General features: G+C 41.1%; 5 protein-coding genes and 1 long non-coding RNA gene across 8 annotated transcripts in view; 2 read left to right on the top strand and 4 right to left on the bottom strand.

Annotated features, from left to right (window-relative positions):
- The window catches only part of LOC119486214 (sodium- and chloride-dependent GABA transporter 2-like), an 18,322-nt gene extending 86 nt beyond the window's left edge, over positions 1-18,236 (bottom strand). Inside the window, exons 1-15 of the mRNA XM_037766137.1 lie at positions 17,991-18,236; positions 13,097-13,297; positions 11,806-11,940; positions 9,863-10,003; positions 8,456-8,537; positions 6,238-6,370; positions 5,673-5,807; positions 4,555-4,658; positions 4,321-4,445; positions 3,918-4,030; positions 3,565-3,702; positions 3,236-3,338; positions 2,762-2,862; positions 2,301-2,471; positions 1-1,078 (exon numbers count right to left, since the gene is read on the bottom strand). The exon at positions 1-1,078 is cut by the window's left edge and continues 86 nt beyond it. Coding sequence (XP_037622065.1) covers positions 914-1,078; positions 2,301-2,471; positions 2,762-2,862; positions 3,236-3,338; positions 3,565-3,702; positions 3,918-4,030; positions 4,321-4,445; positions 4,555-4,658; positions 5,673-5,807; positions 6,238-6,370; positions 8,456-8,537; positions 9,863-10,003; positions 11,806-11,940; positions 13,097-13,297; positions 17,991-17,997 — 1,854 coding nt within the window. The 5' untranslated portion in view covers positions 17,998-18,236 and the 3' untranslated portion in view covers positions 1-913. The remainder of the gene's footprint in view (positions 1,079-2,300; positions 2,472-2,761; positions 2,863-3,235; positions 3,339-3,564; positions 3,703-3,917; positions 4,031-4,320; positions 4,446-4,554; positions 4,659-5,672; positions 5,808-6,237; positions 6,371-8,455; positions 8,538-9,862; positions 10,004-11,805; positions 11,941-13,096; positions 13,298-17,990) is intronic.
- A 4,209-nt stretch (positions 18,237-22,445) lies between these two features.
- LOC119486215 lies at positions 22,446-23,271 on the bottom strand. The gene is made up of 3 exons (XR_005206486.1): positions 23,144-23,271; positions 22,844-22,927; positions 22,446-22,561 (listed from the first exon to the last, which is right to left on the bottom strand). It is a non-coding gene; the product is annotated as an uncharacterized LOC119486215 (long non-coding RNA).
- Positions 23,272-25,608: 2,337 nt separating this feature from the next.
- Positions 25,609-26,972, bottom strand: LOC119486625 (sodium- and chloride-dependent GABA transporter 2-like). Its single transcript, XM_037766868.1, has 3 exons — positions 26,861-26,972; positions 26,434-26,546; positions 25,609-25,809 (listed from the first exon to the last, which is right to left on the bottom strand). Exons 1-3 carry the CDS (start codon positions 26,904-26,906, stop codon positions 25,609-25,611), a joined length of 360 nt encoding a protein of 119 aa, XP_037622796.1. The 5' UTR covers positions 26,907-26,972.
- A 1,774-nt stretch (positions 26,973-28,746) lies between these two features.
- Positions 28,747-34,404, bottom strand: LOC119486159 (aldo-keto reductase family 1 member D1-like). Its single transcript, XM_037766048.1, has 9 exons — positions 34,268-34,404; positions 33,861-34,028; positions 33,658-33,774; positions 33,133-33,210; positions 31,275-31,397; positions 30,769-30,878; positions 29,500-29,665; positions 29,261-29,343; positions 28,747-29,082 (listed from the first exon to the last, which is right to left on the bottom strand). Exons 1-9 carry the CDS (start codon positions 34,358-34,360, stop codon positions 29,040-29,042), a joined length of 981 nt encoding a protein of 326 aa, XP_037621976.1. The 5' UTR covers positions 34,361-34,404; the 3' UTR covers positions 28,747-29,039.
- Positions 34,405-39,394: 4,990 nt separating this feature from the next.
- LOC119486130 (transcription intermediary factor 1-alpha-like) lies at positions 39,395-55,951 on the top strand. The gene is made up of 18 exons (XM_037766013.1): positions 39,395-40,048; positions 41,593-41,711; positions 42,589-42,736; positions 43,625-43,757; positions 44,425-44,541; positions 44,712-44,826; positions 45,034-45,180; positions 45,342-45,456; positions 47,220-47,599; positions 50,193-50,324; positions 50,410-50,515; positions 50,603-50,660; positions 50,747-50,879; positions 51,997-52,316; positions 52,571-52,706; positions 54,031-54,105; positions 54,567-54,722; positions 54,820-55,951. Exons 1-18 carry the CDS (start codon positions 39,766-39,768, stop codon positions 55,057-55,059), a joined length of 2,913 nt encoding a protein of 970 aa, XP_037621941.1. The 5' UTR covers positions 39,395-39,765; the 3' UTR covers positions 55,060-55,951.
- A 3,179-nt stretch (positions 55,952-59,130) lies between these two features.
- On the top strand, positions 59,131-93,778 carry fbln1 (fibulin 1). 3 transcript variants are annotated; one of them, XM_037767966.1, is made up of 18 exons: positions 59,135-59,261; positions 59,303-59,445; positions 63,634-63,742; positions 65,983-66,112; positions 68,069-68,228; positions 69,286-69,351; positions 69,463-69,549; positions 69,702-69,839; positions 69,935-70,072; positions 71,666-71,809; positions 71,916-72,041; positions 72,193-72,318; positions 73,113-73,232; positions 73,378-73,509; positions 73,620-73,743; positions 79,764-79,909; positions 81,542-81,682; positions 93,183-93,778. In XM_037767966.1, exons 2-18 carry the CDS (start codon positions 59,391-59,393, stop codon positions 93,320-93,322), a joined length of 2,082 nt encoding a protein of 693 aa, XP_037623894.1. In that variant the 5' UTR covers positions 59,135-59,261; positions 59,303-59,390; the 3' UTR covers positions 93,323-93,778. The 3 variants fall into 3 exon arrangements, with proteins under 3 accessions (XP_037623895.1, XP_037623894.1, XP_037623893.1); XM_037767965.1 differs by having other exon boundaries at positions 59,142-59,445; XM_037767967.1 differs by lacking the exons at positions 79,764-79,909; positions 81,542-81,682; positions 93,183-93,778 and adding an exon at positions 74,877-75,916 and having other exon boundaries at positions 59,131-59,445.
- The last annotated feature ends 21,583 nt before the right edge of the window (positions 93,779-115,361 follow it).

Genomic DNA, 115,361 nt, shown 5'->3' with positions numbered 1-115,361 from the left:
AGAGATGACAATAGAGATTCCTTCAACCAGCCTGCCCTCTTCATATTATTATCTAAATGGCACAATAGGCACTTTACATTTTAATTCCATACAATTCAGTGCATTAGAGATAAGACAAAACACACTAAATTAAAAATGATGTCAATAATCAGAAGATTGAAAAAAACAAATCACGTCACATAAAGTATTCATGTAACTCTGCAATGTTCAGCAAAAGAAATAAAAACATATTACATAAATGAAGATTATAAAATTAATCTGAAACAACAACAACAACAGCAAAGCTTAAATTAGTTGAGTTCTGGTCAGTTCAGCTAAAATATACATTTAAAATCCAATTCTTGCATCCTCATGCATTGGTTATTAGACAATTTTACATCCTGAGATCATAACTCTCTACTATAGAGTAAAAACAGAGCTGTCAGCGTCGTTGGATCGAAGAACAGAAGTGCATTTAAACACACTTTTATTCATGTGACACCTCTTGTGCTCCGTCTGCAGCAGATAGCTGGTAGAATCAATAAAGTAACTGGAAAGTCATGTCAAACTAACTGAACATTAGAGATGTCCATAACAGAAAAAAAAATGCTTCCTCAGAAAGCAGACACGATCAAATGTAAATTCTTAGCCACTGTGTTACAACAACAATGGACACATTTTCAAGTGTATACATGTGACTCTGCCACTGGCAAATGAGATGGTAACCAACTGTAACTCTTTCAGTAGGAATGCTGATGCTGAAGGCAGTGTACAAAAGGGAAAGCAGCAGACCAGCAGTTACAGGTCAGGTGACTCTTAAAGTCTGCGCTGGTGAGGTATTGCGGTAGAGAGTTGGAATAGACCAGACAGAAGTGTCAAAGCTGAGGAGTGACCTTTTGACCCCGACAAGCCTCTGATTCCAACCGTCAAGTCTCTAGCAATGCGACTCCTTTTCATCGACGGGGAAGTAGCCGTCCTTAGTGGGAGGTGATTTTTGATGGACGCTGTCTCCGTCTGCTGCGAAGATGGCCATCAGCCTCTCCTGTTCCTGCTTTGTCTTCGGTAACTCAGTGGAAGGAGTGGTCAAGAGAACCAGGCGCTGGGAACGAAAAAAGTATAAAATGGTGGAAAATTTGATACATGTTTGTACAGTAGTGTTTGAGAAAATTACTATTCATCTTCAAACCAAATATTTAATATATAGGAACTGACATCAATCATCTAATCAAGACTGTAATCACTAACATTATCTGAGAGATTATTCAAGATCAGTAATGCAATACATGGCAGCAGAAAAAGAGAAAAAAAACTTTGATTTTTTAAAATAATTTAACATAACTGCCACATTTTTAAAAATATATATAAAAAACAATATATAACTGTAACAATTTGTAAGTTCATACTTAATTGATTGATGGAATTTTTTAAACCTTTGGTGCAGTGCAACTTGCTCTAAAGACATATGCATAATCATGTGATCCATTGCTAATGCAAAAATATTGATGAGAGCAGCTTTAAAGGGACTGTTTGTAACTTTTTAAACATATAAATGCACCGAGTCGGGACACATGCGCGCTCGCATGTGGCTGAAGTCACTGTTCCTCTGCCTACTTGCCTTCACTACACAATGCACGCGTTCTCGCAGTCTCGCTCCACCTCTAGACGTGAACGCGCGCCTACTCCACACTGCAGAAGAGTTAGTTTAGCTCTGAGAATATCTAGTGAATGTACAGTGGATGTTTGTGCAGAAATAAATGCTGCAGCTCCTCCAGACCAACAGAGGTTTCCCGTGTCTTGTGAAGTGACGGGGCTCCGCAGCGAGAAACGATATCACCGGCACCCGGTCGGAGATGGTAACGTTTCTCTTCCTGCAGCTGGGCTGAAGCAGGAAGAGAAACGTTACCGTCTCCGACCGGGTGTCGGTGTCTCTCTCCGGCCGCAGTCGGGAGGCATAGGCAGGGAAACCCAACACTAGGATCAGCATTGATTCATGGAGAGACCTTCATCTGGTCAGCTAACATTACTGCCAAGCAGCTGAAATATAGAGTGATATTGTGGTTTTAGCTGACGTGTGTCGCCTCACTGGGTTGAGCGATGCTCGTTCATGTCTATGTAGAGCGAGCAAGCGCGAGCTCGACGCTGACTTTCGTGGACTTAACGGCCACATGTGTCGCTGTTAACAAGCATTTCTGAAAGTTACAAATAGTCCCTTTAACATAATTTATTTATTTTAAGTATCTGTAACTCCTCTGAAGTGACAAGGGAAGAGCCAGTTATTCATTTGCACCTAAAAAGGAGAGTTTTTTTTAGGTGAAACGTACCTCTCTCAGCGTTCCAGGGGTGTTGTACAGTTTCACCGCTACCCAGACAGGGATGCACAGCATGGAAGACAGGGCCAGGATCCAGCCTATCCCATCACCCCACCATGGGTATACGTATTCATTGTTGTACTTCAGAGGTGAGTACTTGATCAAGGCGAAAGCAAAGGTTCCCTGTGGAGAGATATACAGTATGTCATGGTTCTGTATGGATGCTTGTTGACTATGTAACAAACCTGATACTGAAATACTAGTAAATACTTTAAGTAAATAGCTGATAATAATCCTTAACCTTAACTTCAATCCCAGTCTTATTTTTTAAGATATATATAAAAGGCTTTCTTTGACAATTCTTGATAGTTTGCAAATTGAAATAGTATTTTCACTGTTGGCCAGCAGAGGCTGCTCTTGATTCAGGAGAGTAGTGTGACAGCATGCATATTGAAAATGAATGTGAGACCCACAAGGCACGTTGCAGGGGTGAAGTAAAGCCAGCAGTATTTCATAACAGAGCTGGGGCGATAGCCAATCATGTCCTCTATGTTGTCATAGAAACGATCGGCACCTGCAATCACGGAGAGATGAGGGAAACGCAGAGGAGACTGACATCAATATCAAACAATCATCTCTGTTTGAACAGCAGAAATGTAAAAAGAAACACATTAATAATATTCATGATTGACAGAAAGGACTGCTTAGCAACCATAAGATCTGCTTTAATACAGAAGGCTTCTTTATTGTGATATTATTGAATGATCTTATTATTGACTTTATTCACTCAATAAACCAAATGACTGAAATAAAACACTCTTTTTTTGGCTCGAATGTGTTAATTCTTAGTGAATGGCTGAATGTAGAAGGTGGACTGGGATGAATAGTGTGAATAAAGCCTTTGTCTTTTAAATACTTATTATTATGCATTCCCAAAACACACTCACCATAAATCCAAGCAATGCAAACTGTTTCAAAAACAGCCACGAAGAGCAGGCACATCCCACTGGCTGCGTAGTAGTCAAAGAGCTGGAAGACATACATGCCGCCCTGTGGAGAAAGACATGAGTTTACTAGTAAAAGAGAACCTAAAACCGAAAACATAGTCATTGATTTTATATTCCATTTCTGATAATAGATCCCCCGAAATGCCACACCTTAAATTCCTAAAAGTTTTCTGAACGGCAATTCTGAAATCTTTTTGCCCTCCTTTTGACAAGATTACTCTGTACTCTATTCTGTAAAAACATAATGAAGTCAGGTCACTGAGACCAACCTCTGTCAGCATGATGAGCCCCAGGAGGAAGGACACCACAGCCACACCCAGGATGAAGAGCTCCCTGCGGTTTTTACGCCTGAAGGTGGAGGGATACATGTCCACCATGGCTGTCACCAGGCTCTCCACACACACAAACTGATCAAGAAAGAAACAAGAAGTATGAGATATTTGTATACATGAGTGTATGTATGTTTGTGCATGTGAGTGCAGGTATGCTGCTGATGTATACAAAGCAACCAAAAATTAAGCCGATCTGTGCACATTCGCTTGAAACTGAAATTTCTCTTTCTCTGTTATCTCTGCTGTGTGCGTGTGTGTTTGTGTGTGTGTGGTGCATATGTTGGTCTCACTTGACTGTCCAGTCCCAGAAAGGCAATCATTATGAAGAAGCAGCAGGCCCACAGAGGGGAGAAAGGCATCATGGACACGGCACGAGGATAGGCAATGAAGGCCAAACCTGGACCTGAGTTAGACAGAATTTAAGTGTCATTTTCTCATTAAAATTATCATTATTGGTCATTCTCGCTCAAATGAATTCTATGAAAGTATATCATCAATATCATTAAAACCACAGAGGCCATTAAAGGCTGAAGGAAATCCATCAATTACAGTGGGAGCTTTGCATACAGCTTTTCTGACTCATATAGTTTAAGTAAATCGGTAGAAATAGGAGAACATTTCTCGAGTAGTCCCCCTCAGGATAATATACCGGTACCTAACAATGTTTTTATAAACAGTAAAAGAAAAACCAACCAGATTCAGCCACTTCTGAGATGGGCACATTCTGCTCGTAGGACATAAAGCCCAGGATGGAGAAGATGGCAAAACCTGCAATAAAACTGGTACCACTGTTCAGGAAGCAGAGGGACAGGCAATCCCTGGAAACAACACAGAGAGGGACATATAACGATTAGGACCTGTTTCAATAGGATGAGAAGGTACCCAACATTGTCTGGACTAGTAGTGCATCATCATGTCAGTCCTTACCTGTAGCAGTTGTTGTTGTATTTGTTGTAGCTTCCCAGGGCAGTAAGGCAACCCAGGCAGATGGCATAGGAGAAGAAGATTTGAGTTCCAGCATCCATCCATACCTGGAGGACAGAATAGGAACAAGATAATAAAACAGAGAAAATACATTTAAAATAATAATTCGAACACAGGAATAAACAAAAATTTTATTTTAGTTTTTTGTTAGTCAACTTTCCCTCCAATGAATCCCCATCTTAGCGTGGTGGAGGGGTTTGTGTGGGTTGTCGGGGCCATAGCTCCTGGTAGGAGAAGTGGCCAAGACCAAGAGTGATCCACAGACCCTATATGAATCGGCTAGAAAGATGTAGTTGCACCTTGCTCAGAAAAGGGGAACCGGGGCCCCCTTCTGGAGCCTGACCTGGGAGGGGAGCTCACTGGTGAGCGTCTGGTGGCTAGGCCCTGGCACATTGGGCCAAAAAATCTACATGGGAGCCACGGCCCTATGGACTCGGAGTAGAGCCTGTGTCGAAAGGGGCCAGCTGAGGTGGTTCGGGCATCTGATCAGGAGGCCTCCTGGACGCCTCGCTTTTCCGGATACATCCAACTAGTAAGAGACCCCGGGATCGACCCAGAACATGCCGTAGAGGTTATATATCTCTCCTGGCCTGGGAACTCGTCGTAGTGCACCAGGAAGAGCTGGAAAATGCTGATGGGGAGAGGGACGTCTAAAATACTCTGGATAAGCTGAATAAAATGGATGGATGGATGGATGGATGGAACTTGTCACCGCATGGAAGCACAGCAATGTACTGCTGTACACAATATAGCGTCCACTTGATTTTTCTTTTAGGTGGCCAAAATACGTTTTGCTGCCGGCCCCATCCAAAGCAGTACATTGCTTTGCTCTCGTGTCAGAACTCCTGTCCATTTCTCCAAACTGGGGGCGTGCCGACGACCATCTACGCTAGGTAATACACTGACTATGGATAAGAACCTTACAACACTACTTCAAAACACCCAAACTATCCTTTTGAAACGCTGCTAGACATGAGAGATTTATCTGCATGTGTACAATTTTGTGTTTCTGTGAATGTTCAACATAAATGTATGTCCTGAAAACAAGTGCATTTGTATACCTGTGGGTCAGAGAGCCGTCCCAGGTCGGGGTAGAGGTAGAAGTGGATTCCTATGGAGGCTCCTGGCAAGGTGACCCCTCTGATCAGCAGGACCACCAGCATTAGATAAGGGAAGGTGGCTGTGAAGTAAACCACCTGCAGGGGAAATAGCAGCACTCGTTAATCAGTCATGTTTGTCTACAAGACTTATAACAATGAGAAATCCTTCCTTCTCTAATAGTGTGTTTAGGCGAAGATGTGAAATACTGTAATGTGTTAAATCGGTGACAAAGTTTTAAAAGGTTCTGCACACATATTTGTGTTTGCTGTTCTAGATTTTCACTGATTGCGCTAGCTGCCCAATGTGTGCAATGTGTATTCCTCCTGCTACTGTAAACAATGCAACACTTCCTGCATGTTTGAGGAAAGACCAAACCACACAGCACACGTATATCAATGAAAATTACAGCAAAAAAAAAGTGTAAAAAGCAGTTTCAAATAAGGAATGCTGCAGAATAACCTACTATTTACTAATACTCTCTTATTAGGGAATCATTGTCTGTCATGAATGGAGGAGAGGTTTCACCTTGCCAGTAGACTTGACTCCCTTCCAGATGCAGAAGTAGCAGACGACCCACGCAACGGCCAGACAGATAACAAGGTCCCCATTCAGAGAGCCAATGTGATCAATACCTGAGGAAATTCTCAGCACTCTTCGCCTGAGGACACACGCACACACACACACACACAAATAAAACAAACATTAGAAATAATCTTATCTAGTCTTAAAATTAAATCATATCAGTGTATTTATATTCACAACTGTTCTGGTATAGCAAAAAAGTAAAGGGTCTAGAAGCAATTCAAAAGGCCTTGTATAGCAAAACTACAAAACTTTCGGAACCATGTAGTAAAAGTTGTATCTAGTCAAACAGTCATAAACAATCACACATTTTTAGGCAAGAGGGAAGACCCCCAAAAGTGCTTTAGTTTGAGAAACCCATATCGGAGGTAGAACAAAGCACAACAATGTTTTTCATCTTCTCTTTGGTCTTGTATAAAAAATATTTTGCTGACAGATATTGTGACACACCCCATAAATAAAAGAAGTGCAAAATAAAGCCAGTTTGTGTGAAATAGTACAGAATGGGTCAAATATTTCCCTTGAGCCATGTCCCTTGAGTGCATGTAGACAGTAGATAGATGGATAATTTATTATCTTCCTTTCGAGGGAATGTGTTTCCACACATAAGAACAATTAAAGAACATTAATCACGAAAGAGAGCCACAAAGAACACAATAAAGTCACAAGAACATTGAGTCCATTGAGTGTTATTGCTGCAGTTTGTTGAGAGCAGTGATGGCAGCTTTTTTACAGATCAGAGAACAGAGATACTGTACATTGATTTCATCGCACTTGATGATAAGACGGAAATGTGACTGTGCAAGGTGTATGGTACAGCTGCATAGTGCAGCTGTACCATACACCTTGCACAGTCACATTCTCGTCTTATCGAGTACGATGAAATCAGTGTACTTGTTTTGCTTGCATACTATGCAAGCATAGTTGCATCATCTACTCCAAATTCCAAGCCCTCATTAACACTGTCATCGCACACAAAGCACACGACCCCAGCCACCCTCTGAACCCACCCCTCCTCACTCTACTCCCATCCGGCCGCAGACACAGATCTCTGATCTGACAAAAGAGAACGGGAGTCCGTGCAGCAGCCTTGATGAGCTGATGAGGCAGTTTGGCATCCACAACCGATGCATCATCGGCTCAACTCCCCCTAATTGAAGATGCTTTCAAGCAACATGGTCTGAGAGCACTGTATCAACTCAATTCAATGTATTTATACTGCGTCAAATCATAACAGAAGTTATCTCGAGACACTTTTCATACAGAGCAGGTCTACACCGTACTCTATCAGACAGCAATGTGGCGTCACAGCCGTCTTCCAAAGGCACTTGTTATATATTCATACTTAAGAGTTTAAGTGCAAATTATTACTTTAGTATCAACAACATTTATTTACTCCTTAAATTAAAATTGATACAAAACTTTCAATAAGTGGTGTGTTAATAATTTCTCCCTGATTGAAGTGTATTTTTAAGTCTCTCGATGGACTGCAGACATGCCATTTACACCCATTTCATGCTTGGAACAAGTCGTACATTTCTTAATGTAGACCACTGACCATACCTGCGACAGTTACACATCATATATTGCTGGATTCAGCACAGCCATAGCATCCAAGCAAACCCTGATTGGTGATACTGAGACAATCCCAGCCAAAGCTGCCTAAAAGTAAATGAATGCATTCATCATAGAACTTCATTTTTTATATTTCCGCTGATTTTACTCATGTGTTTGGAGTGCTGCATTTCCTCAATGCATCAATATATTCACATCATCTTCCTCACACATGTAGATGAACCCCCTGTCCTCTATCACACCAAATCAAGGATCAATCAGAGCTGAAATTATGAAATTACATGAGTTTAGGTGTACAATCTCCCATTTGGCTTGGCTTTATTTTGCACTTCTTTTATTTAAGGGATGTGTCACAATATCTGTCAATTTAACCACTTTTGCTGTAAATATTTCATAATAGGAGACCTAAGATAATATGATAATATATCCCTCTAGCCTATTTTAGAAAAGGATGGAATGTGAAAAAATCCAAATTTTCTCTTTTTTTTTTTTTTTTTAACAGGATGGAATAGAAGATGAATATTTGGTGAACTTGTTGGCACCAATGAGGCCATTTGAGGACACGGCCAAACAAAAAGGCACTTACTCCCAGAACTCAATGACAGGAGAGGTTGTGTTCTCATGGTGATTGATGGAGCTATTCCCCCTCTGAAATGCCATACAGGAATCTTGAATGAAAGAAAGGACAGAAAGACATTCAATCCTGTGAAGAAATCCAAGCTTTCTCTGAGGTTTCCAAGTAACACACAGGCAAGTGAAACAATGCCACCACTGAGGCGGAGGAGTGAAACGGTGCACCCCCTTAAGATAAAATTAAACTATACATTGAAGAGGAAAACACCAGAAAAATATATATTTTTAATTGTTTTAAAATAAACAACACTAAAAGTCCATAGCCATGCTAGCGGTTCAATGCTAACATGCTGATGTTTAGCACGTATAATGTTTACCATCTTAGTTTGGGTTGTTAACATGCCGACATATGCTAATTAGCATTACACAAATTACAGCTGAAGTTGATGGGAATGTCGTTTTTTAAGGTATTTGGTCATAAATCAAAGTATTGGACAAATTTAAATATGATCGCAATATAGAGGAAAAGTCTGGCAATCACCAAAGTTATTGCAATTCATCCTGAGGGGGAAATAAATGTCACAGCAATTCATCCAATAGTTGTTGAGATATTTCACTAAGAATCCATAACGTCAACTTCACGAACGCGCAAAAGGAAAAGACAATAATGACCAAAGTCAACAGGATTCATCCTCTGTGGACTGTGAATGTCTGTTTAAAACCTCATGGCAATATCTAACCAACTATTCCATCAAATAGTTGTTGAGATATTTTAGTCTGGCCCAATGTGTTGGACCGACAGACCGCCATTGCCATCCATGTGTGACTAAAAATGTTTATTCAGACATAAGCATGCCAAGACAGCCCGGTCGCACGAAAAGGTGTATGGATGTCACACCAAAAGTGTGCGCTGTAGTCTGTACTGACTGCATTGTAAATGCATCTGTGTAAATATGCTACACTCAGAGCTAATGACAGAGAATAAAAAGTGAGAAAGACTGCTTATGGCGGGTGAGAGGAGAGGATTCAACCAAGAGACCGATGTTCGAGACCTGTGTTTTGTTTTGTAAGTTACATTTGTGACGTGTTTTTTAGTGCCGTTCGTGAAGTGTTTTCCGTACTTGTGCTTAGATTACGTACTTATTTTAAGGGCAACCATGATGTTTTTCCTAAACCTAGCCAAGTGGTTTTGTTGCCCAAACCTAAGCGAGTACCGCACCTTCATACAATATTCACACCTCGGCGAGGCAAAACGTGACACTGACACACTATCCTCTGGTGGACAGGCGAGTCTATTACACGCTTTGGCGTTGTATTGGGTTAGCCAACATGAAGACCTGGCCCCACCTGATTAATGATTACACACATGTCTAACAGAAGCACATCTTTTGCTTTTGGCTTATAGGGTCCTGTGGCTCACCTGTGTTCCAGGTGTTGTTGCAGGAGGCCCAGGGCAGATCCCAGGTGAAGGAGTTGGACAGATAGAAGAGGGCCCAGGCCAACACGACGATGTAGTAGATGTTAAGCAGAGCAGCAATCACCTGGGTGGCATAACCCACTCCTGGAACAGAAAAACATGACTGAACAGTAAAATGCTGCCATTATTCAAACTTTTTTTTGGGGGGAAAAAAGGGGAAAGGGGTGAGTTGTGACCAAAGACATACTCTGCATGATGGCTTTGGCAAAGCCATGATAATAAGTATATGTATATCTATGATGTGTAAATGTGACATGAGGCTATATTTTTGCGGCCCATTTGCCAGGAAAAAATGTTGGCATTGTACGTTTCTGCAAACCAGGGATACGATGAACGTGGACGTTTTTGCATTTGGTCAGAGCAAGTGACGTAGTATAGTTATTGAAAATTACATGGTATGAAAGTTACGTGGTATAAATATGGCATGACAAGCGGGAAAGTGCACAAAGCGTGGTTGAGAGGGGTGGTGAATGGGTCTAACAAACACAGGACTTCAACCCAGGAGACCGCTGTTAGTGTCTCATGTGAAACCAAAAATAAAAGGTTGACTTTGCGCTTATGTAACGATGTTACCATTGTTACGTAATATTACATAAGAAAGTCTGCTAAGGCAGTTGTTGTTTATTTATGGTAGTTCCATTGTTATGTTATGTTGGTATGTTATTATTTTAACATAAACCATGATGTTTTTTCTTACCTTAACCAAATAGTTTTGTTGCCTAAACCTAACCAATCGTTTCAACTTCATATTGTGCGTGTCTCTGAAAGCGTGATACGAGGCTGATATGAAACGTATTTATGAAACATATTTTTTGGCTCCGAAACGTCAACATTAAACGTACCCTGTGGTTAGCAGAAACGTACAATGACAAAAAATTTTCTGGCAACTGGATTGATTTGTGATTTCCACAGAGGTACATTTTACTTCACTGTACTTCACATAGCTATACATCTTGTATTGAGGAAACCTCGTAAGCAGCTTGGACGCCATTAAACAGACACACCTGGACTCGCTGTAAGCACAGAATTACTTTGAATCAGTGACAAGAGCTCCCTGACGGTTTCATACACTATAGACAGAGGCATAATTTAGCCTTGGGAAAGAAAAGCACATATTTGCAGCTTGATTAAACCCATCCTGAGCTCACCGCTGCTGCCTTTTCAAATGAACGGCATCAGAGTAGGCTATAGTAAATTCGATGCAGGGTAAATTGCGACAGGCACAATTTTTTGGTTAAACTCTTGTTCCAACACATGATTGCATGCCTGACTCGACTCTCCGCCAGCTGTCATCCTGTGTGGGTTGTGATTACGGCTGATGAGGGACTTATTTGAAGGCAGAAAAATGGAACATTAGCGAGTGTTGGTTGCTTGCCAGCCATTAAAACTACATTCATCACCATCTCACATCTGTATGGCGTTCATACTGGTTGTTTGACACACGTAGATGCACACAGACACACACCAAGTCACACATATACCGTACAAATGCATGCAATGGACAGTGAAAATGATACAGGCACTGTGTACACACGTCTGAAATTCCTCTTTCATCCGACAGTATTTAGATGTTGTCACTGGTTCGTCTTCATAAATCTTTGTATGCATCCCATGTGGTGAACAAACAACTCATGCATACTGTGATCATTACATCATTACATATTTACATTCAAAATACCAAGAAGATGGATGGTTCCCAAACATATTGTTTTTTATAAAGCACAGGAATTATGTCATAAAAGTGTAAAAATAAACAGATATTGGGAGTGCATGGCACTAGAACTAAACTAAGCTGAAGTGTTTGATCCACTCTTGGTGCTGTAAAGTGTTTTTAACACCATTAAACATCCATTACATTATATTTCTTAAGATAATAGGTAGATTACCTTCAAACAACGGGCAGATTTTCCTCCAGCAGGTGATGCCTCCCTCACTGGTGAATTGACCCAGAGACGTCTCCAGGAAGAAGACGGGGATCCCACAAGCAAACAGGAAGATGAGATATGGGATGAAGAAGGCCCCTGTAAAAGCACACAGATTAAAGGAACAGTTCACACATCAATATGCTCCCAAGTAATGTAGAGTAGTAGAGGCTGGTGCAACTGTTTGAATTTAAAGCATTCTAGTGGTATAATCAAAGGTCAAGATACAAAGTTATGCAAATATTATGTTGGTAGAATAAAGGCTGTTTCTCACAAGTGCAATACAAAAAACATCAGCCCACTGCTCCTAAAAATGCTTAGGATGGGTTAAATGCAGGGGTCAAATATCATACAGTGTACCTGTATGTATATGGAGAATCTAATAAAGTTTAAGTTTTAAGTTGAGAAGGGGACGGCCATTGTTATTCTGAAACTCCAATAGTCCGAAAAATGTCCCATTGGATTGAAAAAAGCACAGTTCCCGCAGTCCTTTACCCCGAAAACAAACAACCATTGTTCCAACAATACACACTCTCCGTGCAACAAACAGAAGCACACAGCTTAATATTATGCAGAATGACAGTGATATTTTTTATGACATCAGTTGGAAGCAACTACGTCATTGGTCAAACATATATTTGGTGGTGTCAAGAAGGTAACCTGCAAATTGAGAAAACTTGCAAAAAGTTCTTGCGAGACTTGCTGCCCGACGACCTATCCTAACCTTAAACATTCGAGGTCAATGCCTATAACCTCAACCATCTCGCGAGACCCATAGTCTATACATTTATACATTTCCGTGCAAATTTTTTGGACGAAAATCCGTGCTTAGTGTGAAACAGATTTTAATCCTAAATCATCCGTCTAGTAGCCAAAAGAATAAAATGAGTTTACTTCCAGTGGGACATTAAAGATCCAAGATTTTATTGATGTCAGTTTTATTCTTTGATGAGCTTTCCAACTGATAAGCAGAATGTGTTTGTCTCTTTTCCTATTTTCAGTGAACCATGACCCTCATTGATCCACGGATCTCCTCGGAATAGATTACATATTAACCCGTGTATTATCTCCTCCTAAACTAATTCAGAATCATGTCCTCTCAGAAGCTTCATTTTGCTGCCACGCAATTGCAAATACATGTAAATGCAAAGATAGAATTTCTAGAAGCCTTGTGTTTCTGTGGTGGAATAATTTAAGAATAAATGCAAAAGCTTTTGTGTTGAACAGAGCAAAGATAAGTAATTCCAGCACTCACCTCCTCCATTCTTATAGCAAAGGTAGGGGAAACGCCAGACATTCCCCAGGCCAATGATTTCTCCGGCCACTGACAGAACAAACTCGATCTTGTTGCCCCACTGACCCCTTTCTGTCATCTTCTCCTCTGTACTGGGCACAATGTCCAGGGGCCTGCTGTGCCCGTTGGAGGGCTCCACTTTGGTCGAGCTCTCCATCTCCCCTGAGCGACCAAAGGGGTAAGAGTAGAAGAGAAAAAAAACACAAATTACAAAGAAGAAACAGGGTAAAAGACAATATTTCATATATCCTGAGAGGCATGTCTGATTGCTTTGTTTTCCAATGGTAATTCCTTCGACCAAGATTTAAAGAGACAATACCATGATACATGCTCTACAGCTCAGTTTTAAAATAGTACATTTTGAAAAGTCTCTTTTTTTTTTATCAGAATAGCAAAGAAACACATGACATCACTGGTGATCATGTCATCGGGAGAGCTATATCGCAAAATGACACCAACAAGAAGATGCAGTTTATGATACGACTCTCAGAACCGAACATATTCCTCCAGTACTTAAAGGTGCATATAAGTGTGTAGGATTTGGTGGCATCTAGCAGTGAGGTAACAGATTGCAACCGACTGAAACTTCTCCTGTGTGCCGAGCGCGTTGGAGAGCTACAGTGGCCGACGCGAAAAGTTGAAAACATGAATGGCTTTTGGTTTGTCCGCTCTGGGCTACTATAGAAAAATGGCGGCTGGCTCCGTGAAGAGGACCTGCTCCGTACATAGATATAAACGGCTCATTAACATCTCGTATTTTCAGGAGATTATACACTAAAGAAAACATACTTATTAATATTATATTCCACTTCTGCCAATAGGTTCCCCTAAATGTTACACACTGTTCCTTTAAATCTCCTTATTGGCTCCCAGTGCAAAACAGAACCAACTTCAAATTTCAGTCCTTAAAGCTTCAGTAGGCAGTATATATATTTGGCATCATTAGGCAAAAACTCCATAATAGCCTTTCAGCATATTGTAATTCAAGTGTTCTGAGAGAAAACTAGACTTCTGCTCCTCCTCATGGCTCTGTTTTCAGGATTTAGAAAATCTAGCCCGTGACGGGAGACTTTGACCAATCACAGGTCATTTCATTTAGAGAGAGCGTTCCTATTGGCTGTGCTCCGGTCATGTGACCGGAACTTGGCGTTCCTTCACCAGATTTCACAATGGCAGCGGCGTCACAAACTTTCTCATTTTTCAGCTAAACCGTGCACTACAAGATGATTCTGACAACATCCGAGGAGAGAAATAGGCATTAACGTAACAGAATATTGATTCATATTTGATCAGTGCTGTCTAGTTTGACCGTTTGGTCGGAGTTCGCGAGTGATTTACAGCCGGCTCTCATAGACGGCAGATGGACAGCAGACCTCAGATCAGCTCTTACTGCTTGTTTTCCTCCGGTCTGTGAAATCTTGCAGATGCCGTAAGGAGCACCTGAGGTAACCGGAGGACACCGGAGGACACCGGAGGACACAGAGGAACATGATTTATTTCAGGTCACCTGTTTCATGTACTACTGTCACGATATAGTGACGTTTTAAAAACATAACTTTTTTAATCATATTTGCTCCAATCTGCCTACTTCAGCTTTAAGGGACTTTACAGTTTGCTTTAATTGGACTTATTGTAATGGAGAGATATTTGAAGATTGAGTGTACTTAAGGAAGAAGGAAGAAGAAGAAGAAGGAGATTCAGGACCTTGGCTAGTTCCCAAGGAGAATTCCCATAGTGTATGCAATGTGCATGTGTTTACATGAGCTATAATGTATGTCACTACTCTTCCTGTGTTGGATGAGGTCAGTAATTGCTTGATGTTGCGTGACCACGTCAGCCAAGTTAGTCAGGCTCTCGGCCAGGGACTGTTTAGAGGCCGGTGCTGCTGAAAGAGTTCCTCTCTGTGGAGGAAACAGACAACTCACTGACTGTGTTCACTCCTGTCAGGCTGCATTATCAACAGGCCTCTCACCAATCCTTCTGTTACCCTTTTCCCTCTCTGTCAAGCACATACACCAAACCTGCTTCCCTTCCTTTACCTTTCAACACCTTACTTGTTGTGTGACCTGGTCTCACTGAGTTCTGAAAACAACACAGTGGATGGACATCACATTTAGCCAGAAGCTTTGTGTGGAGCCTCCTTTAGGAATGTGCTCTTACTGGCAAAGGGCAGAGGTGGAGCACAACTGTGACTCTGTGTGTGCTGCAGTGTGCATGGGGTTGGAGGTTGGACCCCTGTTTTATGAGCCAAAATCTCCAACCCCAGTGCCAAATTGTGGCCTGAGGTAAAAATAGAGCCCCTTGTTTTCAGAAGGTACTTGGTGGGAATGAAGGCTCGGTGCAACAAAAGCCAAAGGAGCCCCACCGCTCCGTGCTGGCAAATGAGAATCCCGACTGGCCTCGCAGCCAGATCACAGTTTACCTCACTTTTTCACAGTTTCTTTGTGGACGCTGGGAAACTCAACACACGAGCCAAATACCTCACTTTGAACACAGTCCTTTTTAATAGGTGAGATTAAACATTAGCATTATTTATAGCAGCATAGTCTGACTGAAATAGATTTCATACATACATGCTTACAGAACGTCAAAGAGGCACACTGTGAGAAAATACATGCCAAGATTGAGAATGACCTCATCGAGGCACAGTGGAGCTTTATCCCAGGAAACAGCGCCAACTTCACCCCTCTCTGAAAAGCTGACTGACTTAGCGAGTGACTGACAGACTGACCTATTGAATGATTGAAAGAATGTGTGGCTTACTTACGGGCCATTGTGTGCTCTGTTTTGTCCTTAAAACAGTACTCTACCGATTTAGCATCAAACCTCTATAACATCGCTGGACGCACAGTTTTAAGAAAGTAAATCTTGGCAAGGAAAAACTGGCATGACCATTTTCGAAGGGGTCCCTTGACCTCTGACCTCCAGATATGTGAATGAAAATGGGTTCTATGGGTACCCAAGAGTCTCCCCTTTACAGACATGCCAACTTTATGATAATCACATGCAGTTTCTTGAATGTAGTATAAGTGTTATTTTCTCCTATTCTAAAATGGTGTATTTGAATATTTCTGCATACTGGGGTCCCTAAACAGTCTTGGAATGACATAAATTGGGTCTCACTGTAAAGCTGGGACTCTTGTGGATCCAGTGAGTCCAACTGTATTCATGTGTGATGATGTTAGTCCCCATAGTAGCCATTTCATATGTAGTAAGACCGTTTTTTAAAACTTGCCCTCACTGTATAAAATGACCTGTGGTGACCTCTAGGATAATCACAGCCTTAGGAAACTTTACAGCCACAAACTGGAGACCTAGAGCATTCAGAGGATGGATGGCTTTCCTAGCTAGATTGACAATAAGTGGGTTTCTGAGCAGTTTCCAGAACAGAAGTGCCCGCCATCCAATTGCCGAAAAATGCGATTCTTGCAGAAATCTCCAAAAGTCAAACGTTTTTGATACCTAGTTTTTTTCTATGGTGTTCCTCAAGGTCTTGGTGTCTTAATGTGGTATTTTGGAGGGATTATTAATTATTTTTAACAATTCTCGAGTGGTAAAAAATGGTTCAATTTAGCACCAAATCAGTGTAACAAATTATATCAATGCAAAAATTGCTGCAACAACTTATGAGACATAATAGAGCATGAGGATGGACATCATATACTTCTATCATAATGTTCTTAGTGCTGAGCTGCATCTGAAATTAATCTTCAGGTTCCCAGCTTTCAGATAATGTACACCACTTCTATGTGACATCTACTGTTGACCTGCTATCTTCACCCAAAGACCCCCTGTACCCCCCTAAAAAAGACAAAAACGTGTCTATTGTGGGTCTCAGAGGGTTAAACTCTAATGTAAATACGGGACATTTGGGACATTGTTATAGAGTCTAAATTAAAGAGATACTACAGGTAAGAATGGTCAAGATCAAAGCAGCAGAGATATCCTGATTTCTAGTTTGGGTCAAGCTCCAAAAACACTGGATCCTACATTTCCCATAATGCAACTCAATAACATAGACCCTCTACCTGACGCTCCTACAGTTGAATAACTGACGACTAATGCATAACTGGATTAGTTACATAAGGTAGGTAGAGTTCAATGCTCTCACATGTCTACCTGTACACCATAAAGATTTAAAGTTGCAGAATGTGATGTTGAATACTAATCAGTTAATTCATAATAATAATACGTCTACATGGAAGTTAGAAATGATAAATGTGGATGGTGCAAAACAAACAAAAAAATTATGACTTATTAGTTTGATTTATGTACCTTTGTTCAATAATCTGCTTTAATTTCCTATCAATAATGTTGTGAAGTGTCACATGTCTCAAATGGTGACGTATAAACAGATCTTTTGCAAAACAATATCCACGTTTCACATGACAAAGCTCAACAGAAGCCATTTTCCCTCATAGATAATTTATCTCTGAGATAAAAACAATGCAAAATGAGGTTGCTCATGAAGTTATTTATGACTGATGATGAATTACATTCCATACAAGCAACTCTCGACTTAAATCAACAGCACATTTAGTCCCATTATTTTGATCTCCTTTCTGATTATGCAGCATGATCTCAGCGTGGAATGAACTGTGCTGCATGAAAATGTTGCCCAACTAAAACTAACAACTTAAAAGATGTAAAAGCCAGAATGGTTTTAATACTGTAGGGCTTTCATTAGCTAGTCAACAACAGCCTTCACTGAGCTTTACAGACAATAAATAATGAAATAGAAATGTAAGATGTCTCAGAATATTTCCATTAAATTTCACAAATTGCAATAATTTCACTTATTATCCATCTCTGACTGGGAAAAAAAAAAACACGATCAACAATCAAAGGCACTCACCTTTCATAATGATGCACTATGACAGCCTCAAGAAGAAAGTGGGCCACCAAATAGGGGCCTGCTGGCGTTTTAGGTTTCACTATATAACATTCATGGAGGGGCGGAGATCTGAGAAACTGAAAACTTAAATGAAGCCCGCAGCGAGATTTTCCCTCTGAGTTGCCCCACTCTGAAGACCACCCCCCCCTCCTTTATCCAAATCCATTCAGACACCCCACACACAAACACACACACACACACTCACTCCCCACAGCACACTAGAGGTCTGTGCTGTCTCAGTGTGGTGGGCTGATTGCGTAACCTTTTGACACACACATTCTCCCATGGCCTTTCTGTCCAGAGAGCAACCAGGGAGTGTTGGGGGGGGAGAGGCTGGTCACACTTGTATTTACTTGCGGCCCTTCGGATTACACATCAAACTAGCACGCACGCATGCATGTGCAACAATCTCGTATTTCTGAGGTTGGTTTTGAAAAAAAGATTTAAAGATACAGATCATCCACAAATCCTGTGAATTTAAAATAATTTGTGCACAAGAGCCTCCCAATATTTCAGTGGTTCTTTTTCTGACTGAGTGTAATTAAAACATCACTCTTGCTCCGGCTCCAAACACATCCTTAATTCAGCCCCCCGGAAAAGAGTCTTTATTCCCCCCACGGACCTCGTTGCCCATTCAGAACATTTTCCCACCGCAGGGGTCCAGAGTGGCCCGGTTCAAGGCATTTGTTAGAAGGTCACAATCCAGAGGGTCTTTATGGAGGTGGGGACGGACGGGCGGGGGGGAGTAATGTGCTTCTTCTTTTCCTTTTCCTGTCTCAAATCTTTCTGGGTGAGGTCTTTTTTTGTAAACCCCCCACCGCAAGTCAAATTATAATTCAAGACACAGACGCATTAGCTTTCTATAAAAATGAAACCGTATGCCTGACTTTAGTTTAGAAGTTTAATATATGAACAACCAATCTGTTTAATCAGTTCAAAAATAACTATAAAACATAAGTCAGCAAAGTCTTCAAACCTTTCACTTGAGCCCCATGTTCTCATGGTTTGCTACATATGTTATATGATGTTACATACATGATGTTGCAGCCCAGTCGCACAGCAGTTTGTGAAATAGTCACAGAATTGTGATGTATTGATTCGTGTACATGAATTTAATTTTTTTTTTTCGTGATGGTCAGCACAAAATCATTTCATATGTAATCCATGTAATTATGAACCGGGAAGTATCAAGTCACAAAAAAAAAAAAAGAGACTTTTGCACAGGAGACCGGTGTTCGTGTCCCGTGTGAAACAATAAGTCAAAGTTGATTTATTTGGCACTTAACTTCCGTACTTAAGTTACTGCACATCCAGAGTTATTTTAACCCAAACCATGATCTTTTTGTAAAGCTAACTAAGTAGTTTTTGTCACGTAACTTCTGTACTTAAAGATAGGGTCGACGATGTTGGAAAGCTAGCAGAATTTGAAAATAGCATCGCCTCAGGAGATCCGTCTAAACCCACCCTCTCCCCTCGGGGCTCCTTCCGAGGCTGGTGCACGCCAAGGGTAGAGTACGAGCAGGGAGGCAGGGAGGCATCTGATTGGTTGTTTCCAAGCGTGCCGCGACGGTGATTGGTAGACGTTTTTACAGGATTACAGCAGCTACAGATGACGACTTTTTTCCGGTCCTTTTTCAGAGCTCATCAGTAATGGATCGCTGTCGGGGTGTAAAGACCATTTCAACCAATATAACGAATAGTGAATACTGAATAACATCGTCAACCCTGCCTTTAAGTTACACCACTTCTGGTGTTATTTTAACCCAAACCACGATCTTTTCCTTAACCTAACTAAATAGTTTGTTGCCTAAGTCTAAACAAGTAAATCTATTCCTCAACCTAACAAAGTAGTTTTATTTTGAAAAGACTGGAATGGAAATTCACTCATGTGTCACGTGTTGTTGAAAGTTGAGCTGAGCGTCATGAAAAAAAAAAGGGGAATTTGTGTAGACGAATCAAATAGATTAAATTTCGTAACTATTTCACAAACTGCCTTGAGATTGTGTTGGATGTTGCAACACATCAACTACCAATAAGTCTAAGTCCATTTGATGACATGACCTCATGGTTGCTTATCAAAAAGAATCATATTACAAAGTGATGGTGACATCCTCGTCCCGAACAATCAAATGTTCAGCTTGGTGGATACATTCGTAACCTCACAAGTGCTACAGCTTCATTTATCACATTTATGAAATCATTTTTCACTTCAAATTTACGTATGTTGTCTTTATCTTAAAGACTCATTCAGTTTCAGCTATTGTTATTCAGTGGTCCTGGCAGTTACAACAAATCTTCTGCAACAATTCCTTTCTTCATCCAGAACAATTATCATGGTTGCAAATGTCCATGGGGCACAAGACAAAGACAAAACAACAGAAGGGGGCTCATTAATGAACTGTATTTCTTCATTCTGTCTGCAGCTTCCTGCTGTTCTCTGACTGCGTGGCCACAGGTCACTGCTCTCTGAAGGGTCTGTCCTGTCCCTTCAAATCAAACTCAAATGTGCTGGTTAATTAAATGTGTGAAACCATTTGCTTTAAGGTCTACTAGCATGAGAAGTTACACATTTTGTCATCAGCAGTGCACACATTGCTCACAGGGCTTGTTAATGATTAATATTAGATCAGATTGCATAAATTAAATTGGCTTACTTGAGGTCAGTAGTAGAAAACTGTATCAGATACTTTAATTGGACTGCGACTCTGCTCTTTCCTCCACTTTTAGATTTCTGTGAAATCAAATGAGCGACTCTGCACATACAAATATTTACTCAAACCTTTTTCAAGAGGGGGATTTGTCAAGTAAGTTTCTTACATCACTGCTCATCAGAGACATAGAAGGTGGATGCTTTAAACAGATCTTTACAGACAATTAAGCCACTAATAACAAAATACCAACATTTGTAAAAGGCTGCTGATTGCTTTCATTTTGTAGTGGAAAACTTTTGTCTTTGACAGACAGCCAAGGTGAAAACTGGTCATGACGGATAAAGTAGGTAAGAGGTGTGTACACAACGATTACACAGTGTGGTCAAACTCCTGTACCCTCTCTGACCAAACAAGGCTGAGAGAGCACAGAGTTAACTAAGGTCTGACGGGCAGTTTTCGTCTGTTCTGTCTCCTCCATGTTGTGTTTTTAAAGGTGAATACGATGAGAGATTTCACGTTACGGTTTTCATTATGCACAAGAATAACCAAATGGAAGGTTCAGCTGAAATTGCTTTACTTTTTTCAATGAAATTATATTCTGACATGTGTAATCATCCAAAAATGTTACTGACGGACTATTACAAGGCTGACAAACACTTCAAACGATTGAAATCAATATCCAGTGTTGGCATGTGTGAAATGAAGACATGAAAATGGTGAATAATTATTTCAAACAACCAAATTGATATATTTATTTTGATTTTTTTCTCATACCTCTTTCCATACATAAGTATCATATACTTTATGCCATCTTTTACGGCAGTTTGTCCAAGAAAACCCAACATGTCAGTGAGAGAATTTCTTTTTGTCATTGTCAGATTCCTAATTCTTTAGGATCATCTTAATTGTCAAACCTACAGTAGATCAGTCTGATGTTATAAAGTGTTATACTGTAGATTTTTAATAGAATAAATAGAACCCACCCCCCTGGTATGAAGGGGGTTAGACCCCGAAGTCAGGGACCGGCCCAGGCTCACTTAAGGTGGGTTGACCTTTAAGGTGGACCAGATATTCTCAGTTTAGTGACATGCAGCTCCTCTGAGTTTTGGTGGAGCGGCTGCTGAGTCAAGCGTGACACCTAGTGGTGAAATTCAGTATACCAGTCCAGTCTGGTCTGGTGTTTGGCTTAACATCAATCACCCAACCCTAGTGCCACAATGCAAATATTTACTCATTGCATGGAATTATTCAGAAACTGCAGCAAGGAAATTAAAATATTATGCCCAACAGTCAGCCCAGTACATTTCTTCTCTCGGGGGCAGTATATATTTTTCATGCATTCATACATATTATATTTGGCTTGGTCCTTGCATTTAATTGACTGTCTTATTATTGGACTGTGTGCTGAATCCATCCACCATTGGCATCCGGCATAAACCACAATATTCATAGCTTTTCTCATATACTTATCACAATCACAATCACAGCTTAAAAAAATCTTCCATTTCAATAAAAAACAGCCCAAATCATAACCTTGAGCCAGAAACTCATGTAAAACTGTAAAACCATTAACTTAAAAAGTAGCTTTACAGCAGCCCACTGCTACTAAGGATGGGTTAAATGCAGAAGTCATATTTCATGTATGTACCTGTATGTATATGACAAAGCTAATAAAGGTTAGGTTTAAAACTATTACATGCACAATAGAAAACACATCATAAGCATACAAAGCTTCATATCTGCATCAAATCACCAAAGATAAAATGTTACATAAATAGGCTATCACAACCCACAAAGAGTGCAGTTAGACAACCAAATACACAAATTCCCATGTCAATGTCAATGATGATGTCATCAATGTCAGTAGGTCCTCCGTCATCCCTAACAATCAAATCAAATATTTTTCAAATTAAATGAGTCAACATTATGAGTGAGTGGACACAACAGAGTTTAGTGAATTTTGTATCTGTGTTTTTTGACTACAAAGTGACAGTGATGAGTATTTGGTTATATTGTTTTCACAATATTTTCAAGCCCAACGCTATTTGTCCCAGCTTGACTTAATCAAAAGTGGCCCAACTGGGCGGAAACCAGCCCAATCTGGCAACACTGATAGCAGCAGGTGGTGTTAAAAGATTTAATGATAAAAAAAAATAAACTTACGGGGTGCAGTCCAATACCAGGAACAATAAAATGCTGGGAAACAGGCAGGACGTCTTCACACAAGGAGAGACAACGAACCGACAACTGAAACGGGGAAAAGAACAAACAGACTTAATCAGCATATTGTTACGCCCCGACCTAGGGCAGTGTGGGGGCAATACAAAGACAATGATTGCCAAACCTCAGATCCAGGAGGATCAATGTGGATTCTGTCCTGGTTGTGAAACAGTGGAGCAGCACTTTAACCTTGTGGGGCTGTTGGAGTGGTCATGGGAGTTTGTGGATTTGGAGAAGACTTACGACCGTGTCCCCCGGGGAGTCCTGTGGGGGTTACTGCGGGAATATGGAGTACTAGGGTCGTTGCTTCGGGCCAATCCGGTCCTTGTATAACCAAAGTGAGAGCTGTGTCATACTCGGCACAAAGTCAAACACGTTTCCAGTGGGCGTTGGCCTCCGCCAGGACTTTCCCTTGTCAGCGTTTCGTTTGTGATCTTTATGGACAGGATCTAAAGGCAAAGCCGGGGGGAGGAGAGTGTTAAGTTTGGGGACCTCAGAATGTGTCTCTGCTCTTTGCAGATGATGTGGTTCTGTTGGCTGCATCAGACTGTGATCTTCAGCACGCACTGGGGTGGTTTGCAGCAAAGTGTGAAGTGGTTGGGATGAGAGTCAGCACGTCTTAGTCCGAGGCCATGGTTCTGTGCTGGAAAATGGTGGATTGCACCCTGCGGATTGTCAGTCACTGCCCCAAACGAGGGAGTTCAAGTATCTTGTTCATGAGTGAGGGTTAAATGGAGTAACAAACACGAGGCTTTCATCCAGTAGACCGCCGTTCGTGTCCTGTGCGATAACTTTCACTTTCACGTTACAATCAGTTGTTCGTTTGTGTCCCATATTCACAACGGTCGGCTGCATTTTCACTTTACAAACCTCGTAGTTTTAAGCCCAACCAAGTCATTTTTTCCCCTTAACCTAACTAAGTGATTTTGTCGTCTAAACCGAGTATGGTGACACGTTGGGATGAGAGCGTGTTGTATATTCAGCATGTAAACATGTTCTAGTAGAAGCCCAAAATACAAGTATGAACCTGAAAATGAGCATGACCATGTCCGACAACTGAAACAGGGAGAACCAACAGGCTAAATGCACAAGGAAATAATTAACTAATGAAACACAGGTGTGGTTAAAAAAAAAAAAAAAAAAGGCGGGAAAAAGACAAAGACAGGAAGTAAAATAAAACATGACGCATGAGGAGTGAACCTACAAAATAAAACAGGACACAGACTAAACATAAATGAGAGGGAAAACACAGGAAACAAAACCTTTAGATAAAAGATCAAATGAAAACAAAGACAGATAAACTAATAAAGGCCACTAAAAATGATGATGCCAGACAGTTTTACAAAAAAGTATGACTTGTTATGACTGTTACAATACTCCTTTAGCGTTCACTGTGAAAATGGACCAGTGTAACGTTTATTGATGAAATAAAGACGCTGAAAAAAGTAAATCGAAACATTAGTATTCGTTATGAAATGGGTAATCTGGATGATCACTCCAGATCTGATCACACAGATTTGTCATACATGTTGCAACTTAGTAATGTGTTGCTTTAAATGCAAAATTACACATTTTTTAAGACCATTAAAACTGACACATAAATTAATTAATTGTTATTCACGTATTGAATGATTAACTGTTTAATATTTCACAAATCATGCACACAGAAAGGTATGTTTCAAATTAAAGTATTTTTTTATTCAGCCATAAAAAAAAATATTTTAGCATATAAAAGTTATACAGTATATGTAAAATGATTCCCTATCAATGACCGTCCTCAGTGGGAGGTGATTTCTGAAGGAGGCTGTCTCTGTCTGCTGCCAAGATGGCCAGCAGCTTCTCCTGTTCCTTCTTTGTCTTCGGTAACTCAGAGGAAGGAGTAGTCAAAAGAACCAGGCGCTGTGAATGAAAAATGTATACAAATGGAAGAAAATGTGTGATAGATTATATACATAGGTCGAAACATCAATAGAGCGACGCCTGCGAGCTAGTTCAGGCAGTCAACTCGAGCTGCACTGCTACACACACGTGACATGCCTCACTCTCAATACCATAAACCAAACGCACCATCCCAATTGGGCGGTCTATTTAAGCTGCTGCAAAATTCCCTGTCTGTCCCTCTGCCTCTTCAATGCTGCTGCTGCCCTGCACGACTACTGCCGCTGCCTGCTCTTTCAGTCCCACCACCACCCCAGCATCCACCTGCAGGCTCCGACGGGGGAAAAAATGACGTACATGCCGCCCTGTGGAGACAGAAATGAGTTTACTAGCAAAAGAGAACATCCAAACTGTCAAATAATGAGAAAAACTGAGACTCTGCATGTTATGAAAGCCACTCTTTGAAGACAATTCGGCAAAGTGTAACACAGCAATTATTTTGTTAAGAGGAGGACCATGTTCAAACAGCACGAAACAATTGGCTGGACAGAAAGGGAGGATCTGCTGTTTACGTGGACTGAAGGCTGTTAACAAAACGCTGTAGTAGAAGTAAGCAGTTTCACTGGTCTTCACTTAGCGTGAAAAACAAAAGGCCTTCAACAAGTGACCAGTGCAAGCCACCCTATAAACCTCTTCATAGCTGCTTATTATAATGTTTGGTATCGTTACAATGATTGTCGAATATTATGTTGAAAAATGAATTTCTGAATGGTAATACTGAAATCTGGTTTGAAATCAAGTGGTTTTGCATGTAAGCTAGGAGTGTAAAGTTATCTTCCTTTGGGAAGGCTTATTCTGTAAAAACATAATGAAGTGAGGTCTCTGAGACCAACCTCTGTCAGCATGATGAGCCCCAGGAGTAAGGACACCACAGCCACTGCCAGGAGGAGGAGCTCTCTGCGGTTTTTACGCCGGAAGGTGGAGGGATACATGTCCACCACGGCTGTCACCAGGCTCTCCACACACACAAACTGATCAAGAAAGAAACAAGATGTATGAGATACTTGTACACTATATATTTATATACACGGGGAATGTGGTGTGCAGGGTGTCTACTGTTTGTCTTTTGACCCCTGCAGGGTTAGGCCATGGTTTTATCCAGATCAGTTGTATACTATCTGGGTTGGCTAGGGCCCCTTACTTCTCCGCTGTGGTGGCCTAGGCTATAGGTGTCTAATCCTTAGCCAGTCTGGATCAGTGTTGTTAGGTCGATGTGGTGTCGCAGCGGGCTCCACCCACTGTACCCACAGAGTCCAGTAGAGGGCTTACGATATTGTAACCCATAGTTGTATAAGCACAGGCCTCTACCGAGGGGCCCTGTCGCTCCTGTGCCTCTCGCTGAAGAGAGTGTGGGATGTCTGATAGCAAGGCTAGGGACGCTGCCTCACATACTGTGGGGTCCGCACGTATTCGGGTAGGCACATCCTGATTGGCCGGCCATGCTTATGCAAAATTCAGTGGGCGAATTCGTGCTTGTGATTGGAGGAGAGCATTAGAGTCCAGTAGATTGCTCTGCCTGTGCTTATAGAACTAGGGTTACAATATTGTAACCTTAGTTATCTCTGTTGTGTGTGTGGTGCATATGTTGGTCTCACTTCAGTGTCCAGTCCGAGGAAGAGAATCATAAAGAAGAAGCAGCAGGCCCACAGAGGGGAGAAAGGCATCATGGACACGGCACGAGGATAGGCTATAAAGGCCAAACCTGGACCTGAGTTGGACAGAAATTAAATGTCATTTTCTCTTTTAAAATTATCATTATTGGTCATTTTTGCTCAAGTGAATGCTATGAAAGTATATAATCAACATCATTCAAACCATAGAGGCCATAAAGAGGCTGAAGGAGATCCATCAATTCAAGTGGGAGCTTTGCTTACATCTGTTCTGACTCATATCCTAAGTCTTCAAAGTTCAACCAAAGTAAATCAGTAGAAACAGATGAACATTTTTTGGGTAGTCTCCTTGAGGATAATATACCTAACAGTACCTAACACTGTTTTTATAAACAGTAAAAGAAAAACCCACCAGATTGAGCCACTTCTGAGATGGGCACATTTTGCTCGTAGGACATAAAGCCCAGGATGGAGAAGATGGCAAAACCTGCAATAAAACTGGTACCACTGTTCAGGAAAGAGAGGACCAGTGTTGGATTTATTATGTACAAAAGTGCTTACAATAACCTGACTGTTGGATTTGTTATGATTAGAGTGATTGTGAGGAAAGGGAGGAGGCAGGTGGTGTTCTTCTTTTGCAAGGTCAAAGAGAGGAAGGAGCCAGAAGGAGATAACAAAGAAGACATGCAGCAGAAACATCACGTGCCATAAGCTCATGAATATTAATATTGTGTAAACCATGAATAAGCTGGATCAGGGATAGCTCGGGGTTCAGACTTCGCGAACTGACCCATGCACTGTATGTTGTCAGGGACACGTAGGTTGGATCCAGATATCTGTAAACTCTTTTATTTTTACTTATGCAACATTGATTGTTCGGAATAAATTGAATCATTATGCTTTAACTCATCTGTTTGGAAATTCTCTTTGTCACACAAGATTAACCAACACGTAACTGGGCCTTGACCTCTTGGAGGTAGAAGGCCAGTTCCTTCAGGACGTGTGTCCGGCACCGGGCTTTCAAGGACAGGCTCACCCCAGGGTTGTGTCCTGTCAGCTTTACTCTTTATAATGGACACAGACGGCTGCAGAACGTCACAGGAGGGCAGTTATATCGTAAGGACTTGGGCACAATTTGGGAGAAACAGGTAGCTGAGAAAGCAAAAAAAATCATCAGCCAACCAGATCACATTCTTTCGGCTGAATTCTCTCTGACGCCTTCAGGCCGACGTTATAATGTGCCCTTAAGGAGAACAAATCGTTACTCCAAGTCCTTTATCCCTTTTGCTATTAAGCTGCTGAATACAGACCATACCCATTTTAAATGAATTCATTTTAAAGATATGTTTATTTTTATACTTATTTATTGTTTTTATTTTTTAGCTTTTATTGTTATACTCCTATGTATTTATATAGTTCTTATTGTAACTTGTCCCTCCAACTGCCCCGTGCCTTTAATATGTTTCCTTTGACGTAACTATTGGTTGTCTATTGTATGTATGGATGTATGGACTGGGATCGCTACAAATGACCCTTGGGGGTAAATAAAGTTGTCCCCATCTGAATCTGAATGATTGTTGCCTCCTTTACTGGAGGTGGTGCGTGGTGGTATGTGTTAAGTGCATTAACACTAGGCAACTATTAAGCGTCATACTGGGTTCTGGCCGAGTATGACAACATCATTAGCATGAGCTTTATTAACAGCATCAACAGGAATTGGGGTGGACAGAAAACCTTGCCATTGCGTCGTGATTGGGCCCAGGAAATTGGAAATGGATGGATATTTCAGCAAACCAGCAACTATACAACCACCAGTATTTCTCTACATGATGCATTTTGCCAGTGGTGGAACATAACTTAGTACATTTACTCAAGAACTGTACTTAAGTACAATTATTAGGTACTTGTACTTGAGTATTTACATTTTATATTTACATTTAATACTGTACTTTTTTACTCCACTACATTCATTTGACAGCTTTAGTTACTTTGCATATTCAGATTATTAATAGAAAATTAAACATTATGATGTATTAATTTACCCAACAGTATATAAAGTACTTAAACTTAGCTCCATCTTTACCAGCTGCAACATTAAAGTGATGAACAAATGCATCATTAATTGTAATTCAATAATATATTATATATATTATGCCAAAATGGGCCATTCTGCATAATGATTTTTTTAAATTTTGATATTTTAAGTATATTTTCATGCTCATACTTTTGTACTTTTACTTAAGTAAGGCTTTGAATGCGGGACTTTTATCTGTAACAAAGTATTTTTACACTGTAGTATTGCTACTTTTACTTAAGTTTATTTCATTCAAAGGGTCGTATTTTCAAAACAAACTTTATTTGTAGCAGCAGTTGCATCAATTCATTTCAAATCAGTTGTAATGAAACATGAACTCTCTTTAAATAAGACCTTCATCAGCCTTATGTGAGTCTCACATGACTCTCATGCAACTTTGTCATTCATAAAATCATTCATGTATTTGTAATTTTCATTTACTGTGAGCTAGAGCCCTCTAGTGTTCACTGTGAACATGTACCAGTGTACACTTTACTTTTAAAAGTCAGTCAAAGCATCAATATTCATCATGAAATGGGTACTCTGGATGGTCACTCCACCTGTGTTGAAACAACAAAAAAGGTGTTATCATGGTGAACATGGTGATGATGACTTATTTGTGTTTGCATTATGCATTATAATGCAAACTACCACCTACCAATGTGCATAGATATTAAGTGCAGTATTAGGTTCAACTCACTTTGGATTAACTATTTTCCTATCAAAGCTTATACTCACATCAGCAGCTCCACAAAGCGGATGTTTTTGTTCAGGGCCTCAATGGCTTTCATTTCTTCCTCAGTGAGTGAAAAATCAAATATCTGGAACAATATATGATTTGTTTTTATTGAAATGATTGAATCAATACTGCATAAAATAGGAATTTTGGCACCATAACTTATTCTTATTGACAAAAGCCATGTACAGTATATTGTATACATGCCATAATATGATAAAAAGCATTTAGGTAACCCCACCTGGAAGTTGTGTTTGATCCTCTCGGGGTTGAAGCTCTTGGGGATCACGACGACTCCTCTCTGGACATTGAAGCGCAGAGCCACCTGGGCAGTACTCTTGTTGTACTTTTGCCCGATGGATACAAGCAGCTCGTCCTCTAGCAGGGGAGGACATTTCACATTCACCCTAAAAAACAGAAGACACAGAGACAGAAGAAAATACAAATGATGCCTGAATATAGACTTTTTAGTGAGTCTTTTTTAAAATGTAATATCCCTAAGTGTTGACGGTTTGATAACAATAATAATGTTGCAATGTCACATACAAGGCTGACATGTTGCACAGATCATTTTTAGGGCTGTCAATCGATTAAAATATTTAATCGCGATTAATCGCAAATTAATCCCACATTTTTTTATCTGTTCAAAATATACCTTAGAGGGACATTATTTAATAGTCCTATCAACATGGGAGTGGACAAATATGTATAACACAAAACAATGACAGATATTGTCCAGAAACCCTCACAGGTACTGCATTTAGCATAACAAATATGCTGAAATCATAACATGGCGAAATGCAGCCCAACAGGCAACAACAGCTGTCAGTGTGTCAGTGTGCTGACTTGACTATGACTTACCCCAAAACTGCATGTGATTATCATAAAGTGGGCATGTCTGTAAAGGGGAGACTCGTGGGTACCCATAGAACCCATTTACATTCACATATCTGGAGGTCAGAGGTCAAGGGACCCCTTTGAAAATGGCCATGACAGTTTTTCCTCCCCAAAATGTAGCACAAGTTTGGAGCATTATTTAACCTCCTTCACGACAAGCTAGTATGACATGGTTGGTACCGATGGATTCATCAGGTTTTCTAGTTTTATATGATGTCAGTATCTTCACTCTGAGCCCGCTACAACCTAAAAATCACAAGTAGTGTTAATGCATTAAAGAAATTAGTGGCGTTAAAATGAATTTGCCTTAACGCATTATTATCGCGTTAACTTTGACCGCCCTTATATATTTTTTTATTTAATTTTGGACATATTCACTGCGCTGTTCAGTTTTGTTACCGAACATTAATTCCTCATCTTAAAACCTTATGAATCACCAGTGTTTCTCCTGCTTGTGTGTCACAGAGATTTTAGATTTTAGTGTCATGTGACATCTAAAAATGCTCTTTTTTTCCCCCAAGTTTTTTCAACCCTCCATAAATACAATTCCAAGGGGGAACAATACATGTGCCAGCTGTCAGTGAAAAGTGCATATCTCTTAAAATCTACATACCAGGATGCATCTCTGGAGGAGCCAATCGGGCAGTAGCCAACAATCACAATGTCATTCTGACGACAGTACTCCAGAAGCTTGGGTTGGGTGAAATACGGATGGCATTCAACCTACAGGTACGTAAGAAGAAAATAAATAATTGAAAAGAAAACTGACCCAAAGTGGTCTGCCATTACATTAGCGTCCTGCTCTTACCAGCCTGAATCAAATTGGATGGGAATGGAGAGGAAAGATCCACTCCTTTTAATACCATTAAAGTTAAAGAAAGATGTCTTTTGAGATAGTCTTTGACTATTTTGTGACAAGGAGTTTCATCTAAGTCTTGTGTTTTGAGTATGAAGGATACTAAATTTATATAAGCAACCAAAAGAATACATAACTATCCTGCATTCCTAAAGTATGAAAACTGCCTTCTTGGTAATATCGTATAATAATACTGCTGTATAATATACCGCTGTACTTCTACGCTATCTCTGATGTCAGCGGGGACCTAAAGAAGCAATCACCTGGTTGGACACAGGTTTGTGTTTGAGGCCGGGCTTGTTCAGCAGCAGCTCCAGCTGTCTGCGATTGAAGTTGGAGACTCCCAGAGATTTAACCAATCCTGCGTCTTTGCAAGCCTCTAAAGCCTGTTGAGAAAAAAACAAGATTTACATCCCCTTTAAAGACTGATAGTGATTATCTTTACAGACTTACTGAGACAGTGGAGACAAATACACAGCGAGGAGGAAAAAACAGATCTTTGAACAGAGCTTTATGACACCGTCCTTGATGGTTTCTGATGCTGCAGCAGAGAATGTTCTGGCAGCAACGTATGAACAAGTATGAAGGAATATCACATGTGGGTTCTCTTGATTCATTATTTTAATGTTAGCACTGTCATACTTTTCTGGGAAAACATTCACTAAAATGCACTGAAAAAATTTGCAGTTCAAGTTGGAGAAGGGGAAACCGATTCTATGTAGAACACCTGAATTAAATGAAGCGTCATCGTATTCTCAACCTTTTCATAACCATACACTCTCTTCTTATCTCATATTCAACTAATCATTGAATCGGATCTGGCCTTAGTACACTTCAGGTCGAACGGAAGCATCACGTGTTCCTCTGCACAGAAAGTCATCACGACCTTCACACAAATAACAGCAGACAGCAGATCCTCTATATTCATGCATATAACTATATTCATGCATATAACTGGTGGTGGTGTTCAGTTTAGCGGCTGCATTGCTGCTAATCGTCCCTCTATTTTATCTGGGTTCTGTTACAGCTGACCTCGGCATTTATCAAATCATCTGTTCAGATTAATTAATTCAGATCATTACAATCAATTCATTACCTTTGAATACTCCTACACTCTTTTATTATCTTATATCAGCTATTTCCATTATTCACAGCTAAGGTAATTATTCTTATTCACTCTCTAGTACTCATCATCACCCATCCTATGTGTCTGTACAATCATGTCTCTGTCATGTCCTGTTGTTTTTATATTGTTTTATCTGTCAATGTTTTAATTGATCTTTGTAAGCTGTCCTTGGGTGTCCAGAAAGGCGCCACTAAATAAAATGTATTATTATTATTGCCGACAACTTTCATAACAGACGTTGACGGATAACATCAATAACACTTCAATTCAACTGTATAAGATTTCACTTTGCTAGGTGTAATATATATTTTAAATGAATTTATTTCATTCTCACAAACCATCGTTTTAGTCATGAGGTTGGCACGGGTTACCATGGTTACACTTCTCCAATCGGTAAGGAGACTCTCAATAAGTGACCATGTAAACTACTGCTCAGCACGCTACTGTTTATACACACTGAAGTATGTTGAACGTTAGTACACCTATTGAGTATGCAGTGCATAGTTTGCGATTTCGGATGGAGCTTCTGTCTGTAGACCTTTTCCTTGCCATTCTGTTGCTAGGGCAACATCTTTGGTCCAAGTTTACTTCCTGTCAGCTACTGCATTAACAAACATTGCAACAGGAAATAAAAAAGGGTCCCATTTAGAATGTTAATGTTTAAAGGTCTGTATTTTCAACTCTAGATTCAAGTTACTGGTAGTGTTGATGTGTATTTCATAGTACTGAATAGCGTTTTTAACATTTTGTCTGTCCTCACTAACATAAATGCACATACACTATATCTATAACTGGTTTTGATGTCATTTATGTTTCTAAGTTATACCTGTGTAAACATGTGAAGCAAAAGTGAAACAAAAAAAAGCGTAAATACAATAAGAGAGAAAGCAATATGTAATGAAAAGAACATATCCAGTCATTACAGACAACAGGGAGGAGAAGAGCAAAGTCATGAAATAGTAGGACCATCCATTTGGGAACTCAATAGAACTCACCTCCCATGTTGCACACAGGTCTGTATGGTGGTAGATGTATTTTCCATCCTGGTCTTTTGGATAGAATTCATTTCCGGGCTAAAATTTAAGCACAATTCAATAATTTGCATTTACACGTATGAGGTGGCATAATCTGGTAATGTACTGTAGAAGTACTGTACAAAGTGAAGTGAATTTTGGTTAATTTTACAACTCATACAAATATCCGAGTATGACCACTTATGCCAAATGTAACACACGTGTTTTGAAGCTACCACTCATAAATATATCTGTTTAATGAAATTATCTTGCTATCTTATCTAGTGCATATTGATGAACTCTGAAACATCAGATTGTGAACAGTCGTGTAGATGTTTGTACCGACATAATTCTATTCTTTCTTTTATTACAAATAGTTTGTAATCAGCACATTTGTTTTGACTGAAGTATTTTATTACTACAAACCATCCGGCATATCTAAAGGGGCAATGTTCAGACACTTAATGGCTCACTGATAAATGAACTGCAGTCTGTTTGTGTACTAACCTTGAAGGCCATAGGAAGCTCAACGATGTACAGGTCCACATAGTCTAGTTTTAAGGCTTTCAGCGTCCTCTCCAAGGCCGGTCTCACCAACTCTGGCGGGTGAAATGTATTCCAGAGCTGAGGAAGATAACACAGAACTAATTAGAAAGCATTCAGTCTAATTAAGATGAATGAAACACCTGATGTATGAAGGAACTTATTACCTTTCCGCAGTAAAAGATGTCCTCTCTTCTAACGGTTCCATCAGCAATCTTGTCTCTAAGGGCTCGACCAACTTCGTGCTCATTGAAATACAACAATGCCCCATCAAAGTGCCGGTAACCCGCATCTATGGCCAGCTTGACACACTTGAGTGTTGTGTCTTTGGGTGTCTATCGTAAATACACAGAAAATATAAATATGAATTGACCTGGTGTAGATTGCAGTCTGTGTTAATATGCAGTCTCGTTTCAATTATCAATTAATCATCACATTTTGCGGTTAGTATTTATCCAGTCACTGCAAGCAATAAACACAGGCACTCCTACGTTATGGAGAGACCTCTGGGTGAAGCAGTCATTAACAAGCCTTATTGCTCACAGGCAAATCTAGAAGATTATATTCTTCTCACCGTTCGAGGGTCCCCATAGGTGCCCAATCCCAGCAGAGGAATCCGGTTCCCGTCGCTGAGAGGGATACTGTGGCTCTCTGCTGTCAGATTCATGTGTGTGGAGAAGTGGATCAACTGGAGTGCCAGCCTGCATACGTAATGGGTAATTTATATATGATAGAGTTTTGAACCTTGAGCCCTGGTGTTTATCTTAAGTTAGTGGCTTCTCACTGAGGGCATTGACATCAAACCCAAACAGGTGGACCTGATATATGATTTGTGGAACATTGTGCTGTTTGACAGGTTTTAACTTAACCTGAAAAATGTCCGAAATTAAAGATCTGAAAAATTTCAGAAATAAAAGATCTGAAAAATGTCGGACAAAAAAGTCAGAAAAAAAAGATCTGAAAAAAAGATCTGAAAAATGTCAGAAACAAAAGGTCTGAAAAATGGCAAAAAAAAGTCTGAAAAAAAAGATTTGAAAATTATCGGACAAAAAAGTCTGAAAAAAAAGTCTAAAAAAATGTCCGAAACTAAAGATCTGAAAAATTTCCGAAAAAAAAGATCTGAAAAATGTCGGACAAACAAGTCTGAAAACAAAGATCTGAAAAAATGTCCGAAAAAAAATTCAGAAATAAAAGATCTGGAAAATGTCGGACAAAAAAGTCAGAAAAAAAAGTTTCGGAAAAATATCTGAAAAAAAAAGATCTGAAAAATGTGTGAAAAAAAAAGTTTCGGAAAAATGTCAGACAAAAAAGTCTGAAAAAAAACATCTGAAAAATATCGGACAAAAAAGTCTGAAATAAGAGATTCGAAAAATGTCTGAAAAAAAAGATCTGAAAAATGGCAAAAAAAAGTCTGAAAAAAAAGATCTGAAAATTATCGGACAAAAAAGTCTGAAAATAAAGTCTGAAAAATGTCCGAAACTAAAGATCTGAAAAATTTCAGAAATAAAAGATCTGAAAAATGTCGGACAAAAAAGTCTGAAAACAAAGATCTGAAAAAATGTCGGAAAAAAAATTCCGAAATAAAAGATCTGGAAAATGTCGGACAAAAAAGTCAGAAAAAAAAGTTTCGGAAAAATATCTGAAAAAAAAATATCTGAAAAATGTGTGAAAAAAAAAGAAAAAAGATCGGAAGAAAATTATCGGACAAAAAAGATCTGAAAAAAAAGATCTGAAAAAATGTCCTAAAAAAAGATCTGAATAAAAAGTCTGAAAAAAAAGATCTGAAAAAATGTCTGAAAAATGTCAGACAAAAAAGTCTGAAAAAAAAGATCTGAAAAAATATCGGACAAAAAAGTCTGAAATAAGAGATCCGAAAAATGTCTGAAAAAAAAGATCTGAAAAATGGCAAAAAAAAGTCTGAAAAAAAAGATCTGAAAATTATCGGACAAAAAAGTCTGAAAAAAAAGTCTGAAAAATGTCCGAAACTAAAGATCTGAAAAATTTCAGAAATAAAAGATCTGAAAAATGTCGGACAAAAAAGTCTGAAAAAAAGTCTGAAAAATGTCCGAAATTAAAGATCTGAAAAATTTCCGAAATAAAAGATCTGAAAAATGTCGGACAAAAAAGTCAGAAAAAAAAGATCTGAAAAAAAAGATCTGAAAAAAGATCTGAAAAAAAGATCTGAAAAATGTCCGAAACAAAAGGTCTGAAAAATGTCGGACAAAAGTCAGAAAAAAAAGTTTCGGAAAAATATCTGAAAAAAAATCTGAAAAAAAAATATCTGAAAAAAAGTCAGAAAAAAATATCTGAAAAAAAAATATCTGAAAAATGTGTGAAAAAAAAAGTTTCGGAAAAATGTCAGACAAAAAAGTCTGAAATAAGAGATCCGAAAAATGTCTGAAAAAAAAGATCTGAAAATTATCGGACAAAAAAGTCTGAAAAATGTCCGAAACTAAAGATCTGAAAAATGTCGGACAAAAGAAGTCTGAAAAAAAAAGTCTGAAAAATATTGGACAAAAAAGTCTGAAAAAAAATATCTGAAAAAATGTCCGAAAAAAATATCTGAAAAATGTCGGACAAACAAGTCTGAAAACAAAGATCTGAAAAATGTGTGAAAAAAAAGTTTCTGAAAAAAAGATCTGAAAAAAAATCTGACAAAAAGTCTGAAAAAAAAGATCTAAAAAATGTGTGAATGAAAAGTTTCTGAAAAATATCTGAAAAAAAGATCTAAAAAAAAAATCTGAAAAAATGTCCGAAAAAGATATCTGAAAAAAAAAGATCTGAAAAATGTCTGAAAGAAAAGATCTGAAAAAATGTCTGTAACTAAAGTCTGAAAAAAAAGATCTGAAAAATATCAGACAAAAAGAACTGAAAAATGTCTGAAAGAAAAGATCTGAAAAAATGTCTGAAAAATTTCCGAAACAAAAGGTCTGAAAAATGGCAAAAAAAAGTGTAAGACAAAAAAGTCTGAAAAAAAGATCTGAAAAATGTCAGACAAAAAAGACAAAAAAAAAAAATTAAAAAAAATGCCTTAAAAAAAAGTCTGAAGAATGTCGGACAAAAAAGTCTGTAAAAAAAGATCTGAAAAATATAGGACAAAAACGTCTAAAAAAAAATCTAAAAAATGCCTGAAAAAAAAGTCTGAAAAATGTACGAAACAAAAGATCTGAAAAATGTCCGAAACAAAAGTCCAAAACAAAATATCTGAAAAATATAGGACAAAAAAGTCTAAAAAAAAAGATCTGAAAAATGTCAGACAAAAAAGTCTGAAAAATGTCCGAAACAAAAGGTCTAAAAATGTCCGAAAAAAGAGATAAAAAAAACGTATGAAAAAAAAGTTCTAAAAGAAATCCTGCAAAAAAAGTCTGAAAAATGTCGGACAAAAAAATGTCCGAAAAAAAAAATCTGAAAAAAGTCTAAAAAAAAAAAAAATCTGAAAAATTGCGGACAAAAAAGTCTGAAAAAAAAGATCTGAAAAATGTCCGAAAGAAAAAGTCTGAAAAATGTCGGACAAAAAATATCTGAAAAATGTCGGACAAAAAAATCTGAAAAAAAAGATCTGAAATTTTTTTCGAAAAAGAAGTCTGAAAAATGTCCGAAACAAAAGGTCTAAAAAATTTTAAAAAAAGTCTGAAAAAAAAGATCTGAAAAAATGTTCGAAAAAAAAGTCTGAAAAATGTCCGAAAAAAAAGATCTGAAAAAAGTCCGAAAAAAAAGTCTGAAAAATGTCCGACAAAAAATGTCCGAAACAAAAGATCTGAAAAATGTCATACAAAAAAGTCTGAAAAAAAAGATCTGAAAAAATGTTCGAAAAAAAAGTCTGAAAAATGTCCGAAACAAAAGATCTGAAAAATGTTGGACAAAAAAGTCTGAAAAAAAAGATCTGAAAAATGTCGGACAAAAAAGGTCCGAAAAAAAGATCTGAAAAAATGTTCGAAAAAAAAGATCTGAAAAATGACCAGTTACAGTAAGTGCTTCAACTTAAAAAATAGGGGCTAACATGGGTGGGAGTAATGGACACAATATGCTGGTTTTATTGGCGCAACTGGTCCCATCTGTAGATATGCACGTTTTAATGAGACAGCATAATTTTATAATTTACCAAATTATTTTTTCGGACCCCCTGACAGAGTGCCACGGAGCCCTGAGGGTCCCCAGACCACACTTTGAGAATCACTGCCCTAAACTACAACCGCCTTTTTTATTTTTATTTACTTCTTTATATATTTTTGTTGTTGTTTTAAACAGTGTTTCCCACACATGAGGGAAAATTATGAAATCAAAGGGTTAATTCCACCAGTAATCTGACATTTTCACCTCCCTCTTAATCATAATCTCATGTAAATATTATATTATCTGTTATTTTAACAGATCACTTATTTTGTGATGATCACCATGGATGTGATACTGCAGCATTACTTCATTACACATTAAAAAAAAACATACCCAATCAATTATTGTGTTTTGTAGTAACTTGTGGTGCTACGCAATTACAATGCCAATACGTTTGTAATAAATGTAATAAATAATATTTTGTATTTATATGATTTTATTTTGCTTAGATTTTAAGTTCTGGGTGTTAATTATTTTTTATCATGCTTTTATTGGAAAGCACTTTGTAACCTTGTTTTGAAAGGTGCTATATAAATAAAATTATTATAATAATAATAATTATTATTATTGTTATTACAATGCCAAAACATTTGTAATAAATGGAATTTAAGTTTTGCAGTATAGTTTACCACCTTCAGGCATATAGAGTACGCTGATATAAATATATTTTTTAAGACTAATGAATATATTATTAATTAATGGCCCTTAAGGAATTGAAACATTTTAAATTAATTATTTTATGATCTCTTCTACACATTCAGTTTCACAGAAGAAGTGCTGCTACTTGTATGAAGAGTAACGTTTCCAGAAATGTAACGTGGTATACTGTTAAGTATCCTAATGATATTTATTTAAAAAAAAATAATACAACCTTAACTACACTGTAAAAAAAGCAGGGGCGCCAAAAAATGTCTGTTAAAAAAAGAAAAAATACTGTCCGTTAATTAACATAAATAAACTGTAAAAAAAACAGTAATTATCTTTATATAATTAGCCTTTGTTACTGTAATTTTACAAGAAATATTTTACTTTTAACATATATTTATTGTTAGAATAGTCATACACCGTAAATATAAGACCATTTACAAATAAATCACAAATGAAACATGTAATTTTATGTTGCAAAAGCCCAAATTTACATTAACTCTCAGAAGTTTTGCAAAAAAAATCTGTATTTTTTCAAGAAATATTTTTGGAATTCCATGAAATCCTTTTCTTCTAACATAAATTAATTGTTAAAATAGAGTCATAAACATCTAAAAAACTGAATAATTATCTTTAAAAATTATCAAGAAAAGCTTAAATACAGATAATTACGATTGTGATTACGAAAAATACTGTAAATCTAAGACCATTTACATATAAATCACAAATGAAACATGTAATTTTTACATTTGTTTCTGTCATTTTGAAATACAGACAAAAAATGTAAAATTTCTTGAAAAAAACTGTAAATAAATGTTTTTTTTTACAGTGTAATGATATTTATTTAAAAAAAAATGTAACGTACTCACTTTGAGAGTAACAAACATGATGTCTGACAGGTGGAGTTTCTCCTCCATCACTCAGCTATAGTCTTCCTCTTATAAGAGCGCGCGCTGTTTGACCCCACCCCTCTCGTGCCGCAACGAGCGCGTGCGGTGCAATATGAGCAACATCCCTCATCTCATCATCTCTCAACATCTGGACGGAACGACCCCCCATCACGAGGAGGTATTGTCTTCCATCTGTCAGACTATACTCCAGTCGATGTTATTGTCGTTTTACTACAGAGGTACCATGATGTTGTTGCCATGTCAACAGCTCTGTGTTTACAAAGGGATGGAGAGGATGAGAGGGATGCAGATGTGAGAAGATGCTCTCATCGCGGAGTGTGTAGGAGGAGGAAAAGCCTGGTCTTCTGCTCACGTGTGGGTTCATCTCTTAGGCTGTGTGCACGGTTAGATTTAAAACCCTCAGATGGATGGACGCGCAGAGACACTGGAAACAGAGGATGCTGCTGCTGCTGCTGTCGTCGTTGAGAACGAAGCTGAGAGCAAGCAAGTGCGAGAGAAGTCCACCGCATCCGGACACAATTACCTGGACACTTGCCCCGTTTGCTTCCTGAACTTTCACAGTCGAGAGCCCAAACTCCTGCCGTGTCTGCACTCCTTCTGCAAGAAATGTTTGCCATCACCCTCCAGGAATCTGGCCATGAAGGAGCCGCCAAACTCCCAGCAGGAAGACAGCGAGACCAAACCACGTGAGTCACTTTGTTTACAAACAATGACCATCTTTTTTAACCTTTATTTAACCAGGTTAGTCCCATTGAGATTACAAGAACCTCTTTTCCAAAGGGAGACCTGCACTGTTCAGAATGTCCCAGTAAAATAACAGTAAAGAACTGGCAGCAGGGTTGCCTTTCTGTTACTGTAAAATTAACATTATTATACTGTCGCTGAAATTTACAGCTTTGAAATACAGTTTGAACTGTTTTTTTTTAATCATTTCACAGTATTTTACAGTTAATTTACTGTTTAAAGATACATTATATAGCTGTTTTTCACCTTTCTTTTAGATTATCTTACTGATTTGTTTTAATGCACTATTTAAGTTGTATTTTTTACATACATTTTAATAAACATTATTTTTTGTCTAGATGAATAGATGAAAAATACAGTTTGAACTGTTTTTTTAAAATTAATTTTCACAGTATTTTACAGTTAATTTACTGTTTAAAGATACATTATATAGCTGTTTTTCACCTTTCTTTTACATTATCTTACTGATTTGTTTTAATGCACTATTTATTTTTTACAGACATAGGAATAGTCACACTAAATATAGTTAAAGGCACTTGTTAGGAAAAAGGCTATAATAGACTTGTTGACACTTTTCCCAAAATGTGTGTCTCTAGCTGGCTACAAGCACAGGATGCAAACCAGAACAACATGTGAGTGAAGAACAATAAAGCTAATTCACTGATTTTACAATCATGTACAATGTACAAGCCTCACATGAGCAGATCAGGTCCCAGAATTTAAAAAATACTGCATGAAACTGTTACTGATGATACTTTAGACAGTTGATCAGCAGGAAAGTGATGCTTTTTAAGAATGCATTATAGTTCAGTTAAAAAACGGCCTATGAGCGTAATTTAACAGGTTTTCTTTTGTATTAACAGTAAAGCACTGTTTTTAGCAATAACAGGTTAATACTGTTGAAATCCTGCTGTAAATTAACAGCAATTGTTTACAGTGTGGCCAAGACGGTCAGCAGCAAGAACACAAAGTTGCAGACAGAGACACAAATAGAGACAAAATACAATTCACAAACACTAAAAGCACTAAAATGTGCTTTCAAAGAGAACTATCTAAAGACAAATGGGGGGACAAAAAGGAACTCTTGTAGGAGTCAGCTGTACAGCAAGGGGGCTAAAAACATTGGCATGCCATAGAATCGGCTTCTAAAGCCTTCATTTTAGATTTAAAAATGTTTAATGATACTAGCTCCTTGATTTTTAGGTCATTTTGGAGCAAATTCCAGGCTGAGGGTGCAGAATATGCAAAAGCCCTTTCCCCAATTTTTGACCAAGCTTTTAGGACAGAGAGCACAAAACCATGGATCGATTATAAAGGTTTCTCACCTTCCCTGCATGCAAGGAAGTGGAAATCCATTGTGGCTGTATGAGGCTGGTTAAGTGCATGCATTTGGACTGCTTTATGACCATATGGTGCCATGTCAAAAAAGCACATATATCAAATTTGACTGATTTACAGCAGCATGTGTGCTTCTGTTTCGTTCCAGTGAATGTGATCCGCTGTCCGGTGTGCAGGCAGGAGTGTATGGAGGTAGATGTGATGGAGAACGTCTTTGTGAAGGACTCAGTTGAGGCTCCCAGCAGCACAGTGGAGAGGACGGTCCAGGTCAGTGACAACACGCGTTACTATATGGGGGCAGCCTTGTAACTAGTTTGTATTAAGGTGATCACATCCCAACAAATCACATGTGGGACAAAGAGTATGTTTGTGTGGGAGAATGTGGGACACATTATCAAGGCTGAGAGGTAGTCTACAATTTTGATATAATGTCTAACTTGAAAAATAAACATTTGTATTCCGCCCCTTACCTCGTAGCATCTCTATACTTTGCCCGAATTGATCGCCACATCTCTTTTTGAGCCAAACGTTTCTTGAGAGACTCTCATGTACTGTGTCGCTTCATGTCGTATTCCTGCCCGTGTGAAATTGAAAAATAACTGGCAAATTTCGCAAAAAAAATTTCCATCACTAAATCTGAGTTTGTGACTTGCAATTTTCCCCGGCATAGCGTAGCAAAGACGATTACAGCTCAACCTGCACTTGACCCAGATGTGCGCAGTTTGATTGACATGGAACACAGCCCCCGTGATGACAGCCTCTTTCCCTGCTTTCTTCTCAATCACTGGATAAAAGCCAGATGTTAGAAAAGAGTCCGTCCTGAAGTGGTTTAACTCTTGAAAACTAGAGCCAATGAAAATGCGGGACATCGTCTCAATATGTGGGACAACATCAACTGGGATAAAAATGCGGTGCAGTCCCTCGTAAAGTTGGAAACCTGGTCCCCCTAGTTTGTATGGTTGTGTGCTCTGAGGGTTGGAACTGGGAAAACATCTGGCTGCTTGGATATATGTCTTTTGTCCACTCTTACATTGTTTTTGCCGATTAGATCTAATTTAATTTGCTTGATCAAACAACACCAACATCTTGTTATACCTCCACATCCTAATATCAGCCTCTAATGCTTTGTCTCATCCGCCTGCAGCTCTGTATGACCTGCGATGACAACACCGAGGCTGCCGGGTTTTGTGCGGACTGCGTCGAGTACCTCTGTACCACCTGTGTGGAGGCTCACCAGAGAGTCAAGTTTACCAAAGACCACACCATCAGACAGAAGGCAGAAGTATCACAAGGTATTCTGATCAATGTCCTCATCTTGGTTTTCTTCTTCTGCGTGGTGGTTTCCATGACAAAGGAAAGAGCTGTTATGGGATCAGTGCTGCAGATGTCACACTTTGCTCTGGGTTTAGTGTAGATCTGATAACAGATTTTAGTGGTAAATGCATCAGGAAATCACCTGTGAAATTTTGACACTTGGTTTTACAGCAATATTTTGCATTCTTACATTTTTGACGACTACTACCATTGTTTTAAATAAAGTTTAGAGTATTTTTAATGGTTCAAATGATAAATATACATTTTTACATAGAAATTGCTGATCTTACCCAGTTGTAATGCCATTTTGTGGTACTGTGAGCAAATTAAAACTTCTCAAACAGTTAAATAATGGAACACATTGCTCATGAAGTGCGGAGCAGTAGTGCAAGCAGACCTCAGAGGTTTTGCAGAACGTTTACAAGCAGCTTCATTTGCAAAATGAGTGCTGAGCTGTCAACTGGGAAGCAAGCCGGCACAGGTAAATACAAATTATTCAGTGTTCAGGCAAACACGAGGATTAGACTGACTGAAACAAGATACTGGCCGTAGCGCTAGTACCATGTTGACTAACTGAACCATCTGGCGAACAATGGAGTGTCGGGCCGGGGTAGATATATACTGCAGGAGTGTGATTAGTGGAAGGGTCTCAGGTGTTTCAGGTTGATTGGCAGCAGGTGTGAGATGGAGTGCCACGCCCACACACACACAACAACAGAGAGAGAGTACAAAACACTAGGAATAAGGGAGCGGCACAGCCGGACCATGACGTTATTATCAAGGGCGTCAAATGTTAGACCAGAAGTTACTTTCCAATTTCCCAGAGTGAAGTTGCCTAATGATGAACTGATTCTGTTGTTTCCTAGAGGTCCAGGGTGTGTCGGCTCACAGGCCAATGTTCTGTGACATCCACAAACAAGAGCCGCTGAAGCTGTTCTGTGAGACCTGTGACCTGCTAACCTGCCGTGACTGCCAGCTAGTAAAGCACAAGGACCACAAGTAAAATCACTATTTACAATATAACATAATATACTCATATCCGACAGGTTCTCATCCCAACTCGTCACATACTGACGCTTTGTCAGAACCCTCGGCGTCACTCTTTTCGGTCGCAGTAAACACGTGCGTAATGTTGTGAATGCAAAAACACTTGCTTAGGTTTAGGCAATAAAACCAGTATAGTTAGGTTTAGGAAAAAAATACATGGTTGGGTTTAAAACTACTACATTTGTACAGTGAAAATGAAACTGAACGTTATGAACACGGGACATGAACAAACAGCTGATTGTAACGTGACACACAGGACACAAACAGCACATGGTGTGTGTCTTTTTGCTCTTACGTCACCTCACTCCCGGCGCACTTTCATTGAGCGTTTACATTTTAGTAAATGGAAAGCCTCTCATACCGACGCTAAAGGGTGTGACGGCCGTGACAAAGCATCAGTATTTGACGCTCTTGGAATGAGAACGTGCTGTCATATCATATAAAGTTTCACACACACCTGTGTATACGTTTCAGTTTTGTTTGACATTACAACCATATTTCAACGTTATTGTTATTGTGCAGGAGTGCTGCTGTACATCCCATCATCCGTTATCAGCCATTTGAGAACATTCACTTTTTATATCGCATCTGCTGACTTAATGTTCTCTTTGGAGTATAGTTACCAGTTCCTTGAAGATGCTTATAAAAACCACAAACAGCACATGGAGAGCATGACCCATCAGCTGCAGGAGAAACAGAAACTCATTGAAGAGGTATCAAACTCCATAAACAATGGGTATGTATTAGATTACATAATGTCAAGTACGCAAAGTATACAAAAGTTGTATGCACTCGTAGTTCATAGAACTGTTTAGATAAAAGCAGTTTTGTTCTTCCACATGACCTCTTCATGAACAATAACTGTTTATGGATGACACGTCTCTCTCCATGATGTGTGCTTTTCAGGCTTCTTCAGGTTGATCAGAACCGTACGTCTGTTCATAACGAAATAAAGAAATCCATCTGCAGTTTGATTCTGGAGATAAACAAGAAGGGCAAGATGCTAGTTAATCAACTTGAGGTATGACAGAAGCTTTTGGATATATATTACAAATAGAACAACACAGTGTTGTTTCTCAGTTGCATGCTGTAGACCTGTAGCTTGCTGTGAAGAACATTACTTGCATGCAAACTGAGTTGACTGCCTGTCTCCCCCCCCCCAGGCCACAGAGCGCATACCCTCAAGCTGTTTGAACACTGCAGATGTTCACTTATTCATGTTTTCCAGGCTGTAACAAAGGACCACGAGAGCGTCCTGCGAAAACAGCAGGAAGACATCGGCTATCTGTCCAGACACCTGGACCATGTCATCAACTTCACCAAATGGGCCACGGCCAGGAATGGAGGCACGGCCCTCTTGTACTGTAAACGTTTGGTAAGACTGATCATTTATCCGCCGTCTCATTACGGTCTTGTTTTCCCAACATCAACAGGATTGTATCTATCTTGGACGTGATGAAGTGGGAACATATGCCTTTTGTAACACACACTTACGCCCTCCTCTAAAAATTATTAATAACGTCCCTTCTGTTGCAGATTCTGTTTCAGATTGGAAACCTCCTGCGGGCAAAATGCAGTTCCTCGTTTATACCTCAGAGCACTGCACGCTTCCAGAGCCGATCCTCTTATTGGGCCTCAAATGTTGATCTGGGTAAGACATAAATATCTCTGTTGTAGAAGCTAATCTAGGACCCTGAGAATGGTTTTATTTTAGTCTGGACACTGTTTTTTATTTGGCATTTTCTTTGATGTAGCTTTAAACCTCACCCATAATTTTACTGTAGTGTATTACGGGCTAATTCTAAGAATAGGCCCGCTGTTGAACTGGTCAACTGCCACTCAGTCTAATGCCACAAGATAAAGGCCACACTGACCACAAACATTCCAACTTCATGTAAGGTGACTCTCAATGGACTTATTAAACTAGCATGATAGCATTAATGTTGCAAACCTTGCAGAAAGTGCATAAAGCTAGTGCTAGTTCCATCTCACATGCCTTTTGTCATGATTATTTGTCACTCAAGAGCCTCCTGTTTCACTCGAAAAACTCAATGATTCAATAGTAATACTCTGGTGTTGTCAATTTTTTTGAGTGCACAAATGCCAATTGCTGGGGCAGCAAGGCCATCAAACGATTTTAAGTCCAAAGAAATAATGAATTTAAATTAAGGGCTAAGGATGATTTTATTTTTAATACATTATATAGCTATTAGTGGTTTCAGAAGATGAGCGTTTTGCATGCCCGATTTTGTTGACTTGCAGGTTTTGTTGATTTGGTCTTTATTCCTGGATATTTGCATATTTCTACCATAGCCTAAGTAGACTAAGTATACATAGTTAAATTGTTTCTTTTTTGTCTGTTTTAAATCATGTTTTTTTGTTGTTATTTCCTACTTTGTGGTGCTGTAGCCCACTGTCTAGACACCGCACAAGAAGATGTTTTTTTCCACCACAAACCAGTCCCTCTGTTCCAAAATTCAATTTTTTTTTATTATTGCTTGCACACAGGGATTGGGTTTGTCATCTCTTCATGCAAATCCCACCACTTACCAGAGATTTGTTGGTTCCCCCTTGTCATTTGGATGAAGGATGCTGAATTGGTTCAGACGGCGCATAAAGATTCAGAGGGTTCGGAGCTTAACGGGGGCCCAGAACGCTGGGCAGCTCATTCGAGGCTGACAATTGCAATGAAATATTTTTCTTCAAAGAGTCAGCCAACAGAAAATGAACGGCAAACATTTTGACTGCCAATTCATTGTTTAAGTCAAACCGAGTTTGGTTTTAGCAAGCAGAAATCACAATATGTTCTGCCTCTTCATTGTGAGGATTTGCTTTTTGTTTGTTTTATGTCATTGTAAATTAAATAACTTTGGGTTTTGGAAATGTCAAAAAAGCCATTTGAAGACATCACATTGGGTTCTGAGAAACTGTGAGGGACATTTTTCAATATGTCATTATTGTTTTATATGTAATCTAATTGGCTGGAGACTAGGGATATCAAGTATTGGACATGAGGCACCAGAAATAAGGACAGCGAGCCAGCAGATTCCACCAAAAAGGGACTTTACATGACATGAACTTCCCCTTTAACATGGTCAAGTATAGTTGGTCTGTGTCTATAGGTGACTCCACTTGTCATACTTCATCTAAAACATTTTCACCATATCGATTAATAGTATAAACAATAACTTGTTCATAAAAGTATCATTATCCCTTCTTGACATGTTTTTCCCCCTTAATAACCCCCCAAAGTTTCCCAAACCTTCTACTGCATTACTGCCCAAACTTTCTCTTTCCCACAGTTCTCTGCAGAAGTGTGTATTGTGTACTTTTCATCCCTACTTGTTATGCTCATCCTGTCTGTCTGTGTGTGTGTGTGTGTGTGTGTGTGTGTGTGTGTGTGTGTTCCCTCAGGCTCTTTAGTGGTGGAGAGCGTACCAGGCCACCAGCTGGGTGGTTTTCAGGGTATCCCTCATCAGCTCTCCCACCCTGGGCACGGCCCCTCAGGCTCACCCCACAGCTTCGCCCTGGGAGCACCCCATAATACTCTGGCTCAGCTGCAGATGCAGGTGGACAAGCTAAACCCGCAGGCCAACTGGCAGCCCCAGCCCCCTCCCCCACCCTGGACTTGGTACCAGAGTGTCCGACTGCAGCGCACCGTCCCGGGGCCCCTGCAAGGAGGAGGCTCCCCCTCCCACAGTATGCTGTCCCAACCGGGTCGCAGGTTTATGGTGCCTCCTCCCACCCACGTCAGCCCAACTAGCAGCTTACCGAGCCCCGGGTTTACGCCCCAGGTTAGTGAGCGTTTCTGTGTGTGTGTGAGTGTGTGCACGTGTCGCTCGTGTACGTTTGACAGACAAGCCCTCTTAACGAGCACCGACAGTGGATGGCATTGTCCTAAATAGAGCTGACAGCCTTCACATCCTGGGCAATTTATGTCTTTCCTTGTCGAGATGGATTTTAGTCTCGGGCCAGCTTATGACTCAAAATCATAAAATAAAACAGCTAAATCTGCAGTGCAACAGCAGCTGACATGTGACTGGAGAGCGGACCCAAGATTCCTTAAAAAGGGGTTGATAATATCTCGTCATCCGAGTTGTTTAGTCTACTTTACAGGCTGTTTTGGTTCCAGCCCTGAAGTATAGGCTCATTCACAGGACAATACTGGTGTGTGTGTGAAGTGCACACACAAGTTGTGTCATACTGATGTGAACAAGCTGTTATAGCTGCATAATGAACTCTCAAATGCTCTTCGTAGTAAAGAAATATACCAGCTTTTTTGCATGTTTTATTGCAAATCATGTATACTTAATAATGAGAATTTTTCAAAGCAGTAGTCATGCTGCAGGAGGTTTTTAGATTGTGTTCTGGTAGCTGTTGTTTCTCTTTATATGTCACTATGGTGCAATCAACTTAAAGGTGCTCTATATGATATCCAAAGCATAAATACAGCATCAAACAACTATTTGCTTTGTAAAGATATAGAGGAGTAATGTCTACCTGAGCAGAGAATGAAGTCACTCTCCCTCTGTTGTAATCAGAGCTTCTCTGTGCTCCCCCCAGTTTAACACTGTCAGCTCTGTCAGCAGTGTCGCTGTTGTTTTCACTGTAAACGCTGTTTGCACCATTAGCTACGAGCCGCCGCCATATTGAGAGCCTTGCAGAGGCAGTAGAGATGCTCCCAATCTCGCATTTATATAAGAGATTGAAGGTTTATTTTAAAGTCTATAATTTTTAGTGTACAGTTAGTGTATTTCTGCTTTTATTCTTGTTGTAGTGCAACTGCAAGAGTAAATTAATTTGAATTAATTACCTCTTAGCGTTCATGTCATTTTGATAAATAGAAAAGCTGACATGTTGAGGCAAATTAATTTTCATTCTGTTGTGAAATAAATTAATACTAATGACTTCCTGGAAGGATTGAAAAACCAGTGAAGCATTTAGTATTAAAGCCCCTAAAAACATGGCTTCAAATCTTAAAGGTCCCATATCGTGCTCCTTTTCAGGTTCATACTTGAATTTTGTGTTTCTAATAGAACATGTTTACATACTTTAATGTTTAAAAAAAACTTTATTTTCCTCGTACTGTCTGCCTGAATATACCTGTATTCACCCTCTGTCTGAAACGCTCCGTTTTAGTGCTTTTCAACGGAATTGCAACAGAATTGCGTTGCTAGGCAACAGTTTGGGTCCATGCATACTTCCTGTCAGCTGATGTTATTTACATACACTGCAACAGGAATAAACTGAGACACATTTAGAAAGTTTACGTTTAAAACCCTGTAATGGTCTAAATATTGTATATTTGTGACATCACAGTGGCTTGTTTCAAACGCACAATTTCTGAATACGGGTTGTGTGTATTTCTCCGTATATTGAGTGTTTTGATAGTTAAACAATATTTATAAAGCACTTAAACTGGCTTTATAATGTAAAAGACCTGAAAATCTCACTTTTACAATATGGGCCCTTTAAGTATTTCTTTATAACATTAACTATCTATGACTGAAAGCCATTATACACTGGGGGCGTTTTTTATGTGTGATTATTTCGCAAGTCAATACTGACAATGCATGACTACTTTAACACAGAACGTGAATATTACACGGCAAAAAAGCAACTTCATTTGTTTTTGGAACAAGGTACATTTTTCTGAGCTTTTGCAACGTGAATAAAAGCATCAACTAGTCATATTGTGCAGAATTGGTTGAGTTGTGCCCATAATTATTAGGATTATACAACACATCCACTCATTCCATTTTTACCTTTCACAATAAAAGCCCTAGACACATAATATTCACAGGAGAGTATTGCACATTTTTGTGTTGTTTATTCGTCACGCCCCCCGGTGTGTTAAGGCAAATTTAATAAGCAAAGTTTAACACACAAAAACTCAGTGTGTGGGCGTGGATTGATCAGATTTATGGACATGTAATGACTTTGGCAGAAAATTTGGAGTTAATTTACAATAAGACCCCATCGCTCATCGTAATTGAAAAAAAAAAAATGCTTGTCATGGCCTTTGAAATAAGTATATGTGATTTGAAATAGTGTGTTATTGTAGTGTATTGTTATCTATTAAAATATAACATAACAAAATGTTGGTATGCTCCTTTAAGTGTATGCCTGTGACACGTGCATTTACATTAGAAACATTAGGTACACCTGCAGGGTTAAAGCTACAACCTGGAACATCTGAGTGTTTTGTTTATGGTTTAGTCCTCTGTGTTTCCTTGTTGCCGGGGGGAGGCGTTGACCAGTAATGAAAGCGCTCCGTTTCATCCACACCCTCCATCATCACCTCCTTCTTACAGACGCTGACAGGAATGCAGGATGAAAATGATTGCAGCGTTTCTATTCATCTGTGTGTTTCTCCGTCCTGTATAGCCTCTGAGGGGGATGGGAAGCAGCGCCGGCTACCAAACCAAACCTATGGACGTGTTTCCCTCTCCGCCTCTGTACACCCATATGGCACCACTGCCCAACGGTGGCGTCAGTTCGCCTCAATCACGACAGACGGCAAGTGACTTCACCCGTTAACGTAAACTATATTGACATACATTATATTTACAATGTAGTAAACAACATGCAATGCTGTGTTCAGATTGAGGATACATATCTGAACAGGAGGAATGATTCAGGTGGTCCCATATACATGCTGAAGCCAACCTATCCCCAGAGCATGCCACCTTCTTTGCTACACAGAAATGGTAAGTTTGTGTCATCAGTGTAATTTTGCAGACTGTAGGTGTTGCTGTATTCTTGATAAAGGAAAACTGATTTTTATTTCCCTCAAGTGCAAGGACAGCAGAATTTACTAGGGTACGCTGCTGTATCCCAGGAGGAGAAACCGGGGTGAGGAGACAGCTGCATGCATGCACACTATAGTCCCTCTGGTGAATCTGGCTTTATTCTGATTGGTTCATGCTTTTGCTCCCAAGGACTGTTACCTGGAAACCTCCAGAAACACACCAGGCGAGTGGAGCAGCAGGCGCAGCTGCCAAGAGAAGACGGAGATCGTCACCAGGGCCCATCATCGTCATCAAAGATGAGCCAGATGATGACAGTAGCTACGTAAGGAGATCAGAGATCTTTTTTGGGACATATTTTGGTGGTTTTGGCCATCACTCATCACTTATCATAATCATGGTGAGATCTGGAAACACAGAGACTATTGTTACTGTGAAGTCAGACGGAGAGAAGAAACAGAAGCTGTGAGACAGGTTGTGCTCTAAACCTCTTTATTTGGAGGTAAAACCAAAAGTGATCGTGGCACCTGAAATGTCAGTAATAATCCCTTATTGGACAGAAAAACTTTTAGCTATTCCAATTACTGCAACTCAAAGTGGAGTCCCTACTGATAAGTACATAATGATTATATATCGGAGCTGTTTTTATGCCTCCGCACTGGCGATAGCCGTGGTCGGAGGCATTGTGTTTTTGGGATTGTCTGTCCATAAATCCATAAATTTCCATAAACAAACTTCTAACTGGACTCAAGGAAGAACTGATTGTACTTTGGTGGTCAAAGATCAAGGTCACTGTGACTTCAGGTCCGTCCCATTCTCGTGATATCTCGGTAACGACTTGAGCGGATTTCTTCAAAGGTAACGCAACGTCTACTTGGACTCAAGGATCAACTGATTAGATTAGGGTGGGTTAAAGATTAAAGATCCAGTGTGTAGGATCTGGCGGTATCTAGGGGTGAGGTGAGGAGATTACAATAAAAAATGTCCCTCTCTAGAGCCATTTGGAGCTGAGCCAGTGTGTAGAGTGTGTGTGTCGTGGGAAGTGAGTGGTGAAGTAAGAGAGAGAGAGTGGCGGCGACGGGAGCAAGTAGCGTTGTCGACTCTGGCCCAAGCAGGAAAAGTTAACAGAGTTTGGTTTGTCCGTTCTGGAAAAACGATTCTTATTATCAGGTGATTATACACTAAAGAAAATATATTTGTTAATATCATATTCCATTTCTGCCATTAGATCCCCCTAAATGTTGACCTCACAAAACACATTTTTGGCCATAACTTTAGAATTCGTATTTTAATTATGACAATTTCACACAAATATCTAACAGGATAAAATGAAGTGATGACATTTTGGACAGACATGGATGTAAACTGCAGCTTGACTGGTCGGCGGAGGCATACAACCACAAGGCGGTGTTTCTAGTTTTCTCTCTGTTTGTGGATTTCAGGTACAAGCCAACCAAAGAGCCAGCCTCCCTGACAGCACAGGTGACCAACCCCAAATCAGAGCCCAAGCTGAGGGGAACAAAGTCCCGACTCCTCTTCAAAGCACAGACGACAGACCCCAAAGCTCACGGGACCAGAGTAAGACCGATGCTCCAGATCTTCTCCCTTCACTGGGAGGAGAACAGCAGGTGAACCAGCACCAAGACTCTACTGAAGGCCTGTGTGCTGCGTGTCAGACCGGGGGAGAGCTGCTGTGCTGCGACAAGTGTCCCAAGGTTTATCACCTCTCGTGCCACGTTCCAACTCTCCTCAAATCTCCCAGGCAAGCTCTGACAGGGGAAATTAATATACTATTTCAGATGAAACTCCTATTTCTTTTGATTCTCGTGTTTATACTAGAATCAAAGAGTTATGGTCCTCTGTGGAATGAAAACCCCTTCAGCTAATAAGAATGAGGCTGTTTTTGACAAGTTGTTTTCACATTTCGATGTGAGGTTTTCATCTGACACCACTGCAGCACTTGTATGTTCCTGCTTACTGGTTTCTGTATTGAGTTTTTGGACTGTCTCTTTTCAGTGGGGAATGGTTTTGCTCTTTCTGCCGTGACCTGTTAGTGCCTGAGATGGAGTACGACTGTGAAAGCAAACCTGAAGGCAAAACAGTAAAGAAAGAGCCAGATTCTGAAGGAGGATTTCCCCCTGTGGACAAACGAGTCAGTACTCTTTCTTTTTTTTTTTTAAGTAATTTGGTTACAATAAAGATTATAGAATTATACCAATCATAATAAGTGGCTTTTGGAAAGTAAATACCTCACCTCACCTCACCTCTGTAGTTTCATCCGCGGCAAGCACAGTCATACGCTTGTGAAACTGTGTTAACCTGAGCGTTATTATGGTAAGAACGGCGTTACCACTGTTTTGCACTCAGTGGCTCACGTTACCGCAGTCTTGGAAAGGGAGGAGTGAGCGGTGGTGTATTCAACCACACCACTAGATGCCGCCAAATCCTACACACTGTACCTTTAATAACTGTTTTCCTAGCAACCATATTGTTTTTACTATTGTCCAGCAACTATATTTTGTAGTACAAGAATAACATTTAATGATAGTAGTATTGAAGAAAAATGTAAATTCTTTTAATGGTGTGTGAGGCGATGTATTTTATATAGCAATGTGCTGCTTAATGCAGTGTTTTGTAGTGATTTGACAACAGTTGTTTGACACAAAAAGCAGATCAGCATCAGATAGTCACCAATAGTGTCGGGTTCAAATGATTAAAGCTGAAGAAGGCAAGATTAGAGCAAATATATTTAAAAAAAGTTATTTTTATAAAACGATAGCTATATATGGTGACAGTAGAACATGAAACAGGTAACCTGAAAAAAATCATGTTCCTCTGTGTCCTCTGTGTCCTACGGTGCTCCTAACGGCATCTGCAAGATTTCACAGACCGGAGGAAAACAAGCAGTAAGAGCTGATCTGAGGTCTGCTGTCCATCTGCCGTCTATGAGAGCCGGCTGTCAATCACTCACAAACTCCGACCAAGCAGTCAAACTAGGCAGATCAAATATTAAATAATATATAAATATCAAATCAATATTCTGTTACGTTAATGCCCATTTCTCTCCTCAGATGTTTTCAGAATCATCTTGTAGTGCACGGTTTAGCTGTAAAATGAGAAAGTTTGTGACGCCGCCGCCATTGTGAAATCTGGGGAAGGAACGCCAAGTTTCGGTCACATGACCGGAGCACAGCCAATAGGAACGCTCTCTCAATGAAATGACCTGTGATTGGTCAAAGTCTCCCGTCACGGGCTAGATGTTCTAAAGCCTGAAAACAGAGCCATGAGGAGGAGCAGAAGTCTAGTTATCTCTCAGAACACTTGAATTACAATATGCTGAAAGGTTATTATGGGATTTTTGCCCAATGATGCCAAATATATACTGACTACTGCCACTTTAAGTAAGCAGATGCTATAGACTACAGATTGTATAGGTTGACATGTACTGAGTCAATTGTCTTTTTCTACTTCTGCAGAAGTGCGAGAGGCTGCTGCTCAGTTTGTTTTGCAGTGAGCTGAGTTCAGACTTCCAAAGGCCTGCGTCCCCCTCGGTGAGTCTGGAAAGCTTTCGGCTGAATACAGGCGAAAAGTTCACAGGATTAATGTCACTTAGAGTTACTGTGACTGTAATTTTAATGATGCGTAATATGCAGTATATTTATCAGTAAATATACAGGGACATTATGCAACTATAATCAGGTAAATAAACAGGGATTTGTCTTGCTGACAGATTTGTTATTGCACAGTGGATGAGAGTGGATGAACATCAACAATTATAGACTATGAACGGTTCATTACACCACACAACACTATATTTGTGTGCAGCACTTATCCACAGTGCCCATTGTTGGCTTGAAAGATGTTTATTATAAACTCTGACATAACACAATGGGATAGAAATACTTAACCTCTTTATAACCTCTGCTTTATATATATATGAGATAATAATGACTTCAACGTCTTCCCATGAAGTTTTATTGTTCTATTATCTCTCCCTTTCTAAATACTGTAGCTATGTGCTAATAACAGGCTGACTATAAAAGGACCAGTGACTCTTTCCGCTGTGAAAAAACGACTGGAGGCTGAGCAGAGTCTGTCGGGTTACCAAAGCCCTGCAGAGTTTGTATCAGACATCAGGCTCGTCTTTGGGAACCGTGCCCTCAGTGAGGTACTGTAGAAATAAGTAGTTATGAAGTATTATTCAGTTCTAATTACCTGGTAATATATGTTTTTTGTCCTCATCCTTGCTTCTCCTTGCACGGCAGGCCGACACAGAGGTCACCATGGCGGGCAGGAAGCTCAAAGAGCTGTTTGAAGAGCACCTGAGGATCACCTTCCCTGACCAGACCTTTCCAGAAATCAAACTGGAGATGCTACCTACTGCCCCTCCTGACTCTCAACTCCCAACTCTTGACAATATATCCCAGCATGCAAAGCGCCAACGTGCGGGTTCAGACTCCCAGAATCCACCGAGCCGTCCTGGTGGAGAGGAGGGAGGAGTGTGAAAGCACAAATCTTCTTAAATCGTTTAGATCATCGACAACACTGCCAGCACCAGCTAATATTCATGTCTGTTACAAACATTAAAAATGTTTTGTATGTTTACTTATTAAATTATACTGCAAGGAAACAATTATAATACAGGGACACCTCACTAAACTGCATTACAGCATTTAATCAGAATCTGAAGAAATAGTCTCTGATTAAAGCTTGAAGATTGATGAAAAAAGTACAAACACGAAGCACAAGTAGGTGTTAACAGGGTACAGATAACTGGCTATTATGGTAAGCAGTCTGTTTTGGTTAAGTTATCAATCTGCTTTCACCAAATGATCTGTCTGCTCACAGTAGATACATTCAGAGACACTGAGCTAATAGATGATGTGATCGGGCCTGGTGTGTGTTTTTCCTGTTTAGCTCTCCATGTGTAAATATAGAACTGATCAGGAAGGATGCGAATAATGAGCTTTGATGTTTGTGGTTTATGATTTTATGTGGAATAAGAGGTGTTACGGGGCCCCTCGAGGCCAGTAAAACGATCAAAGGAATCGAAGCTGTTTGCTAAAACCCAGGACACATTGTCACACGTCATTACACAATATTTCTGCCTGCATGGTCTCATGTGTCAGGCTCTTATAGTGCAGAACTAATGTTGTAAATGTTATGTGTTATTTTATTTATGTTTATCAAAAAAAAGATTTTATTGTGAAGAGGTAAGCACAGTGCAAATGTTATGCTATTTTTTTCTAAGGTCATTTTAGTTCATTTCTTCCGCACTCTCACCCTTGTGAACTGTTTTCTTCTAATACCCGAGAGCCAGAACATTTAGCCATAAACCCACTTGCACGCGAGTCAACTTGCAGGTGTTTACAGGGTACAATAAAATATGATACGGTAGCTTACAGTACGTCTGAGTAATGATTAATGTTGTAAACCTCCTTCACCCTATAAATGCATGTTAATGGAGTCTATTAATGTCCTACTCGAACATGAGCACTTTAAAGTTAAGCAAAGCCAATTTCTCCTTTAACAAGAGTCAGCTAACAGTGGTGTTGACTAACAGTGAACACGTCCTCTGGACCCCACGGGGGGGCCGGCCTCCCACTGCCCGCCTGTGTTAGCGTCCCTCTGCTGATTGACACAGATGTGGCAAGACACGCTTTGTTGAGCTTCAAAGGAACTGTACTGCACCCCCCCCCTCCACAACAAGATTAACCCTGTTTGAATGCGACCTCGGCCACTCCAATTTCCTCCACCTATGAGCTAGGAGGTCAACTCACGCTGCTGTTTCTCGTTAAAGCCCGAATGTAGAATGGAGGTGGAGAGGAGGGCTGGTAGTTTCTGGGAAGGCTGGTAGGCATGAGAAGTTTTAGACCGGCACTGGTCTGGCTCTCATTTTGGGCATTCCTCATTCGTTATATGGCCTCTAAAGACCTATTATCTATTATCTACATTACTCTATAAGGCAAAGATAAGATTAAGGACAGCAGTAAAGGGATTTCATTTCCTAAATAACATCACAGAGGGGGGGGTTACCACATCCTCGACTGATAAATGTCTGCAGGAACCATATCTGTGCTGCTATAGCAACCGTCTACTGTTAACCCAGAACTCCTACTGTGCCGTTTAAATGTGTTTCCAGGACCATAAAAGTGTTTTTTTGCATGTTTTACTTACTACAATACTTAACACCACTTTAAGGTATAGTGTGTTTGATTTGTTAATAGTTTTTTTCCTACCTCCCACACTGGTTTTCCTGCTAATCCAACGTGTTCTCATCCCAACTCATCACATACTGACGCTTTGTCAGACCCCTCTGCGTCACTTTTAGGTTGCAGTAAACACATGCTTAATGTTGTGAATTAAACAAAAAACACTTGCTTAGGTTCAGGCAATAAAATCACTATAGTTAGGTTTAGGAAAAAACAACATGATTGGGTTTTAAACTACTACGCTTGTAAAGTGAAAATGACACCGAATGTTGTGAACACAGGACACGAACAAACAGCTGATTGTGACGTGAAAGTGAAACTTAACGCAAACAGCGGTCTCCTGGATGAAAGCCCTGTGTTTGTTGGACCCATCTACCTCCCGTCCTGCTCGCCCTGTGTGCCTCTTTTGCTCTTTAAACAGCACTTTCCCTGAGCGTTTAATAGTGACGCGGATGGGTTTACATCGCAGTTAACAGAAAGTCTGGTGCGTCTCATACCGCTGCTAAAGGGTGCCTTGTACGTCGGTATCAGACGCCGACAGCCGCGACAAAGCGTTGGTATTTGACGCCCTGGGAGTGAGAACGGGCTGGCTAATCCATTACAATTAACACTATGTCTGCTGTTGTTGTTGTTGTTGTCGTCGGGGTTAAATTGCTGTCGATGCTGGCAATTTAAGTGCAGATTGAGTAAAAAAGATATTTTGCTTAACTGTGCAAAAAATAAAGCAGACATGTTGTTCACTATGATGGATTACCTCCTCAAGCAAGTTCTCTGCAAGCTCCTTTTTACACCACAGTGGGATGTTTTTTAACTGTTTTTTTTGGGAAAAAATGAACCCTGGATACCAATATTGAAAAAAACAGTTGTGTTTTCTAAATAAGTAAGATAAATAACATAAACTTTAAACTAAAATCCCCACTCCAATACCCATAAAGCTCTGCAATAGAGTGAAATCCATAAATGTACATTATGCATCCAAAGCATTCAAAACACCGGTGCGGTCCATTAAAATGTGGTTTTATAGAAAGATTGTCAACAGAAAACATAGACTGTGTTGGGCTGAAGAGCACTGAGAGATTGAGACATGACTTGTCACACACTCCGCTCTAACAGTGCCGTTACCCATTTATAACTGCTGCCATACTTGTGGGCTTTCCTGTATGCCTGTGGTGTCCTGATATCAAGTCCTCGGTGATGTTTCTAGACCGGCTAGACTGGTGGTGGAGACATGTGGCTCTGATTAGACGATCATTTAACCTCTCTCTGTCACCATGCCCAGAGTCAGTAGACTGATTGAATTTGCAGAGCGCTTTAGTTGGTACAAAAATGTTTATAATGCAAGTCTAGCAATTATTTCTACCGCTCTTTGCCAATTCCGGTAGACTGGTGTGTGTGTGTGCATGTGCGTGTGTGTGTGGCTTGTTTATACCCAGCTCCTCACAGTTCATGATCACTTTGGCTGATGGTGTGCCCACATCTGTGGCATGGTTACAAAAGCTCTAATTCATTAACTTTGAGGGGAAAGTGCCTCATTTTCTTTGGTGCAGCTGTGAACTTTAGTAACTGAAGAGAAAAATAGGCTCAGTAGTATAGGCTTACAGAGACATTTAATACCACTGTGCACATGCAGTATCAAAGGGGATTCAAATATAACAGCACAGAGGCAGTTTCCAATTTGATCTATCATCTCTTGAGGTGCAGCAAACTAAAAATGGAACAGCAAATAGGCTCAATATTGTTATCTGCAGGCAGTGGCAGTGACAATATTTATGTTTTGATTCCACCTTCTTTTCCTCTAACTGAGATACCCAAAAGCTTTCAAAGCATACAGTCTGGACACAGCCACAAGAGATTTTTAAAATACCCCAAAACCGGCTCCAGATGTTGAGTAATCAGCCTCAATCATTAGTCACAGACAGAATAAGTCTACTCTGCCATTGATGGGAAGACAATTTCCATGTGTGCATGCATGCCTTACAGCACAGTAGCCCTGAAGTCACTTGCAATTCCTCCTGTAGGCAATAAAAAACGTCTCAGCCCAGGCCACATCTCCCTAGGTAGTATTTCAGGTCTTATACTTTCCAAATGCGCATAAATGTGTCAGTTATATAAAGCGTTTTAGAAGGATTGGCCTTTTTTTTTTTTTTTTGTATAAACAGCTGTCTGGATATATAGTAATAAATTACAGTTTAAACTCACTAACCAATCTGCAAAAGTCCCAAATTATATGTTTAATTGTAATAAAATGAGCTCACAAGTAATAGCTTTTAATTTGGAGTTTATACTGGGAGGAAAACCTGCTTTGATTAGCAGTAAGTGTGTGTCTGTCAGTCTGCTGGCCAGCCCGCCCATCGCACTGACATAATTGGACGCTCCAGTCACGCTGCAAACTGCGACTCACTCAGCTCCATCACATGCACGTCTTGACTCAGTCTTTCTGTTTTGAAAAGGGAGCACTACTGTTTGTTTGCATCCTGCAGAAGAACCAGCATCCTGCAGAAGAAGAACCAGCATCCTGCAGAAGAACCAGCATCCCGCAGAAGAAGCAGCATCGGTGCGCTCAAAGCTCCTCGGACACCTTTGTTTTTTCTTCTTCCCTCCAGAGTTGAATCTGTTTTCATTCAATGGGTCTGTGTGTGGTGCTGCTCTGCTCTCTGTTCGGAGTTCTCCTCGGCCAAGGTAAGTTATACCTTTCTGGAAGAAACTCTAAAGATCACTACTATAGCTACTGGTATTGGTATGTGATGCTGATGTGGGTGGATGTTACATTGCAAGGTAACTTTACGCACGAGTTTGTGAAGGCGTTTGCAGTAAGAATGAAAGTTTTAATAAAGCAAAGAGTGAGAACCAGGGAGGTGATGACTTTGACACAGGACTAGTTGAGGCATGTGATGAAAGCACAGTTACAAAGCTGGGTGCTTCAAAGTGTTGCCAGGTTGTGTTGAAATGAATCAGGGTGGAAAATTTCCACATTATTTCATCACATAAAATGTAACAAAACATCATCATTTTACTGCTTTAGAAGTTTTTACATTGTTTTCCTTCCAAACTTGCAATGTAGATAATTGTTAATTAAAGTAATTTCTAGCAGCTCTAAACTCTTTGCACACTGCATTGTGTAGGACAAAATCCAGATGCTATACATAACTTGAAATTGTTAAAAAGTAAACTGTCTTTAACTCTGTATTTCATTACATTTTGTTTATGCTATACCCTAGATCATTTATTAAGTGATAAAAGAAGACGTCACATGACATAATGAGTGTTCAAAAGTTTCACACAAGTTGGTAGCCAGAGTTCTCCCTGCCCTGCCCTGCCCTGCATGGTTTCTGTACTTTCTGCCCCACAAGTCAAAGGCCAAGTGCCTTGGTATGCTGTGATGCCAGGTCAGAGCGACCGGCGTCTCACCAGGACGGGGTGGTCTGTGACAGAGGAGTGTGATTTATTACATTTACAAATGCTTCCCCGGTCACACATGGGGAAACTTTCACAGTCGGCAGGGACACTTTTCCCGGAGCTGCCTTCTTTGTACGGGGGTCGCGTCGGTCACGGGTCAGTTTGGAGTGAAATCAGCTATCAGCTCGACCAGTTTGACCAAATCTCACAAAAGTACCTATGTGTGTCATGTAAAGACCTGGGAATATGACATCATAGATAGATAGATAGATAGATAGATAGATAGAGTGTGTAAAAGCTTTTTTATATCACTATAAACCTCTACATAAAAGCCTTGAGTGCAGCCTGTGAAGGAGATGCTCTCTGCTGTTGTGATGTCTGGCTCAGGCCAACTACTCTGCATGGGCGGAGCTCCACCACTGGGCTCATTAAGCCTTGTTTACATGAGGCGTCTAGACGCAGGCAAGCCATGTGCATGCTCTGCCAGAACAGCCCTCACACAACCAGCACTGCCATTCCAAGATGGAAATCAGCCCTCTCCAGACAGACAATGCATCACGGAGACAGAGAGAACCGTGGCAAACTGCGTCTAGGCCGCCGGAGCACGTCTCTGTGTGCCTGGTTTGATAAAACAGCACCACACAGTTTAACGGCACTTCTGGTCTTTCGATTTAGGTTTGCTTGAGCGGCAGACAGTGGTGGCGTTGGAATGACTCTGTGATGACTTGTGGGTTTGAGTTAGTTATCAGCAGAGTGCTACTGTGGGGGCGGGGGGATCTCTCGGACAGAGCAGAGAAGTTACAGCATGAGACCAACTGACATCTAACATATTTGACTTTTGGTCACCTTCATATGAGGCATTAATGGCACAAATTTCTATCCATATTATCTTACATTTGTAAGCTAAATCTTTTGTTTTAGTCTCATTGGAACTTTGCAAACAGATAGAGGTCTTTAACATTCACAGACAGACAGAGAGAGACTTCGAGAGGACCTACTTGGTAGGCCCATGTGAAAAGCTTTTAAAATGCCATCTCATTTCATCCAGCTGCTACAAGGTTTATTGGCCAGAGGACTCTGGGATGTGCCAGACTTCCAGAAGTCAGTAGTGAGTCAGCTAATGCGGCTGCCTATAGTAATAAATCCTCTGTCTATATTCACTCCTGTCTGCCAGCTCAATCATCCTTTAAGTAGTAGCAGTGGTCACCATAATGTTTTAATTCTCTGCTTTGTTTTCCTGCAGCTTACACTGGAGAAATGACTCGCTTTCTGCAGAAAGAAAAGCACATGAATGATTGGAATAAACTCTTAGTCACTGTAATATCCTACCCCTTCTTAGTTCTGGGTTTATAGAAACTGTTCTGGGAAATTAAGAGTTTTATTGCAATGCTTACATTGTGTTGTTACTAAGTTAATCAATGCAGAAAACTGTTTGTGGTGATGATTATTCCTGCTTGTGCTTCATCTTTGATTTACTGGTTATAATAAAATTCCTCCTGCCCCTCATGGGAGAAAGCAGAAAATCCATAAAACCTATTCCAGACACTTGTCCTCCCAATGTAATCTAACTTATTATCTGAAGCTGTTGACGCTTGCCAGACTGTTTACGTCAGACGCTGTGTCTCAAACAGATGGATTTGCTCAGTGCATTTCACAATCGCTATTCCCAATAATTCAGTCACTAACCAGCAACACCTCATATTCTGTTACGTTGCTTCGACAACATTTATTTCACGGTGAGTTTGTTTTCCCCCTTTTTTTAAAAAATCTCGGGGGACTTATTGGTAATAACAATTTGGCGCACTTATCCTGAGCCGAAAGCAAAAACAATTCCAAGGAGCCGATCTGCCAAAGCTATTTCACGTTTGGCAGATCACACAAACCACAGGCGAATGAATGTACTTGATGTGATTGGGACGGCTGGTTGTTTACAGAGTCGGGGCATTCCACACTCTCTAATCCACATGAATAATAAACAGCCAGATCACCACAGAGTTGGTTGTGCTCCAGTAAAAAAAAAAGCCTCTTGTGTCTGCAACAACATATTCATCATTCATTGTTTTTGGCAAAAAAAAAGGCCTAAAGGCAATTTGAATTGCCAGAATGATTTTGAATTTCGTTTTTCCATCACGCTCTATGCCTTAGAGGACAACATCAATATCCTTTTTTCGTTAGGGTTAGATTTCCAAATCTGATCATCATGACTTGTGTCAATCAGCACGTTTGATTTTTGCAAAAAGAAAATGTTTGTCAAAGAAATAATACTTAAAGGTACAGTGTGTAGGATTTGGTGGCATCTAGTGGTGTGGTTGCAGATTGCAACCAACTGAGTACCCCTCCGTTCACTCCTCCCTTTCCAAGACTGTGGTAACGTGCTCAGAGGCCATCCTTACCATAATAACACTTAATACTTTAGGAGCAACGGAAGTCAGATGACGGCTGGCGGTACCACTTTAGCACTCTGCTGCTAACGTTACCTCAGTTTCACAAGCGTGTCGGAGAACTACGGTGGCCTACCTGAAGAGGACCCGCTACCTATGAAGATATGAAGAGCTCATTCCAAGCTCACAAAAACACAACGATTCTTAGTTTCAGGTGATTATACACTAATGAAAATATAGTTATGAATATTATATTCTATTTATGCTAATAGATCCCCCGAAATGCTACACACTGTTCCTTTAAAGGGTCAATGTGTAAGATAAGATATGGCCAGAATTTTAGAGTTTAAAGTCAGGGTGGTCCGCGATCAGACTCCCCAGTGCTGGTTTGCACTGGCTGGGTTCGAGCTAACTACTAACTGCTAACCGAAGCTCCGTCGTCTCCTCCTGGCGAAGCAGCCTCCCAGTGGCGCAGAGGACGAATCGTACACAGACCCTGTACCTTTTAACGTGATTGACGAGCTCTCGGGGCAGCTCTACTCATGCGTTGTCTCATCTTGGACTGAGGGCAGACTGGACGCTACAGCGACTCACTATCGCCTCTCGATCCGGTGCTAGTCAGTTAGCATGCTCATTATAGTAGATATCTCTGCAACACAATACACAGACATCTTTGACATAACATCAAAACTGTGACTGCTTCACATTCTGTTGCTATTTTTAGTTCATTATTTTAAATTTTAAAAATAAACTTCTGGCTGTAACTTACACATTGCACCTTTAATAATGATAAAACAATGCTTATGACTATGCCATTTGATATATTTTGCTTCATCATGAACAGCTTTTTAAGGGAACAATAGTCTCAAGGCGAGTGTGTACTTGTGAGTATGCAGGCAGGTGTGATATGTGCAGATGCAGCAGTTCTCCACAGTGATTATGTCAGCGGGGGTCCCCCCACTGCGGCAAACCAGACAATGCCAGATATTAAAATATCCCGCTGATCCAGTGCACACTGAATGGGATGTGTACGCATTTACCTCCTTTGCACACAAACACACCTTGTGTTGTTGTTTTTTTATGTTTGCAGGAGCAGAGCAGATCTCCATAGAGGACTGCTGTAAAGATGGCAAGAACCGAGGCAACGATAACGAAGACTGCTCGTCCCTCCGTCTCATCTCCGCGTCGACCACATGCATGTGAGCAGGAGCTATATCTGCTACTTTGCTCTCACCGTGAGGTTTAAGAGTGTCGGTTAGGAGACTTGCCTGGGGCTTATTCAGATTTACAAGTCATTAACTGCTGTCACAATGTTCTATCTGCACCACAGAAGCTCCTGCACTATTGGCCCCCCGAGGGACTTGGCCCGTATCACGTATGGGATGTCTGCAGGCCCTTTAATATGAGATTGCTTTACCTTACTCCCGTAAATCTCCAGGCACATTATTCACTTCACGTGAGAGGAAGCACTAATAGTGATGGGATAATAACAGGTCTGCTGGTAACCCTAGAGGGTGTGCTGCCTGCCACAGGTTCAGGGCTCATAAGCCGGGGAGATCCGCTGCTGTGAACACACTGATGGCAAACACATTTACCGTAGCCACCCCAAGTGATCCCAAATTTGTCTAAATTATAGTGTGTGGAGGAAGAGAGGAAAAGGGGCACAGGTTTGAGGGGGAGCAGGGTGGAAGGGGGGGTCAGAAGAGGGACTGTTTCAAAACCCAGGAAATACCTTAGAGGTGAAACGCGTCATAGAGGGAGGATAGAGAGAGAGAGGCAATAACAGGAAATCTGAACGATTACTTCAAACACCAAAGGAGAAAAAAAAAAAAAAGAAAAGTAGAGTGGAAGAGAAAAGAAAAACAGGAGGGCGACTGTGCCCTTAAAAGGTTCTGCAGAGGAGGTGTGCGCCTCGACATGAATTTGAGATCTACCGTAGTTTATTTGGAAAGAGGTTTCTGGTAAGAGTTGATAAAGAGGCTAGTTGGAAATGAGAGCAGAGAGGTGAGGGGGCGGCGTTTTATGCTTTGTGTCTTGCAGTGAGACGGATATCCACACCAGACTCACTCTTAACTGATTGGACTACAAATGTTAGACAATACATGTGAGGGGCTGTGGTTGTTCCAGATATTGCTTTTGACATTTAAGCAGCCGTGATAGTAATATAAAGTATTTTATTGATCCCTGTGGAGATATCAATTTATGATCCTCATTCCGCAGGGAGCTCAGAGGTCAAGGTCAGCTTGAGTACTTCCAGTAACATTGTGTTTCTCACTTTATGTGATAAATCCGTAACCTGTCATCACTGATTTCTTAGGAAACAGTGATGGTGGTGGTGATGTCATTCACACCAAGCAAACTTGACAGCACGTACTGTCAAACAGTACAACTGTTTCTCCACTCTCACAGGACACAGCATGCTTATCTAAAGGGAGTGGTTTGTTTTAGTGATATTATAATAAGATGAATTCCTCCAAAAACCACAATCCTACACCCTGAGTTAGGACTATGTGGAGGTGGACAAATGTTCATCTTGGGACTGAAATGTTGGTTTAACTCAAAGGCCTCAAGGGAATGTGCTGCTCAACCCAGTTTAAAGGGGAACTACGCCCATTCTCAAAGTTCATACATGTTATTCTTATGGTCTAAGACGGTCCAAAAAATATTAGTAAACATGAACAACTCTCTCCAAAATCCCCAAAACCCTAAAAGTGCTAAAACTCAAATTTGTGATGTCATAGGGTATAAAGTCTGGAGCTGCTCCATAGACAATGAAGTGGGGAAGGTGTAATAGGTGATGCTGAGAGCACCTAGGGGAATGTTGTTGAGTATATGGGAACTCTTTCTGTTTCACAATTGACAACACTACCTCCACCCCTAATGGAGTTTCACATTGTCTATACTACAGCGCCTGACTTCCTCTTCTGCTCCTGTCATAATTACTACGGTCACTAGAGGTCAATATTGTGTTCTTTCATACCTTATTTCTGTGATCTACCATGTGAAGAGATGATAAAACCTACTAGTAGGTGTAGTAGGCCCCTCATGACCCATATCTATGGGGCTTATAGCGACTGATAACGCCTATTTAATAGCCTGACAAGAGTCTAATCGGCTGAGAGAGAGTAGCTCATGTTTACAAATATTGATCGGACTTTCCTAGGCCATGGAAGTAACATATTGCAATTTTCAATTTAGGTGGTGTTCCCCTTTAAGTCAGCATGGCAAAACACAATAAACGTCCAATGCCCTCCTTGGAATCCACACAGGACTTACTCAACCCACTCATCCACACATTTTTAAGTGTGACAACTCTGAGATCCCCATCAGGCTCGCCTCGGGCTGATTTTAATGGGCTACACTTTAAAGCAGAGTTGTATTGCACCGAGGAGATTATAAATGCACCACCTGTGTTTTGTGGGTTTTTTCTTGCTGACAGGATAGTGCAGGAGCAGTGCTGTGTAACAGTGCTTGAGGACAACATGTGCACCACCGGTATCAACATGGCCAAAGACCAAGGATTGTGCGATTCGTTATTCACCAACACCTGTGAGACCAAGACTACAAAGGTGTGTTTGTACCTGCATGTGCACATATGTTCGTTTGCTTTACTAGCTGACAATACTGTAAATAGAGACAAAAAGAGGGAATTAAATCATAGTGTGCACCAAAAAAATCTCCCTCTCAATCAACGTACGTTACATCATTCTGCCGGACAGCCAGTTTGGAGGCAAATGATTGATGAGAGCGATGATGTGCATTTATGTGTGTGTGTGTGTGTGTGTGTGTGTGCTTTGTGAGCAGGATGAGGCATGTCACTCCATGGAGGAGTGGAGCTTGTTCCTGTCAGATAGATTATAAATTCAGCTCCGACTCTAGAATCTTCTGCAGGCTCACGTCCAAGCACATTTCAGACTTTTTTTTTTTTTTTTTTGTAAATTTGTGCCCCTACGTATATTTTCACAACACATCACAAAGATAAATGCTTGGCAAAATGTACCAAGGAGAGAATGCGAGTTGGTGCGTTTTCTTTAAAAAGGATGAGACAATTGTCAGCGGGGCAGCTTGTCTTTACTTAATTGACTGTGAAGTGCAGGTGGTGGCGGCTCATACTTTAATGTGCACAGGTAAGGTGAATTAGATAATAGATATGTATGATTAGGAAATGGCTTCACCTACTTTAACTGGACAAAATAATACATTTACTTTACAATATAGATGGTTTCATTATATTGTGTAACAAAAAATGAAAATCAGTCTCCACCTTAACCTTCAGTTTTTTCTGTAACATCAGGACACAACTGAGAGAGAATATTCCTAACCGTTGAAGAAATGCTTGCTGAGAGTTATATATGAAGATTGATGCTACTGTCGTGTCTGTGTAATAGGCGACTTATGGAGCTAATGTACAGCCAGGAGATGGTTGGCTTAGCTTAGCATAACGCATGGAAGCAGAGGGAAGTAGCTAGCCTGGCTTCTTTTTAGTTCTGTTTTTTGGTTTTCGCTTAGTCCGGTGGTAAGTATCTCACTACAATGTATTCTCATACAACGGTTCGTATGATATCTTATGATATCGTTCGTTTTCCTAGGAATGTCCAGCAACACGTGTCAATTTAAGCTCATCACATGCATACAGTCTTTTCAAAATAAACTTCTGTCTTCACAGGAAACAACTTGGTTAGGTTTAGGCAACAACACTACTTAGTTAGGTTTAAGAAAAGATTGTGGTTTGGCTTAAAATAACTCCAGAAGTGGCGTTACTTAAACTTAAGTGACAAATAAATCAACGTTGACTTCTGGTTTCATACGGGACACGAACGTCGGTCTGCTGGGCAAAAGTCCAGTATTTTTTTTACCCGACCTCCTCGCTACGCAGCGTTCATAGCCTACTCACACATTAAGCTGTTAACGAGTAAGCCCTAACAAGAGTTGTGATATTGTGGCACGTGTCCAGTCGTGCTATCGCCATCACTACACCTATACACCACACATGGTTTACATATACATTTATATACATACATTTCATATACTGTATATGCCCTCATTTCCCAAACTGAAACACAAACACACCCATCCCCCAAACTCTGCACCACCTTTCATCCCCCTCCTCCCGACTGACATTACCAGGCTGCCATAATGATTGATTGAGCATGCTTCAGGCAGAGGGGATGATGTCATCTCATCACTGTCTGTCTGTCTCGCATACTGACTCACTGCTTTTCATCTGTCACTTGGCACGTCCTCTCAATCAACCTCTTTTTTTTGTCTGTCTGGGTTGATTGAGAGCTTGGCTGTCTGTCTGAATCACGTCCTCCTCCTTTGTCAGTGGAAAAGCCGGTTTCATCTACCTCTAGTGTTTTTACCAACCAACATGATCCCACAATCTCCTTTTCTCTTTTGGTTTCACTTCCCCTGATGCATTAGAGAGCTGAGCTGAATTCTCTATGACATAGTGATTTTCCTCTCCTTATGTATGCTACGTCTGCATTATGCACCAAATATATTGTATTCTACTCTTTGTCTAGATGTGCTGCCACTGTTGTCTTCTGGGGAAGTCCAATCAGGAGCAGGGCCTACACTGTGACCACAACCTGTCGGTGGGCTACCAGTGTGGCCTGGTGTCCCGCGCCTGCTGCGTGGATGGAGCCCCAGACAACCAGACCACACCCACAGCAAAAACTGAACGTGGGTGCAAAAAATCATCAAGCATGAAGTAGGCCAAAGATTGCAAAGTTTGTTTGCATCAAAGAAGGCAACTGACATTAGGGTAGAAAAACAGAAAGCACTATGGGAAAACCTGCGCCCGAACACATTAAACATCTCAAAATATTGGAGCAAATGAATGAAGAAATTTAAAGAGCCGCTGGTGTTGTCAAACATAAGCCCACACTGCCCCCTGCTGGATGGATGTGGTCATTGCCTTTTACTCATTACTTTCACACTGATTTAGTGTGTCGCTTATGAGCATCCCAGAAAACTGATGGACAGACAAAACAATATATTTCAAGATGTCAGCTTTGTCACAGTGCAGGGAATACTCAAACAGGGATTGGACCCTGTGATGCCACCACCCCATGTAAAGGCAGACGAGGTGGTTGGGCACTGGAAAACTTTAAAAAGGGATGTTGGAAAAAAACAGGTTGATAAGCCAGAGTAGTGCCAAAAAAGTGAAATTTACTAACCAAAGTTCACCGAAGCAAAAAGCAAAAATGAAACCGAAAATTTCAATGATTCATTTAAACTAAATCAAAAGAACTGCAGCCTCACGGCAAGCTGTTCACTCTCCTCTCCCTCTTACCGATCTCATCCTGCTACTTCATAGTGCGCAGTCCCTCCCCTCTAAGAGGACTGAACGAGGCAAACCTGATCCACACCAACATCCTAAACAGAACAACAAAATCCCATGAACCCACAGAACAAATAAACTAAACAGGCTTGTGTCATACATCTTAACATATTCAAATTGAACTGAAATCAACAATTAAGCAGACACAAAAACACTGTTAACTTTGGGGAACAGGGCTCAGGGAAAAGGACAATAGGTAGCCTTTTCACATTTCCCTCGGATGGCATTTGCAAGATTTTACAGCACCAAAGAAAAACAACCAATCACGAGTTTTGCGAGCAGTGATTGACAGCTGCCCAGAGACTGCTCAGCTCTGATTGGTTGTTTTTTTAAGATAGAGGCATAGGGGTTACAATGTGAGACATATAAATATATATTTGTTTTCCTTTCATGCAGTACCAAACAAGGATAACCCCAACGGAGACAATGGAGATAATTCAGTATTAAGTGATCAGTGCAAAGGTATAGTATAACACGTTAATAGGTAATAAAAAAAACAAGCTTTTCTACACCTGACTGATTTAATCTGGCCAATGCAGTGATCAATTATCAACATGTTTGTTTCTTTTTTAGGGAAATGTGCTCATAATTGTGTGGGCAATGACACTTGTGCCTGCTTCAAAGGCTACAAACTCAAGCCAGATGGAAAGAGTTGTGATGGTAGGTGGTACTCCTCCGCCTCTTCCACTTTGAACGCTTCAGTTTATGTCACAAAGAAGTTAAAGAGACACAGAGAAAGATTATGACACAAAAAAAACCCCAGTAATACTGTGTTTCACAATAAGAGACCCTCTGCTTTGAAACACTCCCAGATATCAACGAGTGTTTGCTGGGAGCCAGCAACTGTCGGGCGGGAGAGCGCTGTATCAACACAGAGGGCTCGTTCCGCTGCCAGAGAGAGGTCAGCTGTGGGACCGGCTACGAACTCACCGACAACAACAACTGCAAAGGTCAGTCAAACATGTGCTCAGTTTGCCTCTGTTCCTGTTGGTAGGTATTGGCATTGTGTTCAATGGCAACTTTCGCATGATTTTTCATTATCCAGATATTGATGAGTGTGAGACCGGCATCCATAACTGTGGACCAGAGTTTGAGTGCCAAAACACCCAGGGGTCGTTCCGTTGTCTCCCTAAGGTCAAGTGCGGTACCGGCTATATCCAGGATGCCCTCGGCGCCTGCATCGGTAAGCACCACACTACAGCAGCCCGTAACAACAACTGCAAGACAATATTTGACATGTATTCAGGTGATTTTCACAGTTAGAGCCTAAAAATGACAAACCATTGCGACACAATTCACTATAAACCTTATCTATAAATCATGAGAAGAGTGAATTTATGTGTAAATGAATGTTCCTGACCATTTTTACTGCCATCACCTTATATTATCTTTAATAGGTAAACCAGCTATTTGGAGAGATATACCTTTGATAAATCACAACTTATGCATGTGTTATTGAAAACATATGCACATGTAAAATACTTTATAAATGAGACCTAAAAAAAAGGCATTTAGGTGGAGTTGACAGGCTCTCTTTTAATTTTTTTCATCATTAAATCAAACGTAATATACGCTAGCCTTTCATATTAGGTTCAATGTTATAAGAGAGCTACAACTATCAGAACAATTCGAACATTCAGGCTCCCTCATGTGGCTCAAAGGTGAACTGCAGATATAAATGTTGAATAAAAGACTGGAAGAAATTCTACAATTTCATTTGGAGACCTTAATGAAATCTCTAGTCTCTTGGAATGAGCACCAGGCGATCTGGCAAAGACGGAGTGTAGATGGACCAGTAAAGGCTAATCAGGGAAATGGGGAGCAGGTGAGGAAGTGGGCGGATGTGGTCAGGTGAGGGGAACGGCGGGAAATGGGTTACTACAGGGAGGGAGTGGTTGGATCTGTAATGACAGGGTGAGTTAGTATGACAGGTAAATGCAGAGCAGGTAAATTAATGAATGTTTAGGATCTGGCTGAAGTCGTGACAATTGTAATGACTTCATGGCCTTTGTCTAGAGCCACCTTTAGAACAAAGTTTGCATTTAAGTAACTGTATATTCAGTTATATAAGACGAACATGAGCAATCTTTTCATGTTTACCTCCGCCAAGGCCGAAGGTATAGGAAGGAGGTTATGTTTTCACCGGCGTTGGTTTGTTGGTTTATTTGTTGGTTTGTTTGTTTGTTTGTCCGTTAGCAGGATTACTCCAAAAGTTCATGATGGATTTGAATGACATATTTTGGAGGGGTGAGGGATGTGGCACAATGAACAATCCGTTAGAGGTTGGTGGCGATCCGGATCATGATCCGGATTCAGGAATTTTTTTAAGGATTCCGATTAGCCAGAACATTAAGACCTCTGGGTTTAACACATGCGAAGTGTAACTGATGGCGCGTTGATGACGCATGATCCCGCCTCATTCCTTCAGAGAGAGAGACAGAGAGAGAGCGGGGGATTGGGGGGGAACAACTGTAGAATCGGCGTTTTTTCACATTAAACTCGGTGGAATTACAGTTGAGTTCGACCAAAGCACACTTGGTGATTGTTGGAAAGTGTAACGACGACGGTTTAGGTGAGTTTTACTTTGTTTCTGTCAAGTTTGAATGAAGTGTTTTACGCTGCTCCGCTACGAACAGCTGATCTCAACATAAACAAAAATACACCTGAATGATGGCGCTAACTGAACGGAGAGGGGGGCCTATCGTACTCGGGCGGAGGTCTGCGCTCTCCGAGTGCCATTCTAGTTTAATAATGTCATCTGTGTCTGTATTGTCAGATATCAATGAATGCGTCAGCCAGACAGGCCCATGCCACCGCGGGCAGATCTGTATCAACACAGATGGCTCCTACATCTGCCAGAGGAACTCCGTCAACTGTGGTCGAGGATACCACCTCAATGAAGAGGGAACACGCTGTGTTGGTACGGCGGAAAAAAACTCACCATTCCTATTGTAGATGACAAAGCATCTTACTAACCTACCTGAGGTGCATTATATCATGGTGTTGTTTGCATCCCCCCTCCACAGATACTGATGAGTGTAAGGGCGCTGAAATTGTCTGCTCAGGTCATGGTTGTATCAACCTGGTAGGCTCCTACCGCTGCGAGTGTGAGGCCGGCTACATCTTCAACAGCATCAGCCGGACCTGTGAGGGTAAGCAGCTGGTCGATGATGTTTTTACATAATATCCAAGTGTATGTAAATAAAACATATATACTGTACGTCTGCTAGTACTGGTCAAACTGTGTATAAGAGAATTTTGGAATCATTTTCAGCTTCTCACTGTGGCGTATTTGTGTTTTAGATATTAATGAATGCAGGCACTACCCTGGCCGTCTGTGTGCTCATAAGTGTGAGAACATTCTGGGATCCTACATGTGTAGCTGCACCACTGGCTTCAAGCTATCTGGTGATGGCAGGAATTGTGACGGTGAGACAAATATCTAAATCAGGAGAATTGCAACTTCTTATACAGTATACAGTATGTGTTGCGTACCCTGTAGGCTATACTGTGCATATCTTACCAGTGACTGAAACAATAGAAACCCCTGAACAGCTCCGAGTTGGACGACCTTTTGCCTTTGGTTACAGCGAACACATCTGTTCTACTACCTGCTATGGCATCAAGCTGTTTGTCATTTGCTAAGCGACATTTATACATACATACATACTGTACATGTAGTTGACTTATCTAGGTGTGCAAATCAAGAGAGGAACAATTCGTAATCCGTAGCGGAAACAAGATTCCAAACTGAAGCACTTGTCTATCACTTGCAGCTCCTACCGGCCTGTTAAGAGTAGAGAGGAATCCGCAATCAATGACGGTATAAACCAGTCAATAAAATATGTTTCCAAAATGCGTGAAGCACTGAAACCACGAGAGGTCCTTCAGCGCACAGTCATAAATAATGAGAGTGATGGGTCCAGCAATTTAAAAGATTAGCCGTGATGCACACACGACCAAATACATAATCTCCTGGCGAAGATAACTAACTAAGATGCGGTAGCCACCTTTGAAAAAAGTCCACCCTCCAGGCACTTACAATCATGCTTTTTTCAAAGTCTCTTATATTTCAGCCAATTCTCAGTATCCCGTTCACATGCAACTCAAGTGCGTAACTGTGCAAGCAAATGTTTATGCAGTACATATTGTGTACATACTGTGTACTACACTAGTAGGACAGAGTTCATAATGGTCTGTAATCATCTTTTTTCTCTGCTTAGATTTGAATGAGTGTGAGAGCAACCCGTGCAGTCAAGAGTGTGCCAACGTGTACGGCTCCTATCAGTGTTACTGTCGCCGTGGCTACCAGCTCAGTGACATAGACGGCATGACTTGTGAAGGTAAAATGGAACCGTTTTAGCAGATACTTCGACTAATACATGAATATTTTGAAGCAAACTATAACTATACTATACTACAAAATATATTTTTCTTTAAATTTACTCTCTGGTTTGACTTGTTTTTATCTCCCCGTTATATTTTTAGATATAGATGAGTGTGCCCTGCCAACTGGAGGTCACATTTGCACCTATCGCTGTCACAACACCCCAGGCAGCTTCCACTGTTCCTGTCCTGTCACTGGCTACACATTAGCACCCAATGGGCGCAGCTGCCAGGGTAAGCTGTCCTACACGTGCAGACTTTCAATGTCAATTTTCTGATACAAGTTATACTTGCGAATGTTTTGAAATCGCATTTATTTCCACTTTTTGTCCTTTCGCTCCCAGATGTCGATGAATGCGTGACGGGAACACACACATGCACAGTGAATCAGAGCTGCTTCAATGTACAGGGAGGATTCAGATGCCTGTCCTTTGAGTGTCCAAACAACTACAGGCGTGTTGGAGAGACGTGAGTATCTGGATTTACACATTTTTCTATTCTTCTAATGTGTGCTCATAGCGATACGAGATTTCAAAGACAAATATTAGTAACACAACATCGACAGAAAACCTTGCACCCACAACACTCACAGAGCAATGTATCCTCATAAAACGGTTTGTATGATATCTTAAAAGTTATCCTTCATGTTTCCTATGAATGTTGACGCACGTGTCAATTTCTGCTCCGGTCTTTTCATAATAAACTTCCGTCTTCACAGGAAACAACTTGGTTATGTTTAGAAAACAAAACTACTTAGTTAGGTTTAACAAAAGATGGTGGTTTGGGTTAAAATAACACCAGAAGTAGTGAAACTTAAGTACGGAAGTTACGTGACAAATATAACTTAGTTAGGTTTAGGAAAAGATTTTCCTTTGGATTAAAATATCTCTGGAAGTGGCGTAATTATGGGAGATATGTGACAAATAAATCAACGCTGATATCTGGTTTTACACGGGGTACAAACTTCGGTCTCCTGGGCGAAAGTCTGGTGTTTTTTGTCTCACACGTCCACCCCGACCTCCTCCCTACGTGGCGTTTGTCGCTCTTTACACTTCCTGATTCACAATTACGTGGATTACATACAAATGTATTTTGTGGGATATATACAGCGCGAATTACAGTGCATTACTTCCATGTTCCTCATAGTCCAGTCTGACTGGTCGTCCTACCAAGAGCTCTCTCAACAGTAAACAACGTCAGGCCTTTTAAACCGACCCTTAATCACTTGTTATTCAAGGCTCTGCATGTCCAGTGCGCTCAATGCTGGAATGACTTCAGAAAAGATTCGGCTGTAGCATGGTCTGTTGTTTTAGAATGATGAAATGCATATGGATATTCTGTCATTGGCTCAGTGACAGTAGAGGCTGTGTATGACCTATGCAGGCACCAGCGACAGAACTTCTTGCATGATCCCACAGACGGCACCATGACTGGCCTGTGAAGTATTGTGCTGCAGACTGATGTTCCTTCCACTGCATGCAATGCACGGCAAATTAAATTTACACCTGGTCTCTCTCTCTCTCTCTCTCCTTCTCTCTGTGCCTGTTTTGTTCCGTCTTGTCCCGTCCTGCCCTGCCCCCCCCACCCTTCTCTCTTTGCAGTCGATGCGAACGCTTGCTTTGCAATGAGTCTATCGAGTGCTTCGACATGCCCCTGAGAATAACCTACTACTACCTCACCTTCCCCACCAACATCCCCGTCTTCACCAACATCTTCCGCATGGGCCCCTCGCACACCGTGGTCGGCGATGACATCCAGACCGTTATCACCGCCGGCAACGACGGTGGTTTCTTCAAGACGGAGCGGGTGCCCACCGGCGGCGTGATGTCGGTGGCAAAGCTCATCAGCGAGCCGCAGGACTTTGAGCTGTCTCTGGAGCTGAGGCTGCATCGCTACGGCTCGCTCAGCACATACATGGCTAAAGTGCTGGTGTTTGTTACCCAGGATGAGCCCAGAGTACCTTACAATCCCCTACTAGAATAAACACAGGAGTTACGTAGGGTTACACAAGTTACTACACTCTTAAAAAGGATGTGTCATCTTTAATGCGTTGTCTCGTAGAGAAAACAGAAAAAGTTCATCCTCAATACAAAATGCATGCGATGTCACCATACGGTATGTTGATAGACATGCATGGTGATGCAGTGACTACTGTATGTAACATACTGCATAGATGTATCCAGGTCAATAGTAATACACATTATGATTTCCAATTAATCATCATTATAAGACCAATATTCATCTTTACACTACTAAAGATTGTTTATTTTTCTTGTGGATTTATGCGATTAGGTTGCCAAAAAATATGGGTAAACTGTATTGGTTTAAGGCCTGATGAACCGGCTTGGGGCCCCTAATGACCCCTGTAGCCCTTCCTGCACTCTCTGTGCATTACCTTCTTAAAATATAGCCTGAGTAGTGCACATTCTTAAAGGAATAGTTTGATTTTTTAGGGACTAGATGCAAAGATTGATACCATATTTAAATGCTAAGTATGAAGCTACGGCCAGCAGCTGGCTAACTTAGCTTAGCATAAAGATGCTAGCTTTGCTTTAATCAGTGGGCTACCTCCGGGTCTGAGAAGTGAAGCCAATGTGGAAGTGCCTTGAGTTTGAATCCTTTCTAATAGCCAGCAGGGGGCGACTCCTCTGGTTGCATAAAGAAGTCTGATTATATAGAAGTCTATGAGAAGATGAGCCTACTTCTCACTTGATTTATTACCTCAGTAAACATTGTAAACATGAGTTTATGGTCCCAATCGCTAGTTTCAACTCTCCTTCAATACAGCATGATGTTCATTTAGTGAATTATGGTCCCATTTAGAGTCAAACAGACCATAAAGCAGGGGATGCTTTAGGGCGTTGTCCGGTCTGGGAGTTGTCTGTGTTTCCCTCTTACAACTTTAACCCTTTCATAGTGTGTTTTCAGTCCATGAAAGTTAATTACAACCTTTTTGGTCACCTAAAAATGTCAGCGTTTGGTTGTACTTAGCTCCACCCTCTCGTGTCACTTCTGGTTTCAAAAACCAAGATGGTGACGGACAAAATGCTGAACTCGAGGCTTCAAAACGGCAGTCCGCAAACCAATGGGTGACGTCACGGTGACTACGTCCACTTCTTATAAACAGTCTATGGTTCTAACTCAACAAAAAAGCAAGTGTGAGTATTTTTAAGTACATTTCCTAAAATGTCAGACTATTCTTTTACACAAATTTTCAATGCATCAGATCACCACAAGCCACAGTGACTGTGAGGCTTCCAGGGACACTGGTCATCCAGGACCCTGGGGCAGCGCTGCCCCCCTTTGTTCAGCTTTGTCTATATCACTTTTTTTGTAATAAATTACCACAAATATGAGTCTGTTCGACACAAAGCATGTGTTAAAGATGACACATCATTTTTTAAGAGTGGATATGAAAAAAAACAATACAGCACACAAAATCAGAAGAAAGAAGCACAGTTTTTTTTTCTTTTAGTACAGTAGCATTTTACATAATCAACTTTTTAACACTAGAATTAAGGATCATTATTCAGCAGTATGAATTAGGTCCAATTGAATGTATCTTCTTGGAGGTAAGGCAGTGTGACAGCCGCTAGGTGGCGTTCTAGGTCAGGGTAAATCATGAAATGGTAACGACCCAGGTCTGCCTACAACTGAGTGTAATTTGATGATGGTTGCATGATAAAGTCTGACGTTTTTTCAGTATTTTATGGTTTATGTGTTGGATGAACAGTTTTCTATTAAAATTGAAATAGAAATAACACATGTTCAAGTCAAATCCAGTTCTTGATAATGGTGCATTGTGGGGTTTAATCGAATACAGCAAAGGGAGCAGCTAGAATGTGAGGCCAAATCACAGATGGAGGCTTCCTCACATAGTTTCGTATTACTATTATTCCAACAGGAAATTGATACATGCAAATCTCTGATGCATATATTTAAAGTTAATGACCACAAGCATCTATACACAAGGTACTTTAAACTAACAGTAGAAAAACAACAGATGTTATTAATAATGTTATTAGTTCTTATTAATGTCTCCTGATGATTGAAGTTTTCCGGCATCAGTAATTTTTGTAAACAGAAGCAAACCAGGCCTGTATTTTAAATCAGCCAAGAAACACACACAAGTCAAATTCCCCATCCATAAGTCAAACCCTTCAGTTCAATGCGCATATATGTCAAATTTCACTATTTATTAAGTCCATAAAGTAATTCCACACCTCCGAATTCCAGTCCCAAACGAGCCAGACTGGGCCTTTTAATGCATTGTTACTCCCACTTCCCAAACATCAGTTACCTTTCACCGCAAATATGTCTTTCCGTGGCAGTTATTTTCATGCACATCTCTTTAGCTCCCATTACATTTTAGGCTTAATGCGAAATGCACAGATTTCCACTGCATACTGCGGGTGTAAACCCCAAAGCAGACAGATAATCCAAATGAAGGCTGAGTAAGTGACACGCGATGGGATGCAGTGGCAAAGAAGAGGGGAAATGTGCACCAGCAGGAGAGAATATAAATAGTCTGACATGCTGTGAGGCTGCTGCCCGAGGGCTGTGGCTTATAATAACTGTAAATTCAGATGTCCTAGGTTCCTCCTGTCCTGAGCTGTCAGGCCAGTAAGGATGCACTCGGTCCCTAGTGGGGATATCCTTAAAATAAGAACATAGTGGTGCGCAGAAGGTTTTTTCCTCCCCTTTGACATTGAGTTATGGGGCTCTGGGCTCTGGCCGGTGGTCTGAACAATTTGTGGTGCGGCAACATCACCGCGCACAGAATGAATGATGCCCTGCAGTGTTTGTGTTGGGTCGTTATCAATGTGCCGACTATAAATAATAATTACCAAAAAAATAAAAGGCCCTACGCTTGACCAGAGGACTTTCATCCAAAAAGTCTGTTTTTCTTTCTGGTCTGAAAGTATTGGGGTTTTTCTCCTGGGCTGGGCCACGTGAGGCATGGGGGAGATGAAGAAGACGTATGTGCATGCACGCGCACACACACACACATATACACAAGCATGTTTGCATGCACAAAGGCACACAAATAAACACACATATAGGTATTTCGGGTGCAGACTTATACATGCATTAAGACACACATGGAGCTGTAATTAGCTCCACTTGCTGCCCCAGCTTTGAAGTGCCCATCTGTGTGTATGGGGGCAGTTCACCCTGGGTCATTATCTTCTCGTAAATTTACTCTCTACCCCAACAGAGCTTTCACCTTGTCCTCTAGAGCCCCGCTCGGGTCTTTCTGCAACTCAGGCCGCGGTATTATAAACTAGGAGAACATTTTGTGGGTTTGGCGTGGGCCAAAGCAAAACTTGGACCCACCCGCTAATTGCTAATTACAAGCCCCTACCCAGTGGTGGCTTGACTTTTTGTCAGGGGCTTCTCTACTCGCTCTCTATTGAAGGAGCCCTGCAACCCAAGCCGGGGCCTGCAGGCTTTGAGCTGCAGCCTATAGGTCCCCCGAGGACCGCCAGAGATCCACGGCCCATGACTCACAATGTGGCTATATGGCTGCCATGCACATTAACTGGACTTATACATGGCAACTTGTCTGTTTTCATAACCCAATATAACCGTGTACTGACTTGTCTCCTTTGTGAAAACCGAGCTTAAATTTAACATCTTGGATGTCGAAGTCGAGGCTTTTATTTTGTTTCAATAGCTCTCTCGTGATCACGAGTTCCTCGTCGTTTCAAAGACAAACCCGTGATTTATGAGGTTGTTAGTGCCTTAGAAGCCTCTCTCAAAGTCTTATGTAGCAGACAGGTAGTGAATAGCGATACTTCAGGTGGCGTTAGCCTTAGGAGCCAGCAGAGGCCCTCCATTCCCCCCCCGACCTGTCACTGATTAGTCTGTGGAATAAACAAAGCCCTAAATAATAGGATGAGAGCTGCCCTGGGGAGAGGCTGGGGAGTTGTCTAGTCATGTTGCTCACAATTTAGGAGTCTTTTAGAACACTCCCTTTCCCCATAAATCCTCCTCAAGAGATTATCTGATGTGAAGCCGGGGATGCTCAGCAAATCCAAATATTTTTCCTGAGCAGGTTGTGGATCATTCTCTGTGAGTGTAGTAATTCATTTCCCACACCGCTTGAAATAGTGCATCAGAAAAGCATCAATGGCAGCGCGCTAGTCTCCACAAGCTACAAAAGGCTGGCTTCGGAATGACCTTTGGTTATTGTTGGTTTATTATTCTTCCAAACCACACAGCATTTGATTGTTTTTGATGTTGACTGCTATATCCAGTGTCCCTGCTGTGTTGTTCAGATATTGTTTGTGTAGCGGCCATCGGAGTTGTCCCACTGAGCTCTTGATTACGCAGTGGGCTGCTCCCAAGGATGCCCTGTTATTGTGAACTTTAGAAAACCAAAAGGCGGTTTGACTCTGAAGTCTTTATAACCTAAAGGTCAGAGGCCATGTGTGTTTGTGTTTTCTTTTTTTTGTGGGTGTGTGTATGTTTGTTCTCTCCTTTAGAACGGCGAGGCTTGAACGCTCTGACACCATCCGCTGTATGAAGTCCTGTCAGCCCAATGACGTCGCCTGTGTTCTGGACCCCATGCACTCACTGTCCCACACCTTCATCTCCTTGCCCACCTTCAGAGAGTTCACACGGCCAGAGGGTAGGTACAGTTTTTTATGTGCATACTAATGATGGAAATGTTGGTGTAAACATGATGGTCAAACATGCAGCAAAAGTGTAAAGAAATGGACGAAATACAATAAAATATAGTTCCTTATTCCCTTTTTTTGCCAAGAGTTAGATGAGATGATCGATACCATTCATATTGGTAGTGTAACAATGAAGCTTTAGCCGGCTGCTGGTTAGTCTATCTTCGCATAAAGACTGGAAACTGTGGGAAACAGCTAGCCTGGCTTTGTTCAAAGTATAGACTGTATATAAGAAGTGTACGTAATCACCATGGCTTCACCCATTGGTTTGTGAACTGCCGTTTTAAAGTTTGGCATTCTTGGTTTTTGGCCGTTGCCATTTCGGGTTTTTGCGACATGCTGCAGCATGCTGTATTGAAGAAGACTTGGAACTAGCGATTGAGACCATAAACTCATGTTTACAATGTTTACTGAGGTAATAAATCAAGTGAGAAGTAGGCTCATTTTCTCATTGACTTCTACACAATCAGACTTCTTTTAGCAACCAGAGGAGTCGCCCCCTGCTGGCTGTTAGAAAGAATGACAGTTTAAGGCACTTCAGCATTTGCTTCACTTTTCAGAACCGGTCCAAAGGTAATAAAACCCACCAGCACCTCTAGAGCTCACTACGAAACATTAAGTAGTTAATACAAAACCCAGAAGTTTAAAAATGACAATTTGTGAGTGTTGAGTGCTCGTGAGCTGATTTTCTGGACAGACTACCTATTCCTCTCTGTTTCCAATCTTAAAGCTAAGCTAAGCTAACCAGAGGTTCATTTTTACGAGATATAAGAGTGGTATCGAATCAATCTTCTCATCTAACTATCGGCAAGAAAGCAAATAAATGTATTTCCAAAAATGTTGAGCTGTTGCTTTAACACAATACTGACTGATCATCTGAACTCCCCTAAACTGTATTCTGTGTATCCTTCTATTCTACATTTTCGTTAATCCACAAAGGCCCATACATGAGAGTTCATTTGGTGACAGGACGTCCTGTTAAAATCTTTGGAAACAACGAATTTGAAGACAGCATGATGACTTTTTTTCTCTCTAGCTCTACTTTATCTCCCTTAATCTCTGAGCGCCCATCAAATGCATTTCCCTGCAGTTGTCAGAATCCATATGACTACCTCTGACCTCCAAATTAGTTATTCCATGATGTTCTCCATGCAGTCCAGGCTTGGCTGGCCCACACCAGAGAGTGAGTGCCACGCTGGTTGGATATGAGTAACCACGGTAATCACTCGCAGACAGTGACAGCTCACAAGCATCTATTGGCTGGCATGCGGCGCTTGTTTCAGACACACTCATGCTCAACGTCACGGGGAGTTAAGCTCTTGTCATTTCTCATAAACTCTGAGTTGGGGTGTAAAGGACTCGAGGCCCTTCAGCTGAACAACAGCACTGAAAAGCCTCAACCTTCCCGTGACCCTCTCAGTGTACAATAAACACAGACGTTTCCATCTCCTATTTTATTGTCTTTCTCTTAGAAAAGGAAAAGAAAAGCAAAAGTTGGCACTGGTTTGACGGCGCAATCCCAGTGTGATTATGAGGGTTTAGGCTCCGAAAGCTTTTTGTGTCTAATTGTTATCTTCCAACAGAGATTGTTTTCCTGAGAACCACGGTGCCGGCTTACGGGTCCTATCACTTAGGCAGTTACGACGTCAAGTTTGACATCCTGGAGGGCAATGTGGAGAACGCCTTCGACATCATCAAGCGGGTAGAGAATGGAATGTATGTGGGTGAGTACCGGGATTTTACTTTGCTTTGTGTGTTGTGAAGTTTGGGTGCACCAAACAATTGCGAACATTTGACAATAGCATCTTTAACATGCAGCCTGTACCACCCCGAAGGCCTCTGTAACTGGAATTCTTTGACAAAGGGGGCGGTATTGCTTACCTAATTTCTCAATTTGAAATGTATATAATATATGTGTATTTTTTTTTTTTTACAAATCAAACTCATATGTGCACATTGGGAAGGGACAAAGAGCTCAAAAATCTCCCATAAGGAATGTCTGGACTCCCTGACATAAATACATCTGACACAGTCCGTTATGGTCTTTGCAGTGTTGTGGCATCACATAGCTGTCATCATCTTCATGGGGGCTCTTGGTGTCTGCTTCTTCGGAGAGTTGTCCTCTGAGTGGCTCTTTGAGACAGACGAAGGCCTGTTTCTGTCTCACCAAATATTTGGCATCAATTTCCACAGTCTCGTGGTCAAACAAAGTACCATTTAATTCACTTATCTACGGCTATGCTTATCCCAAGCAGATCGTTACTTTCCACAATAAGTCATGGCGGTCCGAATGCACTGGAATGAGGGCGTGGATCTATACTTGCATGTGCGCGCAAGTGATTGCAGTTGACAAGCAGTTAATTATAACTACCTGTTTGGAGACCGCCAGCATGCAAAAAAGAGCCATGCCCTAGTTAAAGTAGGAGCAGTAGATTTCCAGTGGTGTGTAACAACAACACATCTGGGGAGAAGCCATTCCCATCCTTTAGTCTGGTGGTGACCCGAGGCTGCTGCACGCCTGTCGGAGAGCTGAACTGGGAGGATGAGGGTGCTGTGAGCCTAATGATGACACATTGTTGGGCCCGTCTAGGTGTTTTTGTTTTGGTTTTGTGACGAGATGCAGGCAGGGTGGTAGTGCAAGGACAGCGTTCTTCTTCTTCTCTTGCTGATGGATGAAGGGATGGCCCATCAGTATGCACATCTGTCTTTACGGAATGAAATGTAGAGATCGAGGAGGAGAGAGTGCGCGAATGTCACTGGTTCAGGCGGGATTGTGGGCAAGTGTTCCTCTTGTACATTTGTGCAGAAACAGATGTGTGCTTATCAAACGAACCCAAATTCACACACAGAGACATGAGAATGTTTATAACTAGCAATAATTCACGTAAGTCGCTGTTAAAGCAGTTATAATTATATCGTACTGTCTTATAATGGCATGTTTTCGTTGGAATGCACAATGGTGTAATTCTGCATGAGCGATAAGCCTTATTTTGTAATATATCGTCTACTGTGTGTGTCTGTGTGTGTAAAGAGGATTTAGAGAGAAATTCCCTGTTTATTGTGGTGCTCATTTGCAAGGGCAAGTATGTATGTGTGTGTGTGCGTGTGTGCAAGGGAAGAATGAAATTGCATTGAGAGAAAGACAAGTGAGAGACTGTGATTCAATGAAAGAGGAAAGAGAGAGAGAAAATATGTGCAGAAGTAATCCTGGGCGCTTTGCTTCATGTGGTTAAATGTATTGTTCCATTTCCCCACGCTAGGCCTCAGTGTCTCGCCGAGCATTAGAGCACTTAAACTGACGACCACATGAAAGGCCTGTTTGTGAGGAGCCACTTCTCTCCCAAACCCATCGGATGCTTATTGGATGCAGCTCTTGCATGTTAGCACCAGTTGCCCATCGCACATCCAAATTGAGGCCCTGTGCACCGGAGTCTTCGATCACCGACTGCTCGCCGTGAAGTGTGGCATCCACGGTGCAATGAAGAAGGCCCCTTTTGGTTTTTATTTAATGGGTTGTGCCGCTGGTGCTTTGGCCTGCAGACGCTGCTGGTTGCGTAACCATTGTGCGAGGCTCGCTGACGTGTCACTTAAGGAAGCTTGGTTTCCAGTATCTCCTGCGTCTCCAGCAGTGGTATTACAGCTTGGTGGGATGTGAAGAGCAGCAGACATTGAGGCTCCACTAATGAACAAGTGCGAGAACTCAAACTAACTTTGGCCATTATTTTTGGCCACTTCTTGTGTTTTTGAAAGGGACAAAAGAGGCAATTAGGAATCCTCAGAATCCGTTGCTAACTCGAAAAAGTGATTCTTGAGAGGTTTGATTGGCTGACGCTCTTTTCCCGTTATGCTCACTTACTCTCTCTTTTAAAAGCAGTCGACTGCACACACAGGCATGCTGTGTTTGCATAGACATAATGTGCACACACACATAGAGGCTGACAGTACACCAAATAGTGTAAGAATTGCACCACTCTTTCCTAGCTCCTGGTCATCCATCACTGGTTTTCCCAGCACTGTCACATCTGGAAGACAACCCTGACAGCCTTACGCATCTGTGCAAACACAACAGGCCCTCGGCGCTTGGAAAACATGATCAGAACCGATCAAACACTTACAGATTCCCATGGCGACCACAGTAGCACAGCGGCGACCACACAAATATCCCCGCAGGTATGTAGACACACAGCAGGAGTGATATATATCATCCTCACAACAAAGACAACATTTGTGACACATCATACTCATATTTGGAAACACAAACAGTGGAGGAATGCATTACTCACGCTAACGCTGTCATCTTCAACTTTTGATTAGGGACAGGTTGTTTGAATAGGGTTGAGGATGGGATGATTGATTTTGGCAGCCAGGAGGTGGATGGTCTTCCCTTTTGAAAACACTGGCTCTGTGGTCTCTGCTGGAAGCATGGGCTGAGTCTCTCACCTCTGATCAAATGGTGGTGGTTCCCTTGTTTTACTATCTCTGAGTGACATACAGTACATCATTGTGGGGCTCAATATTGTCTTAGACCAATCCCATCGAAGGCATCATAGGCTAGTGTTGCTTTTTTTCCTTCATGTATCAAGGCCGGCTTGCTGAGCATGCATGACTTCTTCCAGCTTTGCTTAAGCCATTAATATAGACTGTAAATAAAATTGGACGTAATCACCGTGACGTCAACCATTGGTTCGCGGACTGCCGTTTGAAGCCTTGAGTTCGGCATTTAGGTTGTGCCATCTTGGTTTTTGGCCGTCGCCATCTTGGTTATCTGCAACCAGAAGTGACACGAGAGGGTGGAGCTAAGTACAATCAAACACAATGAGACATTTTTAGGTGACAAAAAAGGTTATAATTAACTTTCATGAACTGTGAAATGGTTAAAGTTCTAAGACAAAAACACGGACAACTCCCAGATTGGACAACGCCGTGGTAGCAACCTGTTAATCACAAGGTAGCCCCGCCCTAAAACATCCCCTGCTTTATGGTCTCTCTGACTCTAAATGGGACCATAATTTACTAAATGAACATCATGCTGTATTGAAGAAGACTTGAAACTAGTGACTGAGACCATAAACTCATGTTTACAATGTTTACTGAGGTAATAAATCAAGTGAGAAGTAGGCTCATTTTCTCATAGACTTCTATACAATCAGACTTCTTTATGCAACCAGAGGAGTCGCCCCCTGGTGGCTGTTAGAAAGAATGCAGGTTTAAGGCACTTCAGCATTGGCTTCACTTCTCAGACCTGGAAGTAACCCACTGGCTGTTACTCAGTAGTTGTTGAAATGATATTTGTATGTATGTTTATATTATGTTGGGAAACAATGTGTCAACCCACCAATTCAATTTCTTCCCGTTTACTATGTAAAGTTTCACTAATAAAGACCGCACCATTTGTTCGGTACTAAAGTAGTTTTACTTGGAATAGCTGGAGGATGGATTATCACATCATATCACATAATTTGATCCATTACACCTGTGGTTACCTGTGGGCCTGGGGTTTTGGGGCGGAGGGTCGTGAGAACTGAGACAAACAGGAGAGAGGAGAGTTTGACACACTTATATAGATCTGCACGGGTGATTGAGTTAGTGAGGCGCAGGTGGTGGAATTAACAAGACACAGGTGATGGAATTAGCGAGGGTGAGAGGCGTGGTCTTGTTCCTGAACCTTGGTTATACTAACTTTATATAAAGTTAACAAAAGCAACATGCAAATCAGTAACTAGACAATATTTGTGGAATGATGTGACTTGTGCTTTTACTTGACTCAGCTAGCTGGCAGACCAGTATAAACCAAATTCAATCAGTAGCCCTCTAAACAGTGAGCACATGTTTAGTCATGCCTTGAATGTGTCCAAATGACTCGTCTTCATGAGTAATTATTTGTCACGGAAGGATTTTGCCGTACCATTAATATCTGCTGTCTAATTCTCTTTAGCAGGAAAAACTGATTTATGTAGTATTTATGTTTATCTTACTGGACAGCAACAGATAATATAGTACCTTCTCTTCATGAATCATATATGCCATCCTCTGGAGAAACTGCCAGTCTAAGACGCCGCAGCTAAATTCCATTCATTTTTGAAATGCAGGTGGAAATGTGTCTTTGCGGTTTATATCCTGCCCAGAGAATAAATGCCTTTTGCATTGCCGTTGGCACACGGGGCTGGCAGCCAGTGAGGCAGCCAGCAAGATGAATGGAAGAGGAAGTGGACAGTTTGTCTCTGTGCAGGTAGTGAATGGCCGTCAGTGCAGCCGTCCACAGTGGCGGGTGGAATGTGAGCCTACTGTGTGAGACATGACTATTCCAGAGCCAGTGGAGCTTGTGGTGCTTCTGGCTTGTGGCTGCGCTGGTGAGGACTTGAGGACAGCGGCGGAGATAAGCAGACAACTCGCTCCGTTTGAGAGGCTGTCATTTGGATGAATCATGACATGGCAGCAGCGGGCCCACTAGAGCGCGCCAAGCCCATAAGGAATCCTCGTCTGCCCCACAAGAGATTAGAACGGCTAATCAAAACAGGGTCTTCTCCACCCAACAACCCCACAGTCCAACATGCTTCCCCTCGGGTGGTCCTCCACCACCACCAATGCACTGATGAAAAAATAGCAATACAGATAAGTCACGCTCTAAAGGATACCAGTATGTACACATATAGCATATAATACTCGCAATAAAACTGTCTTAATAACTCATCAGATACTCTTATCTCCTTTGGGTTGATGATCTATTTAATTTATACTCGTCGTTACTCTTTTCTGTCTGGCACTGTGATTTTAAGAGAATGTAACTTTGTTTAGGTAATAGCTCAATTCACAAAATGAATGCTGTTTTTTATCGGCGTCCATATGGTAACATGCCAAAATAGATAGCAAAGTACTTAAACAGCTTATCAAGATGCCGTATGCTTTCCTCCGTTTATAATGTAGATGGAGGACATAATACAACATCCTGATTTAAAATGCAAACAAAGCAGGTTTTCCATTTAGTCTACATTGTCAAGTCTATATTTTGCTCCTTAGTTATGGGTCTTAGCTTTTGAAAGGTCACTTGTAATGTAGTGCAAAGGTTGTGGTAAAGATAATGGTGCGTGTTATGTCATCTCAGCTGCTCGGGCCCACAACTGCTAAAACAGAAAAAGGCCAAGAAAAGAACCAACCAATTCCCTACGGCCGCTTTTCAATGATGTCACTAACCAGCTCGCGACACCGTCCAACAATGACCCATGGGCCATTTGAGAGATCTGTAAGTATGACTCGCTGTTAATTGACCTTAAAATATCAAGCCACATGTGCTGGCCTTTTGGGAGCAGGGGTGGGCAGGGCTCCCACCCCCTCTTTGGAGTGGTCACAGTTGTGTTTGGACAGCCTGACCTGACTGGCCACCGTTGTACCAGTGACCAGTGACCAGGCCCGTAAATACAAAAGCAGGTACCCGAGGGGCCTGTGCACTCAGTCTTCGTACAGTGGTTGGCAATTTGAATGGATTATATTTCAGCCATGCTGACGGATTATCAAAACTGAAATTGGTTGCTTGGCTAATAGGGTAACAAGGGAGCTAGTTAGCAATTTCTTTGGCATGTCTCCTAGCTTTTATGGACTTTTTTGGAGAGGCAGTAAAAAAAGAATCATTGAATAAGAAACCACTGTTTGCTGTGTTTATGTTTATGCCAACAGCTGTACCTCAGCGATATGGTTAGATACAAAACACATCCCAGTTATAGCCATAATGATGCAGGCGAGTGCCCTCCAGTACCCTCTTTGCATACTGGAACTTTGTACACCACCTGGATCCTCTCCAATGGTTTCACTGCAGTGAGTATGCATAGCGCCACAACCAATGTGTCATTATACAATACTGTGGTGAGGCCAATGCATATTTTTCATTTGTCTCTGGTGTTAAACCCGTTCATTTTGGATTTTGTCATACACTTCCTCGCTGAGTTGTAGAAACCAGAAAACCCAGAAATTGTACTGTTTACATGTAACCCTTCAATATTGCAGCGCTCGTGGCCATGAAGGATGACAAATGCCTCCTGGCATTCGCTTCACTTTGTTTTGTGGCAGTGTCTCTGCTACTAGCATGCATTTATTTAAGGCTATTTTCTACTTAAGGGGCTACTTTATGGTGTGGCGGAATGTTTTTGGAGAGCGGACAGATTGCACAGCTGTTTGTTTGATGGTGGCTGTCGAAGCCAGCGCAGTCACCTTTGCACCCTGTGGCAGATACCTCAGCGAGATGGAAAGACACCACAAACCTTTCCAGCACTACGACTGGATCTCATGCTCGGGAACTTCGGGCCTCAGATTACATGACCTTGCAGCCCAGTCACAGGGCAGATTGTCAGCTGTAGGGGTTTTGCAAACCTCCCCGTGTTTATTTATGTGAATCTCAGGTGGTATGGTAGCCAATCAGAGTCAACCTGTTTTGTGGCTGTTGGCTTTTTGCCTTACGGCCCGGATGAAATGTTAAAGATGAGTATGCGGTTGTGGTTTCACCTCAGGTTCACTGTGAGTATGTTGAGGCCCAGCTGTTAGCTGATGCTTTCCCCTCATTGCGGATACCACTGCGCCTTTGATGGGCAGCGTACGGAAACACAGAGTCATCATGGTCACATACACTGACTTTGGTATCAACCTCCTTTGTGCAGAATTGGGCCCACATTGTAATAACATAATTACCTTTTTCTCGCCCTCAAGGCTGTGCAAAAGAAATAAGTCAAACAAAGGCTATAGGAGTTGTATAAAACATGTTTCGACAATTTGGGTGTTTCTTACAATGCCACAAATCACCACAGTAACCGTGATACAGCTTACATGTTAACATACATTCTTTGGTTTTGATATCACGCCCAATGGTGTCCCAGATTCCCAGATTTGTGTTAAGTTTCAACCCACCAACACTGAGCTTGGAGGGAATTTTTGAGGAGGTATTGGCCACTATACCATAATTTCTGTTCCTAAGAGCACGGTCGTGCCCTCTGCGTGTGCTAATTAGACCACAAACAAATTTTAAAAAACAAACAAACACATTCCACATATTGCACTATTTATATGACCTTAATATATTTTCAGTTTATGTGTCTGTGTTTTCGTTATTTATTCATGCGGTAAGCTTCTTATAATAAAAAACAATTTTAAAATTTTCAGGGGAAAACCTACCCGCAGTTGACCCTGATTATAGTGTTGAGTGTTAAGCCCTTGTTAGATATAGGCCACACTTAAAGTAGCAGTGGGTAGAAATAGAGGCAATATGATTAAGACAATTTTTTTTTATAAAACGGCCGCTATATCCTGACAGTAGTGCATGAGACAGGTAATCTGAAAGAAATCTTCTAGTGTCCTCCAATCTGCATGATTTCAGAGACTGGAGGAAAACAACCAATCAGAGCTGATCTGGAGTCTGCCGTCCAGCTGCCGTCTATGAGAGCCGGCTGTGAATCACTCGCCAAGTCCGATCGAACGGCCAAACTAGGCAGCGCTGATCAAATATGAATCAATATTCTGTTACGTTAATGCCTATTTCTCACCTCTAATGTTTTCAGAAACATCTTGTAGTGCACGGTTTAGCTGTACAATGAGAAAGTTTGTGATCCGTCAGTCATGTTGAGATCTGTTGAGGAAATACCAAGCAACGCCCACCAGCCGGAGCACAACCAATAGGAACACTCTCTCTCTGAAATGACCTGTGATTGGTCAAAGTCTCCCGTTAGATTTTCTAAAGCCTAAAACAGAGCCATGAGGAGGAGCAGAAGTCTAGTTTTCTCTCAGAATACTTCAGTTACAATATGCTGAAAGGTAATTATGGAGTTTTTGCCCAATGATGCCAAAATTATTCTGCCTACGGACACTTTAAAGCAATTAATAAAAAGCTTTAATGTTGAATGAATCACATTGTGTCTTTGCGGTGGTCCATATTGTACTCATAATATCTTACTCATCTTCATTGTGTGCTTGCTCAACCCACCACTGCACTGATTTTTGTTTAAGTACGTCGACAAATCATGAACCTTCTGAACTCACTTTGAGTTTGCATCGGTCAACTCGGAGTTGCGTGCCATCTCGATTGGCTTGTGTCTGAAAATCATTTTCAGGCTCAACATTCAATCTCTTTTTCCATGTCAGTTATTCTCTTAATGTTGCGGCTGTTGTTAGGTTTAAGCAAAGGTTAGCTCCTTCTGATGGCGCTGACGCTTTGGAAACAATAAAATCTCAGTCCCGCTCCCCTCTGTCGAGTTGTCACTACGCAACAGAGTCCCAAAACACCAAAACAAGGGGGGGCAACCCTGGTCAAAGTGGGCCCCATTCCACACTCCTCCGAGCGCTTATCGCTGGAATCTGCTGGAATCTGTTGTGCGCCCACAGATCCGACTGGGAGAGGGACGAGAGAGCAAAATAAAGTGACAGAGAGAGAGAGAGAGCAGTTCAAGCACATATTGCTCGCCCCTTCCAGAGTTAAAGATGGATTCCTGGAGGAATGCCTCCATGGCTGTATCGCGTGACTGCGACTGCTCCCCTCCATCAAACACATGGGACTCATTTACCCTTGTGGGCCACAGTGATGGTGCCACAAACACCAGGCCCCCTCAGGAAGGACGGGAAGAGAGCGGAGGAAGAGAAGGAGGAGAAGGAGTGGGTGGGCGGAGGGGGGGGCGTCTGCCATCATACAATGCCAGTGTCCCTAAAGACGCAGCGGATGGCGCATAATGGATCATCATCTGCCCTGTGGTGAACAACGACCAAATGGGTTTTACTGCTTTATTACAAGTACCGCAGAAAGGAGCCTCATAATTCAGACCGATCGTGGCAGTGATCTGTCGTCGTTTAGATCCATGTTGAAGTTAAACCCATGAGTCATCACACTTTACTGACTCATTTATGAATAAGAGAGGAAATGAGTAAAAAGAAAGAGGACGGTTGGAGGTGTGATAGGAGGACAGCGTGGTGATTGTCCTGCCTGACTGCACTCCACTCTGGCGATGGTTGTTCAAACAGGCCAGAGCTGAAATGTCACCAGCCCTCTGCAGAGAAAAGGCCCGCTGACAGCCTGTATAAACACTGGCATTTTTTTCCCCGTGTAATCGCATGTTCACTTAAAAAAGAGCACCCAATGAATTCCATGGGCATTCAGTAATACTCTGTTGCAGTGTGTTTATTCTCCCATCTGTTTTACCATGATAGAGGGCGTCTTTGGCCACGGAGAGGCTGGAAGGCGGGAGGGAGGAATTCAATTCAAATTGTCATGGATATCACTGGGCTTTGGTCAGCTTGTTAACACCACTCGCCATTTGAATGCTCATCCAAATGCACCAGCTGATATCATGGTGAACCTGAAGACAGGAATTCTTGTAGTAAGGGATGGCAGCAAGTGAAAGACTGGGGAAAGGACAATCATTTGCAAAAAAAACAGTGCCTTAAAGAGATAGTTTGAGTAATTTGAAGTGGGGTTGTATGAGGTACTTATCCATAGTAGGTGTATTACGTACAGTAGATGATGGTCGGCATGCTCCCAGTTTGGAGAAACAGACAGGAGTACCGACACCGGAGCAAAGCAATACAGTCCTGTTGTCGGGGACGGCAGAAAAACATATTTCTGGCCACCTAAAAGAAAGGCCCACCTAAAAAATTCAACATTAGTTTTAGTGTACGCTTTATTTAGAATATTTTCTGATGGCAAACTGAACTGAAAGTGAACATTATCTATACTGTTTTTGTCATCTTAGCCTGCTGACTTTGGAAAGGAAAGGAGACGGAAAGGGCTGTCTGACGGCAAGATAAAGCAGTGAAATATTCTAAATGTAGCGTACACTTAAACGGATATTGATTTTTTTTAGATGAGCCTTTCTTTTAGGTGTCTAAAATACGTTTTTATGCCGTCCCCGTCCACAGCACTATATTGCTTTGCTCCGGTGTTGGTCTGTTTCTCCGTCATCTATTGTAGGTAATATACCTGCTATGGATAAGTACCTCATACAACCCCACATCAAAACACCCAAACTATCAGTATTCATTGGAACTCTTTTCTACCAAAGAAATAGTCTTTATGAAAACTGCCAACAATTATGTCTGTGGATTATCCGCAACATAACATCTTGTCTACACCAGCTAGCGCAAGAAGCACATCAACATCGAAGCAACTTGATGTGGCAGCACTCACAGCCCGACACACAATAGTCAGAAGAAAGTATTCTTGGAACATAAAAGTACATGTCGGGTCAATAAGCAACCAACATAGACAGCTGTATTGAATAAAGTTGAAGTACATATAAATTTGACAGAGCTGTCAGACATGCGTGAGACGGAAGACTGAAGAACGATCCTGAAACGCGTCTGGTGTAGACAGCCTGTGACCGGGACATTGTTTTTGAAACGATACTTTGCTGTTGAAAGACCAAATGTAATTTTTCAACGCGCTGAGCACCACAAAACAAAATTCCATTATCCTCAGTAGTATTGGGGTGGCAGTGGAATTTCAAAATCAAAACCTCAGCACTTATTAAAACCAAAAATATCTGCTTTGCAAGATACGACTAGGGGTACGAGGGGAAAACATGGGTGACCCTTTAAACCTAATAACCTAACCTAACCTATACCATCACATTCTCATCCCAACTCGTCACATATCGCTCCTTGGCGTCACTTTATTTCTGGCATCAAAACCATTACAGTTACCCTTGGCGTCACTTTAGATTTAGGCAACAAACCACTTAAATAGGTTTAGGAAAGAACATCATGGTTGGGCTTAAAACTACTATGTTTGTACAGTGAAAATAGAACTGAACGTTGTGAAAACAGGACACAAACAAACTGCTGATTGTAACATGTAAGTAAGACTTAACGCACGGAACACAAACAGCGGTCTCCTGGATGAAAGCCTTGTGTTTGTTGGACCCATCCACGTCTTCTCCTGACCTCTTAGTGTGTCTTTTTGCTTTTCAAACTATGTCAGCACACTCCCGCGGCGCACTTTCTTGGAGCATTGCATTGTAGTTCATGGATTGGCTCGGTGCGTCTTATACCGGAGCTAAAGGTGCCTCGGTATTTGACGGAACAATACAGAAATAAAAACATTCAAAATCAAATCAAAATGAACAAGCACAAAGACAATCTTATCTTTGCTAACTGCTGCTCTTAATAAACCATTATGTTTCCGAAGAAATAACAAAGCCAACTATCATAGTGTTACGTATTATTGCCACTGATACTGTTGTTCTTCTTTGTCCCCTTCAGGTGTTGTTCGCCAGGTGAGGTCTCTGATTGGTCCACTGACTACAATACTGAAACTGTCCATGCGCAACCTGACGACTCAGGGCGAAGCCGGCCAGAACATCATCAACGTTCACATCTTCGTCTCGGAGTTCTGGTTCTGAGAAGTGGAGGCCAAACCTTACCACATGTATCAAGACATCCATTGTCAACACTGTACACATTGATTTTGTTAAATCAATGCATAGGTCAGTGTCGAGGTTTTAATGTTGTGTTTGATTACTTTTGACAGTCTGCTTCTGATGAGAGCACTAACCTACACTTTGTTTTGATGACAAGCTCAGCCTGAAGTGCACTCCTGCATTGCGTCTGGCATAATGGAGCTAAATATGGATGAACGTTATGTTATTAAAAATCTCTTAAGAAATCCAGAGAGTTTTTTTTAAATTGAAAGTGCATGCATTTAGAAAGGTCATTAAAGGATACGATGATTAAATTCAACAATGTTCTTTTCATGACATTATAAGCCTTTGTTTTTGTAGCATTCACTTTTCCTTTCTTGCTGTATGCGTTGGATGAGGTATTTTTTCTATGGAATAAACACTATTTTATTTACAGTATTTGTTTATTGTATTTCCTCCCAGTATAGTGTTTGAATTCCTTACTGAACTGAACTGAACTGAGTAATTAGGGGAAGTGAGAAGAGGTGAGCAGGAGGTGAGGTGAGTGCAGGACTAACGAGGGACAGGTGAAACTAATCAGGGCGGGGCAGACAATCACAAAGGCGGGAAAACACACAAAGACAGGAAGTGAAGTGATCTGAAACAAGAGGAGAGATGGGTAACATCATAAAACAGGAAACACTAAACCTGGATGAATGAAACAAGGAAAAAACATGAAGTAGGGCGGATTAGCCTATATAGCCTAAAGAGGCCCTATTTTCTGGGTTGCCCACAGCAGGGGTTCTCAAACGTTTTTGGCCAAGGACCCCTTACAGTGGAGAACATTTTCCAAGGACCCTACTATAAGTATATGCCTACTACAATTTGTGCTCTTAGATTTCATTGGAACTTTGTAATAAAAAACTCTTCAACCTAAATACTTCAGGCTTGTTCCATAGTGATAAACAGAAACACATTTAAATTTAAATCATGTTAAGATAAGATGAGATGATACTTTATTAGTCCCACAGTGGGGAAATTTGCAATGTTATTGAACATTAATACCACTTACATTCCGTTAAACAGAGAGTGAGTTTATCAAAATTGCATTTGGACTGAACTTGACAGCATTTATAGCCTACAATTCAAGTAATTGAGCTTAAAAGCTTTCAGAAAATGAAGAGTATAGCAAGACTGGCATAGTCCTAATAAATCCAGATATTTAGCAGTCTAAAGCTGACTGTCAGTAAGTGCTTTCACCTTAAAGATAATGAACTTATTGCTGTGTGTCACAATCATATCAGAGTTTCTATTGGCCCAAAGCTAACATGGGTGGGAATAATGGACACAATATGTTTTGTTTTATTGGCGCAAATGTATATAGATGTCTATAGCACCTTTTAATGATACAGCTCAATTTTATAATTTATAGAAAATATTCCACGGGACCGCACTTTGAAAATCACTGGCCCACAGCATGTTTGGGGAATAACCTACAACATCTCATGATCTGCATAGCTTAATTTCACAGACATAAAACTAAGCAGTTTCTGTATGAGTGTATGAACACGCCTTTTTTCACGGAAGACATTTTGATATGTCACAGTATGAACAGCACAGGTGTGCATAATGAAATTAATGATGAATTCCATTGATCTGCTTTGATTTCAGGGTCCTAGTATTGAGCATTCTGGCTCACTCTCACTGGAACTCTTGAATAGAGCAGAGCCATTGTTAGTGTTATTAGTAACAAGTCTTAAAATATCTGCTGTGAGAAAAGGCCCATTGGTGGTGGAATTGGCTGCGATGCGAAGAGGCACCAGCTGAAATATCGCCTATAGGGCACCAAATTGGTCCAATCCAGCTCTGAGTTCGCTATAGAGCAGGTATAACGCCAGCTAGCGCTACTCGATCACCAAGACAGCGGTCCAGTTTTCCACAGACTTCTTGTCACACAACAATTCAAGTTCTCGTTGTACCCCATTATTTCTCTTTGTCCCGGCTTGTTGATGGTCCTTTGGCAGACTCAAAATTAGAAGGCTGCAGTTCATCAAATGTGTATAAGTACTTGCTTAGTATTTTAAACCTCATCTGGCTGAATGGGATCTGTCATTATAATTGTTGTACTTGCTTGGTCCCTCTCCCTTATGTGACGCAATGTTCCAATTTTTCCGTGGGCATGGGACTCTATTCTACAAAATAAGTCCTAATGTCTGTATATACATACAGTATACAGCTATATTACTGAATGATGATTCACAGAGTCTCAATCTTAATTTACTCACTACAGCGTGTCTCTTATAGGGAATAATGAACAAGTTAAAATGTATTTTGCCAATATGCTAGCCTATAAAAAAGCCATTTAAATGTGTGAAATATGTTTTCATCACATTCAGAACAATTTGACTTGGTGAACCCTGGTCATGAGAACATCATGACTTGTGCAATATCCTGAATGAAGCCATAACCCAACGACAGGAAACTTGATTATGATAATTCGGACATGTCAATATTAGCTAACAAACAGAGACGTGCAAATAGAATTATCTTTGCACAGTTTACTTTTATTCGTGGCGGTCTGTGCAACGTCAGTTTCCATGGTGACATTTAGAACATTCTGTTTACTTTGCACCCAATGATATCTGTCGAAGGGGGCAGTAAAGACGTATATTGACAGCTTGTCCTCAGGATGCCCTCAGTGGAGTTACTGTAGGCTACATAAGCTTCTACTCAACATACTCTGTGCATGCGTGTAAACACGCTGACTGTGGGTTTCACTCGTGGTCTCTTTGTCATTATGGGAGCTGGGGGATGTAGGATTTTCAGAAAATCCTCTTTGGTAGAGTAACAGAGGGAGGGGAACAAGGTGGCAGCAGTAGTTAAAGACCATGGGCATGGGTACCAGCAACTACAGTCCTAATTACGTTTATCAGTGAACCAGAACTCCTCTCTCCATCAAACATGGGGGGGTGGCATCAGACAGAAAGTGAGCTGAGCACATGTCAGTAACGGCCTAACTATGAGACTGTAATCATCACTGTGGCCGGGCCCAGCCAAAGCCCCCCCAACGCTTCAAAGACAATAGCGGAGGAGGCGCATACATCAGGATCTCAAGTCGTCTGCCGTGATGGATTTTAAGGCTCTACTGAAGGGGGATATCCTCTTCAGAGGAAATAGAGGCCAGCAGGTCAGCCTTGTGGTCGACATGAAAAGAGGGAAGAAATGCTGTGTGTGTGTGTGTGTGTGTGTGTGTGTGTGTGTGTGTGTGGGCGTGTATTACTCATGTTGTGGGGACATAAATCTGTTTACACAGTCACATTGTGGGGACTCGCCTTCCTAAGGGGACAAAATGCCAGTCCCCATAACGTAAATCATTTCATTTTAGGGCGAAGACTTGGTTTAAGGTTAGTTGTAATGGTTAGGATTAGGCAAGTAGCGGTTATGGTTAGGGTTTTGGAAGTGAATTTAAGTCAATGTAATGTCCTCTAAAGTGATGGAAACACGACTGTGTGTGTGTGTCTGTGTGTGTGTGCATGTGAATATGAACTCACACTTTCAGGCAATGTTTGATATGGTTCATGTTTTCTAATGCTTCCAATAAAATGTTGTTACTTAATGCTAATGTAAAACTGAGTAACCTAACTTATATGGTAATACAACCCAGTCTCACAGGAAGGAGTATAAATAGCATGACATCACACGGACATTCTGCGTGTCATGAGGATGCATTTTAGCCTTTTTTGCGTGTCATTTGTACGCCTCGCAACGAAACTACGGTAACGTCCGCAGTTAGGTTGACGCAACAAAACCACTTAGTTAGCCTCAGGAAAAACATCATGGTTTGGGCTTTAAATAAGTAAGTAAACTAAGTAAAACACATACGGAAACAACGTAACAAAATTACGAAAAGCATGTCAAAACGTCGCTAACATAACTTACAAAACATTGGTCTCCTGGTTAAAAGTCCTGTGTTTGTTGGACCCATCCACCTCTTCATCCGCCCGCCATAAGCGGCCTTTCTCGCTTTTTATTTGACGTCACTAACTCTGAGCGTAGCATATTTATGTGTTTACATTGCAGTCAGAACAGACTACATGGCGTACAAATGACACGTCAAAATCAAGAAAGGTGTCCGTATTGCACGCTAAATAAACATGACATTCATACGCCTTTTCATGCAAATCGGTTGGATAATTAAATTCAGTTCTAAATGGGCTGGTTTGGAGAGTAGATGGAAATTTTCTTTTTTCGATGGCATTTTGGTCTTTTTCAATTGCTAATCAGAAGAAAGAAAAGTGTCCATTTTTATCCATTTTGAAGGAGGAAAAAGCATGAGTACAATTTCTGGAAAGAGCTGTTCACACTATATGAGAATTAAGGCCACTTCTCTGTGCAAGTTAGAAGAACAAGAAAATCTGTACATTGTCTATACTACAAAAACATTGTCTATTTTATCAGTGTGTAAGATGAGAGACTGTCTAGAGACTTTAAATTGGCTCTGAGTAGTTTGCAAGAGAAAACAATGCCTACGTATTTGGCTCACGCATGCTACATACCAAAATCCACAGGAAACACATTGTAAGGACGTAAACAGCTGAATATGAGCAACAGAAAGCCGTATAACCAGACTGTGTGGGAGGACATTACCCAGGAAAGGCCTGGCTGGCTTTGAATCTGGACAGTAAGAAAGGCTGGGGCAGCAGTCCCTAGCAGCGTTACCAAACCACATACATGTGTGGGGACAAATGAGCAAATATCTTCTGCCAGATTCTCCATCCAAAGCCAAGAGGGAGCTGCTTGCACTGGAAGCCCATGGTATGACTAAGCCGAGTGGGCTTGATGAGTCTACGTAATGGCAGGGGAGCAGACCTGTGTGTATGTGTGCACTGTTTGTTTGTGTACTCTGCTGTGGCACAATGGCGGTCAGGCCTCTCAATACAAGCGGTCATGGTGGTGTCTGGCCCAGAGTAGACGGGGTATGGGGCTGATGGGAGTCTAGCCCAGGGGTTGGCGAGGCGGACCGATCCCAGACAGAGACCAGAGGACCTCAGGAGGCACGTGCTCGGCCGACTCCTGCACTCACCCACTCCCTCTTTTTCCTGGCGTCCTACCCCGGCTCCCACCGCAACACATGTTATAGGATATAAGTGAGTTCTTTTAATAAATTTGGGGGTATTTATTTTTTTCCTCTATTTTACAAACCACTGTTCCTCATTACCATAAACACAAAAATGTGTCTTGTAGATGGGCACTACCAACTTGCTGTGGTTTTGCCCCTGTCTCCCCGAGATTCTCATCTTTGCGGTACATTTCATGTTAGATAATGGGTTAATTTACATCTTTGAAATGTGAGAATAAGTTTTAAGTCTTGAAGCACATTTATTGCAAACTTAGCGCATGTGTTATATGTCATGTTATAAATCTGAATAAACCATAAACAAATTACCATTAACTATCTCCACTTTTTAAACATATTTCACCTGTGTCAAAATGTTCACTTACTGTGCTTTCAAAGGAATTTGCAAAGTGGTGTTTCATAGAAGTCCAATAGATGGCAGACACATACAACACAACACTGCACAGCCACAGAGTTTTAACAATGTATTTCCCTGGACAACTGTCACCACCTTACATTACAATGGCAGAAACAGCCAAACTAAGACCAATGTTTTTGTACTTTTCAGTAAAAAAAAAAATCCCCTCATGAATCTAGCCTTCTATCCAGTAGGACAGACTCTGCAATAAAATCTGAACTCGCTGAAATTTATGCCCATCACTTTTAAATATATTCCACTGGGACCTAAATAGTACAACATTAAAATCCTATAAGATTCAGATTTAAGCCTGACAAAGTGTTGGATTGCACAAAAAACAATGTGGGAATCTGATGTGAATGTTACGGAAAAGTCTACTGGGGCCTTCACCCAAAATAGGATCATAAATGATTGGCTCCACAGCTCTATATTTCTTGACAAGTTCTATACAGCCTTTGTGATATGGGACTCCTATTATTGCCTCCCCCTTAAATCAATTAAATCTTTTGAGGTTTAGCTTGATAGACAGTCTGCCAATTATACGGGGGCTCCACCTTGACCCAAAGAAAAACACAAAGCACACAAGTGTGCCCCTCCATAACTTACAGATTTTAAACGTAACCATTTACAACCACTACTGAACTGGACCTGCTGCCAGAGTACACAGTGGATCAATCACATTTGGGAATATAGACCGAGGCCGTACTCATGAAAATTCAGCGTGCAGCCTCTCTGTTGTTACAAGCTGCTCGGAACACACTGTGACGTCCGTGGTGCTAAAGTGGATGCATATCATAGGGAAGGAAGGGAAACAAATCCAACCACATATAAACGCGGTGCGATAGCCACCCAAAACAGTCTCTGACCTTACGCTGTAAAGTCATTTAACGTGGCATTTATTTGCTTCATATTTGGTGAACGTTTATTGCCTGTTGCGACACTTAAAACAAATGTGTTCTTAATAATGATAAAAAAGCACATTGTTTATTGAGGAAACTATCCCTATCCCATGAAACACTGGCTGTAAGATTTAAATATCCAATAATGGGGATAACACTTCAAAACGTCATACAAGAGCTTTTCTGAAATGCTTTTTTAAAAGTTAAAGCCATAATATTTAGAGAAGTAAATGCATTATATTGCTTTGATACAGCTCGTATGCTATTTTCTAGTTTGCCATGTCAGTTTCAGTACAAATCGAAGGATTTTAAGCGGATTCTAGTCCCACACTGAACCTACGTCATAGCTGTCTGCACTTTGAAAACCTGGTCCAGCGTTGAGGCTTGGCCCTTAAGGACTTCAGCCATATACTCTGACAACGACCTTGATTTCACAGCGGACTGTCTGCGAAAGGCTTCACTGACATAAATGGCCTTCTGACCTCAAATGTTTGACCTTTCATTGTATACGTGAACATGAGCTGGGAGTTTGCTGTGTCTGCCAGAGTGCTGTTTTGTCTGTGGCCGAGCACACACACCCAACTGTCACCCCTCGGTGGACACCTTGCACCGTCTCATATGTCTTAAGGTCTCGGAGCGCTGACCAGACAGGGAACACATCGGGAGAAGGGAGATTTGCTCTGTAAACACGGGGAGTTGTCAGTGGATTTTGGCATTTTCAATACAAGGGAAACCATTACGTGCTGTATGTTTTGATCTGAGGTGTCAAGTATGTAATTGTGGGGAACTTACTTTGCACTTGACCTTTTGAGTTTGACACTTACAGTCATCACTTACAGTGGTCAGAATCACACCCAGTAATTCATCACCGGATCACTCAACAGAATGTGTAATGAACCAAGCTTTAACATTACATACAAAATCTAAAGGAAACGTCTGGCTTTGGAATCACCACAATTAAAACACAAATGTGTGACGCAGATTTGAAAAGACAAAACGGAGCCTGCTAAGACACTCAGTCTGAACCAATCCTGGGAAGTGGAGAATAAATCAGCCGCTATGAGACAATGTAAAAGCTATAATTGTTTTTGCCTGAGCTCAATGAGAACAAAAATGTTTTTTTGATAGAAATACTATTTTTTTCTTTGTAATGGCAAAGCTCAATCTTCCAAAGCACATCTGTATGTCATTGTTCCTAAACCACTGTCTCTGCGTACACTCAAATTTGAAGAACAGAGATTCAGAGAATTAATTACCCGAGCGTTCAGAGGCATCATCATGGGGGAAAAGGACTTAAGGCGTCAAAAGGCACATTTTTTAATTTGGTGACAAGTCACAATGCCTGCTTTCCCATTACCATCATTGTATCTCTGCCTTCTCAATGCTCCATTTGACTCCGTGCATGACTATGGAGCGGTTTCGGTTTCCAGGAACCGCAATGAGACAAAGGTCATCTGTGATATTAATGAGTGGAAGGCCTTTGAATCTGGCACGCTGGCACGGAGTTCTTCTGTGTGACTAAACGTAGCTTACAATTGCCAATGATAATTAATATGTCACATTTTGTTTCTCAACATGGGTGTTTTCTGCCTTTGTAACTTCAGAGCGTTGGGGAAATCCATCAAAAATGGTTCTTGCATTGGTGCTAGGTCATACGCACAAAAGTAGGTTGGGTTAATGGTTACCCCGCTACAGTATGGACGCCTGTAGAGCACGTCTGTGAACGCCACTTCATCACAGTCTGTACGCCATACGTCTGTTGACATAGCAGTCACCCTTGCGAACACACACATCTACTACACAAAATGCCTACTTAATGGACATATGGCCTACATTGTTGGTAGACCGCTGTGATGATGTCTTTTTCTGTTTCCTCTCATGTCTGGGTGAATTAAATAGATCAAGCCTTCCTGATTCCGACCTATTAGAGTAAAGTTCAGAGAAACCAGACTGGTTGTTAGACACCATATCCTGTGTGTATGATGATGTTATACAAACTATGTATCACACAGCCTTGACTTGTTGTGTGGTAAGGATAAAGCAGATGCTACAGATAAGGTTAGGGTTAAAATGCAGTTAAGCCAGAGGAGACTCTGGAAGCCATTGAGTCATTGATCTCAGGGTTTCTCCAATCCATACTGAGCCCCGAGTTATTCTCTATCCCCTCACCCTCCTTCCTTTTTCACCCTTTGTTGTGGTCACTGGGACAATCGGTTACAGCCCAGCGGAATGGAAACCACTCAGTCAGTCCCCTGCTACAGCAAACTATTAAACAGAGGATCCAGTTACTATGATCAGTCTGGGAGGGAAGGCATCTTTAGGGGAGATTTGGTTCCTCAGAATACTTCTACTATAATCCCAGCCAACAGAAAACATTTTCATACATGTTATTCAAATCATTTACATTTCAGCCAGTGGAATTCCTCCAATTACGGCGACTACCAAGATATGAGCTTTTACATGACGATCACTCTGTAGATCCCATCCAGAGTGTTTATTTCAGTGTAAATGTTGTGTTTTCAACCGTTCCCCCCGTCTCTTTGCATTTAGGATTTCAGGTCGGGATGGACGTGGCTTCATTCCCAAAGCTATCAAAGAAACAGCAGAAGACAAACACAACAATGATGATAAAGTGGATAAACAACATTCCCCCCGGAAACCCAATACAACTTGTTGCTGTGAATTGGTCTGTCTGTCTGTGTGTCTCGCCGAGGCAACTATGGTGATTTCTGTTTGCGTCTTGTGGGTTCCAACCCCAGACCCTGTCTCCCTGTCGGAGCAGCAGAAATGGAGGGTCGTGGTCGCCGCGAATGCTTTGTTTTCCAAAGTCGCTTCTCGCTGCCGTCCCGCCCGCGATGGGACCATCTGCCTTCTCAATTAAAAGGCATGTTTGTGCTCCACATTTGTTTGTGCTCACAGATGATTTTTGTAATAAAACTCAGACGTTCTGGTATTTCTTGGATTCCTGGGTGATGACATTGCGCTTTGCTTTTTTGGGCTTGTGGCTGTCTCCCGTGGAAAATGGAGCTTGCAGAAACTACTAGCTGTTTTCTGGTGTGTCTGTGGGATGAAATGAAGAATAGAATGAGTCTTGCCGATGTTCTCCCTGCCACAATTAAGAGCAGACCCGCTGTGTGCTGGGGAACGCACAAGATGAAGAAGCAGCCTTTTTGCCATCTCCTTTGAGACATGACTAGGGGGAGTATCTCATCCCAGAAAATGTCATCATAATAGTCAGCTTCATTGTTCTGTCTTATCATCACAGTCACTAAATTAATAATCATTATAATGCAAAAGTAATTTTCTTTGTGAGTTACATTAGAATGAGTTAGGACTAAAGACACAAATGGTTTCCAAATTGTTAAAATTGTTTGTTATTGCGTTTTGGTGGCACAAAAAGTGTCCTTTATAGAGCAAGAATAACAATACTTTGACAGGGACAATGACGCATGTACAGTCCAATGGAAATATTTACAGTATATTCTAGAAGAGTAGATGTCCTTTTGTATATTCTTCAAAATATAATTTCCCGAATTCGAGGAAATGTTATTACGTTTTTACGTACATTGTGGATTTGGCATTGGCTTTCTTTTGGACAACACTAGACTGTCGTGGGAGCTCCATGGACCACACACAGCCCTTTACCCAGAGCACGTTCTGGCTTCAGTGCCCACTTGCCTAGACACCAAGTGTGGGAAGAGGGTGGTACCCACTGTGACCACTGGTCACCCTTTGGATCAGTACTGTCCAACAGATGGACCTGCCAGGAAGCCATCCGCTTGTTATGAGGAATGGCTGAGAATAAGTCTTAAATGCATGAGAATACATTTAGATTTCCTGCTGATATTGGGTCAACGACTAAAGAGTGTGTGTTTCAAGAGAGGAATCAGCCTTAAAATATATTGTGATCTCATCAGACTGTCAAGGTTCCCACTTTCGAATGACCACTTGAGCAGAAGTAGGTAGATTTAAGAGAGCTCTTTATTTTAAAAAGAGCTCGTTGCCAATCAGTCAATGGTTTCTTACAATTTATGGATGCCGGCTGTGTTTTGAAATGGACTGTGTGTGTGGTATTTGGTAATTGAAGAGGAGAGTGAGAAAGGCCCAGTTTGTACGCATTGTGGATTCTGAGAAGCCATCGCGTTCGGTTGGCGTTTGTTAAGCGGCCATGGAGGCCTTTGTAGCTTAATCTCAAGGATGTGCAATTGGGCTACAGGGTGATGAAGCAATGGTAGTTCACGCAAGGGTCTGTCACCAAACCTCCCACCATCACCACTCAGCGAGCAGCAGCATGAATAGATTTCTCGTTAGGGCATGGTTGCCGTGGTAAGGGGTCTTACACTGTAATGATTTTAACATGTGATTCCAGAGCTGTGGCTTTTTTGCTGGGTTTTCTCAAGACAGTCATGGGTATGGGACCTCCCTCTACACTTCGATGCTTCAACTCTCCTTTCCACCATTATGAGTGAAGCATGGCACCATTTGGCTCAGGGAATTAAAACCATAATGTGATTTTTCTCCATTGTTGTTCTTTTTTCCCCACCGACGCAGACCCCCCTTCCTTTAAAAACATGATTGTCTAGTCTGTCTTTGTGGATATTCTTAGCTGTCATCTTTCAGCAGTCACTGACTGAAATCTATAAACACGCTGAATACTTGGCAATGGACTCCTCCACAAAAGTGCAAACCAGAATACTTGAAGACTGTTTTATGGTGCTAACACTGTCTTCTCAAAGGCCTGACGAGATCCTCCCTGGATGGTCCGATATATAACAGGCATTTTGGCATTAATGTAGTTGTTTCTTGGCATCTAGACTGATGAGGAAGGATAATAACACTGAAGGTTGACATTTTCATGGATTTTGATGTAAATAATGTGTTAAAAATTGTGTTATGTGTTTATCAGCCCATTCTCACCGAATGGCTTATGAATGACAAGGCAATTTGTAAGTAATTTAACGTGCAATAAAAAACTTGTTCTTGCTTTTGGCATGTTTAACGCCGTGTAGTCTGTACTGGCTGCAATTTAAATGCCTCCATGTGAATATGCAACGCTCAGAGCTAGTGACGTAGAATAAAAAGTTAGAAAGACTGCTCACAGTGGGCAGTAGTGGAGGTGGATTGGTCAAACAAATACAGGACTTTCGACCAGAAGACTGGTGTTCTTGTCCCAAAGTAATGTTGAGTTATTATTAAGTTACGTTATTTTCATACATATTTATTTTCCATACTTGTTGTTTATATACAGATTTTACTTAATTTACATACGGATTTTAAGCCCAACCATGATGTTTATCCTAAACCTTACAAATGTTTTTGTTACCTAAACCTAATCGCTGCTGTTACTGTAGTTTTGTTGCCTAAACATAACTGCGACCATTTCACGGTAACAACGTGGCATAAATTGCCAAGTGAAAAGCCTAAAATGCGTTATCATGACACATGGAATGCGTTACCTACTGAGAAAAGTCTTTTGCGTTACCAAAAATGAAAACCCCTTTGCAATTCCTTGCGCATGTGGTTAGCCTATATTGTCCATAGAGTATCTCTCAGTACAGTATAGACTACAGTTCTACCATAAATTACAAGTATTAACTCTACAGTCATTGCATAACCCTGTCTACGGCATCTGTAACTCTTCAGGCAGGAATTACAGAGGCAATATCCCCTTTACAGCTCTTTATTACATCGAGGTAGCTAGCAAATGTTTTTTTCTGTCAGTGCACTGTTCCCTCCATGTGTCATAAAGGATTTTATTAATGATCTTACGGAAAGATGGAGACTCTACAGTTGATATTGGTAGCAATATCCTCCACCATGTAACCAGCTACAAACTCGTTAATTTCCCTCGGATTGACAGCCAAAAGCTGTTGCTGTTTCGGAGCTGTAGCACCGGCATCGCTCTCCTCCTCGATGCACCTCAACAACCACCAGTGTTGTGGAGCTGTGCGTATGCAGGTGCTTCTTCCCATTTGAGGTAGAGTTCAAACAGACAATCAGAACTCCCAGGCACAATTTACAATCCACTGTGATCTTCTTATAACAGATTGCTTATTTGAGAACGTATCTAAATAACTGATTACTTGAATTGCAAACTAACGCATTACTTTACTCGTTACAGCAAAAACATAATCTGAGTACTCTTAACGCGTTACCCCCAACACTGATTATATGTATACAATTATATCAGGACATTATTATATCAGGAAAATCTGCAAGATGCTGACCTATTTCTCCCTCTGACAGGAAACCGTGTCATCCTTAAATTAGCTGTGTCAAACACCTTTAAGCCAAGAAACATATATCACTGTTAGCTCTGAAATTGCCATATGGGGCATCAACTTTCATCCTTGCATGTTGTAAGTCCTTCCCTTGGAGGATCCGCAGTTACATAAACACGGAGTGTCTTATGGGGTTTTATAATTGTGTTATTCAAACTGCATGATACAATCAACCATAAGCCAGGTTGGGTGCAGTGCCATGAATGGTGGGAAGAATATGTGAGCAGTAAACATGAGAAGGTCTGCTCCATTGACAGGAATTCCACTTTCTGCTGCTGCTGTGAAACATGGCATACCTAATTGTACAGTGGTCACCCACTAGGTCTAAATAGGGTTCAAGACCACACAGTACGATGCAGGCCCACTGTAGGAAAGTCTAAGAGACACAGGAAGAAACTGTGAGCTTTCTTCACTGATTGTTTTACTTTAGGGTGATCCATCTGCGTAAGCTCTCAAAATACCCTATTCTCCATTTATATCTGTTTCATTGCTACATCTCTGTTTCATGTATACCAACAATGGGACATACTTTGGAGTATGAACCCGTGTGACCAAGGTGTTTGCTTGCATCAAGCAATTCCTTTTCTTGCAACACCTGCAATAATCCTCTTTTCAAAACATATATTATATTAATGAATAAGGACACAATATTGTACATGTGACCGTGTGACAATAATACCCATCAATATTTGGATAATACCAATCCAATGTTTTGCATAGAAGTCACAGAAGCTTCAAGAAACTACAGCTTCATGACTTGGACAAGTGATGAGGAGGTGAGAAGATTTATGAGGTGATGAGTAGTGCGCTTACTCTTGAGGCTATTTTCCCCCCCAGAAAATCTCCCAACAAAAAAAGGAAAAAACAAGTGGTGTCTTCGGTAGTATGTGGATTTCACTCCATCACTGGCCAGCCCAAGTTTAGATCACCCCCCTCCTGCTAATGACACATTCAAATTAGCTGTGGTTAGGGTTTTCTTCAAATACACAGCGAGATTCACACAAATTCTTCTCCCCACCTCACCTCTCTCTGGTCTGGCCTAAGAAAACCACATGCCGGGGTCACTGCGCTCTCCTCAAGCCAAACCAGACCCATAATTTTGCTTTTGTTTCATATGTAGCCTCAAAGCCTGAAATATAAAGACCCAGGCCAGCCTGGGAAGGTCAGTATGTAGAAGGAAAAGATAGAGAAAGAGAATGGGAAAGACTGAAAAGAGAGTGAGAGAGGGTGTAGAGAGAGAAAGAGGAACTCAAGAGTGCTTGTGAGAGCGGAGTGGTTTCCAATCTGTTGAGGAAGTCTTTATTATACAGTATGTGTGTGGACAGGAAGAGCTGCGTAACAAGGCGCAGTTCTCGCCAAACCACCGGCCATTACTGACCATTACACCCAATGAGCTTTAACTATTTTGGATGCGTGCTATCTCCAGGTTAACGGAGTACATTCACACTTAATGTGAAATGAGAGCAACTTCTTCTCCATAACTTCTTCCTTTGCCAGCCATTGACTTTAATATAGCTAAGAAAAATAAAACAAACGTCTTCTCATGGATGACCTTATAAAATGAGATGACTCAATTTTCTTTCTTTTTTTGGACTGCACTGTTTATGAAAATGACCATTTTTTGTCTCATTTTGTCTCAGTGGATGTTGAGAGATTTGTTTTTGTCTTTAAAGTTAACCATTTTTGTCAAATATGAAATGGGCATAAACTTGTGAAATGGCCGTTCATACATTGGCTGTGTTTGCAAATGGTATTTTTAACAGTCTAGCGCACAATATGTGGTTTATTCTGTGTAATATTCTTAATGTCAAAAGCCTTTCCAACAATGGCTCTATTTACACAGTCCACTCTTCAACAAATTTATACACAGCTGACATTTATGCGGGCCAAACCAGAGCTCCAGTCACGATGAAACACGTTTTCTGCCAATCACCACCTTGTGTCAAAATCAAAAAGGTCAAAATGCACACACCATAAGGCTTCCATTGTAACAAACGGAGAGGAGTGGAGGTGGTGTGGTGTGGGGGTGATGGACTGAAAACCCAAAACCTCAACCTCCTCTTAAGAAAAACAAACCAGTTTTATTTGAGAGCCAGCTAGTGCATTATATTCCCCTGACCTCAGGAAGCTTTCCCTCTCAGTCCAGCTCTGGACACAAAGTTCCACCGTCAGGGGACCGAGCAGATCTATGACACATGTGATGGCCAAACTGCAGTGTGGCCCTGGCCACAAATCCAGCAACATTTGGCCCCTGGAGCCTTCCGTGGGAAGCCGACGCTCTGACCACAGACGGACAATAACATGGTTATTGCTTGGCTTAGCATTACCTATTGTAAAACTATCCATAATCATTCAACTTCATGGGGAGATGTTGAGTAATGGCACGCAGTATGAGGACTTACATTAGAAGTGACATTTACACAAGCATGTCAGGGTAATACAATGCAAGAATATCGCAAGAAAATACATGGAACTTAAATATAAACCACTGCTAGTTCTGAATGTCCCAGACTTTACCACATGGCATATAGCAGCAGCGTTGTAATACTGCCATCACCTGCTAGTGGTGGAACAAGTCGGTCATTTTATAATAATGTGAGTGTAAAATCTTGTATGTCATGACAGGAATCAGACCTCAAACCCCAGCATGTTTTAAGGTTTTTTTCTCCCATCAGTCTGTGTAACGGTGCAATGAATCAGATATATTTTTGTTTAAAACATTAAAAAATTAACTTTATCAACAGAATGTGAAGAAGTAACAGTGTTGACGTTATGTCAAAGACGTCTATGTATTGTGTTGCAGAGATATCTACTGAAATGAGCATGCTATGTTGCTAGCCCCGGCCCGTCCTGTCTTGTAATACCACTTGTACCTCGAGAGGCGATAGTGAGCCATTGTAGCGACCAGTCTGCCCTCAGTCCAACATGAGAGGACGAAGAAGTAGAGCTGCCCCGAGAACTTGCCCATCACATTGACAAGTACAGCCCCCGGGTAGTGGCACAATACGGGAAAAGATTGCTGAAGCTCTTAGTAAGCGGCCTTTATTACCATCCCAACCACCCCTGGCAAGAAACCACATTTGGCGACAAAGAAAAGAAGCGATATAAAAATAAGCAAAACAAGGGTAAACAGTCATTTAGACTGGTTAGTTACATCTAACGTTGGCTATTTAGTGAATCGTGTCTTTGGTGCAACTAATGACAACACAAAACGTACCGAAAAACATTAAAAATGATGCCAATATGTGGCTGTTTTTTCTTGCTACTATGGGCTCGCTAAAACTGAGCTAAACAAGCTTTAACGCAAACTATAGGCCGATGAGACCATAACTGTTATGACTAGAGGCAAGATTGGAAGTTTTGGGAAGTTCACTCTACAATTTTTGAGAACATTGCAAGGTCGTCTATTGGGCCCATAGAGCAAGCACAGTAGCGTTTCCTCTAACTCCGCCTCCCAGCCCATGGTCCAGTCTCGGTCTGGGGCTCATTCACATGAACGGAGGAAGGGAAATAACTCCAAATCGGGCTATTAGTGAATTTTACAACTTTTAGACCCTAATGATTTAAATAAGGACTATTCAAGTGTTCGTACTGGGAAGTTGATTCACCTAAAATAAAATGATCCACTGAGTTACAGATGTCTCTTTCCCAATGTAAGTCTATGGGAAAAAGTGTTTTTGGGCCTAATGGCATCACGTGACGGACACGGAAGTTGAAGTACCGCCGTTTGGTCACTTCGAAAATTTACTTCAAAACCCGGCGCTCTTCCTGGGGGCTTGGTCTAACTGTACACAATCTTGAATGGTGTCTTGAACAGTGAAGTGCTGCCCCCTATTTGTCCGCAGCATGTGTCCGGGCATTACACATTGCACCTTTAAATAGAACATCATGTCAAAGTAAGTAATTCCTCATAATCAAACTGGTAACAAATACCTGTTTTCACAGTTACCAAATCTTCTTGCTCTTTTCGTTCTTGAGCGGCAGTTTTATATAAGCAGCGGATTTTTATTTTAGCAACAGTTTTGTTGGGCTATTCTGTTCCGGGAAAGCCATGCATACCTCTCCATCAGACAATGTACTGATTTTATCTGCTGCTTGACAGAAATGCCACAGACTAAAACACTTTGTTTTTTTTTCTCTGCCTTGTCCAGCCTTGTGCTGTTGGATTGAGTTCCTTGGAAACCTGCTCTGTAGAAAGACGACATCTGGAAGCCTCGACGTCTACTGCTTTCATAGTAAATGTTTATGTTTTGAGACCATTGGCGAGTCTAATCTTGTCATGTTTTATTAAGACCTGTATTAAAGACTCTACAGCGAAGAATCCGTGACAGACCTGCAAGATACCACCACCATGGGGAGGTTCGAAATCAGAACTGAAATGCACTGCAAAGGAATTTTCTGTGCTTTTATTCTAATCTGCTCACGGCCTTCAATATTGAGCATGAAACACAGACATGTTGGCATCTGGTTGGTCAGGCCATGTGTTATATCCAAGGTCGGTGAAATTGCCAAATCTCAGACATATTATTGTAATGTACGTTGCAAAGTAAACAACATTAAATGCAGCCCAGAGGGCAACAATCTAACCCGGAGTGTATTACTACCTCTATGGTGAATTGCTTATTTCTAGGAAGAACGTTTGCTGTACGTAATTGCATCTGACAGAATACCCTGTGACAAGAAACCGCACAAAGACATTATATGCTCGTAGATTGGAAAGAAATGTACATTTGTCAGCATTATGATTTATTTTGCCCGAGTACGGTAAACAAGGCGAGACAGGCAATTCCTTCCTCTCTGAAACCAAGCATATCAGGCTGGATTCCATTCTTCTCCCGTTTCATTTCATATTTCGTGCAGCCCATTTGAACAATTGTGTTATTATGGCAGTGTAAATAGACCTTTGCACTGGGCAAGACTTCAGGAATGCTGATGATGTGTTAGCTGACACTATGCTGGCCGCAGGAAGCTAAAGCATCATTTACTGTAGATTGGTGGCCCTTGTGATAGGTGGGTGGTGTCTATTGCCAGCCAATCGTGTGCATCGGCCGTCACAGAATGACGGGTTAAACTGTATCAGTGTCGGCATGAATTAAATATAATGACCAGTTTGGAATTGCAAATATTCACAGTGACGCTTTCAAATAGCTGCCCCCTGAATCCAGTATTATTTCTTTAGGGCATTTTCCAATCATTTGTATTTATGATTACACCAAGGATGTTATAGAGACAGGCCAGTTTCAGATTACAATACTATTAAAACCCGTGATGCATCGCACATAATAAGTGGTAAAATTTCACACATTATCTGCAGTCAAACTGTCAAAGTTTCAACAATATGAAGCTTTGGCAGTTTGGTGTAGCCCTATAAACTGGACCCCTACATGCAGACATTTGCTTACTGCAAACCGCAGGTCAAAACATCAACAGTCATTTAATCTCCACTGCCGTGCCTTGTGTGGCCCAGCCGCTTTGAGTTCTGTTGCTGCTTGCAAAAATCAAACCGTGTCCTGTTGTTTTCCCGGCAAACATTTCCTCGACCTCGAGGCCGACATTAAGATGTCGAGTCACAACATGACTTCATTTCGACCCTTTGCCGACATGAAAACATAATTTAAGGGGGAATGGGATTTCGAGGAAAACTTGTTTGACAATTGTGTAACTGAATAAACGCCGTTTAACATAACAACGATATAACGTAACAGCGTGTGAGTGTGAACGTTTGTGTTTACACATGAACTGTGTTATCGAAGAGTTATTATTCTAAACACAATATGCTATCATGTGTACAGCCAATATAGGAACTTAACTGTATGCTTTATTCCCTCGAGTTTCATTTAGGACTATTTTTCCTTGCGCACCAACATTAATCCATTTGGCCTCAAACGCAAGCGCAACAGGTGATGTCAGTTCCACGCCGAGTTCGTCAAGGAGGGGACGCGAGTTGCAGGTGAGTTACGAAAAGACGCTCAAATTTAAAATGCAAATGTATTTGTAAAGACATTATGCTTTTACCATTTTCATACTTAATTATTGAGTTTGAGGCTACATGGCATGTTTTCAGAGATAGATAGCGGAGATCAGCGATAGCGGGTTTTCATATTTGTAACGTTACATTTGAATCAGGGGTGTGGAAGCTAGCACGCTAGCTGTGTGTTTTTTGAAAATGAAACGTGTGCATAGTCGGGTGGCAAAGCAGCATTCCTGTGCATTAGTCCTGCAAACTTTTGGTTAATTTTAGGACCAATTCTTCTCTATTTTTCCAGTCTTTATTCATAGCAAGAGGGGTGATAGCTTCTGATGTTGCTAGCTTGGACTTGATGTTTCTTAGCTGACAGTTATGCTGCATTCCCGTGCTCCTCGTATGGTCCAATTTCCCGCGTGGGAAGTTGTTCTTCCGACATCAGTGTGTTCATGAGTTTACGTCGTAATGTGGAAACGAGCTTTTAAACAACATTTCTAGCCCAGATTACATTTGAAAATAATTGCAATTAGATCATTGTTACATTGTCGAGGATTACGTAATCACATTTTGATCACGTATTTAAAACAAACTATTATCCCACCACAGGCTTAACCATTTGAAATTGTTTTTTTCGCATCATTTAAAGCCCGTCATCATGGTTGGGCTTATAATAAGTATGTAAACTAAGTAAAATACGTACGGAAACAACATAACATAACTACTGAAAACATTTTCCCAAACTTCACTGACATAACTTCAAAATAACTCAACATTTAGTGACACAAACTCAGGTCTCGAACACCCGGCCTACTGGTTGTGTTTGTTTTAGTGACAGTTGAACCGTGTGTTTCCGCTGCAAACATCTCCTCTGGTCCACACGTTTTAAATGTCTTGTTTAAAATGATACAGCCACAATCAAATTGAGTTTTGCAGAAGGTTGATAGGGTTTAGAATATTGACTGTAACATGCTCACATTACCAGAAATTCTCTGAACACTGATATCAACCAAGGCTATGGACCTTCATATTTCACTTCATTAATTCGGTTTACACAGCTGACTCAAGCCACAATGATAGAGGCCAACGGAGTATAGTTAACCTGGATCATGTGCATGGGCTCAGATTAACCCCCTCCACTGCTTCCTCCAGTGCCCTGGCCTCAGCTGCCCTCTTCAAGCCCCCGTTAACCTCCACATAAGACACCAGTGGAGCCCGGCCAAAGAATACACAGTATATAAGAACTTTATATAGACTAACCTGCTGATGTGTCATTTCTGTTGCTTTCCTTTTTATTACAGTGTGTTTTTTTCGTGTCTGAAAGTTTGAAATTTCTATGAAGCTACTAATATGATTTCATAAATGCAGATCTTCCATCTTTCCTTTCTTTCCGCTGTATTCATTTTGTTGTAAGAAGTCAGAAATGTGGGGTTTGTAAGTGTAGAGGCTTTAATGCAGAACTCTTCTGGTGTACCTGAAGGACGACCACAGTGTAAATCTTCTCCCCTGAGGAAGGAGATTCAGGATGTGGCTTTGAAGGAAAGCAGAACTGTGTGTGTGTGTGTGTGAGAGAGAGTGCGAGGGAGAGAGGAGAGTCCAGCACTCAACATGCATGCATACAGTATGTGTTTGTGTGAGTGTGTGTGTGTGTGTGTGTGTGTCTGTGTGTATGTGTGTGTGGTCCTTTTAGTGAGGTGGAAAATTATTTTTAAGTTTGAGTTCAATATTTGCTTTTCCTTCAAGTTGCCAGTGACGTTTTTAGAACTGAAGGAGGACTTGACGCTGGCGAGACGTGTGTGAATGCCGAGAGTGGAAGTTAATGTGGGATCCTCCCGTATGAATGAGCGAAGGCATTACACAATAGGAGGGGAGATCCTGAGGCGTATTTACTACACAAGAGGACAGCAAATTGCAAGCAATTTAAGCCATGTTTATTTTCATCGCAGGAGTGTTTGAACCTTTTACATTGAGAAAATACACAGACACAACTGCAGACATCACAAACGAGTTACTTGGCATCCGTGGCACTATGGCAGAACCCAAACAAAAAACCCAGGTTTGTTTAGTCAATCCGACCAATACTTTGTGTTGTGGGCAACTCAGTTCAGCTGCGATGCAAAAGTTGATGTAGTCTTCCAGCCTTGTTGGAAATAAGTCATGGTGATTCTGCAATGTATCGGGGCTTTTGTGAACCAGTTTCCCCAGCCTGTTCTCATTCTCAGGGCGTCAAATACCGACGCTTTGTCACAGCCGTCGGCGTTCCATACCGCGGCACAAGGCGTCTTTTAGCAGCGCTAGCAGTGGCACCGAGTTTTCCATTTACTACAATGTAAAAACCCATCTGCAGCAACAGTAAATACTCAGGGAAAATGCCTGGTGACGTAGGGAAAGAGACACACAGGGCGTGCGGGAGGGGAGGTGGATGGGTTCAAGAACACAAGGCTTTGATCCAGGAGAGCGCTGTTCGTGTCCCGTGCGTCACGTCACAATCAGCTGTTCGTTCGTGTGCCGTGTTCACAACGTCCAGTCACATTTTTACCATGCAAACATAGTAATTTTAATCCCAACCATGTTGTTTTTTCCTAAATCTAAGCAAATGTTTTTGTTTAATACACAACATTAAGCACGTGTTTACTGCGAACGAAAAGAGACGCCGAGGGGTCTGACAGTATGCGACGAATTGGGATGAGAACGTGTTGGTTTCACTGGGCTTTCCTCATGAAACATTAAGTGTAAAAAGTGTTAACCTAAGTTTAATGAAACCTACAAATACTCAAATACATAAACTATGCATAACATATTTCCACCAAATATACAGGTTTGTTAGTCTTGAAGCCTCTGAACAGCCACACAGGTGTTTTCAGTTAACCTGGTTGAGTAGACCTCCGCTCAGGACTGTGTGGGCGTGTACGGACTAATTGAGTCTCCTGTTAGCTTTGTTGAATCTGTTAGGGCGGGACAAATTACACCTTTGTCGTTCTTATTGGTCGATGATTATCATCATAACTCCACCTACCTTCAACCTGAGGAGAGGTCTAATCAGCCAGAACAACTGAAAACACCTGTGTGGGTATTATATATATATATAAAAAAAGCAAAACATTTATTGAATGAGTTGCTAAATACAGTAAACAACAGCAACATGTAGCCTTTAGAGTTGTGTCAAAAGGCAAACCCCAAAAACCTGCCAGAGCATAAATACTTGCATATATAATACATTTAAAATAATAAAATTAGCATTGCCACCTAAGGGACAGTTTGCACAGAAAGTAGCACAAAAAACGTGGGGGGTGAAAAAGATGTATTTTGGACAAAATGGTGTTAAGACATGTGTAACAACGTCTAAACTCTGCAGTACGAGTCAGA

Source organism: Sebastes umbrosus, chromosome 4, assembly GCF_015220745.1.
Source record: "Sebastes umbrosus isolate fSebUmb1 chromosome 4, fSebUmb1.pri, whole genome shotgun sequence".
Classification (NCBI taxonomy): domain Eukaryota; kingdom Metazoa; phylum Chordata; class Actinopteri; order Perciformes; family Sebastidae; genus Sebastes; species Sebastes umbrosus.
The sequence above is the reverse complement of the archived record's forward strand: the minus strand, read 5'-3'. Positions and strand labels throughout refer to the sequence as shown.

What these genes read in the sequence shown, in the direction of transcription:
- fbln1 (XM_037767966.1), top strand. Translation starts at nt 59,391, where the DNA reads ATGGGTCTGTGTGTGGTGCTGCTCTGCTCTCTGTTCGGAGTTCTCCTC. An exon ending in CATCAGCCGGACCTGTGAGG is followed by an intron (nt 72,042 to 72,192) that starts GTAAGCAGCTGG and finishes TTTGTGTTTTAG; the next exon opens with ATATTAATGAATGCAGGCAC. An exon ending in AGAGTTCACACGGCCAGAGG is followed by an intron (nt 79,910 to 81,541) that starts GTAGGTACAGTT and finishes ATCTTCCAACAG; the next exon opens with AGATTGTTTTCCTGAGAACC.
- LOC119486625 (XM_037766868.1), bottom strand. Translation starts at nt 26,906, where the DNA reads ATGTCCTACGAGCAAAATGTGCCCATCTCAGAAGTGGCTCAATCTG. An exon ending in CTCAGAAGTGGCTCAATCTG is followed by an intron (nt 26,547 to 26,860) that starts GTGGGTTTTTCT and finishes TGTCCAACTCAG; the next exon opens with GTCCAGGTTTGGCCTTTATA. An exon ending in TCCTCGGACTGGACACTGAA is followed by an intron (nt 25,810 to 26,433) that starts GTGAGACCAACA and finishes TTTCTTGATCAG; the next exon opens with TTTGTGTGTGTGGAGAGCCT.
- LOC119486159 (XM_037766048.1), bottom strand. Translation starts at nt 34,360, where the DNA reads ATGAATCTGACAGCAGAGAGCCACAGTATCCCTCTCAGCGACGGGAAC. An exon ending in TCCTCCAGAGATGCATCCTG is followed by an intron (nt 29,666 to 30,768) that starts GTATGTAGATTT and finishes TCTGTTTTTTAG; the next exon opens with GGTGAATGTGAAATGTCCTC. An exon ending in GGATCAAACACAACTTCCAG is followed by an intron (nt 29,344 to 29,499) that starts GTGGGGTTACCT and finishes ATATTGTTCCAG; the next exon opens with ATATTTGATTTTTCACTCAC.
- LOC119486130 (XM_037766013.1), top strand. Translation starts at nt 39,766, where the DNA reads ATGGATGGACGCGCAGAGACACTGGAAACAGAGGATGCTGCTGCTGCT. An exon ending in GAAGGCAGAAGTATCACAAG is followed by an intron (nt 42,737 to 43,624) that starts GTATTCTGATCA and finishes GTTGTTTCCTAG; the next exon opens with AGGTCCAGGGTGTGTCGGCT. An exon ending in GGCCTCAAATGTTGATCTGG is followed by an intron (nt 45,457 to 47,219) that starts GTAAGACATAAA and finishes GTGTTCCCTCAG; the next exon opens with GCTCTTTAGTGGTGGAGAGC.